The sequence below is a fragment of the Athene noctua genome, chromosome 4 (assembly GCF_965140245.1).
Source record: "Athene noctua chromosome 4, bAthNoc1.hap1.1, whole genome shotgun sequence".
NCBI classification, from domain to species: Eukaryota; Metazoa; Chordata; class Aves; order Strigiformes; family Strigidae; genus Athene; species Athene noctua.
In genome coordinates this window covers 54,887,175-55,031,353 of record NC_134040.1, presented here as the reverse complement: position 1 = coordinate 55,031,353, position 144,179 = coordinate 54,887,175, and the positions used below count along the sequence as shown (strand labels likewise).

General features: G+C 40.8%; 1 protein-coding gene and 1 long non-coding RNA gene across 8 annotated transcripts; one reads left to right on the top strand and one right to left on the bottom strand.

Annotated features, from left to right (window-relative positions):
- Positions 1 to 51,053: 51,053 nt before the first annotated feature.
- On the bottom strand, positions 51,054 to 93,686 carry LOC141960256 (uncharacterized). 3 transcript variants are annotated; one of them, XR_012633590.1, is made up of 6 exons: positions 93,277 to 93,686; positions 74,286 to 74,450; positions 66,358 to 66,495; positions 57,459 to 57,550; positions 55,020 to 55,141; positions 51,054 to 54,932 (listed from the first exon to the last, which is right to left on the bottom strand). It is a non-coding gene; the product is annotated as an uncharacterized LOC141960256 (long non-coding RNA). The 3 variants fall into 3 exon arrangements; XR_012633591.1 differs by lacking the exons at positions 55,020 to 55,141; positions 57,459 to 57,550 and adding an exon at positions 72,156 to 72,266; XR_012633589.1 differs by lacking the exons at positions 55,020 to 55,141; positions 57,459 to 57,550.
- Positions 66,377 to 141,337, top strand: TECRL (trans-2,3-enoyl-CoA reductase like). Of its 5 annotated transcripts, none has more exons than XM_074905388.1 (13): positions 66,380 to 66,980; positions 81,613 to 81,664; positions 103,390 to 103,434; positions 104,699 to 104,802; positions 116,188 to 116,303; positions 118,947 to 119,052; positions 120,806 to 120,878; positions 122,902 to 122,945; positions 127,371 to 127,428; positions 128,724 to 128,809; positions 129,192 to 129,237; positions 130,797 to 130,885; positions 132,815 to 141,337. In XM_074905388.1, exons 1-13 carry the CDS (start codon positions 66,747 to 66,749, stop codon positions 132,818 to 132,820), a joined length of 1,059 nt encoding a protein of 352 aa, XP_074761489.1. In that variant the 5' UTR covers positions 66,380 to 66,746; the 3' UTR covers positions 132,821 to 141,337. The 5 variants fall into 5 exon arrangements, 4 of the variants coding, with proteins under 4 accessions (XP_074761490.1, XP_074761489.1, XP_074761486.1 ...); XM_074905385.1 differs by lacking the exon at positions 132,815 to 141,337 and adding an exon at positions 131,760 to 132,638 and having other exon boundaries at positions 66,382 to 66,980; XR_012633588.1 differs by lacking the exons at positions 127,371 to 127,428; positions 132,815 to 141,337 and adding an exon at positions 131,760 to 131,800 and having other exon boundaries at positions 66,377 to 66,980.
- The last annotated feature ends 2,842 nt before the right edge of the window (positions 141,338 to 144,179 follow it).

Genomic DNA, 144,179 nt, shown 5'->3' with positions numbered 1-144,179 from the left:
GAAAATCACAGGTGAGTTTCCCATCAGATGAACATATTACTGCTCAAGCAACTGGAAATAAGAAAGAGCTGAGGCTTTAAGCCTTATTTAATAATACTAATACCTAGCTCTTTCCACGAGGAGATGTCAATGCACTTTATGGAGAAGGTACTCATCTTACAGGTGGGTTTAAATTAAGTATCTTTTCCAAGCCCTCCTCTCTATAGCAAGGAGCAGAAGGCATGTCTACAGTGCCCTGGTAAGCACTTTACTCTTTGGTGATACACCAGATCACAGCAGCGATCAGGGCAGTTCTGAACAAGCCTATTCACACTGCAAAGCATTCAGCCAGACAGTTGTATTGTAAAGTTTTTCAGAAGCTTGGCCACAAAGTCAGCAAACAAATACTCTCCATACCAGCAACACAGTACTTAGAGATTGCTTTGTAACACCCATACCTTTCAGAAGCATAGCTCCAGCCTTACAGAGCAGGCACCAGCTTGGGTGTAGGGCACCTATATCAGCTACTAATTGGTCCCACACCTCAGGATAAATGAAACATTTCTCACGTGGGACAGCAGACCCAGGACTCAGTCCACCAATATTCTTTCTAATCAAGGAAGGTGGAGTTTGGCTGTGGGAGAAAGGCTGTTGGTTCTAGCAGCAATTCTGAATGCCTGTGTGTTTCCTAGAGTTTGCATGGTGCTAGTCAGATGGGGATTTAGAGAATAGGGTGATAGATCTGGAAACAAAGCAAAAATTAATTCCGTGTTTCCCCCAAAACAGAGTGAGAGGGAGATCTTGGTAGGAAGATAATGGGTAGTTTCCCAGCAGTTAACTACAAGCCCGTGAAAGCTGAAGAGAAAAGAAGTGGGAGGGAACACAGTGAGGTTTTTACTGCTTGCAAAACACAAACGGCTTTGTCCTCAAAGGAATTGCCACCAGCACCGAGGCAGGGATTTTGCTAAATTTCCACTGTATTTCATGCAGTGGGTTCTTCCTTCTGGGTATTGCTATAATGCATGCGCATTTTTTGACTTTTAAGGCAGTGTAAACTACCAGACAAAGCGCTGAAGGGACCATATGTCTGTGGCAGTCAGTTGAGAGAGTTGCATTACCAACTCCCCGGTATGGGAAATCCTAACACTGCCACTCCCTCTTCAGAAGTATGAAGTGACTGGCCCCCCAAAATCCTACACCAGCGCATGTGTGCTTAAAATCATTAATCAAATCTTGGTGACACCAGTGAGCCATGCAACTTCATTCACAGCTTGGGGACTATTTTCTTCCCCTCTAGCTTTCTAAGAATTAAGCTAGACTGTCAGGCTAGGAGATGAAGACTCTGACAGCTACATGCACCAGCAGCTCCTGCTGGAGGAGCCCAAGTTGTGCGTGTCATTGCTCAGGTCAAATGTAACTGGCAGTAGGTGCTCATGTGCGCAGCAGGGGTTGTAACTGTTCAGCACTGACCAAGAGGTCTGCTCCACTGAAGTCAGAGGTAATTTTGCTGACAAGATTCAGAGAAAGACTACATCAAAGATGAGTGACTTGGAAAATCCCAGCACGATTTTTCCCTGGTTCACTTTAAGGCAATACTGTTTTGTTGTTCTGCATGTTTGGGGTTGCTTTTTTACAGTGCATATCAGTTTAAATCTGAGTATTTCATTTCAGACGATTATGGCAGAGGCTAGCCGTTTATCTGAAATCTGATGTTTGTGTTTCACAACAGAAGTAGAAACATTTAAATCCACAAATATGTTCCAATGCTTTGCTTTCCTTGTTTGCATTCTCAAGTCCTGACAAAAATCCATGGATATCAGCTGATCCCAGTAAGCACATTTTCATGAGATCTTAATGCCTTTTAACAGAATGATTACCTTTGAAAGATCTCACTCAGTAGATTACACTTATTTGGACTCAGTGTTAGCCTTATGCAGCTCTTGTTAAAGTTCAAACATCATCTAGGAGACAAATTATATCAAGGACCTTTTAGCACAATGAAGCTCTCTTCTGGCTTAGAACCTTTGCAAGTCAACACAGCATAACATATAGACCAAAACATCTTGAGCAAAAATGTAAATATCTACGCAGAATATTTTCAAATTGCATTTGGCTCACACAGTGCACATTTTCTAGCAGACTGAAGACACATTATCTTCAACAACTCAAAACAACTCCAAAGAATGTGTATGCAAAGTCAGTTCACTGCTAAAAAAGATGTACCTACTGTGCAGATTAGAAATGAAAAAGAGATGGACAGTCAGAATCTGGATTGCTTTGTGTTTTAAACTGAAATTGCACACAGAATTTTCCATGATCCCCTTGCAGGATATACGGCATTTTTCTAAATAGGAAGAAATGAATGCTTGGGAAAGAATAGAGGCAATATGAACCAAATTAGATCCTTAATGGTTGGGAAATTGGAAAGAAAGACTGTCAGTCAGCCTAGGTCAAGTCAGGGCTGTGAAGTGTAACGTAGTCCCACCTTTGCCCCATAAAACCATCAGTCTATCATCAAGGTCATTGGCCTTTTCTTTATGGTATGATTTTTAATGTGTTGGGGGGGGGGTTAGCACATCTCTAACCTCATCTGAACTCTTTTCCTTGCCTTCACTCTCCTCTCATTTTCTTTTATGCTTTCAATTTGCCCTTCAAAACCTCATTTTACTGTGTTTCTGGCCTTAGCTGAAGACACTTAATTCTTTTTTTCTTGATCTACATTTTCGTGATGGGCTTCTTAAAAATTAATCTCTTTGTCACAGTCTCTTCTCACTTGATATCAACCTAGAGCAAACATGCCAACATATATAAAAGCCACATAGAAAAGCTAAAGAGTTAAAGGCTAGAAGCCCTTCAGGACAGGGAGGATATTTTTCTGCAGACTGGAAAATTCTGTGGCGGGCGGAGGAAGCAAGCAGCCGATTCAATGTGAATGATAGAGCAAGCTTCAACTTTATTGAAAGAAATCACACCTTATATAAGCACTCTACAATAATCATGCATACTACTCACAAATCTATTGGATAAAGGCTACATTATAATATCTCAGCCCCTTGTGGCATTTCGGGTATGTCACAACATCTTCTTCTTCTGGCCTGCCTTTTTCCCAAGGTTGTTTACCATCACACTCAAGGCCATTGTGCACCTCAGTTTCTCTCTTTGTTAACATAACAGTCCTTTGTAAGCATAACTGTACCCTGGGTTTTTTCCTTTGTTTACCTCAGATGGCTGCAATCAGTTCCCGCAGAGACCCGTGGCCTTGCTCTCTGCAAGCCGTTCTCCAACAAAATTCCTGTGTCTCTGCAATATTTTTTGAATCCACAAAATATAAAGCAAACATTTCACATTTATGTAGGTTTGATTTTAAAGGAAATGGCATGTTATGCTGAAAGAAATAAATCAGCTTTGGCCTGCCTCTTGGTAACCTTTGTAATTTATATTAAAACTTCCTGACTGTATGTAAAATGATGTTAAGTGGCATAAATGTTTATTTTTAAGGATCTAACTGCAGAACAAGCATCTGTGAAATTTATTGATGTCTCTAACACAAAAAACTCTACATGTTTTTGGATTGTTTTGGAGACTGGCCGGTAGCAGATGACTATGTACGAGGATAAGACCAAAGCAAGATCAGAGTGGTATTTCCCCGGTACACTGAAGCTTACAGTAAGCCATAAGACCTCTTGAATGGGATGTGGTGATGGGGATTAGCATTCTCTGGTGATTTTTCTATTTCACCTGAATTTATTCTGTCACTTTTTGAACCTTTGTAAGCTCTTAGCATCCACACCATGCTATGGTGACGAGTTCCACAGATTAACTGCATGTTGTATGAGAAAGTGTTTCCTTATATTTGCTTTGAACCTGCTCACCCATTACATTGCTCCTCTTACAAAACTTGTTCTGTACCACTGATCAGACTGTAGACCTTTTCCTGCATGCTCGATTTTAGAGACTGGTATACCATAACAAAAAAAACCAAGCTTCAAGACAATGTTGAGCTCCTGCTACATGCCTGGGTTCTTGATATATAGTAGTGGTATTTCTGATGGGAGTTAGCAAATTTGTTCTTAGATGATGATAGGCCAACAGATGTTCCTGAAACACATAGAATATGTTTAAGTGTCTTGTTCTGAAAGTGTCTTCAGCATAAAGCACAAAGAGAAACGATGCTGTCTGTGTGACAGCCGATTGCTGGCAGTTTTAAAAGAGAACATCTACATTCATATTTCTACTTTATTGCTCTGTGTGTATTTGTGGCCCTCCAAAGCAATAAAATGAAAATTAAGCCCTCAGTGTCACAACCCATAAACTAATTTTGCTAACAAAGAACAGAAAAGGAGGGGTTCAAGAGGAGTAGAATTTCTCTTTCCATTCCTAGGAAGCAACCAAGCAGCCATGTGGTATTGCCCTGACCTTTCTTTAGCCATTTGTTCCTCTCTGCTTCTCCCTTGGATGTGTTTCTGTGTCACTTAGCAGTCGCATAAATAATGTCAAGAGGCTTCATGTGATGGAAAGCTGCAGTGAGCCATGAGCCATTACAGCTTTAATTAGGTACACAAACTAAACCCAGCAGCAATATGTCTGGGGTACCATGAATGTCACAATCACAAGTCCTTTCTTGGTGAGGGCAAAACGTTGTTAGGAGGCATAAGGAAAGCTACTATTTATTATAGAGGAAGGTTTTGCTTTCACTGGTTCTGTTTCAATTGGCAGATATCCACTCTGTTGAACAAAGACCTCAGGGTGTTCTTCTCTCCATCCTGCCTTTGCTCACCTGCCAGTTTTTAAGGTCTATTGTTTTCTAAGAGGATATCGTGAGTAATGCTCACAACCAGCTGAGGTACTACCTTGAGGCAAACATGGCATAACTATCTGAGCAACTCTGGCAGCATTCCCAACACAGGAAAGACTTTGGAAAAGTTTCTGGATTTCTGAATAATTTAGAGCTGGTCCAAGATTCTTTGAACCTTGAAGATATTTCAGGCTATCCTGGAAAGTGCTCAGCTAGGTCCCACTCTGCTCTCAATGAAATAGTAAGCTCGATTCATCCCGTGTTCACTTATGGCAGATGACAGCTATTTTTGAAAGCATGGCTCTGTAGCATAGTTTTTAAAGAAGCACATCTTTAAAGAATAGGGATTAGGGTTACAAAAAAACTTTGGGCCAGCTGTCTTCCCTGTCATGTGCCTGGGAAGCTGCAGGACGAGCAATTTTGAAGACAACCTATCAGAAGGCAACATAAGTAATCAGAAGGCAATGATGCAAGTGAGGACAATTCAAATGCTTTCATAAAATATCCAGTTCTTGAAAGTCTACTTGTAGCAAAATTATTTCATAAGTGTGGCTAATACTAACACAAACCTAATAGTCCCCAGTAGAAGTAGTTGCAAAACAATTTCCTTGACATCCTTATTAAGCACTTTCATAATTAGTGACATTTCATAGAAAATTTGCAAGCTACAATATTTTAGAACTGGTTAAAGACACAGGGTTTGCAACTTCTATGGAAGGTATAGCCCTACTTTTTAAACTTGAAATACACTATAGTTATTCCAGTGTTTGTTACATCTATTTGAATATCCTGACAGGCCTAAGTGAATTGAATTGAAACCTCATGACTCACCTTAGAATAACTAATGTTTCTTATCAGCCAGCTTTAATTCACATTTATCTTGTGCGTTTTGACCAGTCATTAATTTCTGCAGTTGAGACAGGTAAAGTTACAATTTTTTTCCCTTAATTTTCCTGGTCCGTTTCCTTCAGTTGTGTGTAAGGGACTTGCTAGCTGAGTTTTCTGTACAAGCTTTCTACACAGAGTATTTCTGTCCGTCTCTGCTCCTCTGAAACTTGACATGAGTATTTAGTGATATATAGAAAGGATGTTAAGAACTGCTGCAGGAGGGCTAGGTGCATGAAGTAGGAAGAGAGACTCTATGACTTTCACTATGGTGTGCATCAGTCCACAAGAGGCCAGGTTGTAAAATATACTTTTCAGAGTGGGAATTTAATCACCTTATGACCATGGTATGCAGCACATGTTTAGCAATACTTTAAACGGTACAACTGCACAAATCAGCAGGTTTCAGTGAAATGGTTTTGCATGGGTAAAAATACTCCAGTTGAAACTGTTTGGAGGAAGGAAGGCAAAGTTTTTTTGACAGATGATAAAAGTATTACATGAATTGACAACTGAGTATTTGGAAACACCAAAAAAGACTATGCTTAGAAGCAACCATCTCTTTAATAAAGTATCAGAACTTAAGCTCTTCTTGTTTTCTTCCTTTGCAGAAAGTTCAAAAGTTAATTTAATTTTAGAATTTTCTCTGAGGTTACTGAACAGATACACAATGTACTAATTTGGGTGTGCTTTCTGTATTAAAGGATCAACAGTTTACTGTTCAGTGCAGTCTCAAAGGCTGACCATGTCTTACCTAATTCTGGCAAATTTCCTGCCACTTCCTTTTTTTGTATTAAAGGAGGTTCTGATTAAGAAAGGTAATTCAAACATGTACAAATAAGCGTATGCCAAACATTAAGCGTTTGTCTAGTTCTAATACAATCAATGCTAAATTTGGGTTTCAGAGTATAATCAAAATCTGATTTGAATCTAAAAAAAAAATCTGGTCTTTAACAGAACTTCTTAGTCTCTTGTATCAGTTCTGCTCAAAAACTGAATGTGGATTTGTACACAACAAAGTAACAGATCTTGCATCCTGATCTCAGTGAGACAACACTATGTGTGATAAATCGCGTGCTGAAAGAATTTGCATGCTGCACCCCTGGTTTTAGCTGCTCTTCTCAGCTTTGGCTGTGACAAAGCTGCACTCTAGTGGAACTGAAGCAGAAACACATGCCCTGGGCTGACGACTGTATCTCTTCAGCCGCTTTGCTTCCCTACAGCTCTGCAGAGATGTTTCAGGTGCCTGACAGATTTTACAGGCCTGGAGGTCACTTAGAAGATACTCCAGACTGAGATCATCCCAAATGACACGCCTGTTGTATGATTAAGAGAGAAGTTTGCACACCGTTTTTACGGTACGACTACTCACCTCACTAGATTAAAGAGCAAAGGCATTCACAAACTATGCTGCAGAGTCCCTAAATCTGTGCAACATCACTAAATCACGAGAACATATGGGTTTATCAAGATTATGGACAGATTATTTTCCCAAAATATATCAGCTCTGCAGCCCCCACTGTTTCTGGTGACCGCTAGTGTCTTATTATTTATTTCACAGATTTAAGTGCCTTAATAGGACCTGAGTTCTTTATATCTGTCCCAAGAGCACCTGACCCTCAAGCTGGTTAAATCAGCATTGATACACAAAAGTCAAGTTGTAGAGCCAAAGCTGGAGTTATTGCCAGTAACTGAGTTAAAGTGAGGCTAAGAACAGTCCCTGTTATTTAAACAACACAAGATGTGCCTTGGATAATGTCCAAATCTCACCTGACAAGAAAATAGCCTGGAACTAAAGGGCTTTTGGTTCCTACATATAGCCAATATCCACCAGCAAGAACCCATTCGTGTCATGTTAACTGCTTGTGTGAACTGTATGCTCCGCACCAAAGCCAAAGGTGAAATTATAGCGTAAGAGAACAAATGTAACCATACAAATGACACAGGAATTAGTAGAGGGTTATCCAAAAATACAGGAGGGAGCAAATTTGGCAGCTGAATATTACTTACATTGAAATCTATTTGACTTTACAGATCCAAGTATCACTGTAAGCTCTGCTGTCACCTTCTGTTACAGAGGCCAGTATGGACATGCTGCCACCAAGTAGGTCTGGCCTCTGGATTGTTGTGCACAGAGCATGGTAGGCAATACTTGAGGATGCTAAAGAAACTTCTGTTCTCAGATTAAAGGGACGCTTGTGAACAATTCTACACAATGAAAATTAACTTTGTTTCATTCTCCAAAATTAATGTAAAATTTCAGTAGCATTTGGCAAATGTTCTTGGTCTGAAAAAGCGAGGAAATATTTAGTTTTGGAATTTTTAAAAATTAAATACTTAAAGACTTTTTGAAGTAACTTTTTGGTTATCCATTATCTTAATTTCATTTTTGAAGACTGATAAAATAGTCAGGACAAAATACATGAACCAGAAATTGATTGTTTGACCACTGTTTCTGTAGAAGTACTCAGTCTAAAGGTTCCAGAGTTCGTGGCCTGTGCCATGTTTGCATTGCTGCTAGGTCCTCACCTTTTAAGATGAAAAGTGCATGAGGCAGGTCACGGTTACATCTCAGCTATATCCTTGGAGTGTGCAGAGCAGAGGGCCTTCAAAACTTTCCTATTACCTGTCTGTACAGCACAAAGCACAGGGGAACTGTGAACTTGGTTTGATGATCTACGATTCACACTAGTACTGCCAATAACAAAGAAACATTCACTGTCTGTATATCAAGACCACATTTTGTGCTTAACATTTTAACCCACACACTGAATTGCAGATTTTGTGATAGAGGCAGCACTTCAAGATGCTCATTTCAAAAATACAAAGATAGCTTAAAAGCTGTTCACAACTGATTTAGAAAAGAAAGAAACACACAAGAGACTGTATTTCCATGATAGCCGCGCCTTCATCTTGACCGTCAGCAATGTGATTCTGTCACAAGCTTTCTCTGCAAAACATCAGAATACCTCCCTTTGCAGGGGAAATGTTAGCTACCTCTATTTGAAATAGCACCAAGGGAATGTGTTCTTGTAACTTAGTTTCCAGAATGAGAAGCTAAGGTTGAGCTCTTCTGCTTGCACTAAAGAACCAAAGTGACTTAATATCTTCTGTTTCAGAGAAGACTCTCCTTTCCTGCTTAATATTCCATGGTCTTGATCACACCCTCTTCTTTTAAAAAAACCCCCAACAACCCACAACAGATCTTTTTTTTTCCTATTATCATAAAGCTGTAGACTATACATCTTCAGTCAAGTGCATGAATAAAACATTCTGAAGCAATTCTTCCATGTTCCTTGTCCTGTTTTGGTCGCTGTTCAAGCTGTTGGCTTCAGGCAATAATTTGTTAATGCAGGTGTGTCATGTTTTCTTGTGACTGCACAGGCTGGAAGAGTGACTGAATAAAGGGGAGAGGAAATTCCAAGGCTGTAACAGAGCTGGGCCTAAAGGTAGGGCTGTGGACTAACAGGGAGTATCATCTTACAGCGATGCCTATAGAAAGAGATTTTTACCTTCAGAAAAGGGAGAAGACTTATTTCAGTAATTGATTGAAACACAGTAATGTATTCAGTAAAGGTAACAGTAATAATAGGACTAAGACTGTAGTTTCATGTCTGTTTTACACTCTTCTAAACATATGCAGTTCCACTACCCTTTCATACTACCTTCCCATGGCTAGGTCATCAGGCAGAGCAAGGAACAGATCTGGCACTGTGACAGTAGCACCCTACTCAATTTGTCTTAATGAGTCTATAAAATCACAGTCCAAGATCCAAAGATGTGCACTTTCCTGAGGTTTCTGGAAGGCTGGAACCTCAAGAAGGGTTTAGAGATTACAGATGGACCTCCAGATGTTGATGCTCTCCTAAATCATAGGTCCCTGTTGCTCATTTACTCCAAAATCTGGCATCAGCACACTTTGAATCAGGCCCTAAAATTCTACTTTAATATTTTTGCAGTGAGCAGAGGGGCAGACGTTTGCCACTTGCAGAAAGGAAAACTATTGAAAGAAAATAGGAGGAGAAAGAGAGGGAAAATATCAAAGATACATTTAAATAAAGCTTATTTTGCAGATGCTAGGGTTAAGGTGCACAACAATCAATACAGCTGACATGTTTTCCTCTAATTGTCATCCTTGTTGTTCTTTTATATCAAGCCCACATGCTACGAAGAGTAGTGAAGAGACAATTTCATATCTACTAATTATTATCATGATGTTATTAATTTAGACTAAGGATAATAATAAGATAGGGCGTGTGTAGAAAGAACTCATTATAAAATTAATTGCTCTGATTAGGGTCAACACATAAGATAAGGTTTATAAAGCATTTCAGAAACAATTAGTTTTGATGGTTATTTGGCATCCTAAGACATGTAAATCTAGAGCATGTATTTTACATTTCTCCCCCCTCCCCATTCATATGCTAAGTCCTCTGATAAACGCTGCTTGTTCAAAAGAAAATTGAAATCAGTGGATTGAAGCAAAGCTGGATAATGAGGTATTATTGATATATTCTGTAAATGCTTCAATTATTCCTGCCTTCGGTTTTGAAATTATTTCAGAGAAACAAAAAATAAATAAAAAATCGCTTTTTACAAAGTCAATTTTAATTTCTTCATTGCATTTGTGGTTGTTGTCTTTCCCCTTAATAGACATGGAAAGGGCTTGATTATAGTTATCTTTCTGAATATACTGAATATACTGTTGCTCTTTGTAATTCCTTTCTCTTGACTCTCAAGGGCTCTCTCACAGAATGGTGCCCCTCAGTTATGTGAAGCACCTGTTCCCAATTCATCTCTGTAAATGAAACTTAACATGGCTTTGTCTCCTTGCATCTTAAATGCACTTTCTTCTTTTCTTCCTTTCTCTCCCCTGCATTCTTAAGGAAAACAACTGACAGAAGGAGCTAGCAGAAATATCCTTAACACAAAAGAGTGATTGTGGATTCAGGACGTTCTTCATCATAAAGGTCTGCAGCAGTCTACATTCCTTCCTAATGTAATTGAGTTTTGGCACTTGATTTCGATGTGATCACACTCGGTCAATCCTCACAGCTTCCAAAGATCCTATCCTAAATACAGCAAAGAGACTGCTTAGCTAAGCTAACTGCTTCTGGCCCAACAGTGGTCTGGTTGTTGTTTGCCACAACACAGGGGCTCTCAGAGGATCATCAGTGTAGCTGCCCTCACACTAGATATATCCGTTTTGGTTTTGCTCATGTCTTTTTCTTGCTGTCCAGTCACTCAAACTAACAATGGAAACAATTAGTTCCTCTATGCACCAAATGAGATGAGAAGTCCTCAGGCATTTTTTTAAAAGAAGCAACTATTATTATCTTCATCTTTGCAGTTGGGGAAACTGAGGCCCTGAGGTGCATAACTAATGTACTCAAAAGACCAAAGCGCTGCTGGGGTACAGCCCGTTTCTCTAGAGCCCTGGCACAGAAAGAACATTAGGGAGCCATGGGTACACGAGCACAGCATATCTAGCTTCCTGGATTCAAGTCCCTGAGAAACACAGGAGGGTGCAATTAGAAAGGGAACCAGAGCTTACTGAAGTCAGTGGAAATCTTTCCAATTATTTGAACAGGAATCTGGCACAAGCCCCTGATGAATCCTCTGGGGCTGCCTGTTGCCTGTTCTGCATGGCTCATTAACATCAAAATTCATTTTGAGCACTTAGCTCCTCAACTGACAGGTTTGCAGGTATCTGTGCTTATCTTTCCATTGCAAGCAGCAGCTAACGGAGACAGGATGAAGAAAAGAGTATAAGAGGGGAGAGATCAGCCATAGCAAGTCACAAGAGGAAGCAGCTTACAGGAGTGGCAGGACCTCTTGTTCCCTTTTGCCTCACCTCCAGGAGCTTGGCAGAAACCTGACAGCTTTGTGGCAGTTAGTAGAGCAAACACCATTTCTCAGCTTATTTTCTATTGAAAAGACGAGCAGCTTGATACTGTGATTGATCGATGCTCCTAGTGAGTCAATACTCAGATCACATGCGGTAAATCCCAGGAGCAGTGCCAAAACTGCCATGAGTGACTATGTCTGAGCACAATGCCAAATTCTCCTTCCCCTCCCACACCAGAAACACAACAAGCCCAGGGAGCTGTGGTGAGTTGACATCAGCACACCAGAAGCTAGCTCATTCCAGTCTCTGAGACACCATCATTGGATATACAGCTCTAAAGGAAAGGTCTAGGAAAAGCTACACACATCTTCTAGAAGAGAAAATAGCACAGACAGGAGTTTTGGAGAGCTGCAGTAATGCAGTACACTATGCTGGGTGATACGCTTCTCAAACAATGCCCTGTATCAGAGCAAGCCAGGCTATTTCATGAGTCTAGTATAATGACCAAAAAAGAAACAAAAACAGATCATACAACAGCAGGCAGTCCTGCCACTCAATACCAAGCAATAAAAATCAATTGAATGATCAATAGACTTTTCTGTCCACCAGGGCTTTGAAGATTCTGCTGTCATGCTCTCTATTATAATTAGCACTTGATGAACTTAAAATGTTTAATGACTGTGAAATTGCATTCCTATAGAGTCAATGCACATCTGGAATAACAGCATGCAATTCAGGGGTCTATGGAGTCCCACACCATTAAACACAGAACTTCAGACAGTTTTTTCTGTCAAAATGGAGCAGGCTCTTTGACATGCTAACATCAGCTCTGGTCCACTTGCTTTTCAAATCACTGGCAGAGCAGACAAACTTCAAAGAGCTCAGGATACACTTTAAAGCAACTACAGCATTTGCTTGTTTAGAAATGAATGTACTCTCCTGGTAGTGAATGAAGAGAGCCAGACCACCCTTACCTCAATTTCACCTTCATAGTCAGAATGAAGGCAGAATGGGGTATATCACTCTATGTACCTATATATATATATAGGGAGGGAGAAAGGCTTATTGACCAATGGGTATTAAATAAAATGCTTTGTGATGTAGATTAGAAAATAGAAACTTTTGTGGGGAGAAAAAGGAGGAAATGCATTGCAAATGTGATTGACTCCAACTGACAGTTTTGCAAGGCTTAGAATGCAATGGGGATGTACAGGAAAGTAACTGTTTTCTTCTCCAGAATCAGTATTTTTCACCGTAAGCATTTTGGCCTTGCACATGAAATGAAAACAGCACTCTCTTACCTGAGCTGGGGGCACACACTTGAAAAAGAAAGATGAATTGGTAAAGACAAGACAAAGGGAAAGGAGAGGCTCATGTTTCCTTTCCCAAGTTTAGCAGAAACTTGTTCATGAGCTCAATTTAGAACTGATCCCTTCATAGGGCCAAGATAACCTGGACTAATGTTTATAGCTGTGCTATTCATTACTCATCCTAGAAAATAAAACCCCAAAAGAGAAGACCCATTGTATCAGATAGCCATTTTCATAAAGCATACACACAAGACAGATTAGGTGGTGTCATCAACCTTGCTTTAAGGGCTAATGCCAGGAGTATGAGTGTGACTTTCAGAAGATGTTCACCCTGAGAAGCTGGTGGTCTCAGAATGAGGACCCACAATATGGGAGCACTATGTGGCAGGTCAAACTGGCCTAAGCTGCCTTTCATTCTACATAAAAGTCTAAAAAAAAGAAGAGAAGGCCTGCAAATGTATTTTGTCCTTCTAGGGCTTTTCTGTGCCAGTGTTCAAAACCAGAACCCTGGCTTTCTAGTATCATGCTGCACAGATATTAAAAGAAGCTGAGGCAGAGTATCAATCAAAATTATCTCCTTTAATGCTGTCTCCTCAGTTATGAAATAAAATTATCTTCTGTCTCCTTGCACTTCCCACCATTGGTCTCAGAGTCCAGGGCCACACGAACATAAGCCTGGATATTTGTAAATATCACGATTTCACTCTGACTACATGTGTGTCTGCACAGAAATTCAATAGGATTGCTGTTTTAAATCTCGTACGTGATTGCTTCAAATTTTAAAAGACTCTATGGAAAGCTTGTCATGAGTTTATTGTGAAGAAAGAAAAGTAAAACTATTAGCATTATGCTAGCATTCATCATGTGGACAAGGTTAATGTATGGTAAGATATGAGGGCTGGACATGAATCTATAAGGCCTGATCTCAGAATTCAAGCTGAACTGCTTAAAAGTTTGTCTATGCCAACATCACTGCTAGAATTAGCCAAGTCACTCCTGTTTCCGATCTGCAAGGTCTGAAAGCTAACATTCTCTGCCACACAAAAATGCAATGAAGATCATACATTGCTGAAACAGAACAGTATCTCATATTTAAAGGAATTTGCAAAAATATGCATGAATATGCATTAAAAAACAACCAAAAAATCCCTTCATATTCTACATGAGAATTACCAGTGTGTATTTTCTGTCTGCTTTTTGTAAGGTGTATGTAGAACCTTTTAATGCTAGGGGTTAAACATTCGACCTTTACTTTGAGCTTTCCCACCTCTGAAGTGTTTCCATAGATACTTAATATATAAGTCAACCTGACCTTTGAAGCCTGCTCTATTGAGTTTTCAAACACTACCTGATTGTAACACTTTATCCCTAACCCGTTCTTGGCTTCTGCTTCCTATTACTATGATGAATCTCTAGTTTTCATTCTGTAAGGGCAAGGTCTTTGTTTTTCTTTTCTTCAGATTTTAGTAGCACAGCACTGGAGCCAGCCTTTGCTTCACCAATTCCTTGATCACTGAGTTCTCACAACAGAACTGCAGCAAAACCATAAGCACTAGAAAAGCTTTGTGAATTCAAGTCCCTACTGCTCTTAAATACCCCCTATCCCCCTTTTTAAACTCTTTTTCCAGAATAAGTGTAAGTGTAATTAGCTGATGTTTGCCACTTCAGCCATGACAGGTAGCAAGACAGCCTGAAGATATGGCACATCTTTGCTTGGCTATTCCTCAACCTGTTACATGGGTAGCAAAGGCCACACCAAATTCCTACCCTGTCCTAAAAGCATATCCCAGATCACAGCCTAGAACATTAGTTACTGATCTACTGCACCTGGGTTGATATATTAATCTAAAATGACTGGATTATAGTTTATATTTCAGGGAAATATCCCAAGTTATGAGAGCTGGAGAAGATGGGCCATTGACCTCAAAGAAGACATGATAATTTACATCAGCCAGAGTAACAGCTTGGTGGAGCTTTGCTGATTTAAACCAGTGGAGGATTTCACCCATTATCCCTGGAAATGTTCCACAAAAATACAATGTTCCCTCTAGTCCCTCTTATCATTGTCTTAAGCAATTACTGCACTACATTCCCAAGAAAGGATGTAGCAATATATATTTTAATCTCAAGGTGACTTGCTGCCTGTTTTTCCTTAACAAGAGACGACTGCTTTACTTCAATAGCTTTTATTAGTGGTGAAAAAAGAAAAGGCAGTGATCAGATTTTGTAATTGAATAGAGAAGGTAATTTGCACTCCAGTCTTCTTGGAAATGAGGCTTTTTATTAGAAAAAGGAAAAGGTCTGAAAGGAATAACTGTCTTTCATGCATTGTGGTACATTAAAAAAAAGCCGGAGAATAGTGGGGGCTGTCAACTTTCTTCCCTTGTGTACTATTTTCCTGGAGAGAAAACCAGAGCTAAATCCTGGCCAGAACTCTGTGGCACTGTCCAGTTACTTGGCTTACTATCTCTCAGGGGTCCTGAATGTGTGCAGCCCTTGTAGTTACAGGCCTTTTCTTGGACTGACGATACCAGAAACAGCACAGAGGAAAAGAGGGATTAGGTTCTGGAAGAGTGTGTGAGGACAGTGTGAAGACCTGCATCATGTTCCAGGCTGTACCTAAGGAGACATCCTCTCCACATCCTACCTGCCACCAGCTCACAGGGCCAGCATTGCAGAAATTATAGAAATGGACAGTAAATGCATTCTTCCTTGCTGACATATTTGAGGCAGGGGTATTGTTCCTGCAAAAATCAGCTGTCACGAAAAATGAGCACCGTGTACTCTAGCTACAGCTCAGGTGTCTGTCTGAAGAAGTAGAAAGACTCAATTTTAAATAAAAGGCTTTGAATTAAAAATAGTGTTAAGAACTTCATGAATGAGACTGAAATCACTGTCTCAGAGAGCTATGCTTCCACTTGAGTAGGTTGGAAGGTGGTTGAAAGCCCAAACTTTTGTTTTACAAAATATGAAGTAACACTTTTGACACGTTTTGGTAAAGTTTCTAGATAAAGCAAAAAAAGCCTGCTTACAAGTCAAATTTGCGTTTCCATTTCATTATGAAATAGCAATTTCTTTTTGTTTGCTTATTGAAATCCAGAATGAAACACAAATGGAAGGTGAAAATGTCAGATTTATTTTGTATTTATTCAAGAGAAAAAAGAAAAGAATAGCCAAACTGCAGAAGTAGTTGAAAATGAAGACTCTACTGTCAGAAAAAATCCTGCTTATCTCCTGATTAAGGAACAAAAGTAAGAACTGTGATATTTTTCATAGACTTTTTCTAAAAAAGAAACTGAAATACTGTTTTCTGACTTCATTTTATCCAGTGGGATGGATTTTCTCACTCAGACTTTTCTCTGCCTGCAGGCCATGCCACATGCCTGGAAAAAAACAGGTAATGCCACTGATACTAGGGAAGAACTCATCGGAGCACAGAGTTGTGAACTGTTGAACCAGCCTTGACAGGAGCTCAAAAGAAGGTGATGACTTGTTTCTCAGAGAAGCCCTACATGGTTGTGTAAGATGGGGTGGCAGGATCAGCTGTGATTTCAGATTTGAATCTGTCCTGAGTCTCAAACAGTCAAAAGCTGCAAGACTGTAGCAGAAGAAAAAAATTCTTAAGCAACAACTTCTCGTTTGGAAATCCTAGGGCACATCCTCTACTGAGACAGTCAGCTTCTTGAGATTAACAGAGCCCAGGATCAGGACACCTGGACTTTTGTTCATGTTTTCAGAGCATGGGTAATTCAGCAGCAGCAGCCATCATCAGGTGCAGCTGAACAAGTATATTTTAAGCACCATCTCTGTATATATGAAGTTTTACAGTTGAAAATCACTTGGGGGATCTTCAAGAGGGGAAGGGAAGATGAACTGTAGATTTTAATAAACTGGTGTGGTTTATGTTTCTGCCTCTATCTTATCTGGTTGCTGAGTATTTGGCAAGAATAAATGAAGACAGATAACCTAGGGGTAAAATAATGGCATTGCAAAAACAGTTCAAGCTAAGCTTTATTTTTCAATTGGCTAAAGAAGAAGCTTCTTAAACTTAGTATGACCTAGAAACTGCACATTCCCCAACAGTCCCAACAGCCCTAATTAGCTGAAGAAACTGAGCGTTTTACCACATAACCTTCAAATCATCTCTTTGTATTCACTCTTTGCCTCTAAATTTCACTGGTTTCCCAAGTGTTTCCTTGTCTCATTTCATACAGTTAATGAAACAACTCAATCAAGGAGCAGGTTTTTATATGTGAGCAGATTATGTCTGCATTATAAAGGGCTGAAATTTGAAATAGATTACCACTCTTTGCTTTGTTCCTTAAAGTAAAATGAGTGTCAGCACCACATCCTCTTTCTGACCTACAAATGTTTTTTGTCAGGTACCTCACCTCCCTATTTACTCAGAATACTTTCACATTTCAAGGGGAGAAGAGTTTGTGCATGGAAATCCAAAGTGTTTTGTCGCTCACATACAGCTGCTTTTTGAAATGTGTAACCCCTCTCCAGCTTTACCTTTTGAGACGGGGTATTTTGCTCTGTACCCTGTGAAAGATCTTGTGAACAGAATACACTTCATAAGTTGTCACGGCACTGATGTTGCCAGACCTGATACATACATATAGAAATAAAATTTTATCCAGAGCAGAGGGTGATGGGGGCATCCTGTTCACCAAAGGCCCCTCTTGTTTTTTTTCTTCCAAGAGCGGTTTGGAAATTGTCTTTCAGTGACCCTTAACCCCAGCCTTCCAGGAACAGTCCTCTAGTTCAAGACATCTAACCCAAATTGACCCTAGTGTGATCCCATTCCAAAGTTTAGGAAATTAACTCAACCGAGGAAGTATGGAATTTGTGCAACATTTCTCGAGCTTCTTCTGCTTTTCTCCTTGTTTTCTTTCACTAAGTTATTTTCACTATGACTAAGTAGGACAAATAAAGTTGAAATTGCTATTAGAGTTATTGCCCTTGGCAAATCCTCTACTAGGGAAGAAGAAACTGTTAGAATTTAATCCATTTGAAATATCAAGTCAATAGAATTCAGATGATTAAAGTGTTCACATCCTATAGGTACCTGATGACCTTCAAAATTTGGGGTCTAGCCGGCTCAGTCAGCTACACCAGAATACTCAATGTGGTCACTGCCTCTTTTTCTCACTTTGAACCCATCCTAGTTAAAAGCAGGCACTTAGTCAAGAGATTTGTAAGCTTATCTAATCAGTGTTTCGAGGACAGCTGGTAAGCAAAAGAAAATGAAGTCAACTAGTCTGTAAAAGAATTTTTTAATACTACTTTTTTCTAAAAATATTCAAGTAAAAGCTTGCCTAAAATATGAAAAAAAAATTACTAGATTTTCACTAAAAAAACTAAATCTATTCCTGCTAAAGTTGTGGGGTTTTGAGAATAACTGAAGATCATTCTGTGTGTGTGTTTCAGTGAAAAAATTTGGCCAGCCCCAACAGTCCCTTTGAGAACTTCTTCGTCTTACTGTTACTCACGTGGTGATAAGTACATAATGGGGTAAAGAAATTACTTATTGGCCAAGGCTCTTATCTGCTTGCTTTCTGAAACAAGCACACATTGTATATTTGATGGCTATAAAAACAAGAATGCAAGCTCATTAGTGCCAAGGCACAATGAAAAGAACAAAGGAAAACTAAAAGGGAAGAGATGAAAGAAAGCTGGGCATAAAAATCACACCTCAAGAACCAGCTGGGAATTTCCCACTGGGAGGATTTCTTGATGCAAAATAACTTTCACAGAAATCCAAATTGATTTTTTACAGTAAATATTTCAACTCCACAGTGGGGGGAAATTGCAATGAAGCTATATGATTTCAACATTTTTCAACATTTTCAAATCTACTTTAGGTCAAAGACAAATGCTCAAAGATTGGAATATCCCTTAGGAGAAAAAAAGGAGTAATCTAGATTTGCTCGCTCACTTTGACCTTCCTGTGTAAGCTTTTCTTTTGACAACCAAATTCCCATCAGATGGAAGCAAACCCAGTGGTTCAGAGTCAACTGTGATGTCATTTGGCTTGAAGCTTTGACAACTTCTGGTTTTCTGGCTGTTCTTGGAGGAATGTTATTCAGACGAAGTTTGCTCCAGGTTGCAATATCTTTCAGATGCATTTCCTTTTCACATTAACTGGGGACACAAACAGAAACCAACACCATCAATAAATGACCTATCCCTGTTCTGTACCATGTTCTGACTTCTCACAATGAGGTAACAGAGTAGGTTATTTGCTGGGCCTGTCCAGTATCACATAAACATATCATATACCTCTTCTACTACAACAGCTATTCCTTTTCTAAGAGCTGCTCATTTTCTTCATGTGCAAAATTTCACAGCTTCTTGAAAATGTGCTTAGTCTGATGCTATTGTTGCCTAGTAAGAGATCCACTCACATATCTTTGAACTTTGTGAAAAATGCAACTGATTCCAGTTTTGTGTCAAAGTTCAGTATTGTGCACCTTCCATGACCATTATATTGAAGAATTAGTATTATATTGAAGAATTAGAAAAGTAACATTTATAATTATCAGACACTTTATTTACATATCTAACAACCAAACTCTCTTGGAAACCTAGCTCTAACTCAGCAGCTCTACAATGCTGAGTTGATGTTCTACCAGATGGTTAATTAACAGACCGTTCCGAGGGCCAATGAACTGGTTATACAACTCCAGTGCTCACCTTTCTGTTACCTGGTACCAGTAAATTTAAGAAACTCAAAAATATTTCTTCAAAGACTGTTTCATCAAGAGCAAAATTTACCCTGCAGAAACTCTCTCACCTATTTAAAATCTGTAGCGTAAAGCATGACTGGTTCAGGGGCACACAGCAATGCAGCTTCGTTTCATTCTCATTCTAACTCAAACCAGGCTTTGCTTACCTGGGCTTCTGCAAAATGAACCGGGCTTGTCGTCCTCACCCCGACGTGTTCAACCGAGGGCTGGGAGCTAGAAGCTGGTATTCCTTCAGGCTGGAAGAGCAGTGATGGAGCTGGTGGACTGCTTGCACCACCTAGTGATGCCTGTGGGCTTGCACAGCTCCTCCTCCCTGACTGAAGCAAAAGTGAATCCTGGCTCAGGATGCTAGAGATTTCTGAAGGGAAAAAGGGAAAAACAACACTTAAAACACAAATACTGTTACAATGACTAGCGTTCTCTCCTCAGCATCACTATTTTTTAACCGACTTTTCCTCTGACACACCACGTAACACTAAGTTAAGTACATCTGCATCACATTTGTATGTATATCAGCTGAACTACACAGAGTTTACAGGTCACAGGAGAGTGGCACTGGACTGAACTGGAGAAAACAGGATGCACCGGGGAGTGTCAGCAACATTTACACATGTATTTTTCTGTAAATCCAAAGTTTTCAGACAAAACTATTCTAGAGGGTCATTTATAGTCCCCAGAAACAACACCTTCTATATTAAAGAAACTTCTCTGTGCAAAAACATTTTCACCACTTTTTTCATGCTCATCTATGAAGTAACCTTTCTCTAGAGATTTTCCAGGATCCAGCTCATTGCAAGGAGGGAACCATGTCTGCATGGATCTGTGACTTTGCAAAGAGCTAAAGTGCAGTAGTGGCTAGAGGAGAGAAGTCTGTTCTCATTTGTATTGGGTTTGCGTGGCAAGGTTTTGGTAGTGGGGAAGCTACAAGGGTGGCTTCTGTGAAGCTGAGAAGCTGGTAGAATCTTTCTTATGTCCAATGGAGTCAATGCCAGCTGGCTCCAAGGCAGACCCACCACTGGCCAAGGTCAAGCCCATCAGCGATGGTGGTAGCGCCTCTGGGGTGATCTATAAAAAGAGGGAAAAACCCTGCACAACGGCAACTGCAGCCAGAAAGAGGAGTGAGAGTATGTGAGAGAAACAACTCTGCAGACACCAAGGTCAGTGAAGAAGGAGGGGGAGGTGCTGGAGCAGAGATTCCCCTGCAGCCCATGGTGCAGCCCCTGGTGATGCAGGCTGTGCCCCTCAGCCCACGGAGGCCCATGGTAGAGCAGATCTCCACCTGCAGCCTGTGGAGGACCTCACGCTGGAGCAGGTGGGTGCCCGGAGGAGGCTGTGACCCCGTGGGAAGCCCACGCTGGAGCAGGCTCCTGGCAGGACCTGTGGACCCATGGAGAGAGGAGCCCACGCTGGAGCAGGTTTGCTGGCAGGACTTGTGACCCCGTGGGGGACCCACACTGGAGCTGTCTGTGCCTGAAGGGCTGCAGCCCATGGAAGGGACCCACACTGGAGCAGTTTGTGAAGGACTGCAGCCCGTGGGAAGGACTCATGATGGAGAAGTTTGTGGAGGACTGTCTCCCATGAGAGGGACCCCACGCTGGAGCAGGGGAAGAGTGTGAGGAGTCCTCCCCCTGAGGAGGAAGGAGCAGCAGAGACGTGTGATGAACTGACCACAACCCCCATCCACTGCCCCCCTTGGAAGGGGAAGAATGTAGAGAAAATTAGGAGTGAAGTTGAGCCCTGGAAAAAGGGAGGGGTAGAGGGAAGGTGTTTTAAGATTTAGTTGTCATTTCTCATTACCCTACTCTGATTTGATTGGTAATAAATTAAATCAATTTTCCCCAAGTCAAGTCTGGCTTGCCCATGATAGTAATTGGTGAGTGATCTCTCCCTGCACTTATCTCAACCTATGAGCCTTTTATTGTATTTTCTCTACCCTGTCCAGCTGAGGAGGGGAGTGATAGAGCAGCTTTGGTGGACACCTGGCTGTTGTGGTTTAAGCCCAGCTAGCAATTAAGCACTACACGGCTTCTCATTCGCTCCCCTCCCTCCAGTGGGATGGGGGAGACAATCAGGAAAAAAAAGTAAAACTCATGGGTTGATATAAATACAGTTTAATAGGGCAGAAAAGGAAGGGGAAATAGTAATAATAGTAGTAATAATAATAGAATATACAAAATGAGTGATGCACAATACAATTGCTCACCATCCGCTGACCAATGCCCAACCAATCCCCAAACTGTGGTGTCCCTCACCCAACTCCCTCCAGATTATATACTGGGCATGATGTCATATGGCATGGAATACTTCTTGTACTCATTTGGGTCAGCTGTCTCCTTGCTGTTTCCCCTCCCAGCTTCCTGTGCACCCTCAGCCTCCACTGGCAGGGCAGCGTGAAAAGCTGGAAAGTTCTTGACATAGTATAAGCACTGCTTAGCAACAACTAAAACGTCAGTGTGTTATCAACATTATTGTCATCCTAAATCCAAATCTACTAGAAAGAAAATCTACTAGAAAGTAAATTATTCCAGCCAAAACCAGGTCACTGGCATCTAGCCAGAGTCAACCCACCACACCACCGAAGCAAAATTCAAAAGATCACTGACTTAATTTGGCCCAGGAATTCACACTTACATTGCTATACACTTTGGTGGGAACTGCAGTACTTTATAAAAGGCAGGTTTTGGTGAGGTTTTTTAATTAGAAGTGGGACACGGGAGTCATAAATCTCAGGATCTGTGCTGTAAATTACTAAGCACTTAAATTTTAACTTGAATTGTATTGCCCATCTCAGTAGACCTTTGCATAAAATAGGGGTAATTCTTAACTGTAATGTCAGAGTATTTCCAGGCTTTGCTGGCTAATGCTTGAAAAATATGTAGAAAATTCTGTAACATAGAAATTACAGGGACTAGAATTAAAACAGTACAAGAGAAAGATCAGATTTGTGTAAAAAAAAAAATAATTCTCTAGTTCTGCCATGGGAAGCTGGGAAGCTACTCACGTAAAAATGAGCTTACAGGCTCCTGGTGACTTCATGGGGATTCTCATTCTTTCTGTCGAGTTTGAGGGCAGCGAAGATGGGAAGATATGTGAGCAGAAGTGAGGCGCACTCCTTTCTTCCTGGCACTGTGTTAAACCCAGGCTGAATTCGTGTTCCCAGAGATTAACTCAAGTAACCCGCAGTCCAAACTTTTATTACATTTATCCAAAGAGGTCTCACCTGAAGAGTTAAGCTGCTGAGTGATGTCTATATGTGAGCTGATATATGCACTTTTGGAGTCTGCATCAGTCTAGTAAAGAGCCACAGGAGCTTCTTCATTGCACTTTGGGCTATGAAGACACACATTGCCTTTTCTCCGCCTGAGCATTTCTCTGATGCTTAGCCACTTAATTCCATTAGCAATTAATATTAGGCACTCTCCCATCTGTGGCTGCAGAAATGAAAATGCTATCACTTCAGGCGAGCCATAGGTAATTGGGTCTGAATAGGGGTGGGGGGAGGGCATGTGTTGGGGGATGAATTTTCTGGTCTTTGTTTTACTTGATGGTCTTTTCTGCTCTTAATTTCTTTGGTTCTGGCATTTAAAAGGGCAAGCCAGTTGAGCTTTAAATCAATCCTTTTTTTATTATTAACTTGCAAATCCATTAAGGATTTCATATGTTATTTGCTTTTCAGTGAGGGCATTATTAAGAATTAAACTTAAACCCCAAAAGAGCAGACTTTTCAGGATCCTCCAGCAAACACAAAACCAGACAATATTAACACTACTCAGCTTCTCTTAATACAAAGCCATTCCTTTGCTGTGTTTCAAACTAATTGAATGTTTATCTGAAAGCCTTCATTATGCTAATATCGATAGGATCCATTTCAATGCCAGCTTCTACAGAAATGACTCATTTTAATCTAGGTTGTTGCAGAGCTCCACTGCACAGTAATATGAATTTAAATGACAGAAGGCCTCAATTAAATCTCTGAGGTTTCCAGGAACATCTTTAGCTCTTCAAAAAGTTATTATCTCCCAACCATGTTGACTGGGCAAAGATATTTTAAAGGCAACCTCCTCCCCCATCTCATTATAAAGGCCCAAGCAAAAGTGACATCAAAACAAATGGTGGTTAGTGAATCAGCCTTTTTGTAATGATAGCAAGAGTTAATGGAGTTTAGACATCTTGATTTTGGCATGTCCTCTGAGATTAATCTTCTTTTTTCTCCTGACTTTGCCACTCTGATATTGACCTTTCCTTGCTGTCATTGTATTTGCCCTTCTTTCCTTCCCCCATTACGCATACAACCACGTGGGTGTTCCCATGAAGCACATACTCCTCACTGGTATATGTCCTAAGAAGATTTTGTGCATTTGCCTAAGTGTCTGAGTGGGTTCTTCAGTGACAAAAGGGGATCCTTGACCCCACTCCTGAGCTCCAGAGTCTGATTACTAAAGCCTCCTGCTCTGAATGCTTACCTCTCTGATTCACTAGAATGATTCACTAGATTCAATAGCGGGAGACCTTGAGACCTATCTTCTTCTAGCATAGCTCTTGTGAAGACAGTGGATCTGTGCCAGAAGAAAATTCCAGAAGTGTTAAATATCAGGGATAATTAGGTTCTTTCATTTGACCTCCTTTACAAACTCAAGGACAGAAAAGAGCCTAAATATTCCTATTATTTAAGAACACAATGCTCAGACAGATACACATGTGATCTGAGGCCATCAAGTAATGAAGAAACACAGCAAAGATTCTCATACATTTTCAGTTAATTGGCCTCACTGTTAATAGCTGATCCTTAAGGTTTTTTTAAATCTAAAAGCACTGTGTCTTCCTAATCTAAATCAAGGTGCTTCTCCCTCATACAGTTATTTCTACATTATTGCCAAATCACACCTCAAACAGCTTCATGTTTAGCAGAACAAATTGCATTCCTTCAGCCTCCCACTTTAATGCCCTATGGATATAATTATAACATGCAAAAATAGTACTCCTTGTTAACATTTCTGTGTCAATAAAACATGGGTGTGCTTGACAACTGTAATTTTACATCAAGGATCTGAAACTTGCCCAGAGACTGCTATACCTGAAGATGAAGTTGGGTAGTTTCCTCTCAATATTAGTGAGATTTGTCTTGAAGATGAAAAATTCCCAGACAAGCTCTGCTGTCTGTCACTCCTTGCCCCACACACCTTCTAATACAACTGCCTGCATTCAAAAGCCAAATCCCTTATTACTGTGCTTCACAACCTGTGGCAGATATGAGAAATTCCACATCAGTCAAGAGAAATATGAATAAATGCCTTGTCACCATTGAAAGCAAAGCCTGATGAATTCAAATTCTTTTACAAAGGCTACATTCATGTATAAATCAAATTGAATAAAAGATTTATCCAATCTGTCTGCATTATATACACATCTTCCAGGAGTTATACTACTTTAAATGTATTTGTCAGTATTTCTGTCATGTGCAGGACTTTTATATCAGTAACGATATCTTAGTAGCATCAGAATATCACCAAACTCTTTCAAACCTGTGGATCTTTATTAGACATTGCCAGAAATAACTTGGCTTCCAAAGACATTGCAAGCATGCAGGTTTCTTTAAGTTGCTGAATGGATTCAGACATCCTCAGAATCAAGCTCCATGTGAATACAGATGTGGCACCTACATAGAGACATGATGGGCTTGGCTTCTGTTCAGTCCTTGGGTGGGAACTTGCACAGACTCTCCAAGCTGAGTAAGCACACAAGTGATTACTCAGAAGCTGCATGGTCACAGCTCCTTCAGTTACTGTCACAGTTCAATGGCTGTTAAATAAAATCTGCATTTCCTATACATCAGCAGCAAGTGTTTTCAGAGCTACCAGGGTTTGGAGGAGTGATAGTACTCTAAAGCAGCAGGAGCGGTGCTCAGAGTGTAGGTTTGGTGATGTTTATTACCAAGAAGTCTAAGTCATGACCCAGCAGCAACTGCTCAGTCTATACAGAAACTTTATGTCTCTATCTCTTGTTTGACTGCCAATCAGTTTGCTTTAGCATGCGGAAGAAAATGTTCTCAAACCAAAAGCTGTGCAAGCAGTCCAGCAGCAATTCTCAGCAGGCATCTTTGAAGAAGAACCAGTGCTCTCTTTCTGCATTTATGAATTGGACTGGCACAGACCTCAGCCTGCAACAGGCCCTGTTCCTTAAAGTTGATTTGAAAATGGTTGTGAACAATTTCAGCACCCTTAAGAGCTTTGGAAGTTTTCAAATCTGTGCCTCTGGAACACGTTAAATAACTAGAGCAATAACAGCCCTAAAAATTTCTCAGGCCAAACAGCTGCTAGCTGTCACGTTCCCATATTTTTCAAATGGTTCTTGGGACCACTTATCCCAGTGCTTTGCAGTTTGGCATGGAGACCAGGCTGTAATTTGGGAACTACTGCACCTAAGCCAACAGGCATTGGCTGGCTCTTCCATTACTTCAGCATAGACACTCTTGTTGAGCTGAAGAGCTTGATGGGGACAGAAAAGAGTATCACTATGCTACCCACAGAGATGATTGATACCTTTGAGAGAATGATAACTTGACCTCCCCTTAACCCTTGGAAAAGCCATGCTGGAATGCTATCAGCTATGCTAGTAATTTAAAACTGCATAGGCATAAACAACTTAACAAGCTGTGAAAGGACAACATTAGAACAGGACTGGAGATTTCTTCCCTTGAAGTTAAAGATTCTTGGTAGCATTTAAAGCCAAGACTTTCACATCTTCTCAAGGTATTCAGTATTTTTCTATTCAGTCTTAAATTCTACTCTTACTTATTTACATTGCTTCCACAGGTGAGGTTATCAGGTATCCTGTCATACAGAACAAGAATTCCTGCCTGACAAGCTGGGAAAGGCCTAAATTTCTGGAAGAATCCCTAAGAAAATAAGATCCTTTCACAGTAACCAAAACACTGCAGCCCAAAGAAAGCAGCCTTTCTGCAACACTTTCAGCAACTTTGAGACAGCAGAAGATGCTTTACCATATCACCCCATCCTTCAGGAACCACCATACTGCCAGGGTAATGGGGTATTACTGGTGCAGTTAGTGGCACTTCCCGCTTGCAGAAAACAAATTGGTAGTTGTGCCCTGCGGGCTGTCCATTTTACACCGCTGAACTAAACAGGACCAGATCCATCCTCAGCAGAAGCAGGCAAGGCTCACGCAGGTCTGGCTCTGGACTGGCTTCCCACAGGCACATAAGACCTTGGTCACGGGAGCTTCTCTCTGTTAGCAGCAGTAAATAAAGTCATTCAGTCACTGCAATTGATACGCTGTAGTCAGAGGCATAGAAAAATGAGGTCATGCAAAATGTTCAAAGGCTGAGTCAGATCCACCAGAGCTATTACATTCCAGCTCTCAGTCCAGCAGCGCAATTTACTGTGTCACACACGCAATCGAGTGAAACTGAGCGTTGGGGAAAAAACACCTGCTCTGACAAAACATCCATCCAAAGAGATTTCTTGGAGAAACTCTGAATCATCACTAGTGTGGTTCCTCCAGATGCCTGTGAGGCTCCCCTTTGGGTTACATTCCTGCACTCCACAGTTCAGACTTGGACCTCAGTCTTTTCATCCCGGTAAGTATCCTGCATCAATCTGTGGTTGGTCTCATATCCTCTCCCCTAAGAGCTGCATCACAAAGCATACAAAAACAGATTTAAGCCTCAGACTTCAGAGCACAGCTTCAGATCTCTTGGCACAGCAAGTCACCAGCCCAAGCAGGTGCATTTTATCTCACTAGCATCAACAGAACAACCAGTTATACCATTCACCCTGCAAAGTGTGCCTGTGTGTGCTGGCCACATGGCCTGAATCCCACCTAAAGAGCAAGACCCACTGATTATCAACAGAGAAGTTGACAACATTGCCAAGTCTCACCATTTTATCACAAATATTATGGATTCTCCATGCCCCCTCCAGGAGACTTGACATTTGATTTTATGAAAAGCAGTTAGGTGTCTAATTATCAACACAACCAAGAAGTTGGTTCCTGCAATTCCCCCAAAGGAAGTTTGAGCTTTCTTTAAATCCATCAACTCTTCTGAGCACTTAGATACAGAAAGATGCTTGCAAGTGGCATATGTTTACTTAATAGTCAATTAAAAGAAACACTGGGGTTTCCTTTGTCAGACAAAGCCCCCAATCTCATTATCTGATGCCTTAGCTGATGCTTTTCAAGCAGCTAAACTGCATGACTTCTGAAGGCTGGGAGCGCAGCAATACTGCCCCAGAACAGGGAAAATGGGAGCACATCAATTCTTCAGAAAAACTATACTTTAAGCATTGGTTAGACATGCTTTTTCCCTCCCAAAGATCATGGGGGATACTGATAAGGATGGCCTGAAATGGCTGTGCAAATCCTAGAGCAGTAATCACACTAGCTGCTGTCTCTGAACAAAACAGCATGCACATGTGTATTGCTGATTAGCAATTGCTATGGACAAAACAAAACAAAAAGCCCATTTTGGAGGTGATATTCTCATGCATTAAGGTGTTATTTGGCACACACGATACCCTATGCAGCAAGACCTGTCTATATTCTGCTTTATTCTATACAGTAATATTATCTGATTTTTTTCAGCACTTCTTCCCCATGCTCAAAACCAGGTGACTGCATATACATTACAGCTTTTGAGATCCTCTGACTAAATGTAATTTCCTCTCCTGAAGATGTATTTGTTACAGTCAATGCCTGCCAGACAAACAGAGAAGTTGCGTTGGACTTTTTAAAGCAGCTGGCTTTTGATTTCTTGTTGTCACATCAGCCAACCTCCTGCTATAATCCAGAATAAGCACAGGCTGCAGCATCAGTTGAGATGAAAGCAGCAAGCATCTCTGGGGAAGGAGTTTTGGGTATCTTCTTGCCTAAATGTTGGTGGCAACCATTCCTTTTTAAGACCACAGTATTTGCAAAATAATTTCAGGTCTATGAAGCATTCCCATGAACGCCTGCAGCATTTTTACCGTCATCAATTAGACTGTATCACAGCATTATACATCTTTTCCTCATGAAGGCTGTATAAGCAGTTAGGTGGCTTGTCTGTGGTCAGATGGCAGCTCTGAATCTGAAATGGGCGCGGAGATTCAGCGCTCCCTCTAAGAAGCCGTTGTTGCTATTTTCTTCTGCCAGCCTTCCGTAAGGAAACAAAGGCTCTACCCATGCTGGCAGTTTTTTGCCTTTCATAAAGAAAACAAACGTGCCGTAAGTATGGGATTGTTTTGAAAACATTTACTCGGAAGCAGGCGCTCGGGATCAAACCCCATCCCAGGCCTTTTCCGGGCAACGCCGCCGCCGCGGTGCCCTGCCAGCCGCGGTGCCCTGCCAGCCGCGGTGCCCTGCCAGCCCCGCCGCCCGCACCGCCACGGCCGAGGGGGAGGCCGGGGGGACCTGCAGCCGGCGAAGCCCCGCTCCGGCGGCTCTCCCCTTTCACTGAGGGCCTCCCCCCCGTTCACCCCTCCCTCGTTCACGGTTTTATTGCCAGACCGTCCCTCACGCCGGCCCGCCGGCGCTAGAGGTCTCTCCTGCCCCGCGGCCAGGCTGCGGCACGGCGGCGGGCGCTCGGCAGGGGCCGGGGCCGGGGCCGGGGCCTGACCGGCGGTAGAGCGGCGGCCGCTTTGGGTCCCGTCCCCGAGGGCCGCTGGAGAGGCCAGGGAGGGCGCTCAGGTGGCGGGGCGCCGCGCTGCAGCGCCGGTGAGGGGACGGTGAGGATGGCGGGCTGGCACGCTGCAGGCAGAGGGAGCCGGGCTCCTTCAGAAAGGGCCTTTTCCCCCTCCACTGATCCTTTTGTGCAAGGGCTGACACTGGCCTGAGACAGTGAATTTGTCCCCTTGCTACATGCAGAGTTTTTCCTGCTAGTGCCGCTGCTGCCCGTGGGAGAGGCAGCACCTAGCTGGGCACAGCACCTGTGCACTTTGCATATCTGAGGGGCACTTGTTTTGCAGTGGACTGTAAAGTAAAAGGAAGGTTGGGAAGTAGATCCAAAAAGTCCAAGAGACCCTGATCCTTTATCATTTCTTCTCGTTTACCAGGGAATTCTGAGTACTGGCTGCCACTACATCTTCAGAGAACCATAGAATGGTTTGGGTTGGAGGGGACCTTGAAGATCATCTTGATGTGATTAAGCTAAGATATTGTACGCTTAGCATGAGACAGGACAAAGTGTCTTGTCGATGTAGCACTAAGAGCTCAGATTTTGATCCTCTAAATACCAGAATAGATTCAGAGTGACTTCAGTGAAGGAGTCCAGACTTCACAGGTGGAAGTGACAACAGAATTTGACTAAATAGTTTAATTTCAGTTCCCCTTCAAAAGCTGCTAAGGATTAGCAAATCCATTAACCCTAGGGAATGTGTTAGACTTACCTTTTTTCTTATCACTAGTAAGCCAAAGCATTGAGCAATGCTCAAAGAAAGCCATGGGAGGAAGAACTGTGCCTTTGGCAGGGTGGGTGCAAGGGAAGCAAGTTTGACAACAAATCATCAGGAAGAATCCCTCTTCTTAAATAAAATGTTGATGCAACTTCATTTTCCAAAAAGAAAATGGCCAAGCTTTTCAACTAGTCAGGATGATGGGTATTTTAACATTACTCACAAATAACTGCAGGCCAAGTATTTTCAATGCTTTGCCTCTCAGACAGCCATAAATATAAAAATAGCCAATCACAGAAACTGCCCTATAACTCTGAACGGTTTTTCCAGTTCAGTGTGTTCACCTTCCTCTGAGTGGCTCATGATAAAGTAGAGTTGAAAACAGCATCAAAAAAGGTAGAAGTGTAGAACTGACTGTAATTCAAAAGTTGTCACTAATCATAGGCATAGGAGGGACTCTCAAATGAGACAAAGTGGCAAGAACTGCAGTTTATGGTTCCTTGGTAAAGAATGAAGCATGGAAACAATAACTATCCAGGTCGAGGTCATTAAAAGGAAAATTGCTCCTCTTTTTGTACTTGCTCTCTCAGAACATTAACTATTACCATTTATTCAATTCAAAATGACATGGCACTTCACATCAGTCTAAGATTCAGCGTAATCAAACAGCAAAATACAGGGAGCCCAAAACATGACTGGACCTCAGAGGTGTTCTAGGAATGCAAATGATAGAACAGGTGCAGAAACAATGCGTTCTAAGGGGAGTTTGTCTGCAAAAGGAAGAGCAGAAAGAATGATTTAATAATGGGGCTGATGAGCAACAGGGAACTATGTAGAACTGTTGTCCGGTCTCATATAGCTGAGCTGCTAAGTTTTTCTGATGAAAAGATACTGCTTTTATTTTAACATGCTTCCATTTCAGGAGTGTTTTAGGATGTGCATTAACATGTAGGAGAAAGACATACAATTTCTGAAGCTAGGAAGCTTCTGGGGAGGGGCTAATCAACAGACAAAAAGCAGCTAGTATACTGCAGGTCTCCAAGACCTTTTAAGTGCCTGTTCACTCTTCTCTGCAGTGTGCTGTAACCTTGACTGTTACAAAAAAGATAGGACCCACCATCTTAACTTATGTAATATTTTATGGCTTATGGGTAGGGTTTGAGATGCATGGAAGGGATGTTTTACAGTCTTTTCAGTGTTAATAGGCTATTGCAGGCTGACCTGTGATGGCAGAGAGTTGGAATCAGAAGTCATCATGGCCTCTCCTGGTGCTTTTTTGCTGGCAGTGATCCACACACCCAGGTGCCTCTCCTGTACTTTGTTAGGACTCTAAGCACATGGTCGTAACTAAATGACTGCCACACTTTAAAGGGGGGGAAAAGGGCTGGAGAATTAGGGTTACACCTATAAAGCAGGATAGAAAGCTTACTACATTAAACAACCCTGCCAGAGGGAGTCGGCATTGCCGGCTGTGATGTTCCCTGCAACTTCCTTATACTGACATCAAGGGACCGTTGTATCAGCCTGGAAGTATGATGCAAATTTCAAAACCATTTTTACTTTGTTCTAAAAAAGTCTTCAAGAGTTTTTGAGTCTCCGATCAATGCAGTAGTTTTATTCTACAACATATTTGAAAAACCTATGATGTCTGTGAAAGGAAATACAGTCCTAACATTGGCCTTTCAAATATTTGGTGCAAGTGAAGAACAGTTCTGTAACATCCACAGCAATGCCTTCCATTGAGTGTGGATATATTTTAGATCTGTAGATATTTGCATAATTAGAATACTTGATAAATAATTACTAAGTTACAGTTAATTGTCCAATTAATTATAAGAAAATCAATTTGGAAATTGGAGAAGCCTTTCAAGTTGCAATAAGACTGAAGAGCAGATGACAGGAAAAGGTAAATTCAATTAAAACCTCATCTAAGTCAACTTCATCATTTTTAAGACAGTGAAGAGCGGTGGGGAATTTCCATCCTACTGCTGTGAGATACCACTTCTCTGCCACTGAGATTTCTAACACCATTAGCTCTGATCCTCTGAACCTTTGCACCGTGGCTTAATCTATTACGTAGAGACCATGAGTCTCCTGAAGTCAGGGCCCACTCTCCCTGAGGAAGGTTTACATACATAAACAGATGCCTGAAAGCTTTTTGGTTTTAATAATACGTAATTGGGAAGTAACTTTCTTTGAACTGGAGTCTTTTCATTCATTTTTGCAGGCTCAGCATAGGGCTTATAGCAAATACAGCTACACTGTGAGTGCCTATGTGATGCTGCCTGTAGCGCTGCCTTCCGCTTTTATGACCCTTTAGTACAGATCTGCTAGCATCAAAATTCAGACCGACTTCTACAGAAAGGGAGAGCCTGGGCCAATCAGCACTGTGAATCACATTATCCACACTGAGGGGAACAGAAAGATTCATTTCAGGTTTGCTTTTTAAAGAGGAAATTAAAAAGTCGGGGTGTTTCGATAGAAGAGCTGAAGAGCAGAGGGTAAATCGCCCTTTCCGTGAACCAGCACTGCAGTTCACTCGGGCATGACAAGACAGAAGGGCTGCTCGCCACGGCAGGGGGGAGGCATCAGGGAGAGTCTGGGAAGTTCTGATGTTCACTTTCTTTGACCACTTTAAAGCACGGTCTCTGCTTTTCACATGTTACTTTCCAAGCCTCCCATGTCTTGGCTGCACCTTCACCCACCAGCAGGTTTACTTTTGCAACAGCGTTTAAATTGAGGAGAGAATAACGGCGGTTTTAATAATGAAAGCTTTCAGATGTGTCTTTATTTTTAGTGAACACTCTTCTTCTCTCTCCGTTCCTTGCTTCCCCAGATAATTGCGTACACATCTCCTACTAAATTACCTTTCATTCTTTGCCATTGTCTTCTGATCGACCTTTCCCCGTTACGCACACTTCCTTGGTAGTTTAGACAGTCTGTCAGTATACAATATATTTTACTGTTTGTTTTGTTACTAATAATGAAACTCTCTTTGTGGTTTTTTTTTGTTGTTGTTGTTTTTTTTTTTTTTTTTCCCAATTTTCCTGGACTACCAATTATATAGCATGCAAATACAGTCACCTAAAATCTTTGCAAAGTCTAATTTTTCCTCATTTAACTACTGGAAGCAATGTTTTTCTATTTGACATACAGTGTATTGCCATTTCCTCTCTTCCTCTGCTTTCCTCTCTCCTGTCTCCAGCTCCATGTAAATACTGATAATAAAGAGAACACAACACCTGGATATTTCAGCATGCTGGTATTACAGATACTCCCCAAGGAGTAAATGAGGGCCCCCTTTATGCTCCTGTGACTTTTTGCCAGGGGAGGTTGGCTGTGGGTGGAACAGAAACACAGACAGATGTCCCAGCTCAGCAGACCATGGATAAATATATTGAATGTCAGTTTTCACAATTAGTGAAAAAGAGGAAAGCTGGATGTTTCCTGATGCTTTGGGCAGTGAGAACAAGCTGCTTTGGAAAAGAGGTTTGTTTTGTTAGCTTTTAGGAAGTAAATGATTGTGGTCCTATTCAAACATCTCTGTGTTACTAACCACAAATAACTGATGCTCTCCAAACAATCTTTCAGTTATTGGTCATATTGTTAGTTTTCCATGACATTTTCCTATTCTGTTATTTCAGATGTCTGCTTCAACACAGCTGTGACTGTCAGCTAACCACACACTATTTGTCTTACAGAGTTGCAGTCTAACACAATTGCATTACCTTTTTTTCACCAAAGGAAGCGGGCGGTGTTGAGATGTGTTTGGCATCAGGTAATATCCAAGGAAAAAATTTGTTTGACGGTGAGGTTCAAGGTCACCATAAGAGAAATTCAGCCTGGTTTTGGAAGGTGAAGTTGTCTCAGTAATTTTAAAGAATCTTTACCTGAATGTTTGCCACCCATACTATTATTGTTATTCATGGTGCAGGGCTGTATTGAAATGCTGAATGCTTGTTCTTTCTCAGTTTTTCCTGTTTCATTCAGCAAATACTGGAAAGTTCTAATTAAGATGGAGAAAAAAGAAATCAATGGAAATTGTGTTGCATTCATCTCAGCTGCATCAAGCAAATGCTGAAAATCTGGAACTAGTGCAACTGCCAGAAGTAGTTCTGCATAGGGTAGTATCTGCTGCGCAGCTGCACCAGAATTGAAAATGCAGGGGTAACTCAGAAGTGCTATACATATATATATATATCTCTGTATGAGGTAAAAGCAAATATAAGCCAGACTAGTCTGAAAACTAGCAGATCTGCTTTATGATGCTCTTGGTCTTACTATCCACTACACCTAGGGCTTGGGAAACAGTGGGTTTGTATGTACTTGTATGCGCTGAGGTACATCACCTAACAACATATTCATAAAGGTACTTGGGGGAAGTTAACTTCTAGTGATTTGACTGAGTACAGGCACCTTAGCACCTTGGAAAGTATGACCTTTCCTTTGTATGTCCTCAAATGACCTGGATGTGAAAAAAAAAAAATGTTTCCTCATAGTAACATAAGGGATTGATGTATTCAGGTGTCTGAGATACTGAGGTAGTTTGGAGATGGAAGGGGTCTATGTCTCTGAGAAATCCCCAACAAGGATTCTTCACGTACCTAAATTAATCCCTTCATATCCCTGACCCCAATCAGACATTTCTGAGCCTAACTCAGCTCCAGCATGGCTGGAAGCAACGCTAGAAAGAGAATGGAGGATCTCCTGGTGTCCTCACGTAGGTGAAGAGGTCTTTCACCAACCAGCACTACCAGCAGGTCCCAGATGACAGGGGCAGTTTCCCCTCTGGGCTGAACTGGGCTGCACAGAAAACCGGCCTCAGCTGTCTGAACAAGTGACGCTGCTCATCATTTCCTCCGAGGCGTCCTTCGAGAGCTGCTTTGTTCTGTTATGTGAGTCACAGGCCACGCTGTATGATAATTAGGGCCTTTGGCAGACTTTAAAAAGGTGAAGTTTTTATAAAAGCCTGTTATAAGACCCTCAAAGCCTGTTGAATTAACAGACACTTGCCCCTGTAGTTATGTGCCCAGTAACCCCAGCCACAGAGCTCTTTCCCTCCTGGTGTTACAGTGGCATAGCAGTATTTGTCACTTGTTATTTACAGGTAAAAAGGTGGCATTTCAGGAGACACTACGTCTGCTGTATTCAATAGGTTTAAACTAGAGGATCAGTTCTCGGCCAGGTTCTTCTTGTACCACTTGATGGCACACTTGCATTAGCACAGCGCAGGCAGAACGCAGGACGAATCAACAAGCAAATCCTGTCCAGAGTTGTTCCACTTAATTTGTTTTGCATCGTGAATGTATCTGTTTAATTGATTAAAGGAATCTAACACTGTAATACTGAGTAGGAATAAGCAGGGCATACAAAATAATTACACCGAGAAAGACCTGTATTTTGAAATTTTAATCCCAGATATTGCTTGGATATTTCATTACCTTTTCATTCTTTCAGTAAGTTTGGTAAGAAATTTGCCTTTGCCTTACTGAGCCTTTTCTTTATCATCCTCAAGAGTGATAAATTTTCCTTGCCCAGTGTTTTCTTTCTTCTCTATCAGAAGGTTTTTATATCAGGTTTGTTCATTGCACGTGTTCATGCATGGTTCAGGGTTTTCTTTTGTCCTTTCAGTTCAAAAGCAGCAATGAATTGCTACTGAAACTAACCAACAATACCTTCTGTTTGGCTAGACTGTAAATGGAAATTAATTTATGTCCTCTGAGCAATAAAATTGTGATTCAACTTCATATCAAAGGAACATTCTCCAGTGGCTGTATGAGGTTAATAAATGAGTCTGAAGTGTTACCACATATGCCACTTATCTCTAGATGGTTATAAATACATCAGCGAATGCTGCAGATGGTTACAGGCCACAGGTAGAAACAACTTGCTGGTCTGTTGGATTTTATGACTTTATGAAGAATGTATTAAAACATTTATTAGCTCTTTATATGCAGAATCTTAATAGCAAATATAACTGACCAGGACCTGAAGTTAAACTGTTTCAGGGACTGGGGTGAAGTCTTCAGAGGGTGGCTTACTATCATTGGAGAATCTTCTGTTCAGGGGCTGGGATCCAGGTTCTCAATGAGAACCTCAAGGGGAAACCTGGAAGCATCTCAGTACAAATGACTGAGTGCCAGATGGCCCTTCAATTTACCAAGGCCAAAATCTCACAATCTTTCGTAACAAAAAACTTTACCTGGTCCACAGTGTAGTTGCTAACAATCTTTCCTGCCCATGACTTTAACTGTCTGATCCCTTACTTCATCGGCTCCCCTGAGGGCTGAATTAGTGAATGCAGACCTCTTGCCTTTGTTCTGCAATTACCCTTGTTTAAATTTTGAATTTGTTCCCCTCCTCCCCCAACACTTTCCCTACTCCTTCAAATGCACAGGTAAAAAGATGGGCTAGAGGTTTAAACCAGGGAGAGCTCATGCTTTTTATTCTGCCTGAAACAATGGAGGAACAGAGTGGGAGCCTCACAAATAAGTGTCACGGGTAGGTAGCACCTGAGAGGTTTTGAAGCATATACTGTCCTGACTGCCTCCATTACCCACTGAATTGCATTGGCAGCGATAATTGCAGCTTCAGGAAAAATAACTGCTAAACAATGATAGCAGTAAAGCCCTACAGCCTTTCTCAATTAAATTAAGTGGAAATTTAGTCCTTGAGTACTACTTCTGAAACCGGCTGAGCAGAATAAGAGCAAGTGCCCTGGTGGGCTGGAGGATAGTTCAGGGCAGGAGAAAGGCTGCTCGCTTTGCTGTGACCACCCTCCCTACACCTCCATCCAAAAAGTCAGTGGCCACCTCTGCCCTATATCTAATGATGGCATAAGAATAAAAGCAACAGACTGCAAGTTGAATCTACTCTAGCAGAGGCCATGTAAGCTGGTGAATTCAGGGAGGGCCACGGTCATCTATGTAGCCATCATTTCTCTTCTGGTTTTGCATCAGCAGCTTGTACTTCCACCATTATTCATCTGTCTCAGCCACAACCTCTTGATCTTTGAAGGCTATTTTGGTATCGTTAGTATGTCCTTTCTACCTCATTTATTTCTACTCTTTCTGCTTATCCCTGTACTTATCCCAACACCATCTGCAAACGTCTCACATTTGTTAATGGGTCTTACAAACTTTAGTATTACAAAGTAGATTTTTTTGTCTCTATACATTCCTGTGGGAAGGGGACCTGGAGTTTTCAGTAATAAATGAAATATCTTTACATTGATTTGATGTAAAGTAGCCAAAATGAAAGAATGAAGCAAACAAGAAGTCTTTGTCATAATACTCAGTGAATCCAGATTTGTTTTTGAAATGATATCTAAGAGAGCATTTACTTCAGCCTTCATAAAGACAGTGGAACTATGTCTTAATGAACATTATTTAGAATAAAGATGGGATAGGAAGGACAGGTTTTTATGCAAATTGATATAGCCTTTTAACCTCTTTCTGCAGTGTTTAATAATCCCAAATAAGTAGAAACGTTTTTAGCCAACCTGTACCTAATATAACTCTTTTAAGGAGTGCTGTCTCAAAGTGATGCTGTCACTTTAGTACCTATTAAATGTAGACCATGCAAAAAAATAAAGGAGGTGAGATGAATTTAGTATGTTTTCCATTGCTACTGAAATGAGGTTTTCTACAGCTCAGAGTATTCACCTGTTTGTACAGAATGCAAGATCGTGTGTGCGTTTGCATTCAGATTTTGAGGTGACTTCTATCAGTGCAAAACAGCAGCATGTGCATTGGTAGGACAGGCAGCAGCATCGGTAGGACAGGCAGAATAATAGTGATTTCTGAAGAGTCTGCTCAGCATTCTGGAGACAGAATTTATTTAGGTCAGTCTCTAGGGGACATGGGCTCCAACTGCTGCTGGGGAAAAGAAGTTAATTTCTCTCCTCCACTTCCTTGTGGCATACCTTGGTTAAGGGTTCCTACCCCTGGCACAGAGGCTGTCCCCAGTAGCAAGTCAGGAGTTTTTATCCTAACAGCTTTTTTGTCAGGGGATAGTATTTCTTCCTACTCACGCGCATCAAGCCTTCCATGAAGCACAGAACTGGACGGATGCATTCATCTCTGCTGTCAGTGCAAAACAGGGGATGAGGACATGACCTTACACTTTTTCCCTTGGGTCACGAAATTCCTATTCAGTACAGTGCAGTTCTTATGTGAAGTATCTGGATACAGATTTCTGTATCCATATCACTCATAGTGCTTAGAAAAACTAAAACTTTGGAAAGCAGGTAGACACAGCACATGTCTGAGACCTAAGAAAACTGGGTGCATTCACCTTTGTCTACCATCCAAAGCTTGTCCACTGAATTCAATTTGTGCAGTTCTCCCCATAAGGTGACCAAGCTCTTCACCTAGACCAGGGTCTAGCCTGAAGTTCCCTTCTCCCTTTCATCATCATTTCTTGTGCCAGTTCCCCATTGCTTCTGGTGTATTTTGAGCAGCACTTAACCCCAGCACTCCGTGACAGGCCCTTTATCAGTGTAACAAAGCATCTCTGGTCTTGCGGGAAACAGAAGTTGTCGTCTGTCTGGAAGCGGCCAAGACTTACTACAGGCTGTCATGCAGAGTCAGGGGCTGAGAAGAGAGAACTTGTCAGCTTTACTTGATAAGCCCATGGGTGTGAAAGACATGCCACATGCAGTTTCCATTACAGAGATCACCAGGAATCCATGAGAAGCGTGAATGAGTGGAAGGAGTCAGGCATGCAGAAAATTATTTGGACCAGAAACCTTGGGCAGTTCCAGGTGTGCCTGCTTTCCATAGGAAACAAGGGGATTCTCAAAATTGTCTTACTAGATCAAGAGAAGATCACTCATTACAAAGTGCATCAAGATAGCAAGATAACATTTTCAGATTAACCTTTCTGTATTTTCCTCCTCAAGCAAAAAAAAAAGGTGATAAATTCTCTCACTGTAGGAAAGCAGTTTTAGTATCATCCAAAAATGTTTTAGCACTTTTCCACTGCATCAGGACCACCTTGCTGGCTCATTTAAGAGCAGGGCACTACACCCTCTTTGTCTTTCCCTGACACTGGCAACTTCATCCACAGGTACAAGCATCCTCTCCCTCTGCACTGGAGGAGGGATATGGACCGTTGGTGGAGCTGGCTTTCAGAGGCTGAGAACCCCAACTGTCCTTTACAGTGAGAGATCAGGAACAAGGATCCTGTTCTTCAGCAGCACCTCAAATCTTGCATCTGCACGAGCCCCTCCCAGCAGAGGAGTTGGCATGTGCCGTGCTGCTGGGCAGGAGAGCCCATCCAGGAGTTGACCGCATCTTGGCAGTGAGGAGGACGGGCCACCAGCTGGACACCTACCACTGCTCTTCCATCCTCTGAAGCACGGCAGTGAATAATGATCTACAGTAAATACTTGCACTGTGGCACCATTGCCAAACAGCAGCAGATGTCACATCCTTGAACTTGGGATTTATTGGATGAGAAGTCATGATTTGAGGCTCATCTTTCTGATGGCTGCGTGGTGTCAGCTGGGGGAGATGCAAGGAGCCACAAAACTCAAACATGTTTGTGCTTGGTTTCCAGGCACCAACTTTGTTTTAAAAGCTGATTGCAGTTAGGGAAGGGAACAAGCTTTTGTTACTTGCATTCACCTCATCACACAAAAAACTTCACCTGGAAGCTGGTAACAGCACAGTGTATTTGTACAAGTTAAAAATACTGTTTCACTTGGGAAAATAATGCCCTTTTGAAAACTGCAATTAGTTGAAAGAGTGTTGTAATATACATATAAGATCCTTCAGACCAATGTTACCCCTGGACAAAGTATTTGTTCATCAATACAGTGCTAAAATAGCATCACTGCAAAAGTTCAGCAGCCTAGTTTCAAGAACTGAGGTCAGATAATGGTTACTTTTAGAAGACAAGTAGAAGCAAAGTCTTCTTGTGTCAATCAGTATGAAAATGTAATTTAATTCAGTGCAACAGAAATCAATTTTTCTCTGAGGATTTAAGATAACTAAATATCACACAGTCAGCTTAATTAGTTTCTGATATTTGTACAACTTCACCTTTAAACTCTGGAAAAAGCACAGTTCATGTGTTTGTTCTTTATAATTCTTTTCTGTTCTGCTTTACTGCTTAGATGAAGAAGGCTTACAAAGCTTCCCAGTGGCAATAAAATCTTACTTCAATTCAGACTTTCTTTTGGTGACCAGGAGATGGAATCAATACTCCATCAGATCCATCAGGCCATTTCATTAGTGTCACTAAAGCACGCTCAACAACGGAAGAACACAAAACCAGAGGTCCTTAAACCTTTCAAAAAACCCTTTTTCTCATCAGTTGCCTTCCCTAGAGAAGTAGCACCACATAAACTGCACAAGACCCTCATACTGTTCTCCCAAAAATGTATCTGTTCAAGTCTTGTTTGGTATCAGTGGCTTCTCTTAAAGCCCCTGCTCCGCCACCTTGCAGTCCAGGCACGCCCAGGTCCCCAAGTGTGGGCTAAGGGCTCTCGCAAAGCAACTCGAGTCTCTCTACTGCAAACAAATGAAGGGTCCTGCACCTTCATGTTGCTCTGCCCCATGCATTCCCCAGCTGCATTTTCTGGGCTCATACCACACAAGGCCCTGCAAGAAGCATTAAGTTACCAACACCAGAACGAGTCTTCGTACCTGTGGCACAGGCAGACCTGCTGCCCCAAGGGGTGCTCAGACCGTCCGAGCAGTCGCTACTGCACAGGGCACCTACCTTGGAGGACGGAGGCCAGCAGCAGGGTGCTGGAAGAAAAGGGCTGCTCCGTTGAGGAGGACAAACGCAGGTTACCATGCCACAGCAGCTTCACCAGCGTGGGGCACACTGCCAAGCAGCACAAGCAGAGCAGGGCTGGTGGCGATAATGAGTCCCTGAAACGGGCCAGAGACCATCAGACAAACATGCAAGGATGAAGCAAGTCTCAGGGCAAGCTAGGAAATCTGATAAGCAAGTCAGACTCAGCAGGGAACAAGGCTAGACCCAAACCCTATCTACAACACAGTTCACCTGAAGGGTAGAAGAGTTTTACTTGTTACAAATGTTTTAAGCAGACTCCTGCACTCATCCCTCATCTAAGCTGAAGTTTGTAATGTTTGAACTAAATTGGCTCTTGCACTTGGTTTTGTGCTTCTAAACCCACAAGAAGGGTAATTCCTCTTTTTCAATTTGCCCTGAAAGACTGTGCTTTTTCCTCATACACCATTCTGGCTTGGCAGTCCTTTTCCAGGCTCATACACTTGCCGTGAGTACTATCCTTGAAGAATAAAGCAAGGTCAGTAAATTTCTCAAGCGTTGAGAACAGGCATGGTCCTGCTGTGCCTATAACCCAACCTGAATGGCCCAAGGTCACACAGTTAGTATAGGATGAAGCACAGATTTCAACCCACATATTATTATGTCATGTTCTCTAGACCACAATAAGCTGTGCTCCCTGAAGGGGGCTTCTCAGCATACTGTAGCTATCCAGAACTTTCTTGGCAACTCCTGGTTGGAGAGAGAGGGGATGGTTGCTTTAGCGGAGCTATGTGCTCCTTTAAGTGCAAAGTCATGATGTGATAAAATGAAAGATGGAAATCTGCATGGCTGTGCAATGTGCAGTGATAAAGATGATTATAACCTCCAGTTCTCTTTAAACTTACCAAGGGCAATGGGGTGAGAGCTTAGTTAATCAATCCTGAGGAATCCTTTCTTGCTATCTTTTCCATCAGCAAAAGAATGAAAGCACAAACGATGAAGATGATTCATACCCAGCAAACAAAGGCATAAGAAGCTCAAAGTGCAGTTGGCTCAACACAGCTTAATTAAAACAGGCATTGCAGGAGACTGTTGATAATGCCCTCTCAACTCTCTTCTTTCTGAAGTGGCTGCATCCCAATTAGATGGGGTCTTGAGGTAAAACTACTCTAAAACTGAAGGCAAAGAGCATATCACTGTTTGTTTTACCCTGACACTTAGATACACGGGGGCAGAAGCACTAGTATTCCAGGCAGGGTACATATGTCAAAAGTTGTATTGGGATCACTGTGGTTTTGCCACACATGTAGCTGTTTGAGGCTTTCAGAGGGATTACCCGAGTGAGAAGCTGGTTATTGGCAAAAGCTGAGTCACACTATAAAAAACACAATCCTGCCCTCGAAAGCTTGCAGTTCAGAGTTTCATTATTGACTCTTGGATTAGTTACAGGATTGCAGAGGTAAAGATGTTGAGGAAGTAGTGTGAGTATGTGTATGTGTATGGACTGATCGTAGAGGGAAAGAGAAAAACATAAAAATACTGAAATTCAGACTGGCAGGGGAAATAAGTTGGGGTGAGGCCAAGCCTCTGCAACACATTTGATTGCCAGTGATGGCAAGAATTCTGTGTATGGTTGAAAGTTCTCATCTTCATATTCCCTTTGGAGTTAATGATAACATGTAAAATGAAGCACCTTTCTAGAATTAGGGCTCCAGTCATTCTCTGCTAAGACAGACACTGCCCTACCAACATGGACATTAAAAACATCACGCATGGGGCATTAAAGATGAGAAGCTTAACTTTTTGTTAATGAAAGGTGATACTGTAGCATAGCCACTTTATTCCAAGAGGTGGATTTTTCCAGGAAACCTCAGACACCTTAAAACTTGCAAGTTTCATGCTTAAAATCTCTGCATATCTGATTTACAGCATAGGATGGTTTTGGAGAAAAATCAGTCCTGTAGCTGTAATGGTGCTCCTGTGGCTGTAATGGTGCTTGTTACTGTGAGCACCAGAATTAAAACAGGTTAAATGATGGAAAACAAAGATCCCCCTTAGGAAGGAAGATTTCTCTAACAGAAAATATACTTAATTTCCCCTGTATTTTATTAGTTTAAAAATTGGCTAGTTTCAAACTGCAGCCCTTAAAGTCCAGCATAATTTGCAGTGAAATGCACAAGCTTGTCAGAACTTCTGACAAGAGCCTGACTCAGGCTTAGGTTTGTCTTTTCAGCCTTACTTGCAACTTTCTCTTCCTGTAAATTGCTGGGCAAACTACTCAAATTTCAATTTTTCCTGTATTGACTTGGCTCTTGTCCTCTTATATCATTCATTTTTCATGTATACTAGGAACCTGGCTGCACTCAGCTACATACAGACTCCTTTATGTTACTCAAAGGGCCTGAGTTCAAATCACAACTTCCATGTGGATTATCCTTGGATTAGAAGGACATCCAAAGGTCTTGCACAAAGAAAAATTAGGTTTATGTGGGGATGGGAGATGTTCACGTTAAGAGTTAATAACAGCATGAATTTCTGGATTGCTGTGTCTGTACCCACATTTGGCATAGATCAGGGCCAACCGTTTGGTGGCTGAGAGCAGAAATGGCCATTGAGATCAGTGATGGGAAAAATACTCGCACCCACTGTAATATTACTAGCATCTAATAATGATGCAGAAAAAATATGCAGCCCCTATGGAAGAAAGGTACAGGTTGTACCTGTCTGGGGTCTGCTGGTTTTCTGCACTGGTACTGTCTCTATTAAAATCCTATCTGTATGGTCTGGTTTAGAGCAACCCCAGAGCAGCTTCATGTGATAACATGGCCAGTTCTCTTCTTGAGAATCATTGTGTTGGAAACAGCTTTCTCATAGTCTTCAGTTTCTAACATGTTAATCAGTCTGCCTCAAGAAGCTGGCAGGGTTCAGTCTGCTGTATTTGAAGGTAAAGAACAGAATTTTCTAAAGCAGTCATGATTAATACAACATAGCAAGGAATTGCCTAATTAGCAAATATTTTCTGATACATGGTCCAATACTGAACATCTGATCCCTTCTCAGTTCTTTGGTGAGAATGAAGGGCTATTTATTACTAGTGCTTTCTCCAGTGTCTGAGAAGACAGGGGTTTTTTTGTTAACCTGCACATAGGTAATTCTCACATAGCCATCCTATCAGGGCTAGACCATAGATAACCATCCTCTGTGGGCTAGATGTATATAGCTTATGGGATGCAAAAGGTGTTCGGTTTTAAGGTGGAAGGGCGAGAAGCAAGCTTCATCATCTTTCTAGAAACTGGCAGTCACGCCATTGTCCCTTATGTTGCTGCTCTGAGAGAATGGGTAGGATGTAATTCCCTTCATCTCACAGAGAAACTACTTGGCCATGTTGACATTTGCAGCCCTCTGGGATAGCCCCAGCTACTGACCTGTTCGCTAAACACTAGTTCAGCTGCGTCAGTTCTGTCGAAAACTATTTCCTGGCATTTGTGTTCAGCTCACACTATTTTGCAATACCCCAGCCATGATTGTTTCCTTTCTTGAGGAAAATAACCTTTCTACTTAGGCCATTGAAAACCTGGGTGTGAAATGCGTTTCATGTCTTTTATCAGCACTGGGCACTGCCTTCTCTGTTGCGAGAAATCATTGCTGTTCATAGCATGTCCATTTGTCATGCTTCACCTCCGCAGACTGTTAGTGGGGTTGTTTCTGAGAAGCTGCATGGCACAAAATGACCTCTGAACACTGTGGACTGTGCAAACTACGTTTACGCTTAGAAGCAAAACTCAGAAGCACTGTTCCTTGCTCAGCAGCAACAGCATCTGCCTTGGACTGGGAGGGAAGCTGAGTCCTCAGAGGCACAAAAGCCTGAAGCTATTTCCTTCTGTCATATTCAACTGAAGTCATTGGGAAATTACTGAGGACAATACATCTAATTAGAGAGATCAGTTCTGCACATCATGACAGCAGCATGCCGTGTGCATAGTTCCTTTAGTAGCAAGCAATAAAAGTTACTCACAGGCATGCCTGCAATTCTTTGAACGTACCCACAGTACAAACAGTATAGAGAAGGACTGTTTGCGTAACAGCTCTAGCACTGCTAGATAGTAATCCACATTGGCGGACAGCACTTCTTCCTTCCTCCAGTACTGTAGACATCTGTAAACTCCGCAGGTGTGGCCCACATCTCTCCTACTGAGCAGGTTCGAATAGGTAGTTTGCCACTGTATTTCAAAAGCAGGTAATCCCATACACTTAACTGGTGCACAATCCAGATAGATTCCTTTGGCTTTTGTGTTTTACTCAATGAGATAAACGGACCTGAGATTCTGTGATTGAACAGGAGAGACAAATGCATTGGAGAAGGGAACAACTACAAAACTATACATGGAAATTAGTTAAGTTGTATTAAATTGTATTATTTTCAATGTTTTTATTGAAAACATCCACATGTATACAGCACAGGAAGAAAATATTGAAGGAGACAGGGAGTCTACTATCTGATAGTAGACCAGAATTAGACGTCGGTTTGCAACCTGTTTAGAAGCAGCCTGTGACAATCTGGACTGCCTTTGCAGAAGTACTCTGGTGCACTCATTTCTTGAATGTGTGCTGCGACTGGACATTTTGTTATCAGTAGGGAGAGGTCAGAGCTGAAAGAGAAAAAATTCATGAGCAGATCATTGACTTGGAATGAGTGACTTCTACACTATGAGAAAGATTAAAAGTACTGAAGTGATTTATGCCAGCTGAGGATCTGAGCTGGCTAGTTTAGTTTTGGCCACTAGCCAACCTAAAGGGTGAGAATGGAGCTCAGCAGTCTGCAAATAACCGAAAGCTGTTAAATACCGAGGAGGAAGTGAAATGATTTAATGGAGCACACAAAGGTGTAACTAGAAGTAGTTGCAGTTAATTAAGGAAGGGAAAATTATAAATGAGTATCCAGAAAGCTTCTTGCTAATGAAATATAGTAGTCTGAAAAATCACCTTTGCTAGAGACTTTTAAAACTGGGTGTGACAGAATACAAATGTCTTTCAGGTCGAGAAAGATTGTGTATTTATAGCATATGAATTTATAGTTACCATGGGGCTAAGATAGCTGAGCCTTTGCAGTCTTGGGCTCATCATATTTAATACTTCCCAACACACACACCAAATGATATGTTCTTCTTCATGCTGCATGCCATCATGTATGTTTGAGAGTCATAAGCACATACCCACTATGGGTTTTTGCTCCCTTTGATGTATATCTGCTCCTCTCATTTCTAAAAAAAAAAAAGAAAAAGAAAAAAAGAAACCCTAGCTGGCAAGGCATGCTTAATAGAGAACTGGTTTTATGGTTAAATGGAGAAAAATGATGATAACTATGTGGAAGAGTAGCCAGATAGCCTTTGCAAATTTTTTTTGGATCAAAAGATGTTTTCTGAACTCAGAATTCTTAGAAAATGTCCACCTTGCAGAGGGACTGCCTGTGCAGTCCCAGGCAGGAGAGAAACTTACAGAATCACAGAATCATCTAGGTTTGAAAGGACCTTAAACATCATCCAGTGCAACCATTAACCTAACACTGACAGTTCCCAACTACACCACATCCCTCAGCGCTATGTCGACCCAACTCTTAAACACCTCCAGGGATGGGGACTCCACCACCTCCCTGGGCAGCCCATTCCAATGCCCAACAACCCGTTCTGTAAAGAATTGCTTCCTAATATCCAGTTTAAACCTTCCCTGGCACAACTTGAGGCCATTCCCTCTTGTCCTATCGCTTATTACTTGGTTAAAGAGGCTCATCCCCAGCTCTCTGCACCCTCCTTTCAGGTAGCTGTAGAGGACGATGAGGTCTCCCCTCAGCCTCCTCTTCTCCAGACTAAACACCCCCAGTTCCCTCAGCCGCTCCCCGTACGACCTGTGCTCCAGACCCTGCACCAGCTTCGTTGCCCTTCTCTGGACACGCTCGAGTCATTCAATGTCCTTTTTGTAGTGAGGGGCCCAAAACTGAACACAGGAATTGAGGGGCGGCCTCACCAGTGCCGAGTACAGGGGTCAGATCCCTTCCCTGTCCCTGCTGGCCACGCTATTGCTGACACAAGCCAGGATGCCATTGGCCTTCTTGGCCACCTGGGCACACTGCTGGCTCCTGTTCAGCCGGCTGTCAATCAGCACCCCCAGGTCCTTCTCTCACTGGCTTGAGCTTGTCTGGACCATTTCAGTACCTCTATGATGCAAAGAAGAGGTAAAGAGTTGTTACTGCTCCCCTGACATTAAAAGCAGTAGCAACAGACTGGGGTAGTGACATTTCCATTCGTGAACAAACTGTGAATCATTAGCTCAGATATGTGAGAGATGAAGATTATTCTGAATTTGATAAAATGGCCACATCTGAATTTATTTCACAGCTCATTAGGGAGCTGTGTATAATAAATTACCCAGCATGTTATGTTCAGCTAACCTGCCAGCTCCCTGGTTTGTTTTATGCTCTGGGTTGCTGAATGTGAATAAGCGAATAGCGTCTATTTGACCATTGTTTCATTGTGAAAATAACAGGGACAGTGACTTGACAGAGCTATTTTTTCTTTCCATCGAACCTAAAGTGGTTTCTCACAAACCTAAAGGTGATTTCCTGTGCTCTACATCCATGAGGGCTGCTTCCAGTTGATAAGAAACGACACATTAGCAGAAGGACAGAGATACCTAAAGGCAGGAGGGCCTATTTTTCTTTCCTAATTGGTGCCTACAAGGATGGTTTCTCTCTGCCTGGTAATTTCCACTGCCTGGTGGGCAAGATTTCAGACGGGCTTGAGATGTCTTGTAGACCTCAAAGACACGCTAGACACAGGCTCAAGCTTGCCTCACTTGGGGCTGTGGTTTCATCTGGCTGTTGCATGACATTAGGCATAGGCAAAAGACTTCAGTTTCCATCTGTAATAGCTGTGTGGGGTTTTGGTTTGGGTTGGGTTTTTTTAATTGACTATGTAGTCCCAGGTTTTTTTGTGGTCCCACCTTACCATCTCTAGATTTGTGTGAGTCACAGTTGCTGTTGTGGGGGAGAGTGGCAGAACAGGAAGAACTGCTGTATTTTTTTAAAACAAATCAGCTTCTCAGAGAAGAAGGCCTTTTTAGATTTTTTTTTTCTTCCCAGAATTTGAACCCTCTTGGCAAGATTTTCTTATTTTTAATTAATGTTTTTTTCCTTTTCTGTTTTACAGTTATTACCTAAAATAGGTCACTATGGAGTGAGAAAATGTTTCATTGTTTCATTCATTACTGGAACTAGTAAAATATATATGTATGTATGTATAACAGTATTTATTCTTTCTCATCATTGATGATGAATAGGGAGCTTTTGTGAGATGTTTCACTGTGGAGTGTTTCCACTTTCTGTCAGCACCATTCATTGATGGGATTGATTTTTTTCACAGGCCGGCTGTTCCAGGCCATAATGTTGTCTGTATGAGACTGTGTAGGGACAATTCCTGTTTCCTGTTCTCTGGCATGTTTGCATTAAATCTGGTCTAAACACAAAAGCTGTACTGACTGTCTATGCAGATTTCCCGGTTGATTTCATTAAATCAGCAATATCCATGACTTTGATATATATTTTTAGATTGGAGAGTGCTTTTATTCAGTGTTCTGTGAGTTGTTAAAAAGAAAAAAATAGACAAGCATTGAATACTCTTATCTCATATAAGGAGTGCCCTGTGGAAGAAATGTGTGTCTTTACCAAATGAGATTTCAAACAGATGTAAGAAGATTGGAGCTTAGATTTGTCCATAAAGTAAGTCACAATGTAGACTTTAATTTATGGGCTGGTATTAAGGGATCAGCAGCATTCGGAGGTACATGAAAGCAATGCGCAGGTGTTAAGGTACCTGAAACCAGTGGCTGAATTTTTTAAAACCAGCTACTTCCATCTGCAGGGTTGAGGTCCATGTTTCGTCTGCTTGTGTGGTTGTATGGCTGTCTAGTTCTTGCACTGAGCTGGCATTTGAGAACCCCAGGGACTTTGCAGCAGGCTGTAGCTGTGAGTGTAACTGGAGGCAGACTGTGCCATGACTCTGTTTCACCAGCTGCATCCAGACAAAAAGTTGCACTCACTTCTTTATATGTGCTTTGACGACAAGTGCTCTGTTAGAGCCAGGCACTAGGGCTAAGAAAACGGCCTGTCTTTATTCCCCTGTGCAATTGGTAACAACCACCCCCTTCACACACCCATACACCCAAATAGCTCTGCAAACTTCTGATGTTTTCTGACACTGACCTAAAAAACAGGGGATGGAAGCAACCTGCTCTGTGGAACAGAATAGAGGGATTTCCATTTTCTCCAAATCATACAGTCTACTTTAATTGCTTTCCTCTAATAATATAGTGGTATGATGTTGGCTTTGTATGAATAATTCAGGGCAGTAAAATGATAAAGTTATCAACAAAAGATGGCTTATGGTGATTATTTAATGCATGTCATAGATATTTCAAAGACAAAAAGATATATCTGCAGGTGGAACGTGAAATACTACATTGAGAATGCATACAAATGTATTAACTCTAATACTGGGGTAGAGGAAAAATAAGAGTCAGCTGAAGATAGTGAATAAAACATTTTTATATTCCCTGAATATATGCTATCTTCTTCCATTAAATAATGAACAAAAGATCTTTGCAAAATTCAGATAATCTCTTGTGCAATAGGTATACTTTATTTTATGAAAAGGAATGGGAAGACTTGAAGACATAGGATTCTTTTCTAGTGGGCTGGTTAATAAATATGGCAGTATGTATGCAGCAGCAATATATAAGGGGGCAGATTTTATGTGCGGGCTACTGAAATGCTGGGGATTCAACCCCAAGACCCAAGTTAAGGTTGACATATGGGTGACTCCCACAGCCCTTCACAAAGGGGTGTGAGTTTGCCTTTAGGCTTCCCTCCAGGGTGGTGCCAGCCTTGCAGGGAGAGCCATTGGGTAAATGAGCCCCGGGTGTCTGCATTAAGTAACCCAAGGTCAGGTGTCCCACTTAGGGATAACAGCTGGGACCACTTGTCTGTCTGTGAGGGGAATGTACTTTGTAGAGTTTTCTGTTGGGGGAGGTCTTCCCACCTCCCTGGAATGAGCTCTAGTAAGGTCTGGCTTTTGTTACTGCAAGCTGTGTAGAAATTCACTATATGGCTTTCTTAGTCTTATGTGTTTGGCCTGTTGACTTGGTTGTCTCCTGTCCCTTCTATGGGAAACTGCATTTTGCCATTTATTCCACCCGCTGTTGGCCGTGCGGTGTTGTTGTTGGGGTCAGTGGGATTGATGTTGATTATGTATAATCTGACTGACTTGTACCCCCAGCACTCGCCTATGTACTGACCCTTTTGTATCAAATACAATTTGGTTATTGGTTCATCTTTATGCTGGCTGTGTCCTTCATGCTAGGCCTGATAATTGGCAAAACAGCTACACATATCAGAGGGTGCTAGGGTTTTATGTTAGAAAACATGCCATGCATGCAAAAGCTCTTCTTTCCTTCTTCCCCTCACTCGCCCAGTCTCCATGCTCTGTATGGTGTGGGAGCAGTGACCCAAAGTAGCAACTGAAGGCAGGTTAAAAACAACACATGGAATGGTGCAGCTCTGAGCTTTCAGGCTGTGGTAGGGTCTTGGGCTGTCTCTCTGGCCCAAGCTGGTACTAGAACCAAAGGAACTGAGGGAAACAGCTTTTCATAGCAAAACTCTATGGCTACTGAAACCTCCTGAGGGCTTCAGCTGTGCTAACAAACGTGAGTGATGGGGTGAAGATCAGCCCATGTTTGCACAGGTCCCCAGTTCCTAGAGTTGAGTGGGCTTATGCATTTTGCTCCCTGCTTGACACATGAGAAAGATGAGGAGCCTCCTCAAAATGCAAAGCAAGCTGGCCATCTTGTGTGCTGCTCTTGCAAGACAGCTACCAGGAAAACAGACAAAATGAGTCCTTATCTAGGAATCTTCCTGCATGCTGAATCCTCAGTTCTGTTACCCGTTCCCCCCCCCCCCCCCCCCCCGGAGGGTGATATTCCCTTTTAGTGTCCTGATATAAGCACCTGGAGAAGCATGGAATATTTTGAGGAACATTTGGAGAATTGCTTGAGGCTCTTGGCAGTTTTCATGTTCAACCACTGTCTCTGCTGTGGAGGTTCAAAGGACTTTGGTGTATCTGTCACTGCTCTGTACAGACCACTTGGGAGGCAGTATGGGCACAGCCACCCTGCTCAAGAGAGCTGCAGACTTTGTGGCCTAGAACTTGAGAACTACTTGACAAAAGACCATGGCTTACCGGCTGCTGTGGAGAACAAAGAAACACCTGTAAAGGTGGAAGCTTTGAAGTTTTAGCGACGTGTCTCAAGTCACTCTTAAGTTTGGACCACAGTTTGCTTTATGTAAATCATTTATCCATGCAGTAAAGTTCTTTGTGTCTATTTACCCTTGAGAAGTGCAAGCATGACTACAGATCTGCTCCTAAAATTAGCTCGAAGATTTATATTAAGTAAATTGCTTTGTTAAATACTTTTTTTTTTTTTACTTCCACATTTAAAGCAAGTTAAGGAGGAATCTTCACTCTTCAGTGTCAAAAAAAGTCTTGATTTAATGGTCTTGTATCTTTTTCCTTCCCATTCTATTACCCTTTACACTATTCATTTACCTGTTCACTATTAAAATAACTATCTGATGGTGGCATTACTTGGTGAAGTGATGCAGATATGCCAAGTGGGTTGTGACGGATAAATTCATAATTTGAAAACCTGCTAGTTATGAGGTAGCAAACATTGCTTTTTTCTGTCTTATTGACTATTAAAGCTCCATTTTGCAACGCATACTGTACCAGCGACATGGTTTTCCATGCAAAAAGTCTTCATCTTTTTCTGAAACAAAAATCTTCCCTTCTGAGTTTGGGTGGGCTATGTAATATTTGGGTCTTTTATTCAGATCAGAGAAAATACTTTGTTTTGTTAATAAAAGTGCTTTCCATTAGCTTCCTAGAATGTAATATTTTTTAATAGGTAAATTAAAACCTTGCTTATTAATTGCAGTGTATACAAGTGCCATTGGCATTCTTTCAGCATACCCATGCCAAAGCTGTTGCTGGCCAGGATGTGACAAGGCAAAGGGAGAGATCTGACGTTGTATGAATCCATCTGGTCTGAGTGATCCTGATGGGAGATCTGACCACAAATCCCACTTAATTACCTTCTGTGATTGCTTTCTGCTCTAATTGCTTTGTGAAAAGACAGAATGATTGTCTTTTCAATAAGACGACATACTTTTTAGATTGAAACTGTGAAGTGTTTTTCTTTGGTGGAGGCTTCCACATTAATGGACTAGGAGTGCCTACAAACTCAGTTAGCTTATCTCATTTTGGCTCAGTTCAGTTCAGCAACAAACAGCTGAGGACTAACTTCATTAAGCATGTGCTGTGTGGCAGGGTAACATTGCTTTGCCAAAATCTATACTTATTGTGAAGTATGTTATTTTAAAGAGGGAAAGCTAGGATTTCATTATACACTTATTCCCATAGTAAAGATAATTATATTTGTCTCTTATAGAGCAACTTTGATGGAGTCTAAAAAACATGAATTAAATCATTTACTCTGCAAACAAAATGATAAATACCCATCTTTAAAAATCATCTCTCAAAATAGACTTTTATTTGATATATGTATCTGTTGTTAATTGGACTGGGGGCTGAAAATGAAAGGCCAGATCTTGATCTTGGTCACCCACTAAGGAATGACAGTAAATGTGCTGGGGCTAACAGATTTATGCAGAAGTTTTCATAATAAAAGGCTTGTCTGCAAGTGTTAACACTGGAATAGTGGCCTTGTGTTTCCCTCTCTGGTGGCAGATATGCATGTTCACTACTTGCAGAACAGGGTAGTACCTCGTATTAAGTCTAGTGGGAATCCTGTGCTACTGGAAGGCTTTTTGTAGCTGAAATCTCAGGTAAATTTCTGATTGCCTACAGCTTGACTGGATCCCTGCCTACCTTTTCTGAAAAGTCTGCTAATCCCAAAATTTAGGCCATGCAGTGACTAAAGAGGATCAGAAAGCAGAGTTTTCATTCCTTGTGAGTTTCTGATAGTGGACATACAGAAGGATATTCAGAGAACCCAACCTTAGACACACAACTCCACAGAAAAGGGCCTAATTTAGGTGCCTTGATTTACCATCTGTCCACTGTGTGTGTAGGAAAGGTCCAAAAAGCAGTTTCCTGTGCTGTATGAACAGCTGTATTTTATTCATTTCTAGACTAAAATCTGAACGAGATGATGAAACTAAACTGAAATCTTTCTAAACCTTTTATCCCGTAAAATGTTACTATCTTTTTAAGGTTTCAAAATACTTCATTTTTTAAGTTCTCCATTCGGATACTTTTAATCGGACAGAAACATGCTAGTGTTGTTTAACCAAAACCAAGTTTCTTGTGGTTCCTGCAGTTTCATTTCAGTTTGTGCTTTTTCTGAGCTCAGCCTCCAGGTCACTGTCTGTTGAGCCCCCCAAGGCCTTCAGTTTTTAGTAAGCTCCCTCTGGCCAAATGCCCAGTCCATGCTAATGCACTTGCTGTGATTTCAAAATTCTGCCCAGATGGTCTTTTCCTTTGGAATAGTTTGTGATGCTCAATCTCCCCTTTTCCTCAGGGAAGAAATATATAATTTAATTTGTAGGTTTCAGTAGTCTTACTAATGACTTGCTTGTTCTGTTGTTTTTAAGTAGTTACAGATGTTTCACTGGCACTTTTATATTGTCCTGTAATGTTTCCATCAGTTGTTGTATTTCAGGAGGGAAAGATGTAAACTGTACTTCAGCTTCTTTGAGACAAGGCTGACAGAGCTACTGCAACCGAGGCACATGCTGCTGCTGAAGATTTTCTCTTTTTGTGCTGCATTTTGCAAGGGAGAGCTGGGAAAATATATCCATGTGAGAAACTACAGATACTGAAATGCTTGTCTCTCAAAGTCCGGTGAGCATCAAGTAGGAAATCATTAACTTTTGGCTCAGAACTTGCCCTTTAGCAATACACAGAACATTATTAAAACAACCTTTAAGGATTTTGCTGGTGAAGATATCTGACTACTTCATTATCAGCATCTCAGCAGTGCTAACTTAAGGCATGGGCCTAAGGAGCTCAGCCTGACTCCTGCTCTGACAGGTTAACAGGTCTGCACAGTCTGCCACTGGCAGTGAGTCCAGCCTGTGTGTCAGCTACAACAGGGGACCTGCTGGGCTCTGTGTGTGGCGCTCCTGGGGCCTCTGCTGTGCGTAAAAGAACTCTCACTTTGTTTGGGAGTGTTTTGAAAAGGTGTGCTGCAGTAGTTAACATATAATAACAAAAATTATAAAAGCAGAACAAGAAGAAGTTACTTCATCCTTACTTTCTGGTAAGCCATGCAAAAGCAGGATAGAAAGTTGCTATGTTCCTGTTCTGACAGATTCTTTTTTACCTTTGAGTGCTACAGCTGAAAACAGAAATGTTTTCTGGGAGAAACTTAAAGAGAAACTTTTTTGGGGGGCCTTATTCATTAAAGCTGTATTTTTATTCTGGCTGAAAAACCCAGTATTTCAAAGTTTAAATGGGTGCTAGCCTGCTAAGGGAGTGTCCTGAAAGAAAGATTTCAAGGTGGAGTTTCAAGGTGGTTCCCTCTATGTAGATAGTACTGTGCGCTGTGCTTAGCTTGTAAGTGGACGCCAGTTGTCAGTCTGCTTTGCTCTAAGTGCTGTGAATTCAGAGAAGAGCTGTGAATTCAAATATTCATTAGAAACCTGAGGCTTTACAATATGTCAATATTTTTTAATTACTAAAATTGTATGCACCAACAGTTCACACTGCAGCTGGATGCTCTAATAGCTAAACCTACAAAGAAAAACTGCAACAGTGATCAAGTCTCTTTAGTAGTTAGCTTCTGTGTGTGTTCTTGGCTGTTGTGCTTTTGCATGCAAAATCAGCTTTTTTGAGAAGAGAATGAAACTCCTAATTCCTCTGTATTAACAAGCAGCAACAGCAAAGCAGGTTCTTTATCTGTAAAGAAATTTGCAGGCACAGCCAGTTCCTCTTGGGGCTGACCTAAAGCCGAGAGCCCTGGCACAAAGACCGCTAAACTGGATGGACTGATACAGCATCTGTGGTGCTTGCATGTGGTTTGCTCTTGGTGGAAAGTTGCAGCAGAAGGTGAGTTGGAGCAGGGTCTTCTGTATGGCAGTGATGACTACAGTTGTCTGCAGCTCTGAAGAGAAAGAAAAAGAGACAGAGACTGTGAAGGTACAGTGAGGCTCTCATGCATGCACAGCGAGTAACCCTCGTCAACTCACACCTTCCAGTCAGTACGATAGAGCAGTGCACAAGGATTCTGTCTAAGTACATCTGCAGCAGTACATGGTTTGCCAAATGTCTGACAGCTTGAGGTGCTGGGCACATGGAAAAATAGCTGATGGTCTGGAAAGAAAAAGCAAAGCTATACCTCATTGCTTTTCAGATAGGACGCAGGACCAATTATTTATTAAGGCTGTATGGGATGTTTAGCAACCTGGCTAATGGGGGTGGGTCTTTTCAAATACAGACATACTTAAGTGTCCTGATGTAAGATAGCAAAGGTAAGCCAGGGTTCTTGGGAGAGTTTCCCTATTTGTAAAAAAAAAAAATAAAAATTTCTGTATCTTATCAGCTTGTGGAACTAGCAATAACTACATCAAGTCGTGTTTGACAACCGGATTTTCCCTTTCCATTGGTAAAGTTCTAGCCTTGGATGATTGCAGATGTGATGTTGAGTGTTCCTTCATTTCACCCTTATAAATGAGCAGCACCTTCAGCCTTTTAGGGTACTTCCTACAGTTGGGTATAGAGGGAGGATATTGTTTCTACCCAGGAGCTTTATTTTACAGCATTTTTGAGGCTGTCTGTGGATCCGAGTTGCCTTCTGCAACAGGAAGTCCTGGTGAGGCATGCTGATATCTTACCTGTAATCCTCCAGCATTGCTTCCCAGACTGTTAAATGTCATGGCTCTCCTTGTCACATCTATCTGTATGACCCTGCCCCCAGGATGGCTATGGAAATTTCAGGAATGCTTTACAGAGACAGTTGTCAGCCTACGAACAGCATCAGGTTTGTTTTTTTTTTTGAAGGAAAGATAATTCTGACATCTGGATGCAAGCACATGGTGGTTGTCCTGACATTGTTTGCAGGCTGGTCACAGTAATTCCTGACTAGGAGCTGTTAAACTGGAACTCAGACTCCAGAGGTGTTGAGTGATATGCTGTTGTCCTAACATGTCAAGCAACAAGTGTTGTCTTTTGGCAGCCTGAGCTTACATATCGGTTCCTGTCAAGGTTTTACAGTCTACTATGGCAACCATCTGCTCTGGCTTTGCTTGTCCTCAGAGCCAAACTACTTACCGCTGAGTTGTCACATGCTAACTAATATAAGCAGCAAGCCTCTCCTTTCTGATTTGCTACAGGACAAGGGAAGTCTGTGCATTGCAAACTTCACACAAATTAGTGCTCTCTTCCCTGCCAACTGTGCTACACAGAAGCAAATTTTACTTTAAAATGCTTCTGTGCCAATGTTGGTGTGATAAAACAAAAAGCATGAATAAATCGGGATGTGCCAGCAGCAGAGAGCCAGGTGGGAATACAAGAAGCAACAAAAGCATGTCTGGAGCAAACACTACCATTTTTCCTTGGAGTTTAAAATCCTGTTCTCAAACTGTTCTAGGTTGCTGTGTAGTATACTACCCTTATTACTATCATAGGTGAAATGCACACTTGTTTTTTTGTTTGTGTCTGCGCTTCTTTTTGGTGGTTAACAATGGCAGTGAGGGGAGGCCGTGGAGCTCACAGAGGCTCCATCTTCTTGTGTGTGGCAGGATGCTCAGACAACATACTGAGATTCATCAACTTTATGTCTGTGGGCTGCTCACTTCCTCTATGGGTCAGTTTTCTCCTCAAAGTACAAACTTGTGGCACGGAGCACGAGAGCACAGAACATAAAAGGGACCCAAGTGCTGCAGCACTATGCTTTGAGGCATGCAGGACCTGGAGAGGTATTCAGAGTCCAGTGCTGAGCTACCAGGGGTACCCTGTACCTTGTGTAGAGAAGACAGGTGTCTCAGCATGGAGCACTTATCTGGATCTTGTCCTTTGAAGTTAAACAGGGACTCAAGAGCCTGATCTGCTGGGTGGTCTCCAAGAAGAGATAGTCAGGAGGCAGGTCCTTCTGTGCCTGGTTTCTGGATCCTTACGATGTTTAGGCATGAGTGAAAGGGCTGGGTTGCTCCACTAGCTTGCGAGAGAGCCAGCTCTCACAATTCAGCATGGCACACATGGATGTGCCACCAGGCTGGCTGGATTTCCTGATAAAAGGCAGTTTTATCTCAGGGTGTGTGGTGGCTCCAAGTGCTGTGAGGATGGCAGGTTTGATGAAGTGGTCATCTTGAGCATGCAATCCTGCTAAATTGGAGGTAGCAAGTCAGTGGCATCTTCACCTAAACCTGCTGCAAGCAGAGCTGCCTGGCTGAGCACTACTTCTCACGCTGGACCTGGCCCCAGCCCTAGCAGAAAAATGGTCTGTTCTTAGGTGAAACTCCTTTCTGCTTCTGAAGTACAAATAAAGACTGGGTTTCTTGTAGTGCCTTAAATACAGATTTCCTGCACTGTTTTAAACAACACTAGTGAGGAGACCCTAGTCTTTGATGCAGTCTTGGCAGAAATAATGGTCAAAACATGAAACAAGGCACTAAATAGCCCAGGACAATACCCAAATTGGGGTAGGGTCATTTCTTCATCAGGGTCATTACTGACAGTGGTAGTAGTCTGGTGCAGATGAGTTAGCTCTATAGGCAGAAGAGTCTAAACAGGAGAAAGAATTAGAAAAGAAAAAAAGAATTCTTCAGTCTGATGAGCATACTTGCCTTTGTTTTTTAATTTTGCTCCATGGAAACATATTTCCAAACATTTCAAGCTTCAAAAAACCTGGCACTGAACAACAGTTCTACGAAATAAATAAAATCTTCTTTTGTTTACTTGTCTAATTCCAAGTTTTCAGGAATTCTGCTGTTTCTAAAAATCATTCTGCTTTGAGAGAAAGATGTCACAAGAATATTTTTTAGTCACAAAAAGAATGTATAAAAAGACCGATCATTTTTCTTTTAGCTCAAGAATAATTTTCAGGCTGAGCCTGAATATTAAAAATGTCATACTAAATGGCAACTTTTCTGAAAACTTGAAAGTTTGTGAAAGAAGGAGGTTATGCTGACAGATGTTTCAGGAACCTAATTAATGAAGCCCTGAAATGAAAAAGACTGAGAACAATTTGGCTTCTTTCATGAGAAGAAATAACACATAACATTTCAAAAGTAATAAAAGACCAATCACCCCAAGAACTTCAGACAAAAAAGAAGGATTGTAAAACAGGAGTTAGATTTCTTTTTGTCATTGTAAACTTTTTTAACATATCTCTGGGTAGAACTGTCTGAAAGACCATGATTATATTTTGTGACAATTACTGAGGTTTCAGGATTTTTATACATTCTACATTAGCAAACAAAACCTTTTGAATATTTTTCTGTTGAAATAACTCCTTTAGGAATCTGTGGGTGTTCTAGTCAAGGTTGTTCTTCCCTCCTACTGGTCAGAAATTATTAGAGAGATCAAATCGTTCTGAACCTCAAAATCTTTTCATCGGAATGGGTAAATCTTTTAAAGTACTTCAGCATCAATGAAAACTGCATATTTGAACAATGTTTTGTTTTCCTGAAACTATTCCGACTCCAACTTCGTTTTGCACGAAAGAAAGATGCATTTAATCTCAGCTATAAGAGCACGAATTTGCCAGTTCTGTACTGCTGCCATTTGTGAAAATTGGCTTTGCCTTACTGTATTTCTTTTTATCATCCTTACTTAGTGGTTGATCGGCTTCTGATAATGTGGTTACTTGATCTTACCCTGTGAAATTACAATCCATTATCTCATCAGGATATGTTCTTGGAGGAGGATTAAAAAAATACATATACACCATTGAAATTACATGAGAACATGAAGTAAGCTTACACTGCTGCAAAGTACAGGGTATCAGCACCTGTCCCTCATTAATCTGCTCAGTCCTCTCTCTTTACACCATAAAGCGGCATGATAACATAAAGCCACAATGAAATACATGGAATCTTTCTGTCTGACCATGCTTTGAGGACTCTCATCCACCTAGATGTTGCTTTGTTGCTTGTTTTGCTGCTGAGCATGAGTATGGGTGCTGAGATTGACAGGGACCCCATCACAGTGGCTTTCCTCAAGTAAGCAATGGCACATAAGAGTGCACAAAGCCTATTGTGAAACGCTGCAATGAAGCCAAACATTTGGAAGCAAATTTCTAACATTTGTTAATTGAGGTGTTTTATTAGGCAGAACTGATGATGCAGTAATGGGATGTCACAGCATATTGAGGCCAATATATGGAAACACTTTTTGCCATTGAAAGGCAAAGGCTACTTAAGGAAAAGCTAAAGGGGAGTGTAATGCTGTAGGGAAAATTCTGCAGGTAAAGGTTAGTGGAATTTTCCTTAAAAGTAGTTATTGGACAAGTTTGGGTGGTCTGCTTTCTAATACTGCTTTCTACAGTTTGCCTCAAAGGAACAATGGGGTACAAAGCATATATTCTCTGTGTAAGGGCTTAAACATGAAAAGTGTTGATCTCCCTGTCTGCCTGCAAAATGCCAAGACTATCTTAAAAATCACAGACTTTGTTTTGAAAAGTATCTTTGTTTCTAGACCTTGTGAGGTCCAGTTTTCAGATATTCCTCTATGTTTCTAAGGGCTAGACATTTACCTGACTGAAAATGAATAACAAAATGTTATGTGAAATGTCTTTTTTTTTTAAACATTTCACATAGTCATGTACTTCCAAATGCCATGTATTTAGTGGAAAAGACAATCACATGCCTCAATGAGTTAATAACATCAGGAACAGCACAATTTTTGCAAAACATTTGACACTGTCACACATGACATCCTTGTCTGTAAATGGGAGGGACATAGATTTGATTGATGAACCACTCAATGGGTAAGGAATTGTCTGGAGAGTCACACTCAAAGAGTTGCCATCAACAGCTTGATGTCCAAGTGGAGAGCAGTGACGAGTGGTGTTCCTCAGGGGTCGGCGTTGGGACCAATGCTGTTTATTTAACATCTTTTTTGGGGACATGGACAGTGAGATCGAGTGCACCCTCAGCAAGTTTGCCTATGACACCAAGCTGTGTGGTGCGGTTGACACGCTGAGGGAAGGGATGTGCCATCCAGAGGGACCTGGACAGGCTGGAGAGGTGGGCCTGTGCAAACCTCATGAAGTTCAACAAGGCCAAGTGCAAGGTCCTGCACATGGGTCGAGGCAATCCCAAATGCAAATAAAGGCTAGGTGATGAGTGGATTGAGAGCAGCCCTGCAGAGAAGGACTTGGGAGTATTAGTGGATGGAAAACTGACTATGAGCCAGCAATGTGTGCTCGCAGCCCAGAAAGCCAACTGTGTCCTGGCCTGAGTCAAGAGATGTGTGGGCAGCATGTCAAGGGAGGGGATTCTCCCCCTCGGCTCTGCTCTTGTGAGACACCACTTGCAGTCTTGTGTTCAGCTCTAGGGCCTCCAACATAAGAAGGACATGGACCTTCTCGAGCCAGTCCAGAGGAGGCCACTAAGATGATCAGGGGGCTGGAGCACCTCCCCTGTGAGGACAGGCTGAGAGAGTTGGGGTTGTTCAGCCTGGAAAGAGAGAGAAGAAGGGAAACCTTATAGCAGCTTTCCAGTACTTCAAGGGGGCTACAGGAAAGCTGGGGAGGGACTATTCATCAGGGAGTGAAGGGATAGGACAAGGGGTTTTAATGGAAGAGGGTAGATTTAGTTTAGATGTAAGGAATAAATTCTTCACTGTGAGGTTGGTGAGGCACTGGCACAGGTTGCCCAGAGAAGCTGTGGCTGCCCCCTCCCTGGCAGTGTTCAAGGCCAGGTTGGACGGGGCTTTGAGCAACCTGGTCTAGTGCAAGGTGTCCCTGCCCATGGCAGGGGGGTGGAACTAGATGGTCTTTAAGGTCCCTTCCAACCCAAGCCATTCTATGATTCTACAGTTCTATAATTTAAACAAGAACTGAAAATTCTCAGTTGCACACCTGTAAATATGTTATTTATTCTCAATAACATTAAATGACTGATTTAGCAGGTCACCTACAAAGATTCCTTTGGGTCTTTTCATCACCAGGAGCATCTCCTCAGGCTCCTTCTATGTTGTATTTCAACAGCTGTCTTTTACAATATATCCTGACTGTCATAAGATTTGGGCTCTCTATCATGCTGTACTTATTTTGGTAGAGAAGTAGGTGTGTGTTTGTGTGCGACAGAGGCTGGGGGTGGAGGTTTCACTTTGTACTTCTAGCAGATAAAATTACTGTGCCTGTCTGTTAGCTTTATTTATTTCTCTTATATCTCTTGTGGATATCTGTGGGGGATAAAATAAGCACTGGCTTTGGATTTGATTTGCACTGTGAATTTGCTTCTAATTTGCACCACCCACACCGAAGTTTAAAGTCAACATTTTCAGTTTTCAAAGCCAGAAGGAAAAAGCCAGGCTATTAGAGTGAGTTTTTAAACAGCTGGCAAAACTTCATTGGAGTGAATAGTGGTAAAACCTCCTTCAGGGACAAAGTGGGCACTAGAAATCTCTGGGCCCTGCTTGCTAGCTATTCCCTGGACTGTCCCTTCTCACAGCCTCTGAAGGATGTGGCCTGAGGGTTGTGGCTTTTGGCTGTGTAATGTTTCCACTGCGCAGCTCACAGGGTCAAAAAGGCTGTCATCCTTTGCTGAGGAGACCTGCCAGTATAGCTGAAGGGGAGGAACATGGGTGTATATCACTTTTGCTCTGTCCCTTAGCACTGGTGAGGTCTAGTTCTGACTTCAGCATTATTTAAAATATCTTTACAATTGTTTTGTGTTACAGAGTCAGTGCACTCTCCTTCTGTGCCTTTCTATCCTATCCATTACTTATTTGTTAAGAGATTTAGCTGCAAGAGAGAAAATTAAAGTACCCAAGTAGTTTTAGTAGTAACACTGTGGACCAGATTCTAAGTGGCTTTTTGTGTGTATGCACATGTAGATATAATGCTTTAAATTAATTTTGAGGCTGCTAAGGTAGGCATGTGCAGGCAAAGAAATCCCAGAGGTCTATTATGAAGGTTTTATCTTTTTTTTTTTTTTTTAACCATTCAAGCTTTATACAAATTTCACATACTATACACTGCAATCTTAGGTCTATGTTCTTCATTTCTAACAGCTGGGCTCACATGCTTAAATTTCTGCTATGCTTCAGAAATGCATTCTAGTTGTTACTAATATTATATGGATAACAGAATCAAACCAAATATTTAAAAAGCATTATCCCCCAAAATAAACTGGTAAACTTGTTCCTAAACTGTCCAGCCAGATGAAGCCAGGAGCCAGACAAACAAATTATTGTTAGTGTTTTTCCAAATGACTACATGATATCAGGTTCTTAAATCCTTCCTTGGACAGCTCAGTAAAAAGACACTGAAAGCCCAGCTACACTCCTGCCTGTCTCTGACAACATTAAATCCAAGATTGAAATGGGGAGATGTGGAGGAGCGCTGATCAGATCAAGCACAGAACCAGGCGTATGGGCTGCACAGGTGCTGAACAAGGGCAGTGAGGCCGTGGGGCATAGTATGGATCACCTGAATGTATTTGTTCAGACCTCCTTTAGCAAGGGGATCTCACTGCTTGTTTGCAACACAGTTGAGCACTTGGTCTCAGTGGCTCTTTCCTCAGCAAAAAGAATAACAGAATCTCCAAAAATGGGACGCTGAAGTGAGTATGTGTGACGTTGGGAATATGCTTTGCTTTAGGCTGCATAGCCTGTGGTACCAAATCCTACATACTTCGGGCTCTGGAGTCTTGTGTCCTGGGGACATTGTTCACTTCTTTGGCATCACAAAGCTGGTGGGAAAGGAATAATCCTGCTTCCACCAAGCATTCAAAGTACATGGAATAAAAAAGTGATGTGTGAGGGGCTGCTGACAAGCATCTGGACTGACAGAAGTGACCCTCTGCTGCTGACTTAACAGTTGACATTCTGCAGACTGAAAGAAGATGACCAGTTGTCTGGGGAAGGATGAGTAGAAAACGTGACCAAAGATTAAAAGGAACTTCAAAAGCCCCTTCAGAAGCCCCTTACAGCCCCATCTGAGATATTGAGAAATCCCTTTGTGTGAAGCTGTCTGCAAAATGCACAGTGCAAGAGAGCCTCACGCAGAGAAGGCATGTGGAAGGGGAAGGGAATAACCCGAAAACCAGCAGTTCCTTAACACCTCACAGGAAATCTGTGTCATGAGCCGAAACTGAATGCTAAATTGTAGTCCCTGTCCAGCGCTTTGTTACCTGCTTTGTCATGACCTGCACAGGTTGATACTTGTTTCAGGATACTGTATTAGAAGAATGCAAAAAGTCCACTACAGGTGTTGCTTTTGTTGTGAAAATATCAGCAGTTCAGTTAACCAGGAATAATGGCCATGCTGCATGCTTTAGGGGGAGGATTCCCTCCCTCCTGGAAAAAGTGTCTATCAGAAGGATGGCTTAACAAAATGCCTCCCTGTCTGCAAAACGGCTTGTGTCAGCCAAGTGCCAAGTGAGGAGAGGAGGTAGAGCCACAGTTTGAGAAGAGTTATGCCCATCCTTGTGGCCCTTCAAAAATATTGGCCCCTTATATGGCAGGAAATGCAGTGCAAGTTGAAGCTGTCAGAGATGATTTAATTCTTGCTGAGTGCTCTTTGACTCGTCTGAGTCCCAGAATGAAGCTGAGGTCAGGGACTTAGTGACTGCTGGCTACTAGCCCTGCCACAGCTCTGGGAACAGCAGCTTGTACCCATGTAATATGGATCAATAAATCTCACCATAGGACTGATCGCTTGTGCCCATGTGCTGAGACTCCCCATCTCCAGTGTTAGGGATTGAGATGAGGTACATATAACTGCATTGAAAGGGAAGATGTGCCTTTTGTCCAGTAATTAATGTTTCTCTTCTGTGTGCACTTCTACGTACAAGCTGCTGAATTACTTCATATTGAGCCAGAACATCCAAACCCATTGATGTCATTTCAAGCAAGTCCAGCACTTGTCACATTAATGGAAAAATCTCCACTGCTTTTATATGCATCTCCCTTTTAGAGCTTAGGTTATCAGTGCTAACTGTATCCCTGATTATTTTTGGTGGAGTAGCTCTCACCCACCTTATATACAAGTAATATGGTTGCTGTAAACATGGCGCTGCAGTCTAATCATATTTTAATTTAATACAGTGAGGAAGGGGCCAGTCACCTTCAGGGAAGCCCTGCTAGTTTATGCCAGCAAAGTATTTGGCTCTATAAAGATTGTTGTGCATATAAATCTTGAAATTGCATACGATTAGTTTAGACTGAAAAAGTATAAAAATATTTTTATAAGCATTTTCCTGGAATTCAGAATTCAAGTGTTCATTGGTCAGTAATAAAATTCTGAAAATTTAAATGTCTGTATTAAATCGAAAGCTTTTTTCTTCCGAAGCAGCAGCTCAGATGTTAGCATTTTAAATAACATTGTAAATATACCCACAGTAATGACTGTAACACCAGTTCCTTATATACACAGAAATTAGCCATGATGATCAATATTATGCTTTATTGCTTTTGAATTGAAATAAATTTAGAAATTTATTAATATATGCTATTACAGCTCACTGATTCATAGATTTTATAGCTAAAAGGGGGTATTATAACAGTTTGTCTCATCTTTTGCACAGCAATTTATACAGTTTCCTTACAGTAGTCTGTTCAGATAAGTGTGTCTCACACTTGGAATTTAGGAACTGTGTGTTCTGTGGTCTTTACCTGGCTGTATTTAGCAAGCACCTTACAGTTAGCCAATAAATTGTTTCTCTGTGTTCTGACTAGTTTATACCAGAATTTGTGCCTGCTATATTGACTCTACCAAGGTGGCAGTTCCTTGCACACCTTTCATCTAAACTCAGAGACAGGTGTACTTCTTTGATCACAGTATAATCTTGTTCATGTCTAAAAATTTTTTTCTTTAGATGCTGGCTTGTTTTGCATCAATGGCAAAACACTAACTGATTTCAGAATAGCCAAAATTAAATCATTATGTGTATTAGGTGACCAATATTGTTATACATCTGCATTACAGTCAGAGCTTTTCTCTAACAAACCCAGTGAAGGCATTCAAAGGCTTCATGACTGCATCAACAAGTAACAGGGGCTTCTCTCTCAGACCTTAGCTACGCAGAAGTTTGTTATGTCATATGGACATAAAGCATCTTAGTTATGAGGTGTGGTTAGCCTCTTTATTCAGAACAATTGGCTAAAGATTCATATATAAATTAAACCAGCTCTTGGTATTGCAAGTATTTTGTAATTTCAAATGCCTAGTCCTGTTACCACTGAGCTCAGACCTGTCCATGAGTTCAGCCCCTGCTAATTTGCTGTTTCCTTCTCCTACATCTTTTCCATGTCTATAAACAGAACACATTTCATACATGCAGGCTTGATTCTCCAGAACTTAAACACATACACAACTTGATGTAGCATGGATTATTCCTTCAACAGCAACTAGATAACTTGTAGATGACCATATCTGAATATTGTCAGGACAGCAGCTTTAGTTTGGAAATTGCCTTCCTTTGGGGGTCCCCCTCTTATTTTTAATTCTTGCAACAACTTATCGGTGAGTTTTTCCATTATTTCAGAGAGCTTCTTGCCATGTGTTGCTAGACGAGGTGTGGTGACCACTAAATTTTCTGTAAGTTATAGCAGAATCAAAGAAAAGAGACTTGTTCTGTTTCCACCCTGACTCCCAGAGGGGGTATTAGTTGTGTGGTCCCTTTTATCTTGTGGAAGGTTTTTTTCACTTAATTATATTTCCTTAGCGTAACAAACCTATATAATTTTTGTAATAGTTACTGTAGTTTTCCATGGGGTTCTACCACGTAGAAATGTATTCAGAACTTACTCTGTGTCTCTACTGGAAAGAGCTGTCTGCAGAAATCTATGGTGCCTTTCTAACTCACTAATCCTAGGCAGCTCAGGGAAATTTAAGGAGAATCTCAGGATGGAAAAGTGCTGCTAGTTCTATTAAAACCTATTAAAAAGACATACAAGGAAAACTGAAGTTTAAACAAGGCTTGGGGAAGCCCTTTTAGAGAAAATTTGTTGTTTTAAGTAATCCTTATTTTTATCATTAAGGCTACTTTTGTTTTGCTGCAGACTTGCATTGTGAAAACTAATGGTCAGGAAAGAATAAGAAAATAGTAAAATGATCCAAGCCCTGAATTGCTGCCTTTATGGTTATAACTTCCTTTACTTCAGTTGAGTTCCCCTGGCAGAGCTGCAAGGAAAGCTCTACCCCATTAAATAACAGAGTTCATAGTACTAAATACAAGCACGTATGAGATCATCTCTATATTTGCAAGTAACCCCTAAATTTTGCTGATGAACTCCTGCCATTTTGTTAGTAAATATTTCTAGAATAGATGACATCTGACATAATTTTGTACATACATACTAAGGGTGCATACATAAACACACACACATATAATATATATATATACACACATACATACCTTCACATATGCATATATGTGAACACTTCTAAACATCTGTCTCAGAATTTGCTGCATTCATTTGATTCCTTTGAGTCTCTGGAATTTCAGGATCTGCCGCCTTCTAATAGGGAATCTCTAGTTGTGTTGTTTCAAATGCTGGTTTAAATAAAAAGAAAAAGAAAGCAGCAGCAATACAGCACATCACAATAGCAGGTTAAATATAGAGATGGATTACAGAGCCATTGTTTTCACTCCTGCTAAATAAGACAGTAGTCTTAAAATGGAATGCCACTTGACCTTTCATGTCTTGTCAGTCTGTGATTGTACTTAACTGATGAAGGGAGGAAACATTTTCCCCCTGGATCTGTCCCCTGTTGATATGACAGTTGCTACTGCTGGGTCACGCCATGCACAGGAGGCAGAAACCCAGTGCTCCAGAACACAAGAGGGATCTTGCAGCTCATGGAGGAGCTCTGTCCATGTCCCACAATGACACGCGCTCTTTTTTCAACTTCTCTCAGCTTGTGCTCTCTGCTGGCCATCTCAAATCACCACCAGTGCTCAAACATTCAAAAATCACTTACTTTGAAGTGGAAATTCTTGATGTACAAAGCAAGAAGCAGATCTGCATTGTGGACAAGGTGAGTGTATTTTTCCCAGCTCGCTGGGGATGTGCCTGGTTCATACAGTGCCAGTTCAGGGACTCTGTTTTCACTCTGGTGTGGTCTTATTCTGTAATAGAAATACTTTCCTTTTCTCTGGGAGATACTCAGAACTTCTTCTTAGTGATAATCCTTGGCTGTTTTCCAACACTGGTTTCTTTTAGAACTCCTGGCTGCTCTGTGGGCTCAAGATATGTCCTTAGGCTGTCTCTTGACAGTTAGATTACAGTGTTTATTTCAGAATATGATACTTAAATGTCTGCTTCAGAATGGATATTCATTTTTAATACATTTGCAAAGCTTAGCATCACCACGATGCTGGGGGTTCTTGTTGGTCTCTAAATGCACTCATATGTGCCCTACTTACCAGATTGGGCAGGAACCCGGCAATTTTTAAAAACTTTAATTTTTAAACAAAGGGTCTTAGCTAAAAGAGGTGCTTTTTTTGTTTTATAATGTGAATTAAAAATATAAACTACAGCCAAATTGTATAAGTAGTATGAGAGGACTGGGTAGAAAGGAAGTTTACAACACAGTAAACAACAGCTGAAAACATGCTTCATAAATATTTTCATCACAGTTTTTGTGATTCATTGTCCCTCAGCAGAAGAGCTGGTCTCTTGAGTGCCATGGAAATGGGAATCCTAATCTATTTAGACCATAGGATTTTTCAGTAGCATAGTAGAGTTTTGAGACTTACTGTTTTGCTAGAAGAAAAAAAATTAAAATAAAAAAAATCCCTTATCCTCACTGGCAACAGCTGGAACTGGTGGATAAGTTTGCTTCAAATGTTTAATTTAATGCCTTTGAAATATGCAGGGTGGAATACTACCAGATTTCTAGTGTTCTTGATCATTTAAAGGGTGTTTTTTTCAATTTGTATGCCTAATTAAAGGTAAATGTCTCATTTGTTCATTCTTAATGGGGCAAAATAAAAGGGGAAACATGTACAAAATGGTCAAATAAGATGACGAGTTCTAATGATAATGTTTGTATTATTTAATTTACTGAGTGATATTTACACAGTTATTAAAAAGTTATCTAAATACTATACTGAGTAAAATTCTGATCCCCAAAAAAAGACTTGAGTCTGTTTGTCATCTTAAGCTTTCCTATAGTGTCATTAAAAGAAATACATTAACAGAAACAGAATCAGTTGAAGAGGCGCATTTCAGGAATCCTTCCACGATACATGGAAGAACTGTAGTCTGCTGGGATAATGGCAGACTCGTGTTTTAATCCTTATTCTGAATTTTGATGAGCCTGAGCATTTTTTTTTACTTTCTCCAAACCATGGACTCTGCCCCTGTAGTGGTGGAAAGAGAGTTATGAGTGGTGATTGTGAAGTATTCTCTATAAAGAGGTAAAATACACACAGAGGATCAGTAACAACTGTAAACTGGAAGAGTCTGCTCATAAATCTATGTTCAATTTGCACAGCCATGACCAGAAGTATGGACTTTTTTTTTTTTTTTTTTTGGGGGGGGGTGGGGGGGTGGGGCACAAAACCAGTGGATTGGTGTAAGTATAGTGCAAGGCTGAATTTCCAAGGCTGCCTAAAGAATTTGGCTTTTGAATGCACGTTCACCTGGCTAAGTCTCTTAATTTGCTGTGATAAACCCTTCCTAAGGCAACCCTGAAATTCAGAAGTTGAGTTCCTTACTTCCATGAACACTGTTAGTACTGGTGAACTTCATTTCAGTTTGTTTTTAGAGCAAACAAGAGACTATTTTACTGGATTATGCATAGTCTTCTGCTTAATTAAATATTACGTTGATATAGACCCAACATGACACTTCTAATGCCTGTTTTCTGTTTGTAAGATAATTATGATTAGCTTCATTTCTCGAGGTTGCATGTAATTATTACTTGTCAGGATTTACAATAGGAGAGAATAGGAACCATAGATTTTAAAATGTATGTATTGATACTCTTATTGCATATTTTTAGTAGATCAGACTATGATGATTTAGCAAATACATTTGTAATATTCTCAGATTCATAAATCTAAAGGGACAAACTATATTATAATGGCAGAGAGAAGACCTCTGAGAGAAACTCAGGCAGAGTGATTAGATAATTAATGCTATGTGGTTAAATATCAGTCATGGCTTACAGAGGGTTAGTTTCTATGAGACTCTTGCATATGCATATGAATCCTATTCAGATTAGTGAGAGCTCTGTAAAGTCTGCAAAATGATGATATATCTAACTTGTTTTGGTATTTAGAAAGAGAAGATGTCTTGTGCTGAATGCAGTGTCAGGGATTTAGAAGAGGTGTGTTTGGCTGTGTTATCCTGAGCAATCAATTGACATCAATAGGCTTTGGATCCAGCATAAGTAACTGTGAATTAATTCACTGTCTGTAAAATGAAAATAATATTATTTCCTTTGCTTTTCTTACCCATCTTATACTTTGGGGAAAGATCAGTCACTTATATTAAGTGAACTGTGTGGTTACTATAAGGTAATTGGTTTAAAGAAACAGAATAAATATGTTATTTGCCTGCTTTTTAAGCCCGTCAGATACATTCACATCGTACTGTAGGCTTTTCCACAGTCAGGAAGGAAAGGCAGAAAAAGCATTATTGAAGACAGTAGTAGAAGAGGAAAACCCCAGACATTTTGTCCTGAAGTCATCCCCTCAAGGAGCTGGGTCTTGAAGAAGACCTAATCTTGCAAAACTTGAAGTAAACTCATAAGAGTCAGCAACACTGGCAGTTCATTTTGTACATGTATACTTTGAGCAAAAAATTCTTTATAGGAGTATAATTTATTTTATTTAATATTGTCAACCTGCTCTGGGGACTTTCGCTGCTATGGATATGACATTATGCAAGTGGTTTGGTGCACACGAGCTTTTCCAGCGAGTTACTTAAAGAATTTAAAAGAGAAATAATAACAGTGTGAGATCTTTTTCCCCAGATTTGCTCTTGGTACAGAAATTATTTCTGAGGTGAGATGTCATGGAGAAGACACTTTGGATTTTGGGGATGGGGAGAGAATGGAGGAAACACAAATTTGCCTTTTTCCACTTACTCTGTAAAATGTCCCCAAACAAATCCTGTCAGGGCAGCAGGCACCAGTGATTTATAGACAAAAGGAGGCTACCTTTGACAGTTGGAAAAAGGCTTCAAAAAAGAAATTAGTATTGAAAGCTAATTTAAACCTGGCCTTAAAAGCAGTATCTAAATGCTTGGAGGAGGTACCCTGTGAGCAGAGGTATCCATACTCTGAAGTGATGGCTGGAGGGGGACAAAAGGCACTAAAGTTTTGAGGAGATGTATGAGCAGCCCCCTGCTCTTGTGTGCTGCCCACGAGAGGGCAAGAGTCCAGATGTGAGCGTCAGTCTGAATGACAGAGTCCTGGGTCTTCCTTCCTTCCCCGCTCCCCAGGGAGGCAGGCCCGTGTCCTCATGCACAGCGTGGCTTGGCTGTACACAGAGCATCTTGCCTGACCTCAGATTCCTCTGTGGCCCAGGAGAGGATTTCTCAGAACAGAAAGGTATTTACCCAAGCAGGCAAAGGCCTTACAAGAGCTGGTGGCTGAAAGCCACAGTTAGGGAAAAATAGTGAAGAAAATTGTCCCATATTTTGGGGTGACCAAAGGGTGATAAGTAACAGTTAGGTATCTCGTGGGTGAATCTTCAGTCTCTTCAACATGCAGATCAATACCGCATTTTTTTGATGTTCTGTAGTTGAAACATGAGTCATACAAGTTTCTTGCTCAAGGGGTGAAAGAAGTATTTAGCAAGAAATAAATCACTTCTTTGGCCAGTGTAAAACAGCAGGTGAGCCTAGAGGATCACAAGTCCCTTTTTTCCTCACAATTTATTCATTTATTAATATCTATGAATTAAATTCCTGTCTGTCTGTAAAGAGGGCATGTAATTAGTGATTTCTTATTAGAAATATTTTCAATGAAGAGTCCCAAAATGTCTAAGGATTTTGGCTCCCATATTACTTCCAAAAAGCTATAGAAAACAGAACATGCAAAATTCATCAAGTCTTAAAAGCAAAAGAAAATAATTCCTTTTTGTATTTTTTAACAAATAATCCACATTTTTCATCGTCAGCCACAACTTATGAAAAATACATAGCTATTCAAAAACTGTTTTACTTGTACATTATTCCAAAAGCCTGATGTAGGTTAGTTTTAAAGTTATCGATGTGCAGTGATTTGATTTATAAATGCTGTTAAGGCAACTCATAACTGTTATAGCATTCATCGTATAATATTTTTTCTTCAAATTAACTTGTAGTAAAATGTATTTTCCCCCAAACATAGTGCAATATAATTAATTTTGCATGAGTTGCTTTTAAGGCAGAAAGTGTTACTCGATATAGTTTTTACAGAATAAATCACCTTTGGGGAAACCACCAGAGAAAGCTTTTTCCCATCAAAAGCCTCAGAGCTCAATAGTTTCATGCTATATTTTGCAAGTTAAGCTATAACCAGAGGTGTGAACTCAGGTTTTGGCTCCTACGCAGTAGCCCTCCTTTCCAGAAGGCTTCTTAAAGCCTACAGAAGAGAGCTTGCTTCCTAATGTGTGCAGGGAAGAGCCTCTTTTCTTGGTGTGCTGCAAAGATGATGGAAGCTACTTTTCTACTGTTCCTTAAACCAGCCCTCCATGTACCCAGTGCCCTCTCCCACGGAAATCTCTTTGGACATCCCAGTTACTGATAGTTAAATGTTTGTTGTTCACGATATATATTGTGGGAACATTTAACTATATGTTTGTGAGTGTACACATACTGTGCAATGCCTACAATGAAAGTCATGTGAACATTGTTATTTTGCTTAAATTAAAGGATCCTTTTGTAGGGCCTGTCCTTCTGTTACATGTTTTTGTTGTGGCCAGCACAACACAAGTCTATGCATCAATCCAGTCACTTATGTTAAATATTACACAGTATATGTATTACTGCCTCTTTTGCCAAAGAAGAATTAGGACTTATTCTGATTGCTCTGAAAGGCTTATCTGGCTCTGAAGGAGTTCACAAGCATTTTTGTTTGTAATGCACCTAAACCAATAGTATCCTTGTATCTGCACACTATGGCTTAACACTGTATATTGCATTTATACTGACACGACAGCAAAATCAGATACATGCAGAAATGGTATCTCCAGTATCAGAAAACTATTACTCTCACCTGTGTGTTGCTGCTCTGTCACAGAAAGTGAGCAGCCAAGAAGAACAGTCATCACCAGCTCTCTTTTGCATAGTCATCTCCAGCAAATAAAAATAACTTCTCATGTCAGGACTTGGAGATTAAACATACCACATTCATTTTAGGTGAGCAAATACAATCATTAAAGTAGGTAATGAAACTGTGTAAAGGAACTCTCTGCAGTACCAGGACATTGCTTTTTACATCAGACTCTCCTCATTTGTTTCATTCTAGGGAAGTATAGTAAAGAAGTCTTTTCCCAGGAAAAAAGTTAGTATTTTCATTGCCTTGTATAGTGGTTTTTTTTTCCCCTAAACTTGCAATTATAGCATTGTACCTCACAGGACTCTACATTCTTCCTTGTGGAGAATAAGCAGAACCTGTGCACTTCCACAGTGGCCTCATTTCATGCATAGGATTTTTAGGATCATCATCTTTCTCATTTAAATAATCAATTCAAACAATTAGAGATGTCCTGCCTCTGATGCCAAAGATGCCCAAAGGGACTGAATAACCAGCTATGTCAAAGGAGGGGGCTTCCACAGTAAGACCACACATGGATGCTGAGTCCCACAAACTAGAGATTCCCACAGCAGTATGGGTGAAGGAACACAGACATAAAATTAGCTGAATGTATGCACATTGCTGTGCAAGTCCTCCTTTTTCCTTCCTTTTGGAAGAAGAATTTCATGGTGTCTTGTGTCTTTTACTGTATATTTTCACAGCATCCAGCACAACAGGGATCTGGTCCCTGCTGAGAAGCACTGCAAGAAAATACATTACATTTACAAACATTTTATAAAATCTGTGTGTTCTTGCCTGTAAGAATTGAATCTTACACCTACCCCCCAGTGCTGGAGGTGATGACAGTAGTATTTTCTTCCTCAGTTATTAGTTACACTTGGTAAAGTAAGTAAACATATTCAAATTCTGTTGAAGCAACGCATTACACTAATTTCTTCCTGCTTTACTAGAAATTCACATCATTTTAATGTCAATATAGCTACAGATAGTTTCAGATTAGAAGAGGCAACGAGCCATATTAATTTCTGCTTGCTCTTTGCTGTCACCAGTCTTGTTTCAATGTGGCTTTTTAAATGGAATACCTGGAGAAATGGTCTTTGATTTATCTAGAAGAGGAAGGCTGAGGAGGGGAGAAGCTGGTAACTTTAGGGCATTTAGCATTTGTAAAGGGATAATTTAAAGAATTACAGAAGCTACTACAGAAGACTAATGCTTCAGCTGATGCTACTTTTCAAAGCTTGGAAGTGCCTTTAAATGACAGGTTTTATAAATCTCTTATTTTAGATAGAAAAGTCAAAGCCTGGGGGAAAGGAAGAAAGACTGAAATATAATAGATGATCCAAAAACTTAAAGCTTAATTCAAAGTTCAGCAAAAACAAGAGAATGAATCCTTGAGACACCGGTGGTGCTCCAGCTCTTCATGAACGTATGCCATTCTGGCCAACAGTAAAAGCCAGCTACGCTACCAGAGCAGTGAATATTGCCAAAAGTGTGTCTGTAGAGACAGATTCCCAGCCAGTGTGAAAATGTCCTCTTTCCAGCAAAGTTATGACATTTTACCCCAGCTGCACATTTGTGTTATTGCATCAAAGATAATTCACAGATTATTGCAAATTATGAATGTACTGGAGCAATATAAGACCATAGGGAGCTGTAGATGTTTTATTAGTCTAATAGTTAATCAGCACAACCCACAATGGAAATTTAGGTGTATAATGGCATCTCATACAGGCATTATTGTAGCATTAAAATACTTCTGCCCATGATTTATTGAACCATCAGAATGTGCTTCAGGTTCTTTCTGAAATCAGACCTGTGATTCTTCATAAAATACCTGAGCCATGTAGTAATGGATCTATAAATATCTGTCAGTATATATTAATGCTATCTTTATAACATATCTGCCTATGCTTAAACAATTTTGGATTTTAAGAGTCCTTAAAATGCAAGCTTTCCTTTTTTTAATATGTACAGCTCTTGTGTTACAAGAGGACAAATTGTGACAGTCAGAGAATCTGTACCAGAAATACAGCAAGCATTTCTTCATTGCGCTTGGTATTGTGACAGGTACTCAGATTTCTGACTGACCTGATGATGTCTAATTATTCTCATATATCACCCTCTTTTCCCATTCCTTTGTGCTTCTCATCTTCATACTTGCCCTCAAGGACCAAAGGGGGCTTGCTGTCTCTCCATCTTTCTCTGCCTGCTCTCCAGCATAACTTTGGACCTACTGGCAAAATTTAAATACAGCTGAAAGAGAGAGAGAGAGAAAAAAAAGAGGCTCAGAAAATTACTCAGGTCCTGCTTGTCTAATGGAAGCTTGTGGCTAGGTAGCATAGTGTTTCAGAGCAGGGAGCACAGGCAGAGCGCAACCTTCACCCCTGCTGTGCCTCAAGCCAACTCTCAGCTCAACATGCGCATTCTGAGTGGGCAATCAGCAAGTGCATGGCAGGCAAACAGCCCCCCAGCTTCTTGCCCAGTAGAAATGTCATAGGAGTCAGGGAAGGGATATGGGGCAGCTGGAAAAGGCTTTGAGATCCTTTATTAAAAAGTAAGGCTTTATCAGCCCTGCTACTCATAGAACCACTTGTTTTGCCAATACATGTTCTCCTGTGAATTTCCTTTTGAGTTGGTTGATCCCACTCTTAATTTTGTTTTCATAGAGTCCCCCAGATGGTTTGTGACCATCCTGTGCTAAGTATTGGTTGAGTTTCTTGGGTGTACTGCTTGAGTTTAAATGTTAGCAGTCTACATAGGTATAAAAAAGCAAACATAAACCTCTACAGCCATTTGATAGAAAAAGGAAGACAAATTCAGAGAGATTTCACAACTAAGCTATATACTTAATCTGTGCTAGGACCTGCAACCAAATTCCAAATAAAACCATAAACATCACGTTCTTCCTGAGAAGAACTGGTCAAAGTTAGGGGGTTTTTGTGGTTTTGGGTTTGTTTGGGTTTTTTTTAGTGCATATCCCAAATGTTTTCTTTAGAAATGACAGTGAAAAAAAATGAGTCTTGAATGTTTGATGAGGTAGAATTTGGGAAAGATTATACTACAAACTAATTTGGGAATATTTCAATCTGTTCTAACACAATAAATATTTTACTTTGAGTGCAATTTATTTTACAATTCAAAAGTGCATTTATTAGAATATTATTTCCTATTGGGTTATTCTCCATGTCATGAGAACCATGTGTTATATTATTTTACACTATCATGATTGATGTGTCATAAAATAATGCAAAAGTAATGAAAGTTCCATACCAGCAAGAAATAAAAAGATATTAAAATAACACAATAAAATTAATTTTCATCATGTTCCTGAAGCAGGATTTAAAAAAAAAAAAACCAAACAAAAAAAAACCCAAACAAAAAAAACACTATTTAATTTTTAAAATTTGAAGTCAATACAAATTTACCCATCCAGAGTTTTGCCAGAACAAGTCTATTTCCCTGGTAGAAAAGTGTTGTGACAGAGGGTTCCTGACTGGTTCTGCTGTTAAGCTCTCAAGGTGAAGACATCAACCTTACTCAGTTCTCTTCAACAAAAGGTCAGAATGCATGGAGGCATACCAATTCTGGTTAGATCTGCTCAGAAACAGGTGGATGTGGTGAATTCTGTAAATTGAGGGATGGCCTGCATGCCTTCTGTCTGCTAATGGATTGCATTCTCTTTACTTTCACTCATCTTTAGCAGAGGGAGAAAAAGCTCTTTCTAGTGTCTGACACTTTTTCAGAAAATTTCATACAAAGGGAGAGGACTTTTTTTTTTTTTTTTAAATAAATACCCAGCTAGCAGTACAAAACCAATGTAACATCTTTAGAGACAAACTTGGCTAGTGTAAATTGACATGACTGCACCTGGCAAGCATGTGGTTATGTATATTCTTAGATAATTTGACCCATAGTGACTGGAAATATTATTCAATTGGATTATTTCATATGCCTAAATTCATGTGACCATGTAACAATCTAGGAGATTCCTAAGTGATACAGTCCTCTACTCAAGTATATGGGAACTGATGAGCTAAAACCATAGTTCTGGATATCTCCAGTTTCTCAAAATAATGGCCCGACATGAGAGTTAGCTGTTTGGTAGGCAGTTCACTGCAGTCTACCCAGTAAAATATTCAATTCTATATATAAAGCTTTTGTGTAGTTGCTGACAACACTTTTCTATATGTAGTTACTTCAATGTCATTTTCACGGAGAGCTCATCTATTTATATCTCTTTGGACATGACCAGCACACTGGTACACCGAGCTAACAAGAGAGCAGTGTTGGACACACTCAGGGAGGTTACAGTAAAACAGTACTCAGTTTTTAATGCTGTCTTTGAAAATTAATGATAAGAAAAAGTAATCTGATCTAGAAGCCAAATTCACAAAACATGGAGATCAATTAGAACAGGTATTTTCCTGATTAACCTTCTGTGAAATGCTGCTGATTTCTAATAATACAGTGTGGTCCCAAGGCCAGGACAGAGTGCAAAAGCAGTAATGATGAAGTATTTGTTGAGTGCTGAATTTGGAAATTACTTGGCTTTCTCATTAGTTATTCATCTGTTATGGGGTCAAATCTTCAGCTACAATAAGCTGATGTCATCCTTCTGAACAAATTCACCTTGGCTGAAGATGGGGGCCTCTCTGGTTAATGAGCAGCTGGAGCGGCAGAATTTCGGAATTTTTGCCATTATGGAAAATGACTGCCTGTTGGAAAGTAGGTGACTCAGCAAGGCAGTGGTACTGACATGTCACAAAGAGAAAAAATATTCAAAGGGAAATGTTGAATGGAAGATCACTTATTTGCTAAGATTCTATTATTCAAATTCTTATTGATATTCTTCTAACCTCTAACCCCTAAAATAATTCTTTAGTGCAAGAACTGTGTGATGCAATTACATACAGATCACCAGATTTGTTATAATTCCTTGACTTATAAATGCGAAAGAGGTATGAAAGTGGATAACTATCTGATTAGCTTGCACTCACAAAAGGCAGTATTAAGTTCCCATAATATCTTCCACTCACTGCTCTTCCTTGAGTCATAGCCTAAGTTACTAATACAGCGTTTTAAATCTTAAAAAGAAATGTGGTGCTTTGTGCATAGCTGCATAAAGGAAGGATAGAACTGGAATGGATGACCCAGCAGGTTCTTTCATTCTTGAACTCCTAAAAAATGAAAAGTTGACTCAAATGGAAAAGTGAAATTATTTTTGCTATGAAGGTACAGGAAAAAGAGGGTTTGAGGTTCTAAAATCATCCTTTTCTGAATGAAAAGTGTAATGAATGCAACCCACACCTGTAAAATCTGCATTTCTTCATAACATTTTTTTGTAAAGAAAAGTAGTCTTGAACTTTACACATGGTAGCAACTTACTGGAAAGTTAACTATATTTAAAATCTGGTGTTAGACTACAAGTTATGAAGTTGGAGGGAAAACTGGCTTGACCATCAGACACAGAAGATATGTGCCAAGTAAGAGGTGTTTTTACAATGAAATCTGTCTTATTTTAAATAAACTAAGGGTGGTCTTTCACTCTGTTTTCCCTTTGTGTATTTGAAAAGTGCTGAAATAGAGGAAAAAGAAGGTTATAATGCTTTCAGAAATAATTTAGAAGAATAAAAGGAGACTAAGACTAATAATTAAGTGAAATGTTCCAGGGTGCTTTATTCAGTTAGCACAAAGGGTAATAAGAGCAGATGCTGTTCCAGTCCTTACAATTCTTTAGCTCGTATTGATGTACAATGAAAAGAACAAAAGATAATTAATGGTCTACGAAGAGGACACTCTTAGTAGTAAGCTGATGTCTCAGCATCCATCTTCACATTGATCAATATTAGAAACTATAACTTCACCAGTTGTTTTATGAGGTCCTTAAAAAAAAGGACACAGAATTATCAAGATCATAAAAAAATGTATTTCATTCTTTTGTGGCTATAGCCTTTTTATTCTGCCTGGGAAAATACCCTGCAATTCTTCTATGTCATAGCCCATTCTGAAGAGGAAGGTATTTGTGACATTTTTCAGCTTGCGATCTGTGTAGTTTGTCTCAAGTGGAAGAGTCCTTCTCTAAGCCAGCTGGCCAATAAAACAAACGTCTTCCTCCCCTCCTGGCTGTGTGTGTGCTCCAGGCCTTCCCTGGGCTCTTGCAGGCCGTACGGTGTGGTGCCACACATAGCTGCCAGACTGCGACTAACCAACCAAGCACATGCTCTGCCCGGGCCTGAGCTGGCAGGATTTAAACCACCTCTAGCCTAAAGCAGCTTGGACGTAGTCAGGCACAGCAGTGCTCTTGCTAATGAGCTCTGCCTCTCTCGTAGGTGTCGTGCGGAGCACAGTCCCCTCCAGCTGCCGCTATGCAGTTCAAGCACCAGCTTTGGAGGGAGGGGAGGTGGTGTGTGATGGTTCACGTCACACCACATGCATACACTCACTGGCTCTGCTGCAGCAGGCCACTGTAAGCACAGATCCTGGCCGGCACTTTGTAACTTTGAAAGACCTAAGGCATGTGAATAGTTCTATAGGTAGACCTAAACCATGAGCATATACTAATTTTTTGATAGCTAAAGTTAGGTGATATGAATTCTGGGGCTGGCAGAGCAGGATTTGGAGGGGAGAAAGCACTGAAAGCCTCTGGTTGAAAAATGGGAAAGGGATTTAAAGGCACAGTTGCTAAAAGGGGCTGGACTAGAAATTTTGCACTTATTGAAAGCAGTGCTGCCCTGAAGTCAACACATATTTGGGAGTGCAGGAGACGGAGACTGTGGGCTCTGTTTTGAGCCATTGCTAGTCTGTAAGCATACTAAGCTTAACTCAGCTTCCCTTGACTTAATCAGATGATCAGCTCTCCAGAGCATGAGTTCGCCCTGGCTATTCTTTCCCAGAATCTGGCATAGTGAGATGTAGATCTCCTGTAGGGATGCAGGCCCTGCAGTAATGCAGTTTATACTGTATTTAGAAAGCCAGATCATCCTCCATCACGTTGGAGAAGATCATCCCTGTCCCTGAGCTACCAATGCCAGCTCTGAAACCCTTCACACCTGCCCTGTGCTAGGACACGTGACAGATTTCGGTCAGCAGTCTTGTGGGCTGTATAGTTGTTGCCAGCTAACATCACTTGCATCCATATCTGATGGATTCAGGACTCCAGACCTCACAGATGTGAGATTAGAAGGTGTGAGAAAGAATTTCAGATAATATTAGGGGTTTTGAAAACATAAAAAGCCCCTATCTACCATATTCAAGTCCACATTACGAGAAAAGGCACATGTAGACCACGGAGATGTGCTGTTCTACTGGTTTTTGCATGGAATGGCTTAAATGCATGAATACAGATAAAAAGTTTTCTTTCCTTTCTAAACTGTTAAACATAAGATGGCCTCTTCTATAGTTCCCTGGAGCTAGGAAGAAAAGGGATCCAGCTGTCATCAGGAACTCCAAGGGCAATGTCCCTTTTCTGGCTCAGTACTGTTCAACATAGCTTGGATGCAATACAGATCTTGGTGATGGTGGGAAGGGGGAAAGGGAACAGCCTTGGTTTCAAGAAGCCCAGCCCTTGATTTGGGTGGAGTTGACATCACTTAGCAGGTGCAACAGAGAGACAAATCAGGGTTTAATAAGGGGTTCACTTACAGCAGTTTCTGCAGTAAGGACTTTTCCAATGCCCAGTAAAACCCTCTGTAACTGTGGAAGAGAAAGAATTCTCATCTAAACTCAAAGAAAAAGCTAGGAAAAATTCTGAACTTTACATACCATTTAGTGCAGGTATCATTTTACAGCTTTAGATCATTGAAATCTCTATTGAGCTCTCTGCCTGTTCATATTATGACTGAAAACAAGTTGGTTTACTCCTAAGCATTAATGGCATGTATATTGTATATTTGCATGGGGCATCAAATTATATAAGAGCAAAACTTTTCTTTCTATACTAATTTGTGGCTTTTGAGTCAGCAATTTTATTTTCTTACATCAGTATTTCTCCAAACTCAGTCTTTTCAGCAAAACAACCTATGTTAAGGTGCTGATTGATCTCTACTAGCAGAATTTTTGTTCTTCTCTATTTTTTTGCATGGATATTGTCACAATTCAGTAATAAGTAAGATAGATAGATAGATAAATATCACTAACCACATTTGGAAGAAGTGCAACTACAGGCTAAAGATGATGCCAAGATCCAAGCAAGGTTCAGTAAGTTCATTAATGCTGAAATGTATGAGTTCTAACTAAGGCAATGAAACAGGTATTGGATTGCCCAGCAAACCCCACAGAAATCCTTAGGTGAGAAGAGACAGACAAGCTGCTGCAGAGCAAAACTTTTGGATTCCTTTGTCTGCCAAGAAGGCTGTCAGGAAACTGCTGCATTCTGGTTAGACTGAGGGAAGCTAGAGATGGGGTGAACCAGGTGATGAGTGCCCAGACAGGGAAAATGGTGCCGTTTCTCTACCTCAACCCAAAGAAATTCTGCTGCTCCAAAAGGTTTCGCTGTATGTCACCACCACTTCATGCTGGTATTAGCCTATGCTGTGCAGGTGCCTAAAGTCTCCAGGGAAGGTGGTTTTCTGCATTCTACTGTCTGACTGCAGCGATGAGGTCTCCAAAGCAGATCCCCATAGTTAAGATTTAGTTCAATTTACTTCTCTCTCTATGCTTAAATGAACAATATAGAATATTAAATCAGTATTAACTGCAAATGCATGGTCTTGTTAAGACCAGACTCTTACCTCTTGCCACCACAATCTCAGTCTCAACATACTGGTTCCTGAACTGTTCCATTGCCTCTCCTTGTAAGTGCAAGGTACTTCTAAGTCCTTCCCTCTAGTAAATTCTAACTGTGTTTCTCAGATACTTTGTACAAAGTGTATGAAGAAATCAATATACATAACAAAATAGAGCCTAAAAGGCCTCCAGGCTGCCATCTAACACTGTGACACCTGAATTGCTTCAGTGCACATGAACAACAACATGCAGAAGCAAACTCATTTCAGGCAGAAAGGACAAAACCTGCCGCCTTTGCTACAGGCCCCTCAGAAAAAAACCTTTCATGTCTCCAAGGGACATGCCCCAGCATGTTTGAATCTAACTTTAAAGCTATTCCTTCATGTTGTCCCACTGGTTTGATCCTGGGGCACTTACTGCCTCAGCCAGGACCAGCAGCTTTCCCTCTTGACCCTTGGAATCTTATCCTTCCATTGGCCAAGCAAAAGGGGTCTAGGCTATGTGTAAACCAAATGTGGACAATCCTTAATAATGTATCAACATGTGAGAGCAAATTTGCTGATTTGTTTCATTATTGCCTAAGGAACTTGCAGACAAATTGAATCATCTCTTCATTAGAGGGGGGGAGAAGGGATCCCAGAGTGAACAAGACAGAAAAATTAATCTGCATGCATTTTGTATTCTTTTCCAGGTACCTCCATCATCTACCCTTCTTGATGTGAAACACAAATTTCACAAAGCATGTAAGTACTATGGCTAGCAGTCTAGAGGCATGGTTAGAGGCCTTTCAGCTTGGAGAAACTCTTAAATTTATTTTTCATGAAATCTTGCACAAAATCTGAGACTGGCTTGACAGCTTTTGAGCAGTGTTTGGATTAAGTTTCTACTGTAGCTATTACATGTGTGAGAGTCTGGAAGGAGAGGACTGCATAATTTATCATTGCCAGCCCATGAGAGGCAATACTTTTCTGTTCTCTTTTTAACACTACACAGTATCAATTCAAGACCACAACTGCATTTGCCCTCCCAGTGTTATATTAAATAAACTTCGAAAACTTTAGACTGCTTCAAGCTGGCCATAAACAGACTGTGTAGGTTAAACAACTACTGTAGTGAGGAACTTGAGCACAGAGGGATTAAATGACCTATCTGGGATCATGCAGGCAATCTGAAAGACTTCCCAATTGACTCAACCATCTCCAGTCCCTTAATGGTCAGGGCAACCTTCCTTTCTTCTAGTAACATTTTCTGTTTTTTATATCCGTGAGGAGGGGAGAAAATAGTGGGGGAGAGGGTAATTTTTCCATGTACAGTTTGCAGATATGGACCTTGTACATGAGAAGAGATGAGAGCAATCATACTCTAAAATCCCTCTTTTCTTCCTGCCAGAGAACAGAGCAGTTTTGCTAGATGCTTCCCTTCTGCCTCCTCCTAGCCACATGCCTCCAGCCCTTACTAGAGGGAGGTGGTTGGAAAGGTGGGAGAAAGAGCAAAGAAAGTAGCCAAGTGCCAAAGTTTGATGGCATTTACCTTTATCCACTGAATTGCTGGTCAGGATTTTGAGGAGTGGGGCCAAATGTACCTGAAATCTACAGGATGTATATGCGTGTAAAGTGTTCCTTGAGTTCTGAAATGCTAAAATACTGCTGTATCTGTGTTTGTAGAGGTCCTAACAGTGCCACCCTTGCTTCTAGACTGAGAAACATTTCTCCCACTCCTGCCTGTGGGAAGTATGGTGCTACTTGTGATGAGGACTTCTAACCTTGAACGTCACCCACATTTGAGATGTGTAGGTCTATGCAAGGCATATTAACTTGAACTGGATTTCTTAGAACTGCAGAGGTATTTAGTTGAGCAGAAAAAGATACAACAAGAATTGATAGTTGGAAGTGAAGGCAGAAAAATTCAGATTAGGAATGAGGTGTTTGGTTCTGAGGGACAGGATGGTTTGCTATTGGAATAAGCATCTTAGGTGATGGGCTTTCATTGCTTTTAGAAAAAAAGGTGTATTCATCTAAAGGCTAGATGCCTTTTGCAGAACAAAGGTTTAGTCAGACACTAATACTCTGAGTTCAGAGTAGGGTAAGTAGAAGAAATATTATGCTTCTCCTCTGTCCTTAGAATTTTATAAAACACTAAAGCTTGAAGGTTCATGCAGTTGCATGAACATTCAATTGATGAAGCAAAAGGATGTTGACTTGACTGTTCTAAAACTACTTGTTTTCACTCCCTGTAAGGGCTTGTAAAATGCAAAATGGTATAAGTTCAAAAACCCCACAGCTAAATATGAAAAGACTGAGTGCATTTTTTTATTTTTAATTTTTAATATTTCAATCAGTATCCCATCAGTTTGTGAAATGCAGTGCATTTCTTCCCAGACTCTCTTAAATCAATTGAAACTGGATTTATATTGATGCAGCTTAAATCAGTTGAAGATCACTGGCATAGAGGTTTATGCCAGTTTAGAATGTAATAAGGTTTATAATGGATTTGGGCAAAAATGATGCAAGTCTGTGTATAAGCCATTTTAATGGTGCTTGTTTTCATATTTAGAGGTATCTTACTCCTCAAATACTCCCAGCGATGTAAGTGAAACTGAGTGTAAAAGAAGACAGTAAGCAATAAAACAAAACATGATACAGACCGTGAACCGAAACGCTGACAGTACAGCATTTTACAGCACATGGAAGGGCTGACATGTGGCTTCAATGCTTTTTCAGTTCTCATTTTTTACATCAATTCCACTCCCGGGAGCACACCATATCAATGTCCTGTATCCTTTCTTTCTTCCCATTCCAGCTCATTGCTTTGATCGCTTTTCCAGTTCGGCCTGGATTTTGTTGTCTCATGAGGTTCCCCCTTCCTCCTCCTTTGCCACTTGCAAAGAACAAATCTTCACATTTTTTTGTTCATATAGTTTGGAGGATGACAGCTAATAGAATACAGTTCTTTTAGGCAAGAGCTGAGAAGCGGTTGAAGCTGATCCGTGGATGCTTTTGGTTAGTGTGCTATTTTATACTAGCTCATGCATTCATTTCTGTCATTTCATGTGTGCCAGACTCACATGTTCCCCTATAATCTCTTGCTAAAACATACTCCTACGCACACCCCCTTACAGTCTCCCTGTCTTCATACATTCTCCTTTGATCACCCGTGCAATTAAGCTTTCTCCCCAGCTGGTATCTTGTCAGCCCTTCAGTGAGAGGAACCCCTGTGCAGCAATTTCACCAGCATCATCTCTGTCACTGATCAGCTTTCACTGCCTGATTCAAGAAAGGAGGAAAAAGACTGGATTCTAAATTGCAGCACAGGAAGCTGTTAATCATTAAAATAAAAGAAATGGGATGCAAGTGACACATAACATGTTACTGCTAAGTCGTTTCTAAGTCAGTCAAACATTAGTTTGGATCTGTGTGTATACAGAAGGCAGACTTAGAAGTCCCGGAACAAATATGGAAATACTCCTCAGCCCTCACTTCATCAAAACTGTCTCTACTGAAGTAAGCCCAGCAAAGCCTAACCCTATGCCTTCTGCGGTGCTGCGTTCATCTGGGCAATCACAGTTTTATCAATGGAGATTTGGGGATCTGTGAGCTCTTAGTGGAGAATAACCATTTAAGACAAACTGCCATTTCCATGGGAATTCAAAGGCTTTCTCTGGACTGAAGACCACTGTTTTGAATCAGACCTGGTTGCTGTAGCCACTACCCCTGGCAGGGACTGGCAGCACCAACCAGGGTCAGTACTGAACAGCAGTTTCCCTGTTGCAGCTTTACAGCCATCAGCTCTACAGGGGCTTTCTGTAACAGATGTTAGATCCAGGCTGTCATGCTTAACAGCAAACATCACACCTGCCCACCATGAATCTGTCTAATCCTTTTTAAACCTACTTACAGTTTTGACCTCAGCAAAATCCTCTGGGAAGGCATTCTACAATATCAGTATGTGGTGGACAAATGTCTACGCTTATACTGCTTGATATTTTCTGCCTGAAATTGAGTGTCAGCTGAGTACCTGGGTGTTACTGACCATCACACTGTATTATCTAAGGTATGGTCAAAGAAGCCTCAATCAAATTGGTGCCGTGCACTAGGCGACTTTACTACTATTTTCTTCATTCCTTTGGCTAGATGGCAGAGGTGAAACCAAACCAAATCCTAAGTGTATAAGACAGAAGACTCTTGTCCCATTTTCTCAATTGCTTATATCGAGTTAGGTACCTGGCGTTTTCTTTATCTGTAAAGATTATGTTTTCAGTGAAGAAAGAAATACCTTATAGGCTAAACTTCACAAGCTCTTGTCCTTGGCAATAACTCTTCACCTTTAATTTATTTTTATCTTTGTAAAATGTATTGGACTGATGGGGGAGGAAATCTTGCAGATAGAAAATGAAAAACTGTAATAATGATGATAATTCAAGTATCACATAACTAAAATAAAATACTTCTAGAAGAGGTAATATAGTGGAGTCAGAGATCGTTAAATATTTTCAAGGTTAGTGCACAGAAGTTGCTGAAAAAGCTCTTGAAAGAAGAGGAAGAACAGAAAGGAGAGGGGGAAATAAGATCTCAGCAATACTGTAACAAACTCAATGGATGCAACCTCTTGCACAAGGAAGTAGCACAACTAGAGCTACTCCTTGAAGTCAGAAGAGTGAACTTGGGGAGGCCAGAAATTGCCCTCTAGGCAGAAGGAGCAGACGGGGAAGGAAGGGCAGATGGGAGGAAGCCTGGAGATGAGTGAAAGGAAAAGGGAATTTGAAAAGAGAACAGAAAATACCATATGTAAAATGTCCAGGTCTGCAGAGGGGAATGAGGTGCTTAAGGAATAAGGAACATTATAAACTGCCAGCTGTCCCAATAAAATATTAACTCCTAATCCTTCAGCTCCAAAACTGCAGGCCCCTCCATCTAAGCTAACAGATGTTACCTAAGGCATTTGAAATAAGCAATGTCAATGAAAGTAAATCATTAAGAAAGAAATTGTCAGTAGATGGCACTCAAGAATAAACAGCATCATTTCTGGACACTATGAAACTTTAGAAGTCTGCTAGACAATCTTAAAACTCCTTCTTATAGGTATTTCTGTGGCGATCTTAAGAGCTATGTTCCCTGGAAAATCACTGAGATATTTTCTGTTGCTTTCCTCTAGAGAAAGGACAAGGAGAAAGACAGTGCAATTTCTTCTTCATGGTGGGGACCAATTTCTCTTTTAGCCTCTTCCTTACAGGCTGTAGGGCAGTGTGTTAGGATGCATTCATCTGCCAGGTTTTACCTACTGCTCTCATCCTGCATGCTCCCCAGAAGCCATAGCAGAAGAGGCAACCCCTTAGATGCCATCACCCTGCAGACCACCTGGTCACAGAGTCTGACTCCCTGTACGAAAGCAAGATCAGAGGCTCCTGTGCAGGCCCTTCCAACACGCTATTTCACCTAGTCAGACGCTCCCACTGACTTCCAAGTGCCTTGAATAAGATCTTTATCGCCTAATGCAAGGAGATCCCTTACCATCTCAGAAGACAAACAGAAGCAGAAGTACCATATCACACAATTCTCTTTCAGCTGCATGGAAGGCCTTTGCATATTTTACCTACTTCTCTTTTCAGAATGATCAGTTACTGCCTCCAGCTCACTTCTCTCCCCAGCTGCCTGTCAGCAGTGCTCAGCTCAGCCAGTGCTGAGCAGCTGGAAGGAGAGCAGCATTTTGAAATCAACAGGTTCTTGTTTGCCCAAAACCCTGAAGCAGGTCTTTGAAACACAGAACAGTGGAAGCCACATTGGCCTGATGAAGAGCAAGGACAAGAATCTCACATTGCTTAGAAATCATAAAGCAAGCCTTGTGAGAGGAGATTAAGACACATGAGGTACTAAAACTAATCCTTTAGTGGAGGAGGGCCTCTTTCTTTTCTCCTTTGCAAAATGTCTGCTAAGGGTTTTCACACTCTCAGTCTGCAACTTTCCTGTTTCTAATGACATCTGAGAGCTAGTAGAATGTTTCTAAGAGCAAGGGTTTAAGGAATAACTCCATAATTTGCCAGGCCTGTGTTAAAACACAAGAGTTGGATACAGAGCTGTTGCTGGAAGGATGACTGTTCTTACTGCATCACGTAATTCCCTTCTAGAGGCTGGCTGCGATGTTAAACTGCAAGGCTCAGAGAGGTGAGAAAGGATGCTGTGGGGATTAGTCATTAAGAGCAGTACCAGGGAGAATGGTGACTGCTAAGCCAGTGACTTGCCTACCGGCTCTGTATAATCAGGGCTGACTGATAACACAGTCTTGCTGAGAACCTGCAGTTCCTCTGATTTCTCCACACTGTCTATTACAGCTGGATTCTCAGGTTAAAGAAAGTTAATGAAATCTGTCAATTTTGATGCCTGAGAGACTCATGTGCCCGATGAATACACCTGCTGGGGACTCAGAGAAGCTGAATTATGCTATTTATGGCTCTCCCAAGCTGACTTCATAGTCTTGGCCTGTCAATCAACCAGAAGCCCTTCATGTGTCTCACACACTGAAGAGACCCAAATAAGTAATATCCAGGGCATAGAGTGGAATCTTTCTTCTGCCCTATATTAGGAGAACAGGCTTTGAAAAAGCCAAAATTTTTGAGAGGGCCATAATGGGTTCCTGCCATGAGTCTCCTTGAGCTGGATGCACTCACCGGACAGAAAAGCAGCTACAAAGTCTCTGGCTTTTAACAAATCCTAAACTCCTTCCTCCCTGTTTTTATTCTAAGTAGTTCAAGCTAGCCCAGAGTAACAACTCGAATCCGTATATGACTGGGTTTTCAAAAGGATAGGCAATATCCTGCTGTGCAGGCTGTCTGACTGCAGAGCTCATAGGCGCAGCGTTATGTCCCCAGCACAGATTTGCAGAGCGCATCAGGTTGGCAGTCACATCCAACTATTGTTTTCAATAAATTTTCCCCTCTCTGCATTCATAACAACTCAATTGGAAATTAACAATGAAGGCGAATCACTAGGGACGGGCAGTTATTGTAAATGGGCACTAAGAAGTACAGTGATTTCATCTGGGTAAATTGCTCATTCATCTGTGTTGACTTTGTAAATGAAAATGACTAGATTAGGAGGAAATATGATATTTATTTCATCTTATATTTATAATTTATTTTTCTTTTGTCTTAGTCACAATGCAGATAGCAGTAGAAGACTAGTTTATGATAAATTTCAGTATCCCTCAAATGACACAATTTTAAGCTCTTTTTGCTTCTCTGTGCCTGTCAGCACAACTCAGTTTATTAGAAACTCCTTGAATTTCTTGTTACTGCCATAGCAAGGCTTGTATATACTTAAAATCTTTAATTTTTGTTTTGCAAGGTTAAGCACAAAGTAAGCAACAGCTCCTGCCACAAAATTCAAGCCAGTTCCTACCATCTTCCTCCCCAGCTCACAATCAGAGATCTAATCCCTGAGTAAATTGCTTCCTGCATCTGTGGCGCGTGCATGTCAGAACAGAGACCTAAATTCTTGCCTTGGCATGCTGCTTTAGCCACGAGGCCAGCCTGTCTGGTAGGCTTCATTTCTGATCTGCGCAGGAAGAAGTATCAGAAGTATGACCTCCTCTCAGCTGATTTGTGGCATATCTGTGCAAATCTCTCCATACAAAATACAAGAGTCTATCTGCTGGCACAGATTTGTGTAACTTCAATTTATGGCTTAGCTGTCAAAATAATTGAAGCACACCTGTGAAAGCTGGGAATACTTCAACTTCTTTTGTAATAACCAGTCAGGAAATGAGAATGGCATCATTGACCTAGCAGTTAAAAGAAAGAAGCAGCCAAACTGAGTTAGCCTCTTGATTTTCATCTTCAAAGTGACTAAAAATTTACCTTAAACTCCAAAATCTTTCCCCTCACATTCTGTGTTGGAATTACAGAAAACCAGTTCTGGCCAGTTTTTGAAAGGGACAGACAATGCATGGAGTGCTCCAGCTGAAATCACAGTGGTGTAGCCATCGGGTAGTGCTCCAGAAGGTGCTGTGCACTTTGCAGACACTATTTTGCATCCTGAGATGTGTTCATAACCCTCCCATTTGAGCCCTGACTTGTGTGTCTTTTCTTGACACTAAAGCCCAGAACTTGCATTTGCACATTTCTAGCTGGGGTGCTGATGTCTGACTACTTGCTCCCAACTTAATTGGACTTAATAATGACAGGAAGCCTCAGACTAGGTACCTGCAGTTCACTTTTGCTGAGCACTTGAATGTCATTAAAAGATATTAAATCAGCCTGAAAAGCATCTGATCTGATATGCCTGGAATTTTGCTTTCTGAAATGTACATGTGGTTAAAAAGAATATTTTCCTTATGTACCGAATTAAGAAACTGCGGTTGAGGTTTGGCTCACCCAGCTGGTTTAGAAGCAGTGCACTTAGTAGCACAGGACCTTAAGCAAGACTTTTAGGGTCAGATTTTTAAAGGATTTTGGTCTTCTAAATATAACAATAAAAGCCAGAGTGCCAGCTGGGGTTTTTTAAGTCTCCTGATTTACATGGAAATGAATATGATGTTTAAAACTTAGGTCTTTAAGACTGGATTCAAAACCAATGGGAGTCATGCTATTGACTGGGTGAGTTGTGCGCTAGACACTTTCTCTCCTTCGAGCTTCATTTTCTCATCTATAAAATAAGAATAATTAACCTGACTTTCATCCACCTTGAAATCTTTTGTCTGTTTTGGCTGTGATCCCATAAGAAACATTTGGGACAAAGAATGACTTAAATATATGCCTAATGACCTATTGAACCAGAGGAAGTAAGGTGTCTAAAACACAAAAGCCAGGCTATCCATTAAATGTTCACAGAAGTAAGATGACTTTCAGAAAAACCAGCAATATTTAAACCAGCAATGGAAAAAGTGAAGATCAACTCAAAAACTTTAACAGAAATTCACATTATTTCTCTTTTTTTGGCAGCTGCTGAATCTGATGTTATTGCATTTCATTAGCAGGATTACAGATACCATTTCAGATGACTAACATAATAAAAGAAAAGGCAGAAAATCTACTGCGATGTAGCTTGAAGCAGAACTGGCCCTCTCTGCTCTCTGGGATATTGTTCCCAGCTGAGATTTACAGGGCTCTAACAATGCATCACAAATGACATCCTATGTAAACAATCGGAGAACAAATGTGAGATGGTATTTAAATGCCTCATTAAGAAAAGGAAATTTCATAGCTAGAGTCTTTGCTTTTCTTGCCTTTGCAGTAGATTTAATTGACAGATCTAGATGAGAAACAACAAAATTTGTTTACCAGAGTTGCCTGTTATTAGTTACAATGTGTCTTATATCAGTGCCTATGGCTCAACTGAGAAAAGGACAGTGCCAGGCCCTTTGGAAGTACTCCAGGCCCTAAAGAATGTCTGGTCTAAGGTAAAATGAAGAATTAAAGCCTACTGAACTGTTAATAGAAGATGCCAAAGTAGTTTTGGTTTTTAAACAGCTCCTACATTAATTTAAACTCAGGTATTACAGTTTTTGTCTGAAGAACAGATGGACTTCCAGCGTGAACCTGGTGTTTGCCACCAGACTCATGTGGGTTCAATGTTCATTCAAGGAACTCAAGATACTAAAAGCCCCAGTGGATCTTCACGACTGTGAAAACAGTCTCATGTACAGATGCCTGTTGATTACAGCAGGGCCAAGATTATTTCATGCTTTTAAATATGCTCTGCATCAACAGCAGGTTTTTCATAGGGATCCCTGTGCTTTTGGACACCAGTGTTAGGCAGATGGCTTTACGGAATGTTCCAACAGTTTCTCTTATGAGGAGCTGCATGGTATGGGTCTGCATGAAATGTCCCAGGGACTGCCTGTGAAAGAGACCTAATAGGCACTGGATAAGAGAAGAGGAAGGAAGCTACCTCATTCTTGGAACACTCTGGGAATGCATGAGAGAAAAATGATAAGGCCCATGGTGTCACCTCTGCTAGACAGGTTAGAGAACAGACAGCAGCTTCAGCTGCTAAGTTCAGACCTTCCCCCAGGTCTTCTCTGCATCATGGCGTCCCTGGCTATGCTTCTGCTGCCCCCAGCTTCCGCAGGGCCAAGAGAAGATGTGCCATAACAAGTAGCTGCAATTCTGGGGGTAGGGTCAGGTGAGCAGAACAGGAGCAAGCGAGGCCATTCAGACCTGAATGTGAAGGATGTCACTCTGTGATGGTGACTTGTTTTGCACTTGTTTACATGCTCACTCTCTCTCTCTCATATTTGTAGCCTGTTTATTTATTTATTTTCCTGTTTGGGCATGGGGGGAAAGAAACCCTAAGAACAAACAAAACAAGAAATCTTTCAAACGAAACTTGATTTTTTGCCACTGTTTCAAGTTAATGAAAACAATGCATCAAAGACAAGAAGCTGAACAAATGGTTCACCATAAAAATAATGCAGAAGAGGGGAGTTTTGCCTCTTTCTAAATTGTCCCCAAACTGCAATGTTATTGAATATATTTGCTGTTGGAAATGATTCACCATACTGGATCTGCAGCTCATTCACAAGCTGTGCTGATGTAAAATGTGGGCTGACCTTGCCCACTGTCTGGCTCTCATTGTTACTAATGGAGGCCAGGTGCCATTGTGCAACTACCTCTGTATTCCAGTCTAGCATTTCATTTTTTCCCGTCCCTTGACCATGCTCCACCAACTGACATTATATTGAAACTAATTCCTATCCCCACCAAAGTTTTCAGTGAAGGACCCAACACCTCGTCTCATATATGGGGAAGCAGGGACATAGGCACCTTTCGATCTCTCAAAAGACTCTGGAAATAGAAGCCAGTCTCTGAGGCTACCCGGTGTTTCACCTACTACCTTCTTTTTTTCATTATTTTCATCTCATATGTTTTTGAACATCTGACAACAAGCAAACACATACACATATGGATGGGTCCTCTGAAAGTCTGGAAAGCTTAGCAGTGTCTAGCTAAGAGCAGATGGGGACTTCTCTGGAATATGCTCATCTTTAGGAAAGCAATACAGTTCTTCCTGGAGATAACCTTGGTATCCATTAGGTAAGAGCAGTGATTGCTGTATTCCCACGTAGAAAGCTGACAGCACATCACTTAATTTGACCATTGCCAAGGACTGTCTTAATTCACACTGAGATGACTGTGTGGCAGCACCTTTGTTGAAGGAACGTTTCCAATCCCTAAAAAAGTGACACCGTTCTTGAGGTTTTGAAGATCTGTTATGAAATTTCCATTTTGAACAAAGTAGCTGTGTGAGTCCAAACACACTGAATTCATTACTGGCTAGATGCTTTGATAAGAGGTAAGCTTTGAATGTGGCAAATTGTAGCCACATTTTCTGTGTGATCCAACCAAGATTTATCACATAAAAGTACAGGCATTGAGCCCAGGGGAAAGGTGGGTGTTCCTGTATATATTTTGCTCCTTTTTGGTTTTAGATAAAATTTTTAATTATTTAGCATAAACCTTGGAAAGTCTTAACTTTTCCTTCACCTCTTTTGTTGTTCCTGTTGTGATGACATATACTGGATGTGGGTCTAAGGTTGCAATCTAGACACTAGCTTGTTTTCAATGCACACTTACATTTTGACTTACTTTTTGGGTAATATAGCTCATACTTTCAATTTCCCATCAAAATGAATATAGGAGGCACTATGTTTTGCAATCAAGATTTCCATCTCTGAAAGCTAAGTCATGCCTAGCATCAGTTAACGAGACTGGATTTTCTTCTTAATGCAGGCAAACCTAACTTCATAGACTCCCAACCAAAAGTTACCAAAACTTCAGACAAAGAAAATAAAGTTTACAGTCTAAATTATTCCATAAATGTGGCTATAAAGAAAAACTGGAGGTAGAGAAGGTAAAAAGAGAACTGTACATGGAAAATCAGAGGATGAAAAAGAACCAGTAAGCCAGTCACCCAAACATAAGACTAGGGTTTTTTTCTGGATTTGAAATACACAACTTCACTTTCTCCATAAACAACTCTGAATTCTGAAACAAAAGCTGTGTTTCTACAGCATAAAAAATATTTTTGAAAACTTTCAACTAATTCTGCCTGCAAATAAGGCCAACTCTAAAAATTGTTCCTGAATGGCACAGATATAGAACAAACAGAAGGTTATGCCAGTGGTTTATTTGCTTTGAACAACGTATGTTGCTCTGGTTTAAATACATACTAATGGGAAGGCAGTATTTTTTTTTTATATTCTGCATTAGAGTGCAAGTTCAGAGTTCACAAACAGTCTAGATGAGTTGTGGCTATAACATTTACAGAGGAAAATCAGCAGAGGTGTTCAAAGGCTGTTAAGTGTTTGCCATATAGATTGGGATGAAATGTCATCCCTCAAGTATGAGAATGAATGTACTTACCAAGCAATTTCACCATAATCAAGTCCCTCATGGGCTGTATCTGTATAGCTGTGGAAAAGCAGTTTGCTGCTCAGTTTTAAGCACGTTACACTTCTTTCTACATGATTGCCTCATGGCTGATGTGCAGACAGCCTGCCTGGGATCATGTCCTGATGGGAAAGCTTGTGGTGGCGAGTCCTGTGCTCTCCATGTGGGCTAGAGCATCATTGCAGCATGCACAGGAGGCGACCTGGAATCAACTATGTTTGCTGTTTATTCTCACAATGTCTCTGTTTGCTGGAAATGTACTATAGCCTCATTTCACAGCAGAGGAACTGCAGTATGCTGAGGGAAAATTGTCTTCTGTTGTAGAGCTGAGATGGGAGGAGCAGTTTGTCAACCCTCATGGCAGTGCTTCTGAGGCACTGAAGCCTCTGCTCAACCCAATTAAGGTGGTGGGATGGGGGAATTAAACCAGCCCAAATAAACTTCTCCCAGGAAGGACAAGGGAGCATGACTGAGCCTCTGCCTTGCATGCTATAGTGTCTGATCTGCTGCCAAAGCAGGGCAGATCTGTGCTGCCTTTTCCTCATCTCTTGTAGAGAAACTACAAATTAGCCCTGCTATTAGTGGGATCAATTTTCAGTGTGGTGAATTTACCAATGTATTTATGAGAAGTTAATTTGTACTAAGGAAGAAATCATGTCGGTTCAAATGTGTTTAGTTAATTGTTGATGGCACTGGTGTGGCCATTAGTTATGAAAAATGTATTTCTATTAGGGGTTAGTGAGTTACTTCTGCTGTATCAGCTGTGATTGTTAGACCACTGGGTACTTTCTGATGCTGGAATGTGAATCAGCAGGGTGCCAGGCTGATGTAGAGCCAGTGTCATACCACAGTCAGACAGCCTGCAAGCAGCGCAGGGTAAAACAGCGACCTTGCCAGTTCTCTGCTCTCTGCCCCTCGTGCAGCTCTGCGGAGAGCCGCTACCTAATTGTACTTAACAGTTATGCCAGCTGTGGCAGTAACCAAACTAGAGCTTTCTGAAGTGAGGAGACAATGACCTGTGTTATCAGTGTCCTGAAACACAGCATATCTGTAACACTGCAAGGCACAGCACTGTTTGTTCTCTCAGAACCTGGCAGAGGCTGAACGTAAGAAAGGTTTTAAATGAAACAACATTTTAAAACATGTCTTTATATCTTATTGCTCATGTTTTCTGAGATCACAAGGATGGTCAGATACCTGTGTTTTAACGCTCTGCTTTGCAGCCTATGAAACCCTTGGCTGGGTTGGCTACTGCCACACCAGTTATGGTATTTGAGTAGTTAAGGATTCAGATGGAAACAACTGATTTCATAACCCGCCAAACATTAAGCTGCACTTTTAAAAATCCTGTGTTAGAATATGGACAAGCAAATAGAGGAGGAAGGATATGTTTAGTCCCTAAAACACATATTTAGTTTGGCAAATGTAGATTCCTTAACATGCATTTTCTCATGTTTGGGTTGCCCTTTGTATGTAGGCTTCACCGATGGAGCTTTTATTTAGGAAGAGAATGCTGCTTGAGTTCTCGCATCCCCCTGATGCCTCAACAATTATCTTTGTTACCCTTTCCAAACTTGTGGAGACAGGAGAATCAAATACAAAGATAACTGCCAGAATACAGATCCTCAATCGGCATAAATTAATCATCTCTCTTTTAACTGGGGTTGGCATTTCAGAGCCAGAACACAACCGTCTGGAAATGTGAAGCAAACTCAGTGCTATTTTAGTGTGTGGATCACCAGGCACAATTCTTCCTGGGGGCGCCTGCTCAAAATACTCCCCCAACCCATTATGCGGAGTGCAGCTTCTCTGACCTGGCTGCCCCACCACCACCCCACAGGGACAGTGCCAGCCTTTCTGCAGTGCCTGTGTGTCACCCAGGCAGCCTCGGCAGCTCGAAGCCCACGGGTGGGGACCCAGCGCTGCAGGCACGCTGCTCGGGGCCAGGCAGAGCGTGTGTCACACCACTGCAGCTGGGCGCTCGTGGCTGGACTGCGGTGCCTTGCAGCAGCACGATGCGTTCAGCACCTTCTCACCTCCTTGCACTGATTGAGGACAGGCCCTTATGGGAGCGTTGCTTCAAGCTCCAGACTTGTCAGAGCATCTATTTTCTTGTTTCTCTGTATTCTGTGCTAAGGTTGTTATTAATGAAACAAAAGGTGAGCATCATTCCCTTTCCCTTGCCTTGCCCACGCACATTAATTTAAATGCAAATCCACACAGAAAGATCAAAATTAATTATACTTTCTGCAGCAGGCTACATAGAAAATTGAAATGCACAGGACTGGCTTTTCTTTTTAGAAAATTGAAATGCACAGGACTGGTCTTTTTTTTTTTTTTTTTTGAAAGTGGAAAGGAGAAACAATGTAGCAAAAAGACTAAAATATGCATCTAAATGTTGCATGCTTGCTTGCTTTTTAGTTTCTGATGCTTTTTGTTCATCTGAATTTCCACAGTTGTTTTCGGCGTCAAGCTGTTTCAGAAGGAAAATTGAAAGCTTAATCTGCTAGTGACATAAATTGATCTCTAAATGACAAATAATATTCTGTTTACCACTAATAACAATTGATCTTCATTAAGAAAAACTATGCTGACTCTTGAGAAATGTGTCCATTATTGCCTGATCAGAAATATAGCTAAAGTCTTGAGATTTTTTTTTTTTTTTTTTTTTTTTTTCAGGGAAAAAAAAAGACAGGGGGAGAGGAGTGTTTTGTTCCTCAAGGAGTTCAGGCATTTCTAGAAGTTTTTTCAATGAAAATGCAGTCAGGTGAATTTGTAACCCAGGGTGCAGTGCAGAGTCTTTTGAATTCCACACCTGGACACAGTCACAGCAAATGAACTGCTTCCAGTAACCAACGTATGGACAGGGATATCCTGTTTGCCAGCTCCTGGGCAAGAAAAGCAAAATTCTGTCACTTTTTAAGGGAAATGGCTGCAGGCATTGTATGCAGTATGATACTCTTTGCTACAGAGATCTTAGACATGCTCTGAAAAACCTTCTGGATCAAGCTCTGTGGGGCTTCAGTGGAGGTGCCAGCAGGACAGTTACTTGACTTTATGTAGAAAAAAATGGATGTCCACAGATTTTAAGCATTTAAGGCCAATGGGAACAAACAAATAGACAGCTAAAAAGGAAACATTTAGCCAGACACTTTGTCACACTGGAGCTTACTTGCTTAGTAGTCTGTGGAAAGTGCGTGCTGTTCTGCTCCTTAGCCAGATCCTGTCCTTAGGACTGTTGGCCTTAACCAATGCCTGGAGACATCAATTCAGCCAGCTTACTGCTTGCTCTCCCTGTGCAAGCAGTATGGTTGTAGCTAGATGCATTCATGTATTAAAAAAAACAGAAGAAAGAAATGGATGCTTATGATCAAATAGCTCCTTTTTCAAATTCCACATGTCATTAAGAAAGTAGTTATTTGTGTCCCCATAGCAACTAGATGTCAAGGTGTCTCTGTAAAACACATGGCCAGAGATCTTCCCTAGAAAGCTTACAAATTAAGCAAATCAGAGAAAATACTCAGAGAAAAAAGCTGACAAAGAAAAGGGATTTATCCCTGGGTATGGAGTAATTAAAAATAACATCAGTTATTTTTTTGTTTCAGTACCTTGTTGAGATTTTACTGAACAGGACACAGTGGATCTGTTCTTTCCACTGACTTCCCGTAAAAACATGGATCTAGTTCAAGACCTCGATCCCGCTCTTTAAATATTCTGTTACATTGTATCAAAGATACTTCTACAAGAAAAAACAGCTTAACTGAACAATCCTGGATCCAGCAAATGCCTTCCCAAGGCCAGCCCTAAAGACTTAGCGAGAGGTGGAAGCAGCATACAGTTGGTAGCCTGGCCCCTATGAGCCCAGCTGGGCTCAAGAGCTCAGTACAGCGCCAGACCAGCTGGGTGGTACCCGAAGGGGGCCTGGCTAGATCTGGTCTTTGCAGAAGCCCTGAAAAAAAAGGACCCAGGTGATTGTGCTGGCATTTAGCTGGTCAAAGCAGCAAAACACCTTTTGGTCGGCAGCCGTACAGGGCTTTTTGAGTGGGACCCTGTGAAGAGATGCTGGGCCCTTGCTTGCCCTAGGCTTGCTGCTGAGAGCTGCAATTCTTCAAGTGAGCTGGTCATTCAGATTGCAGTACTCAGCAACTGTCATTTATTACAGTGAAGGGAAGCACAGTAAGTAATAGCTTCAGATACTTTCTCTCTCGGTCTTGCGGCCCAGCTTAGTTTTAGTGTGGTTTCTTTAGATGTGCTTTGCTTACCACCAGCATGCCCAGGAATCACTCAAGTGCAGTGTTAGCACAATAAAGTCCACAGTCTTTTCTTCCAAATAAAAGCGAAAAGCAACAGCCTTCAAGTCATTTCAGCATCCCGCTTTCCTGGTGTCAGCTCAGTGAAGCAAGGTTATGCAAACTTCAGTCCAGCAAAGGCTGCAACTGTCAGCACAGTGATATCTCCATCCTGTTTTCTCAGAAGTCTTCCTGAGAACGCTCAAACACCCCTGCTGCAACCAGGAGAAACAACACTTATGACCATTGTTCTTTAAAGTCACAGATATTGAGCAACTGTATTATTTGTTCAGCATTTTCTTGTCAAGGAAAGACATCGGCAAATTTTCAGATAATCCATGTGTCAGTATGCTGTCTCCATATATTATGCACAAAACCACCATCCCCACACATACTAACAGGTGAATCTTGCCTAGCAATCTTATCTTATTGCTACATAGATATCAAAAATACTATCTGGTTAAGGTGGTGGAATGCATTTCAGCTGTGCTCAGTTCACACAAGCAAGTGCTGTTATATTTCTCTGGTAATGTGTAACATTTTGTGATCCTATAAGGGGTATTGGTGCAGCAGTGGTCCCCAGAATTTCCTGTATTTCTGCAAATTTAAACAACATGATGCTGATGATTGATCATAGTAATTTTGTTGTTCATATCATCCTATTCGTATCACAGCAGGTATTGCTTGTAATTATTAAGGCTATTTGTTATTAGAGATGCATGGGTGGTGAAATACAATGACAAGCAAACAATTTAACTGATAATAAAATTAGCTGATCATGGAAAGTCAATCTGCTAATTATCTGCAGACTGTGTCCGTCAGTTATGTTTTGCATTTCTTAGTCTCCTCTCTTCCCAGCAGAACAGCTCTTGCAGGGCTGCATTCTAATACACCAAATTTCCCAGCAAGAGAGGTCTTAATCATGTTACACCTTTGCTCTCATACGGGTTCATGTAACTTCATAAATACTTTGTGACAAATAGGCATTTGATCCTGTAATTTACTACAGAACACACAGCGCACTGAAGAATTTTAATGGAAGGTTCTTTATAAAATTTAGTAAAAATTAGATGGATCTCTTCAATTTTGTAACTATTGGAAAGTACCCAGTACATAGATTTCTTAGTTGTTAATTTTCAAAACCTCTTGTGATATTTATGTGGTGGAGCTCACATTAAGGTCAATTTGAAACATGTAGATAGAGAATACCTTTGGACACTTTAAAAACTGTTCTCAGTTCCTGTGATTGTCAGCTGATTTATTTACTGAAATGCTAGTATAAATGCAGTAAAGAGACAAAGTGTGTGAGCAGTGGGACCAGTAGAACTTAGTTTTCCTCGCATCTTTGCATAGCAGTATTGGGACCTGGGCCTGGCACCAAAGCTGTCATTTTAGCAAGTATTTGTATGGCTGTTTAATAGCAAAACATCTCCTTTTTATATCCAGTATTAATAAGTGGTTTCATAGTTGGGTATGGTCAAATTAAGCGTGGCTGTCAGTCTTTATATATTCTGTCAGTTTCCTTATGTTTTAATTTTTGTTTTAAATACTGTCAGGCAAACAAATAACCCATCCAAAATTAAATATTTTTTTTCTCATGCCCGTTTTTTACAATGGATTATTAAAAGGAAACATTGAGTCACCTTCCAAGAAAATACCATCCTGTGTTGAAAAATTATAATGCTTTAAAAGTAATAGCATTAAAATATTTTAACTGTTTTAAAATAAACATCTGGATTTTTTTTCCACAAAGTTTGGAACAGATTCCTGACAGAGAAGATGGAATAAGGTAAAACGCTTAAGACTCATCATGAATTGCTTACACTTCCAGACTAAAGGAAGCCTGCACACATAGAAGGAACATTGAATCGTAGCAGAATGAATCATAGAATTGTAGAACAGTTTGGGTTGGAAGGGGTGTTCAGAGATCATCTAGTCCAGCCCCCCTTCCATGGGCAGGGACATCTTTCAGTAGATCAGGTTGCTCAATCACCTAAAATCAAGGAGTTTGTGAATGACCTTTCGGCTGAGGAACGGGCAAAGCTTTCAGGTGCCCATGTGCATGTGGTTGGAGGGTGACTGTATTAAAGACTGAGGTAAATACCCTTCAAGAGAAGGATGAGTGAGGAGAGTAGAAATAATCAAATAGGAGATGGAAAACCAGGAAGGTATTTCAATAGCTGTCCAAACACACTGCAAATAAAGGAACGAAAGCTGTTCTACACAAATGCTAGATTTCTAAGAAATGTGATGGAGGAACCACAATATTGGCTAAATATCAGAGGATATAACATTGGCTAAATAGACCTGTGGTTTGAACCATGATGCCCATTCTTATTTTCAGGTCAGTCTATGTCTGCTTTTTTAAGTCAAAACCAGTCTGGGATATAAGTGGGCTGAAATACTATTTTTACAACTTTGTTCCAAGTGTGAAATGCCTAGCCAAAACCATAACGCTGCATAAGGGAGCTGAACAGCTCTGCTGATCATAAGAAATACAGAGGGACTGTGACCTATAGAGTACCATGTGACTGAGCTCTGATGCACCATCACAATATCAGAAAGCAAATAATAATTCATGCCTGATCTTAGATGCAAGCTACAAGATAAACTTCAGTCACCCATTTGCTTTGCTATTAATCTCTGCAGGAGGTGCCAATGGAAAGTGTTGGTAAAAATAAACTGTGAAGTAAACCCTACTGAAAAAAAAACCTCTGGAAAAACCCTCCAGCTTTAGACTGGAAGCAAGGGGAGCTTTGCCAGATGTGGGAGTGCAGAGAGGCCTTTGAGTGCTGCACACAGCTGCAGCTGTGTCTCTGTCTGTAGTGAGTACTTGTTTACGCTGTCTGGGAGCATGCACTCTCCACATGCACTTCTGAACTCCTGCTGATAGCAGGTGAACCTAATCTGCCAGATAGTACAGCCTCTAGGTATCCAAGAGAGCTATCAACCCCTTATTCTGACAGGCAGTAACAAGAATTAATACAGATGATAATTAGTCCCTGCATTTGCCTTCTTTTCACTATTAAAAGAAAGGAGAGCTTTTTTGTATAGGAATGACATGAATATGTGTTTGCCAGAGACAAGCTGGATTGGAATGGCTTCCTGCATCCTGCATTGCCAGATAGAAATCCAGAGCTGTCCTAGTGAGAGCTCTGGAGGATCCCCATGGAAAACGATCACAAGAAGAAGACAAGTAAATGGTGACAAGTGGGGCCAAGGTCCCCTTGGCCATCTGCTGCCAAGGGGTGAACAGGCAAATCTCTGATATCTAGGAATGTGTGGGGTTTCTCCTCTGTGAAATGAGTCTCATCAGGCTGGGAGAGATGACCAGCCAGACCTCTGAGAACAACTGAGGAACAAAGTGGGGTCACACTTGTCTCCAGAAAGCAATCCTGTTTTTTGTAGGACCCTGAGCAGTTAAGACTTAGCAACAGCCTTGATAAACTCTGCTGCCAGTAAAGATGGAAAGCGGGAAACTTTCATGTTCAGACTAAAACCAACATACTTACAAATAGAGATGTGTCTGGACTTTCCCCACCACTCAATTTACATAATATTTCCACTTGACATTAGCTAGTGGCCCCCCCCCAATAGTAAGAGCTGGGAAGGAACATCCCAACAGCTAATTCCAGGTCCCTCCAACAAAATACAGACAGCACCCCAAGGATGGTCTAGAACACAGTGGTCTGATAACAAGGTCACTGCAGACAAGCAGTGGCAAAAGCACACTTCCATCTGTCTAAATCTTTGAGTATGTTTGAACATAATGGTGTACTGAGGTTAAAGGACTGGAAATGTGGGATGACGTGCTTAAATGCACAACCTCTGTTTGCCCTTGTGAAGATTATGAGCCATACCTAAAAGTGCATTGCCACAGGATCAGGTAAATTGGCTTTTATTGAAACATACTGTAATATGAGGCAGGGGGGGCTACGGGGAAGATTCCAATTTAACACAAGTACATTGCATTTCAGGCTCCCAAATAACTATTGATATCTGCTGTCCTGGAGCAAATCATATCTTCCTTGACAAGTCAGACAGCTGCTCTTTCTCTATCTTCCTTTTGTTATCTTTAATAGCCATGGGTTGTTGTGGTACCATGAAAAAAATGTTTGCAACTTACTTGATGGATGTCTCACCTCCTGCTATTAGCCCTGGTTCATGGGTTCATCTAATGCTCATTCTTGCCTGCAAAACTCAGACCGAGTGCTTTTGAGATGAGAGTGTGCTGGCTGCCACTGCACAGTGAGTGCAGTGCACACTGTGTACAGCTCCCCCTCCAGCTGGCAGCCGGTGGGGTGAACAAGCTCATCCTCCAGAAATCCAGTTAAGGTAGAAGCAATCTTCGGAGCTCATCTGGTCCAGGCTCCTGCTCAGAGCAGGGCCAACTTTCAAGTCCTATGAGATTGCTCAGGGTCTTCCCCAGCTGAGGCCTGATTAACTCCAGGGGAAGTAGACCCCACAGCTTCTCAGGGTAAATGTTCTCACATTTGATCACAATAATTGTGTGGAATTTTTTTCCATTTGTTTAAGGTGTGGGAATACTGGTATCTTAAATACAGGAATACTAACAATTGTAAGATAGATCTAAGGAAAACCATGGCTATATTTGACCAGTTTCACCCAGACTTTGAACTGAAAAGACAAAGCAAATCTCTTTCAGGCTACTGACTGTCCTAAGGTGTGTCAAAGGAAATAAAGACATATGCGGTAGAAAAGGCTGGAGGTGGTGATAGTGCATCTGTTCCCTTGCTTTTGTCTGTCAGACTTTGCTGCCCCCAAATCTCAGTCAACACCATAGGGTGTGTAAGGTCTCCCCAGGGTGTTCCAGGTCAGCCCTAAATCCTTCAACAGCAAACAGAAGTGTATGTGAGAGTTAAGCAAAGTAGTGAGTCTTTGTGTTTCAAAGGAGGAGTGCTTACGTTGTTCATTCAGCCAGCACAGCTGTAGGGGCACAGCCTTCTTCATGCAGCCACTGCAAGGAGCTGGACAAGTTAACAATTTGAATAGTCATGATCCCTTCTGCAGTTTTTCTGTGGCAACTATCCAGTTGCCCTGACACTGAGAGAAACAAGTGCAGCTGGAGACCTGTACCTGTTTGAACAAACTGAGGGGTCTCTGTCCAAAGTCATCAAAGGGCACCTAATAACAACTGCCAACTGCTATTATGCATTTAGGAGCAACCTCTAAACTACAGCATTTAAAAATCTGCTTCGAGGGAACATCCTTAAGTTGATGGATATCATGGAAGTCATACATACCCCAGTATTAGCTACTCAGGTTCCTCTGCTTTTTGTGTCTCTATTTGCCTGATTAATCTGTGATTAAGAACTAGGGCGAGCTGCACATCCCTAGTCAGGTTTTATATTCCTAAATGGGAAAAACTAACCCCTTTGGACCAGACTCTAAAACAAGCATCATTTGGAGAGAGGGGCAAGACTGACACATTTAGTACAGTTTTGGCAAATATAGTAATAAACAGGGTCCTCTTTATAGTTCCCAGTGGTGCATGCACACACCTATTTTTCTGTGTGCTGATGGAGCATTCAGGATTGAGATTGGCCCTCCAAACACGCAAGTGAGGAGAAGGGATTTCTGCTTTAATATGTGTATTGTGTACTCCTCCTAGCTCTCTTGTACTCTCCTTGTATAGGTGAGATCAAAAGAGAGGATTTTTTTTTTTTTTTTTTTTAAATCACACATTTGTAGCTATCGGCTAAAAAGAATACTAACAGAAAGAGAAATTTAGATCCTCCACCATGAAATTAATGGCCGTGCTTTGTGATTTGAACAGGTCCCCAGTGGTACCCTTCCCGTGTTGGCCTGCAACTAGAACGCAGTAAGTATTCATATGGTTGAATACATCCACCTTATGTATTATTAATCCTCTGGCAAGTTCTCCTCCTAACAGTACTGCTTTCTCTATATATATTATTTGGTGAACTGTTAGCACTTTTTCATTAGCTGATATCAATGATGAACTTTTTAGCTTTCTCATTAGTAAAGGAATCCAATGGTTTTCATGACCACTGAGTAAAAATGTTTCAGAATAGAGTACATGGCTGTAAGACAAGGCAGTTTTAAAACCATTCACTCACTTCTCTCACTCACTGCATTATCTGCTTTAGTACTTGCTCACAGCCTTATCAGAAGATTCAACTGGCTGCAGAAGGCAACCTCTTTTTTTGTGCCAGTATATCAGTTCTTGGTGGACATGACAGTGGGAGAGGAAGCTGCCATGTGCTGTATGGCATTTGGTCTGTGGACACGTAGCATTGCACTGCCCTAGAAAATGAGGGCTCAGCACCTGGTGGAATTTAGCACCCTCACTGACTTAAACAGTCAACAAACATATTGAAAAGGAGACATAATACATAAATTGGAAAAGAGAAAAGAAGTGTTGCAACCATGGCAACATGCCATGCCAGTGGCTGTTGGGGTTTCCTAATATCCAGCTCATTGCCTCTATTAAAAAAATAGAACCAGATATTGCCATTTTATGACTCTGCTTGTATACTCTAGATCCATCAGGAGTGAAAGCAGATGCCTCAGAATACTGTGAAAAGTAACGTAATGCTCAGATATACCTGGTCTGCCTAGGTCAGACAGCTTACAAAGTAATCTTGGTCTGTGGGCTTTTGCCCAAGAAGTTGTGTTCATTGTGATGGTGCCACCTATTGTAAAATAGCCTGAGAATGCAAATGTTTCAGCAGAAGATATCAGTGACGGAGACACTGCATAACATCAACTTTCCCATTAGTCTTGCAAGACAGAACAAAAAGTGCTCAATAAAATTGTCTGTGTGATTGCATGACATGTCTCTAATGGTCTAGATTAACAGAGGTAGTATCGTAACAGTTGTTATGCATTGCTGCCCAGTGTCATGTCAGCCTAATGCTTTTGTTAAAATGAGAGGAGAATAATTCTCATAGAAATGCTCTGAGTTGCTAACATGGAGAATAAGTGCTAAGTCAGAAAAATAAATCCAAATGCAAGTTGGGCCTACATCTTGATCATTAGCAGGGCTGCCTACATGTAATGCTGAGCCTCTGAGAGGATGCCTGTTGTTCATGCCATCTCCTCTTTCATTTTTGTCATTACAGATGGGCCCTATTTGAAGGATTCCATTAACATTCAAAGCCTTGCCGCTTCCTCCATCATTACACTGTATTTTACAGACCTGGGTCAGCAGGTCGGTTGGACCACAGTAAGTATGTCCTTGTAACAATCGACATGACGCATCTTAATGTACAATGTGTTTTAGCATCAAATTACTCCAACTTCCTCAGCCTGTCCTTCCTGTGTCAAATGGTGTAATTACTTTATCGGCAGTCAAAACAGAATTAAATGGATAGTAAGCCAAGTTATCAATGTGCTAACTCTGACATCCAATTAAAGATTAGAAGGTGGACATAACAATATTGCCTGAGGAAAAAAAAAATCCATTTTAAAAAACAGTTTTAGCTTAACAGGGTTTATATGCCTGTGCAGGACCTGTAGCCAAAGACATTCATTTGCTGCAAGGCTCCTCAGCTCTGAAAGTGGAAGGATATTAAAAAGAAAAAAATGGATTTCTGATAATCCTGTTATTAATGCAGGACAATTATTGGATCGGTATGTCTTACTCTTTGTTTGCCCAAAGAACAATTCTGAGAGAGTGGTGAGGCCAAAGGATTCCAGGCAGAAGATGCTGATCCAGGCTCAGGAGTCACAGAACTTGAATCTGTAAAACAAAAGCATTCACCATGAGCAACAATACCTGTATTATGTTGCAGGCAGAACCACGATCTGTTTTTACTTTTGGTGTCATTTTGACTTCAGTTATTTTCCTGTGAGCAGCTGTTGGAAGGTCAGGGTGGTGAGAGAGGCAACTCGTTCCACCCAAATGGGGTTGTGGGGAACTCTAACCTTACAGGCTCATCTGTGGAACGAGGAAGTGAAAGATTCAATTCCTTCACAGCTCAAAGACAGAAGACAGAAGGTTTTGAAAGGACAGTGAAGGAATGGGAGATGAAAAGACCTTTCCAACATCCTGCAGTAGGCATAGTTGGTGGAGCTGAAAGTACTCTCACTACTAGACTGACCTAGCTTGTGCTGTAGTTTGCATGTGCTGCATTACCTGGAGTAACACACAGACGACATCTGTGTCTTGGGTAATGAGATTCTCCATTTCTGCAGTGAGAAACATGAGTAAGACAGAACTACAGTTTCTGAAAGCTGAAGATTTACCCCACTGATTTCCATACTGATTAATGGCCTACAAAGGCCATACTGATTAATGCTAGTTCGGGTCCTGCTTCCCCCCCAACCCATCCCATCACTGTGGAATTTACTTGCAAAGCAAAATTGTGAGTAGTGAAGCCTCTTGTTTGCTACAACTAAGTAATCTGCAAGAACCTTATTTATTCTCTCCTTTCCTGGTGGTTTATGTAGCCTAAGACAGTAACATAACTAAAGCTTAATATCCCGTTATAAATAGTGCAGTTATGACTAGGCATTGATACTGCAGGCAGTGGCATTTTTTTAATGATTTAATCTGTGTGTGCAAAAAGTTAACTCCATGAGTTTCTGGATATTCATCTTATCTCATTCTGTTCCATACTCTAAATTGTCTCCATTCTCAGTGGGAGAAACCTTCTTCCTAGCCATGTCATTTAAACAGTCAAGAGATTTTTATATTATAGGTAGTCCATAACTATAAAGAAATTCACAGAAGATTGTATTCTAACAATAGAAAATAAGAATTAATTTGTACACAGGACGTATAGTTTTACTGCCATTTTTACTGTGCTTAGAGCTCCCATTCTTCTATCCCCCTTGATGCTCTATCAGATTTATGCACAGTGAGGGATGCTTCTGATTTAAAGGGTTGACATTTAAATAAACAAGGGACAGTATATAAATATTCTTATCTCATCAGCAAAATGATAGCTGAGGTACAAAGGGCCACGTTCAGGACTGGACTCCAAAAATAGACACAGAAGCACATGGAAATATGTTTGTGCTCCAGAGGTCAATGCATTGGGTATGGATCTGTCTAGGGGAAAACTAAACACAGAGGTGAGTCTTCTGGGGCTTTGTCACTTCATGTGAGATCACACTTGAGATGTCTGCTTGACGATCAAGAACACTAAGACCCCCAATGCTGGGGATTTACACCAAGACAATGACTTGTGTTTTTTAAAAGGGCAAAGTGGTACCCACCTCCATCTCCTGGAAGCAGTACCCTTTCCAGGCATGTTGTAAAATAAAAGATGATGCTGTTGTCTGTTCCCAGTCAAAGAATTTGGGTCTCTAGGAGCATATTTCTGAATTAAGAAACCTCAGCTTCCCTTTTGGAGCATGAACATTCTCTGATTTCCAGCCCTTGTCACACTCCACCTTGGTGACTCGAGAGTCCTGTTGTCTACTCAATCCCTCTGTCAGAGGCCGCCACTTTGTAGGAAGGATGTTTCCTTCAGCCTTCTTAAGACATGGTTGCACAATGACTGAAATATTTTTGATGTTTTCTGCTGTGAAAGGCCAGACATCCCCTGGCTCAGATTACACTACAGCTCTGAGATTGTTTGACCAGATTTCAACAAGTTCTAGAGTCTGGGTTGCTCTGAGGGAGGACAAACTGGGGTGAGGGATTTGCAGGTCTCCACTGGAGCATTTACTTGCCAATCTCTTTTGAAAGTGAGGTCCTTTCCTGGGATAACGTGGGTAGAAATACAACCTCAGCTGGCTCCTTCAGAAGAAAGGAGGCCCTCAAGGCTCATTTCCAGAAAGCAATTCAGGGAGAAAACAAAACCTGTTTCTTAGTATCATGGATTTTGTTAGAACTCACTCTCCACTCTGCCTTCTTTTTTATAAAACAAATATTATCTGAAGCACATAATTTACTTCTGCACAAGACTTACCAATTCCTTTACCCTACCTGGAGGGGATAGTTGAGGTTTGCTGACTGATGCTGCAGAGATACTAACGGAAGCTGAGTTTACAGATCTTTTCTATATGCCTCCTGCAAAGCTTGTACCCCCAGGGGTGTTTTAAATACCCACACTGAAGTGATGGGTTTTATTTTTAATCTCTGTCCAGTTTTGGGCCTAAGCATGTTTGACAGAGACCCCTTTTTACATATTGCAATGTGGCGTGTGACTTTTTGAAACATGGCTGGCATTCTACTGCTAAGAATGTATACTGCTACTGTAGTCGAAAGGAAACAGAAAACCATTCTTCCTGCTCAGATTCAGACTTCCATTAAAGCTTTCCTCATTTGAGCAGTGATTGCAATTTCTGATTTATCAACTTCTGTTGTCTACTTGCTACCCGGGCAGGCTACCAGAAGGATCAAAATAGAACTGAGAAAACAGCACAGAACTGTGAAAAATATTTTACCTCTAAATCTGTGGATTTCATAAGATTAACCCTGAAACACAGTACTTAAGTAAATATTTTTTTGTAACTGTGATTTAAAATTAGGGATTGCTTAAATACTTTGACTTCTGAGAGCCTTAAAATACTGAGTCTGGCAGCAGAACGGCTTCATTTCAAGTTTTCCAATGAAAAAAAGATTCTGCTCAATTTAGAAATGTAGAGACTAATACTTATTTAAGCCTGAGAACATATTTGAAATTTGAAAAGCCATGCTTTCACTAATTGGTCTGTTCCCTTCTGGCTGGCAAAAATTATCACTGAGTTAGACATTGTGGAAAATGAACAAGAATCCAAGAGATCTGTGTTTGAAGCTTTGTGCTTATGTGTAGCAGGTGTACACAGTGGGGAAGCACATGCTGTACTGAATAAAGAGGTGCGCCCGTTTTCTCGGGGGGAAGGCAGGGTTTTGGTCAGCGTGGTTCTCTCCTCTTACTCGCACAGTGCATACATACTGCAGTTTTTCTGTCCTGTGGGTGTGGGTTGGTGGCAAGTAGGGGAGAAGCAGTTTGCTCTGACTGTGGTTGGCAGAGCTCACTTGGTCCTGTAAATATGGAACAGGACCATGAATTCTGTGGGATTAATGTGATACAAAGCCATTTATGAGCCTTGATGGGTTTGAAAAAGAAAGTCAGACTGCTGCAGACTCATTTTCTCCACCTTCTCTATACTGAGGTCAGCTTTGAGTTTCCAGGGGGGAACAACTTAAGATATTTTCCCTAATCTGGGAATGGAAGAAAACAATTCAATAAAGGTTTATAACCTCTCAACAGGATGTGAGGATGTGGAAGTACAAACAACTATAATAGAAGAAAAAAGACAGGATCTGAGGAATCTGAAGGAGTGGGAAGGCTGGGAATCCCAGCAAACTAGTGGGCCAGCGTGAGGAAGATAAATGTAAGAAAATTCATATGATCATTGCTAAGGAAAGAATCTGAGATCAAGGTAAGAGAGAGAGATGAGCATCTATAGGATGTATCAGTGGAGAATGTCACTGAATATATTTCTCAGCAGATACATATCAGAGATTATATATTTTGTGGTTAATTCAAACACAGTTGTGGGACAGGACCCTACAAACTGAATAACACTTTCAGGGGATTGTGGGTACCTGGAAAACTTGGCAGCAGTTCCAAATAAACAGAATGTGTGATTCTGTGTAAGTCTGTTGATGGCTTAAGAATGCCTACAGCAAAGTGCCAAAGAGAGAAATTCCCAAATGGTTTTTCATTGCTAAACCTCTTGGATCAGTAGATAATTTGATCATAGAAGATGATGTCCAGGAAAAAAAAAGAAGTCACTATTTTCTCTACAGCACCTTTTCCAACTACAATTATTTGTAATGCAAAGCACCACTATTTGACAGCTAATAGTTTGTACTTGGCAGAAGTTTCTGCTTGAACACACAGTAAGTGTTGCTCTACCTTGGTACAGCTGGCCAAGTCAAGCTGATGCCAGTCAAATGCTACGAACTTTAAAAACATTGTAACCTTTTACAAAGGCAAATTACACACACAAGATCGGTCTTATTTTTCATATAATTAAGTCTAATAATTTTCAACCTCCAGGGTTATCAGAAGAGAACAGCTTGCATTTGCTTGTTTTCTTGCCATGGTTTTATATTATTTGTGCCTTTCCTTGGCCCACTTATACTTTTGGCTCTTTGTTACTGTCCAGTGGCAGCATGAAGTCAACTGATAAGGGAAGAGGAGACCTCTGAAACTGCCCAGCTGGCTGATTGGGATTCCTCAAATGCCGCTTCTAATAGGGCAAACAGTGCTGCAATAATTTCTCTTGGTCTCAGCAACAAATGCCACAAGCTCACAATGAGCCATGCCAGCATGTCAATTTTTCAGACACCAAAGGGAGCTAGGGAGCTAGAAGGAAAATTAATTCTGAGGGATGAACGTTTAGTTGCTGTTGAGCACAGTACAGGCTGAAGAACCTGTGTGTAAGTGTTTATAGTAACACCCTTGAGATTTTACTGCTTCAAATGCAAAAAAAAAGGTAGAAGGAATTCAGTAAGCATAAACAGAAGCTGTTTCTTTCAGTTATATACAACTTTATGTTAAACCCTTCCTGCTACTTAAGGAACAAAAAGCTACTTGATGTATGGTGCTGATAAATGTAGACCCTTTTCTATTTGTATGCACAGTAACTAGGAATGTTGACAATTTGTCAATCTATGCAAATTTGAGAAGTTTTAGTCCCTCTAAAATGAGCAAGCCTGGCAAAAATATTCTGTATGGGGAATTTTTGCCCAACCCCATACTGAGGGTAAGGAGAACACAAAGAGGAGAGTAAACCAGAGAGTGAAGCAGTGTTTGAGAAGACCAAGTGCCCCTTTGTCTATTCTTTGCCCACCTTGTCTGATGACCTTGACAAGTTACTGAATTTCTCTGTATCTTGGTTTCCAGATGTACAGCAAGAAAATAACGGTATTTTCCTCTTTGCAAAGTGCTTTGAGGCTTCTAGATGAAAAGCACTATGGAAAAGCCGGTTGAGGTTATTAATAATAGCCAGATGTTAAAAAGCACTATTTCATGTAGGTATCTACATAGCAGATGATAAATATACATTTAAAAATTATACATGTTATATGGCAGATTTCAAAATGCTGTCAAAGCCCTGTAAAGATTTGGCAGCAAATCTGAACTCACACTGATGTTTGGTTACAAACAGAACTTGAGTGCTTTGCTGAATATGTATAGGTACAAACATATATAACATGCATATACGTGTGTGTATAAGAGCATTTGTTAATTTGCAGTAATTTTCTATTTTGAGTAAGAAACGTGCAAAGGTTTGTGCTCTCAGGGAAGAATCTTGACCAGAGTATGAAGTGGTCTAATGCCAAACCAGTGGGTTTAGAAAGCTCACTACTAGGAGAAGAGACAGGAGGGAGTTGGGATTTCAACTTCCTTTCCTTTCAGAGGGAGCACAGGCCTGGCTCAGGGACTAACAGTATCCATCACTATTTACCTCAGAGCTCCTGAAGCTGGCCTGAGTCAGCTGCAATTTGCCTGTAAAATCCTACAGCAAATCCATCCTATCTCAGATATTTGCAGTAAATATTGAGCTGCAGCCTGAAATACTCTTAGACACTGGAAAATCTGCCCAGATAAGGGAAGTTTCAGGTCCCCCTGTATGTGCTATTTAAGTACGTGCCATTTTGTAGAATGGATTGGCCAGTTCTGTGAGAACTGGAACTAAAATCATTGAATATTCAAACAACCCTTAAGTATTGTACTACCTGATGCAAAACTGCTGCTGCTGTGGATTTTTGCAAACATCAAAATACAAAAATTTTTAAAAGGTCAAGATTTAGAGATGCTGCTAAAATTATGCCATTATCATCCCCAGGTAACTATATGGTCTTTAATGAGGTAGCAAAGCATATGAAGTAGAAATTAGTCCAGAAATTAATAATGTTTCTTAATGATCATTAGCTCAAGAGTACTTAGGGCTGGGATTGTAAAAGGAGTCTAAGGTAGTTAGATGCTAAGTTTAATGTGATATGGGGACTTGAGGGGGGTTCAACCACCAGTTTCTCTTGGGTTTCTCAGAAATCCCAGATGTGCTCTGTACACTCATGGTAATGGTCTGTCTGTTATGAATAGATCCTCTTCTTTGTGCAGTACATACTGTCTCAGTCTGACCCTGGCTCAGACCTGCAGGTAGTGCTTTTGTCTTCCCATTTATTAGAGAAACTGAGCTCTGTCCGTTAGATAATTTATATACTGCAGCTGCTTTTCCATCAAAGTTACCCAGGACGTGCTTGAGCTATTTTGTATCTCCTGCTGTGCTGAGAGCTTCAGGCAATGACTCTGAAGCCATTGTCCTGGCTGCAGGTATTATCCTCATACCATGCCCTCCACTTCCCCTGCTTGAACCCAAACATCCCATTGGCAGTGACAGAGAAAACATCACGACCAGCACCAATGAACTGGGAAACTGCCCCTACATGGCATGGAAAGAGCTGCAGGAAGGGATCAGTATGGAAAAGGCTGTATGGCCTTTCCTCAGCTCTGCTCTGCAGCTTGTCGTAAGTGAGATAATGTGAGATTATGCCAAAAGGCAACATGATATGAGATAGGTTGTGTTGTGCAGTATTACAGAAAGGGCATGTCGTAAACATTACAGAGAGGAATCAGCTGATGCCCTCATATGAAGATTGCTAATCCATGGGCTGTTCGTTTATAAAGATTCTGTTGTACTTTTTCAGACTCCTTCCACTCCGCCCCCTCTGTTTATAGCTTCCTTTTCCCAACCAGTACACATAGTACTATTAACTAATGTCAAAAGCCTTTCCATTCCATGTAGTAGACCTGTTGGGATGGTGTCAGGCAGTATGCCAGCTGCCTCTATCAGCCAGAAAATTCACCTCACATTCCCTCAAATAACTTTGAAGAGTTCCTTTCACCTCTGGTGCATTCATATCTCCCAAAATATACCCTCTGCCTCATAAAATCTAGGAATATAATTCCTGACCTGGTTGTTACTCAGTTCAGCAAGGTGTTACTGGCATGATCATCTGAACAGAGATTTAAAAAAGCAGGTACAATGTGGCTCATGCAGGATGAAATGCCTTGCTGGTTTGCGAGTTAGCTGTCCTGTATTGTTTTCTCATTTGTCTTATCACCTCTCAAATGATGGAGACTCCTACCTTAGCTCTCTTTTCCAGAGATATTTCAGATCTCCATTCTGTTGTTTATGTATTAGGTGTTTCTAGTTTAGGTATTACTGAATCAGGTCCCCAAGGACCAATAATTAAGACCATTATAGAAGCTTGAGTTTATCACCCTATATGGAGCTCATGCCTGGGAGAGGTTTGATTCAAGAACAGGACTTTCTCTATGCCACTGAGAATAAGAGATATATAGACTATATGATGACAGACACTGGAGAGGGAAGAAGGAAGGTAAGAGAACTGGACACTGTGCAAGATTTGAAATAGAGTGTACAGATGTGGGAAAAAAAGGCAATCTCCTGTTTTCATTCTTCAGGGAGTTAATGATGAACTCAAAAGATAAATTCTGTTGAACTATGCACGTTGTAATAGAGATGTAATGCTCCTCCAGGAAAAGATTTTTGTGTTTACTGTGGACCACCATACTTGGATGCACCAAATGCATCAAAATAATCTAGGCAGGCCCACAAGATGGTAAAGAAAAAGTAATTACCTTCTAAATATTGGATGTTTTTTACATTTCTACGGAAGAAAAATGCTCTGTGTTTTAAATGATCACTTTTTTTGTTTTTTACAAAATGATATTTCTTTTTTCCAGAAACTGCAAGCTACAATGTTGTTGTTTTCATGGTTTTGTTTAAAATTTGATTATTATTTTTTGCAGGATATGTCAGCAGACACTAGTATCTTAGTACTTTTGTAGGTTTTTTTGAGTATCTGTAAAAATGATAGGTTGAACTGATCTGTAACACAAATAATAATTCCCCAAGCCCAGCAATTAGTCATCTATAGGATGAGTATGAAGTTACTAGGTAGGCTTAATTACATATATTTATTGAGAATCAATAGTAGAAGAATGGTGATTGCCTTTGATTGCCAATGGTTAGAACTGATTGTAATTTTGTGTTAATTTAAGACACTTTCCCTTCCACCTGCTTGAGCTCGTGGGATTTCTAGCAGAGTTTCTCTGCTTGCCTTTCTGGAACTCACTTTTCATTTCTGATTAATTTAAAATCAGTGGGCCAGAGAAGGAAAGCAGAGGTTGGCAGCATGGGAGATGCAACTGAGGGAAACAGACTGAAACTCACCTAAAATGTAAAAAACCCCCTCAAAACACTACAGCAATTTGAACCTCATTCTCTAAAACAGAGGGCTACTGATCTTAACTATGTTCCAGCAGTGTGACAGTTATGACAAAGGCAAATACAGTCCTGCCTGCCAGTCAATACCTACTTTGATTGCAAATCTCACAGCTGACCATGGACAGCCTGCATCCTCATGGGTAATTAATACTTTGTGTTGGGTGTGACTGACACACAGATAAGATGGGACCTTGTCCCCAGCCTGCAAAGCACCCTGAGGCCGCTGATGCTACTCACCTCCACAAACCCCAGCTCAAGAGCTGCTGTTGGTGCTTTCAGCTGCTTCTCTGAATTGCTCTGATGGGAGGCTCTGCATCTCACCTCCTACATCAAAACCACTTCCTCACTCAGTCACAGGGCTTCAGTTATCACATGGATGGTAGCTTTGGCTGTTAAATAGAGACTGGAATTTTTCACTAAATTCTGAAGCTTTCCTTCTCCTTTCAGCATCTGAAATCAGCCAGGGGGTAAGGGGAGCACACTTGGTGCAGTAATAAGTAACCACAACTTGGTGCTAAGTCCTGCTAGACTTTTATTGGCAGCTTTGTAATATGCTCATGCCAAAGAGATGATAAAAGCTGGCAGTAATGAGTGTATTTTGCGGTGCAATTCATGGATGAGAGGAAAAGCTCTACTGAAGAAAGCAGCTCATTTCAAGCTCTTACACTAACCTGCCCAGACAGTATTATCTGCGCCTCTGTCTCCTAGACCACCATTGTCTATATTTAGTGTATTAGGCTTTAACAGTGGAGACCATCTCTTACAGAGTTTCTAGAGTACCTAACACAGTGGGCTCACAGTTAGGAATAGACCCATACAACTGCTATCAGGACAAAACTCTAATAAGCCCTTGGCTGTGGCGTGTTCCACAACAATGTGGGCTCTTAGACACTCCTTGATTAAATGTTCCCATACACACACAGAGACACTCTTGGGATCATGCAGAGTCTAAATGGAGCACAGAAATCGTGGTGCCACGTGGAACAAAAGATAATTTGACATTTCCCTGGTAGAGAACAGTTAAGTCTGTTACTTTTGGAGACAGTCCTGCTATGAAAGGCTGAAGTTTCAAAAAGTTTCCCCCTGTAACAGAGGAAAAGAAATGGTATTGGGGCCCCAAATGAAGGAAACCTAATTGCAGAATATTCCTGCAGGAAAACTTTTCTGTTTCAAAGCTCTTCTGAAGGGTGATTAGAAGAACAGCCTGCTGGGGGTCAGACTGCCTGACAAATATTACTTTTGAGAGAGGTAGTCTAAATTCATTGTTGCTTCCTTAAGTCACAGGTATATCCATTACAATCCTACAGCAGTGCAGGTAGCCACCTTAAAAGCCAACCTGCCCATTAGTTGTGAATCTTTATCCCTTAAGCAATACTATGCACTTGAGTTATGATTTGCTAGTTGCTGGTCCTTGTAAACATGTAGGACTGCACCATTTCTGTTTTATTCTGAGATTCATTCCAGTGGAGACAGATGATCAAATCCAGACCTCACATCACTCTAATCACATTTTACTTCCTCCAGCTGTTTGTAGCTTAAGAGTGTGCCCTTACAAAAGGCGATGCAGACTGTACCAAACCAAAGCCAGAATGTAAAACAGAGGGTGGCTCATAGTGCTATAACTCTGCCTTCTCTCCTTGGCCCCATATGTCCTCTCTGTGGCTAGTAGGGGTGACAGTGAGGAGACGAAATTATTTCTTTCTGCTTTACAGGGTAACTTACTGGTCCAGTTCGCCCACCACAGGCTACTTCTGCTGCTGCCTGCATGGGGAGGAGTTCCACTCAATTACTGAACAAAGGCTCAAAGCACCATACACCAGGCAGGCAGGCAGGTCCCTGCTCTTCCACCCACCACTAAATTTCAAGCAATGATCCCTCCCTTCCAGATGATTCAAAGCTTCCAGGATTCAAAGCTATGTTTGTTTCTGTCATGCCTGGTTGGTTTTTGACTGATGTATCACTTAATTGCAAAAAACACTGGCAGAAAGCAAGCTGCCTTCAGCTTTTGGGCCTTGATTTTCAGTGTTATTTAGATTCCAAATAGGCATCTGGTGGCACAGCCAAAAGTATAAAGAGGAGATAACTGTGATTTTGACCACCTTCCATGAAGCATTCCTGACTGGGTTAATGTTCTGCACAGAAACCTCTCATTTCTTAGATGGATTTTACTCCTTTGCTAAAGAGACAGCAGAAAAAAACCCTATGTGTCATTTAACTCCTTAAAATGAAACCAAAATGACATTTGAAGGTTGAATAGGTTTTGTAGATAGGGCTATTCTTTTTCTCATGCCTTTATTGGTACAATTTCCTGTTCTGATACAGCTATTTTCTTTTTCATTTCTAGTTTTTTCTAACAGAATACACTGGGCCTCTTCTAATATATCTGCTCTTTTACATTCGTCTCTCAACTATTTATGATCAAGTGGAAAGTATGAAGAACTTCCGTCACCCAGTGGTTCAGTAAGTGACACTTGTGTGAACTATCTTCCTGGAGGACAGGGAGCCAGAGGGATAGAGACTGCATTTCCAGGACTGAGGAGGTTACAGGGGGTATGAGACTGCATGCCTACTCTCAGAGTTAGTGGGAGTTTCAGGCTATCAATAGTGGTTTGGCATTTTATCAGCACTCATAAGCCTGACCAAAAGTGGGAACCAGTTGCAACGGTCACTGTACCTGGTCACAATGGGAGATGTAGTATTTTCCCCAAATCATTTGCACTCTAGACACACACACAGCCTGAACAGAAGGTGAAATAGTAAACACAGCGGGTAGTAACTTGAAGTCATGCTTGACAAGGAAGACAGAGAAGAGAGGACAAGACTTCAGGTGTCCCACTCCCAGTCTCTTTACAGTTCATTCCTATTCATAAGATGAGCATCCAGCACAGAAGATAACTATCCCCACCTTGGTTCTCACCTAGGCACAGCAAGGAAGAATTTCAAGACATCTGCATGTCGTGAGTCAGGGCAAGAACAACTGAGAAACTCAGAGGAAGCACCATAGGAACTCAGAACTGGTAATCTTTGAAATAAATGTCTTCAAACTGTGATTGTTCCCCAGGGCCATACGCAACATGTTTGAGTTATGAAAGACTTTTAAGAAATAAAACAGTGAATTGACAAAAATAAGAGCTCAGCCACTGTTATAGAACAATGAAGAGCAGAGGCTGTACCTAGCTGTACAGAAACAAATCAGAGGAGCTCATATATAGATGTCAACCAGATAGCTTTGTTTCTCTCCATCGCTGGAACAATAATGCTAACAAGGAAAATTAAACAGCTCTGATATAATACAGTAGCAGCTGACCACAGGGAAACGCTACCTGCTTAGTCTGCTAGAACTCAAGAGCATGCCAAAAAACAATGAAGAGAGGACAACAAACCAAGATAGCTTTTTACGACCTTCAATGGCCCCTGCCGTTCTCAAGCCTTTTTGAAGATCGCTGGAAGAAACAAGACAGACCTGATCAGTGGGAGGGATTAAGAACTGTTATAGACAGGAAAGTGGCCAGTAGCTGTACATGATAACTGCCACCAACTGTACCCTTCCACTGCATGGCAGTTAATGCACCAGGCAGGCTGGGAACTTTCACTCTTAAGGAACAAACTTCTCTTCAGTGTGATTGTCCCTGTTCTGGGGGATTAGTGTCTGGCAAAGGGGTGGAATGTGATCAAGGAAAGCCTGTCAGCTACGTAAGTTGGAGCACTGGAAGTGGAAGGGCACACAGGGAACTAAGAGCCTCAAGGAACTGTACAGCTTTCCCACAGCACTTTTTCTACACTATGATTGCAGAACCAAGGAAGCTGGTATACAGCAGAGAAACACAGTGAGTAATTAGAGATTATATCCTACATTAATTTACAGATGGAGGAATAGAGACTTGGAGAGACATTAAGGGGGTTAGTGCACCTGGGAACGAGAACACAGGATAGTTGAATTCAAGTCCAGAGCTGGAAGATGCTTGCCTTCCTTCTCTTTCTCATACACCTAAAAGGAGAAAATTTCTGGTAGCATGGAAGAGACAGCAATACCTTTATCTTCTTTTAAATGGAAAAGGGGTGCGCAGAATTCTTCCAGTGACCACTCCTTAACACGTTCATCTGAGGTCCCCATCCTAAGCCAAATTAATTTTAAAATTCCCAGAATGCTGGAAGTTTGCTCCAGACTTTGGACAAGTCATTAATTGTTTGAAATTTTCCTAGCTCAACTTTCTCTGGTTTAATTACTTTGAAATTGTTTAATCTTTGACTCTGGCTACCATACAAGATGCATAATAAAAGTATTTGAGATTTCACATGCTGAAAACCACTTTTCATTTATGTTTTATAATTGGTTTGCAGTGAGACAGGCTCTGGTAGTACGGTAAATGTAAGCAAGATAAAATGCCACCAGGAATCACTCTTGACATTTGTTTTTGAAACTCAATCTCTATGAGCTGCAACTCATTCTCGGAAGCAAATCAGCAACTCCTGTTATTGTTTCATAATCTTCCTCAAAAGAGAATCAGTATAATAATTTCTACAACAATTACCTCATTTCTTTGTAGCGGGCAACAAAAAAGCCATCAGAATGGATTAACTTTGCAACAAAATCTCATTTCGCGTCCACAAGGAAATGAAATACGAACTACCTCCATGCAGCTACTTGAGTTGGCAAAGGACAAGGAAACCATTCAGGAGATATTCCAAATGTTTTTAAATGTCAAACACATCCTACAGGAGCATTAAGGTGGCCTTGAAACGTGGGAGACGTCTTTTGGAAAAGCACAGCAGACGCTTGCTTGTATACACAGCTGTCCTGCTTTAATGTCTTGGCAGGGCTATGTATCACATTCAGAGCGTGAGGAGCTCTTTTTAATTCAAGGCTAGTAAAAATAAGTTGCTTCCCTGCAAGATGAAAGCATCTTCGTATAACACTGAAAATGATTCCATTAATCTCTGGTTCCAGATGCTTCAATTAAGACAATATCTTAAATCCCACGATTTCAGTGTGACTCTGCAGTTTTGGAATATTAGTCCTTATTCCTTTTTGTGACATTAAAATGTGAAGTAATAAAAAGCAATCTTTCACTTACCTTAATTTCCCTTTTTTTTTCCTTCCAGCTTGGCCTGCTTCTGCCATTGCTTACACTACATCAGACATCTTCTGGAGACGTTATTTGTTCACAAGTTTTCAGGAGGGCACACTCCTCTGAAAAATATGATAAAGGTGACAATATGTTTATCATTTTATGTAAGAGAGAATATCCTCATATCAAAGCAGTCCTTGGAAGAAGATAGGAAAATATTTTTTTAATTATTTTTAGCTATATTTAGCTCCAGGAATTATGATTAGTCAAAACACAAACATAGAAAGAATTTCAGGGCCATGTCCCCAAGGGCATGAACTGAAACCAATGTCCATTTTAGCTCCTGCATGTCAATGTCCACTTTAACTCATCCACCCAAAGGGCTGATTGTCATGTCCAGGATATTTTTCAAACTGAATCCTATTTTATTATGAGATATGCTGCAGCAACATCTAGCAATGCTGACAGAAATCACACTCCACATCCTCAGTGCAATATAAATATAAAGCAACAAAAAGACCTTGCATTAAGAAGTTAAAATCAAATTACAAGTAGAAAAAACCCCCATTCTCCTATTGGTGGAGGCCTCAGGAAGTAAGATACTGAGCTGGCCTGAAGTATTCTGTCTCCAAAATCCTCCTGAATTTCAAATGTGTGTCATTACTCATAGGCTCTCCTTTGTTTTACTTCATGTACTCAAGTCTCTGTTATTTTGTTATCACCCCATACACCATCCCATTTGATGTGATGTAAAGACCCTCCCTTTAAAAGTTTTGCAATACATTTAAGGTTTTAGTGAAGGAGATAAAGGTATGACCATGATAGTGAGCTCTACTCAATTCCAGAGAGAAAGGAGGTAATGAGATGCACAGCCAGAGATGTTGCTTTACAATACACAGTGTTTAAAAAAAAAAAAAAAAAAAAAAAAAGCTTTGGAACCAGAATGCCACTTCCAAAGTGATTCATGCATGTGGGAGTTAAAGAGGCACAGTTACTGTTGTCCCCTTATGTTTGGGTACATGTACCACAGTGGAATTGCTCAAAAAGATTAAAAAGAGAAAGCCTGATTTGCAGCCCTACTTATGGGATGGAGCTGTAGCCAGTCCCAGCACACTGCTCTTCCCAAGAAGATACTGAGCATGAGACCCTTAACCTAGACACGTAGAAAGGCTTCATCCAGTCTCCAGGGTGTTTTGGTTGTTTGGCTGGTGGGTTTTGTTTTTCCCTTGCACAAAGGATGGGAGCAGTAACCCCTGCACATGGCAAGAACATGATCACATTATCTCTGCTTGGGTTTTCCCAAGCCCATGGCTTCAGTCATCAAGCAAATGCAGCTGGGGTGCCTCTCTTAAACATGAGGATGAAGTGGGGCTGAAGCCATGGGCACAGATGCAGTGTGTAGTTCAAATATCTTTATAGGAATGGTGTGCCTTCTTTTTTTTTTTTTTTTTTTTCAGTGTTAAACCAGTTTTACTCTATTTTCTTGGCTGGTTTAGCATTCTGTTTGGCTAGCTCTATCTTGCTTGGAAATGCTGAGTTCAAGGTATAGTAACAGCTCAGCTGTGTTAACCAACCCTAGACTTTTAATAGTACAACTCAGAGAAATGTGTCCTTCAGCAGTAGAATCAAATAAGGAGAAAACAAATGTTAGTTCCTACAACAGTCATAAAATACGTTCAACACAATCCAAAAAATCTAGAGTGTGTGTCCTTTTTTTTTACTGGCTTCATAGCATCTTAAAAAGATCTATATTCTGTGATTCAAGAAGCCACTGTAAAGTCTTTCAGTGGTCATGTGGGTTTTCGACTTACCAGAATTTATATTTATAAAGTTATGGTTTGTACTTGCTTATTGCCCTTTCTAACAAAAAAAAGTATCTTTTGTCTGTTCCAGGGCTGTGCCTTTTACTGGGGATTCACTTCCTGGATTGCATACTACATCAACCATCCATGGTATACGCCACCATGTATGTATAAGTAGAGCACAAAACAGACCTAGGTTTTAAAAAGTTTTTGGTATGCAACCTTAAATCCTCCAAAATCAATAGATGGCCCCCACATGAGATCATATGACTAATCTAGTCAGAGATTAAACTTTACTCCCTGTCAGAAGGAAGACTTGTGCAGGAGGCACTCCTGCTGTGCCACTGAATGTTCCTTCCTATTCAGCAATGGCCAATTGCTGTCCAGTTTTATGAACTGGAAATATTGGCCAAGTGGAGAAAACACAAAGATCTATATATTTTTCTCACCTTCACAATATTTGTGTTAAAAAGGCAGGAGAGACCTAGAGCTGGCTGCATTTTCTTGGAGGAGATACTTATTTGTAAAGATACATCCTTTTCATAAAAGTTAAGATTATATTTTTTTGTGGAAAGCCGGTAGAAGTCATAGTGATAATAATGAAGAAAATGCTATGGTTTTTTGCTTCCGGATTTCATTCATCATTTTGTTTCCTCTCATTATATTTTATTGTTGCACTGCTGTTTCATCATAATTGTTTTCTTCTTGTTTACTCTGAACTTTTGCTTCGTTTGAGCATAATTGGCATAAGTTTTGTTTCCTGCTATTTTACTTTCCTTCCTATGCCTTAGTCTTTCTTTTCCTCTGCATCTTATCTATGAGCTTTGGGAATAAAGGTTTGCTTTGCCATTTTTATTTACAGTCAGTTAAATTACTAATTTTTTTCAATCAAATATTTATCCTACATGGCACTTGCTTTCCTTTCAAAATAACACAGAAGTTCTGTTTCAAAATGGTGTGGCTCATTGGAAGACAGTTAACTTTGGTGTGGCTTTAACAGTAATGCTGCAAATAATGTTGACAACTCCCTAGACACAGTTTTCAGCAGTCTGGGCTATCAAATCAGTAGGTGCAGCTTCTTTACAGAGGAAACCATTTGTTCAAGACACAGCTTTCCAACAGAGAAAGCATTCAGAAGTACTTCTGTTTACTTGCCACTGCCTTAAAATGACAGTTATAGGTACATGGGTCTAATGCTGGAGATCACCAACGCTGTAGCATAGTTAGCTGGATCAGTAAAGCACTGATGGTGTATTTTGGATGCAGGAACACGTGACCTCCACATCCATATCCAGAGATGGCTGGTTTGGAGACAGTTAGGGAAAAGCAAGCAGGTAGTTGCAGAGGCAGAATGCACAGGAGTGGTAAATTAAACAAGGCTGATAAAAGGCACATGAAGAACATCTGCTTAGCAGCTACATACTCACATGTTGACATGTGTGGCTGTTCTGAGGAGGAGTTTTAGCACATGCACTTGGCACCACAGAGGAGTTCTGTGTCAGCCAGAGAAAAAGGGTTCTCAAAAGAAAAGGCTCGATGAGACTTGGTCAGGGAAGTGAGGTACCTACATGTGGTTTGTGTCCCTCACTCATGACCAACTGAGAACTGTAAACCTTTGGAGATGAACTCCAGTGGTCTGTGGACAACAGGAAAAAGGAGAGACAGGCAAAGGGCAGGTAAAAATTACAAAGGCTAAATATACTTCTTGCATGGTGAGACTGTGACGCAGATAGTAGCTATATAGTAAAGCCTCACTACTGAAAAAAAAAAAAAAAAGTGATGGATAGGTTATGTCTTGGATTCTCTGCTCATCAAGATAGAAGGGCCTATGGATAAGGCTGTCATTCCCAGAGTGGTTCTGCCGCTGACTTTCACTTCATCCCTCCCTTTGCCTTTCCAGGGAATTTAACACCACCAGTTACTTTGACAAGCACTTGCATATATGAAGCTGGCAGACACTAGAAAAAGCTAGGTGAAAACTGCCTTGAGATCAGTGGTGAAGAGACTGGCATTTCTAGAGTGGTTACTATTTACATTGTCTTCATATTGTGCGTGACAATACCCATTCTTTCTGCAGAGCCTCTCAGGAAATAAGTATTTCTGCTCCTCGGCACTAGATTAATTTCACCCATAGCAAATCATGTGCATACTGTAAAATGCAATTTATAATTTCATTCTATTTTCTAGCATTTGGCCACAGACAAGTTTCTTTTGCTGCCCTTGCTTTTCTGGTACGTACAAAAATAAAGTTTTATTAATGTTTGTATAATAGGAGTAACTCACGATTTAGCCCAATGCAGTAATGCTCCTATACATTTGTGTATATATATATGTATATATACGTCCACTCCCACAGCCCTGTGTCCTTTGACTGGATGTAGTGATAAGCTATTATGGTTTCTAGGCCAGGAATTCTCCTAGTACTATTTATCTATGCAGAGCTTAATATGAAATACTGTTTCTGAGAGCCACGAGAACATAATCAGCATTATTACTACTCATAATTGTGTAAAACAACTAACATTTAGACAGACTGTAACTTGCCATTGTTAAAACACTGAAGAATTACATCCTAAGCAGACTTTGCAATAGTACTGTATACCCTGAATAACTTAAGCTCAGTAGCTATTAAAAACAATAAAAACAATCCCTGCTAAAGTGGGTTAAGCCAGGGGAAAGTGCAGGTGGTGAAGGGCAGCTGAGACTACTGAACCTGATGTTTGAATGAACATAACCATATAGTGAGGCAAAGACTCAGGAAAAAATTCTCACACGGGAATGTATATTCCATCTTCTGTGGGCACTGAGTATTACCCAAGCAAGCATGGGTCAGTAGCCAAAACAGTCAACCTCTTTGAAAATCAGATACAGATCAGTTTCCAGAAATGTAACAGGAAGATGGGACAGTAACGTGACTAGGCTTCTTCAGGCAAACACTATTCAGAAAAGGCAAACACTATTCAAACTATGCCTTAGCAATATTTAAATGCTTTTGTAAAATGGGATCCTTAAAGATCATGGGTTTGGCAGCATTTGTCTCTGGGGTTGGCCATGCTGTTCTCAGCTTTTCCTGCTCTAATTAAGGCATAGCAAAGGCAAGCAAAGTACTTGTATGAAGAAGTTCACACACTCAATGAGGCTCTGCAGCTGAAAGCAATAATCCTGTCCTACAAAGATAGGAGGCTGTGGCAGCAGTAGGCAGTGGTGCACACAGAGCCTTACCGTCTGCGCCCTTCCCAAGCTCAGGGGTTACTTGAAACCAAGCAAACTGCTTGCCTGAATATTCAGCACTCCTCGTCAAAATATCTGCATAGAAAAAGCCTCCTTTTCTAATGAAACATCCTTCCTTGCCTCAGTGTAACATGCCCTGATATAATATATGCAGAGATGCGTCCTGTTGGGGGTGTTTCCTATAAAATATGGCCATCCCCTTCAGATCTGCATCAGCACCTGGTCTGTGGTCTGAATTCTTGCAGCTCTTTTAAGAACTTCCTACCCATGGAAACTCAAAACCTTTCCCTTTCAGACCTTGCTCTAGGCAGGTCCCCAGACAATGAATTTAAAATAGCAACATATAAAATAAAATCGTTTGAAGCTGTTTTCACAGGTTTCTAAAACATATGAATAAAATATTTGGAAGATTTCTTTTTTCCCCCCTCTTTTAAGGCTTGTCTTTATTACATATCCCGATTTAAGTGTATACATCTGCAGCTGCTGTAAACAACAGTACTGAGTAATTTGAAGAGTGTCGGTAGGCCCTTCTGAAAGATTCTCATATTTAGAGAAATTGCTCTAAGCTTTGCAGAGACATTTTTCTGATAGGGTACACGTAGAATATAAACAGGGGGAACAGTATGTAGACTTCAATATTTTATCATCATAAATATGGTAAGCCTTTTTTCAGCTGTTTCCCACTACCCCATATTTTATATCTAATCTACCCCATATTTTATATCTAAGACACTGACTAAGGACTAGCTTACATTTATCAGTAGGTCTCAAAAGAGCATTAGAAGCCACATTTCTAAAGTTGGACATAAGAACTAATTACAGCGGAATGCAGCTGCAGAGTCAAAGGTAAGCCAATAAAAATTTCAGTGAGTGTATTGAGAGCAGCCCTGCAGAGAAGGACTTGGGGGTATTAGTGGATGGAAAACTGACTATGAGCCAGCAATGGGCACTCACAGCCCAGAAAGCCAACAGTATCCTGGCCTGAGTCAAGAGACGTGTGGGCAGCATGTCAAGGGAGGGGATTCTCCCCCTCTGCTCTGCTCTTGTGAGACCCCACCTGGAATACTGTGTCCAGCTCTGAGGCCCCAAACATAAGAAGGACATGGACCTGCTCAAGCGTGTCCAGAGGAGGACCACAAAGATGACCAAGGGGCTGGAGCACCTCCCCTGTGAGGACAGGCTGAGAGAGTTGGGGTTGTTCAGCCCAGAGAAGAGAAGGCTCCGGGGAGACCTTATAGCGGCCTTCCAGTACTGAAAGGGGGCTACAGGAAAGCTGGGGAGGGACTCTGCCTCAGAGAGTGTAGGGAAAGGATGAAGGATAACAGTTTTAAACTGAAGGAGGGTAGATTTAGATTAGATAAAAGGAATAAATCCTTTACTATGAGGGTGGTGAGGCACTGGCACAGGTTGCCCAGAGAAGCTGTGGCTGCCCCCTCCCTGGCAGTGTTCAAGGCCAGGTTGGACGGGGCTTTGAGCAACCTGGGCTAGTGCAAGGTGTCCCTGCCCATGGCAGGGGGGTGGAACTAGATGGTCTTTAAGGTCCCTTCCAACACAAACCATTCTATGATTCTGTGAAAAATCCCTACAGAAATGCCCTTTGATTCTTTTACTTGGAACTGATTAGAGAATTAGTAGGTGTTAGCTATAGTGTGTGAACATCTCTTGCTCCACAATAGTATGGGCATTGCACATTTCAGTATGTATAGTGTTTCACAAAACCACTTTCAACTTTAAAACTTTAAAATAATAGTAATCAGAAAAATCATGTTCCTAGCTCATAATTGGAAGTACGTAAATTAAAATTACTTCTATTGCTATGGCTAGAATTATAGCTTCTGGTATGGTATTCTATAATAGAATTTCCTTTTCTGGCTATTTAGTGTTTTACATCTGTTGTTTATGATAAATGACAGCCAGTTAGTTGTAATTAAAAAACATAAAAGGACTGCAGGATTTGACCCATGACTATATGCAGAGTAACAGCTTTGCTAATAGAACTGATTTAAACTTTCCTAACAAAACCCACAGAATTCTCTCTGCCAAAAAGGGGAAAATTCTTCAGCAATGCTATCTACAATGTTCTTTCAGATAATTGCACATTTCAGTATAAAATGAAGTTACATATTCCTTTCAATTATTTTTAACTGAAGTTTATTATGGATGACTTTCACAATTGGCTTTAAAAAAATACAATCATACTTTTTTTTTTCAGTATTAATTTTGCGACTTTAGACTTTCAATGTCTCTAGGTTCTAGCACTCTCTATTTTAATTTCTTAATTTTTTCCAGCCTTGCAATATTTAGAATGACAAATGATATAAGAACTTTTTTTAACACTGCATTTTTTTCAATTTGAGAGGAGAAATCAGTCTTCAAATCAGGAAATGAATAAAAAATTCAATGCAGTCCAAGATTGAAATGTGTACAACATTTTGTTTTTTCTCTGAAAGAAGGGGAAAAGATGAAAAACATAAAATTAGATTGTTGTACTGACAGGCTTTCTTTTTCAGGAATTGAAAGTGGTTTTCCTACCAGTTCCCACTTTAAATATGGGTAGTAACTGATTTTGATTCTACAGTAGTTATAACTGATGAAGTACTGAAAGCCGCCAGCAAATCTGAAATCACTTTCTATTACACGCTGTATAACCAAGTGGGGGGACATGGTACCTCTTCCAAAGATTTTAAAAAACATCTAAATACTAAAGGCCAAGTTTGAGAGGTTGTTTAGGGCTGGAAATGACGTAACCGGAGAGTAGCAGAACGAGGAATAGTACTGGCTTCCTTCATTTATCAATTCCAGACTACTATCCATTCGACCATTCCGCACTTGAGAGAACCGCTGCCTTTTTATTTACCTTATTTTTCCTTCCTCTATGACTTACCTTAGAGAACTGGTTACTGTGCTCTGTAACTGGCATAACAAAGGTGTTGCACTGAACACCTTTCAACATGTGTGTAGGAAGAGGGTAGGCGCATTAACTCATGACATCCTTACAAAACCAGTGGTCAAGTTTTCACCTGCTTCTTTGCAGCCTTGATTAAATCCAAATCCTGACAAAGACGTTCAGTTCAGAAAAGTATCTTGCTAAATTCCTTAGATCCCAGGGACCCTCTCTGATCTCCCCAGACCAAAGCATGTTGCATATGCTGAGCATGAGAACTGCACTGAATGCTTGCCATCACTGAGCAATACAGAGCTGAAACATTGGCTTTCACCTCAAGCTGTGCCCATAGTGTTCGCTAGACACTTGAGCGTTTAACAAAGATCACAAAATGTATTTCCCATGCGACAGTCATTTCAGAGTACATATTTTCTGGATACAGAGACTAAGTTGTAATGGGGGGATTCTGGTTATGCACTGCAATGCAGCTACTGCAGCATTTTAGGCATACAACTGAAAATATGTTTTTAATGCCTTGCAGATGTGTGAAGCTGGAAATCACTTTATCAACGTAGCTTTAGCTCACCAAAATCATTCAGGTGTGTCTTTGTTTCCTGTTTGTCTATTTAAGACTGAAATGTGCTTAACATATCCATCTTCTGCCGTTATACAGTAATTTATATATCTACATCCACAGGATAAAGAAAGATTAAGTAGGTATCATGCCATTGGTATAACATCTTCAAAATAAATGTGGTGACAAGGAAACATTAGCAACACCATTGTTGTTCCAAAGCTTAGAGCAAATTTATCTTAATTAGACACAACTGCAGTTTAAATATTAATTTAAACGTGAAAGTTCTCTAAAGCATCCTGTTGACTGACAACAGATGATTCCATTTTAATAAAGTTTCAAAAACTTTCATACTAGATTGCAAAGTTTTTAGATACATGCATCTCATGCAAAGGTACACACACATATATACAAGTATACAAAGATAGACTCATGAATACCTACACAGGCATCAGTGTCTATGTATGCTCTTCAAAGGCTGCTCCAGGCAGAGGTTTTCAGGATCTTCTGTACCGTGAGAATAAAAGTTGTACTATATATATACTAGAAAGTAAAATATATTTTCAGATAATAATAGTATAATTTCCCACTATAACACCCTATTCAAGAAAATACTTCACCACAGTATGATCAACTTCACACACTGAATTCAGTGTCTATTCTAGAAAGCTTTCAATGTGCTGTGGTTAGGCAGGTCTTTATGCTGTTTGTTGCAAGGGACCTAATTTAGTTTAAAAGCAGCAAGAGCCAAATAATTCATCTACATTCTCAGTGCCTACAACTATTAAAGACAGCATTGTTGTCAGAACTTAAAAATGAAGTGTTGCATATGTAGCATTTTGTGTGAACATTATCAGTGGCTGTAAATCAGTGTCCTGTTAGCTCTGGAGTTGTTTTCCCATTATAATCTGGGATGGAGGATGAGGATGCCAGAGGAGACAGGTTCACATTCTTGAGTCAGGGTAAATAAGATACAGCTGCATCCTTTATATCCCAGAAGAGTGCCCTTAGCCCTTGCCTGCTGGCTACTCTGCATTAAACTACTTGTCTCTCTCTTCCTCTGAACAAAGGTTGCACCCTTTGGACATGACAGACCTCCCTGTAAAAACTGATACATGGTTCACTAAGCAGCATTCTCACTAGGATAAATACAGTTTTTGCTGTCTCAAAAGATTTCACTGAAACTTTTCTAACAAGTTGTACTCTGGGAGCATTGTCTGAAGGGATGGCTGTTACATAGGCAAGTTGTGATAAGGCTCAGTTCCCCTCCCTGTACTGAAACTAGTTTTGTCTGGTGTTTTTTTTTTTTCTTTCATAAAGGGAGTAAAGCCTGTTTTCCAAGTCCAACCTACAACCCCTTCACGTGGCTCTTCTTGCTGGTATCCTGTCCCAACTATACATACGAAGTACGTGACTTTTTTCTGCTTATATGCAAAGAGCAGGTGTTTACTGTGTTTTGGCCTTTAACTGCAGAAAATCTGCAACTCCTTCATGAAGTTCCCTCTGTACATCTATTATTATGTTCTGTATGTCAGAGTCTCCTTGCTCCCACAAATGTTTCTCCATCAGACCCTTCTCTTCCCTCACATCAATATCATAACTTGTGTATATTCCCCTCAAGTACAGAGTACCCACTGATCCAAGGATTTACCACCCATCTCTTTGCCCCATCCAGCACACTGGAGGGTTCCTTTCTAGCTATTCTTCCTCTCCCGTCTTCTCCCAGGGGAGCTTTTGAAAACTTGCCCTTTTGCTTTACAATTAACAGTGCCTTTTTCTTTGCAACAGGTTGGGTCTTGGATTAGCTTCACAGTGATGACACAAACTCTGCCAGGTAAGTTTGAAACAGAATGAAAATAGCTTCTAAACTGTTGTTTGCCGAAGTGAATTTTGGAAATCTAAAATTCGTAAAAAAATGTATGGTGTGTAAAATACTGCCATCAAAACTCCCTTGTGACATGGCTGTATAAACCTTCAAAGTGCTACCCTCAGAAAGCCGTGGAGAGCATGAACACTACTGCAGCACCTTCTTTTGATCAGAACCAGCTCTCTGCTTTTTGTTAGATATTGTTGTTTCCTCTGTTTCCACAGTGAAAACAGACTTTGAAATTTAGAAAAAAAAATAGTATTCTTCATTTATGGTCAATCATTTTGATATAGGAAAATTTCTTTGCATTGTAAACCTGGAATAATGCTTCTAATAGGGAGAGGAAAACAGATGTACTTAGTATTTCAAAAGAGAAAAGACACACACGTTCCTGGTAGCTTTTGCCCGTTTGCTTATATCAGGCAGCCAGCTCGTAACAGCAGCCTACTTAGTAGCATTTTCAACTCTTTCTCAGTACGTTCCTGCATCCTTAGAGACCTAAATACCCGTATAAATATGGTCCCTGGGACTGATCTTTCCAAAACGTTCACTTTTTAATTATTTTTCCATTCCAAAATAGAAACCTATAAAAGCTACTTGCAAAAAGTAGCCCCACATGGTTTACAAATGAAAGAGAAAAGGAGTTTCAAAAATGGATTAAACCACATAATGCAAAAATTAAACTTCTAATTTTGTTTGCAAAGATACAACTTTTTTGTGCTTTAGGCTCTGGTATGGAAATGACCTGAAAGTTTGGGGACATTGCAGGGCTGCATTTGTGAGGGTAGGGAGCAGCAATATATGCAGCACACTCATCCTTGCTGTGATTGTCCCAAACATAACTTGACTAGATTCCAGATGAATGTTTCTGATCCACCAGCTCATTTTAAGGAAGAAAGGGTAATGAATTTGCAAAAAGCATCTGTAAAAGTATTCCCCATTCAATGCCACTCAGTCTGAAGAGAGAGATATCTGAGAGACCACTCACTGGCTCCTGACAACTAAAGCAGAGACCTGGTCATCTATAGTTGTTAGACTTTGTGAGATCTTGCTGCCAGGCAGCTAAATCTATTCATGCACCTACTGCCTACATGGTCTGTGGCTGAGCTCTCCCTCCATGCAACAGAAAGTTACAGCACAGCTCCCTGTTATGGTTGGGAGCCAGAGGTAAAAACAAAGAAGTGTTATAGGCCAAAATCAAACCAGAAAAATAGTTGAGAGAGGCCATGGGTAATTCTGTGTTGAGATGGCACCATGTCCAAGGAGGCCTTGTGATTTATGGTGAAGTCATAGGTGATACAGGTTGTGTCTAATTGATGTGAACATCATCTGTGTGAATTCTGGTGTGGAGGCTGAGCTTCAGGCTATGGTACATCAGCAACTACAAGGCTGAGAGCAAGGACAGAGTTAATTTGTCTCTGCCCACAGAAGACACTGCAGACTTTTCCACAAACCCTCTTGTATTCACAGAAACAGACACTGAAAAAATACACGATCCTCTTACTTTTCCTCTTTTTCCTTGGTAGCTGGAATTTTTGCTTTCCTGATGGTCATCCAGATGTCTCTCTGGGCCCAAAAGAAACACAAGCTGTACCTGAAGAGATTTTATCCAGAGGTGCGGAGAAAGGCAGCTATGATTCCTATCATCTTCTAAGCTCTTCACAAGAGTTGGAGCCTAAGTGTACAGCACAAGAGCTAACTCAGAGTAAATGAGCCATTTCATTCAGTAACCAAAGTGGATCAGAAGAATAACTACTGGATATCTTTTTCAGAAAATTAACAGTTCAAGATGACGAGCTTTTAATTAAGTGAAAAAATGTAGCTCTTGAATTCTTGGTTCCTGCTAAAAGATATGATTTAATTAGATTTTCTGTAATGGAGCTAATTGGGAAGGGACAAGAAAATTGCTTATATTGAATACTAGGCTAGATATTTAGCTGGTGTAAATGGGCACAGATGCTGTTAAAATTAATGAATACAGCTCATATGCATGCATTCAGGTCTGGTGATTTTAAGGTTCAGTGTTAGATATTGACGAGTCTTGGATTTTTGCATCGGAAGATGTTTCACAGGCTTTTATTAAACTGTGCAGAAGGAGCACGTTCTGCCTCAGCTCCTCTAAGGCATCACATCAAAGAATGACTGCTATGCTGTTAACAGTTTAGTCTAGCTTTACAAGGATTTTCTTTCTTTCTTTCTTTCTTTCTTTCTTTCTTTCTTTCTTTCTTTCTTTCTTTCTTTCTTTCTTTCTTTCTTTCTTTCTTTCTTTCTTTCTTTCTTTCTTCCTTCCTTCCTTCCTTCCTTCTCATCTATTCTTTCTCTTTCTCTTTCTCTTTCTCTTTCTCTTTCTCTTTCTCTTTCTCTTTCTCTTTCTCTTTCTCTTTCTCTTTCTCTTTCTCTTTCTTTCATTGAATCTCATACCAAATTGTTCAATACAAATTGGCTTAAACGGATCACTGCATAGAGGTCTGGTTTTCTTTTATTTTCAGGTAGGCAAATCAACCCCAGAATCCCAGGAGGGAACTGTTTGTGAGGTGCTTCCCATCTTGCTACTAATTTGCAACATGACCTTGGGTACATCATTTAAGTCTATCTCCTTTCTCACACTGAACAGTTCAGGGAATAGCAGAAGACTTTCTGGACTAACAATCATGTTAAGATCCCCTTGATCAGTGACTGACTGCATCCAGACACCATTCAGCTTACTTTTATCAAGCACTGTCAAATCTTTGGGCACAAGGTGAAACAGAGTACATCTTGTTATCGAAAAGAAAAGGGATTCTGCCAAATGCATTTCAGTCCATATTTGAACTGCCTCAGACATTTCTGAAAGGCTTCAGCTCCCCTTCGGTTTGGTCAGTCTCTACATGCTACTTTGCTTTCCAGGGCATTATTTTTTAAAGGATTCTCTGGGCTTGTTATTCAAGTCCTGAAAACTCTAGCTCCATTAGCACATCAGTGGCATTCATGTCATACAGAAGTACAATTTTAGTTACAGAGAACAAAAGAGCCAGAACTGCTTCAACAAGTATTAAGATATGGAGAGTTAGGGGACTAAGTCCAGTTTTCATTCTATCTCTGTTGCACATTTATCAATGTCTTTTGGCTCCCTTAGGCTGGTGAAAAAGCTTGCCTAAAGAACTTAAATCATTAGAGAAACACTGGAGTACACAAGCAAGGCAGGCAGTTTGTCTCTTAAAGGCGCTATTATCTTTGTGCCAACTCAAGTGTTCTAACAAAGTTAATTTGCCCAGTAAATTGGGTTCATATCCCTCTTCTAATGTCTAACTAGCAACACTTATCCTATTAGCTACTGTAACTCAATTTCATCTTGGTAATGTAAATAAATCACTTTTTTAAACTTGTAACCTGTGAACACCTAGAATTTTTTATGCCTCTCAATGGAAAACTCAAGTCACAGTGAACATCCAGTTCTATAAACCAGACCACTAATAAAGATCTATTTTTTAAAAAAAATATTTTCTATACTCTTTAGTCACATACCTAACAATATTTTTCTAACCTTTTTTTTTTTTTTTTCCAGTGTTAGATGTGTGAGTCGACTGTTTGTTTTTTGAATCCAGCTACTGAGATCATTGTCATTTCAGTTTATTAAATGTCTCATTTTAGCAGTCTTCAAGTTTAAAATAGATCATGTGGAAGGGTAAATTGCAAAAATTACTTATCTGTTAATCCCTTGATTGCAATGGCTGCAGCTTTAAGTCTGTTCAAAGCATGTTTCTACAGTGATTCCAATTGCTAGGAGCAGTTTCCTATTCAACACTTAGCTTAGGCAAAGTACTTCAGGAATTGTTTACCACCCTGATGGGGAGAAGGGTTCCTGTAGTAAATGACAAAAGTTTTAAAAGGGGGGTAGGAGTGAACACTAGGTAAGATACGTTACAGAAGGTTGTCTCAGATAAACATGACGGGTATTTTGAGATTGACCAGTGGGGTGTTGACCAGCTAAAATTGCTCTGAACAGTTTTAAATGGCTTCACAAATAGTAATAAATCCAACTTCCTGCACCTTCAGGGTTTTTCTGTATTACTCTGACCTTTCTGATTTTCAGGGCAAGTTCTATGTGATTAGAACAGCTAAGTTAACTTCCTGGCATGGGGGACATGCTTTGCTTTAAAACAAAAAATATATAAAAATGGTCAGTCTTTGTTTTGATAAATGTTTTTGGGGCCTTGCTTTTGAAAAAAAAACCCAAAAAACAACAACTCAAAACCCCCCCCATGAAAACAAAAAAACCCCAGGAAAAATGTATATGAAAAAGCTGTGATCAATAGTGATTTTAGCCACGAACGCTGTGCACCTTTTGAACCAAAACAATTGTCCGCACACAAAAATTTTCATGGGAAAGTTTGTCATGACTGTGCTAATTACCTGGGGGAAAAAATAGCTTATTGAGCTCTCAATATACTGGTATTTCTTGTATTAGAGGCTGATGAGGAAGTAAATTGTTAACTGCAAATTTCTTCAGCAATATTTTCTCTTTAGCACAGACCTAATTTTTCAGAGTCATCAGTAGAAGGAAGGCATGGGCAAGGCCACAGGACTACCAGAATGTCATCATGTTTCAAGGTCAAAAGGAAGGGGTCAACCTCCAGTATGAGCCATCAGATGCAGCTTGCGGAGTTGCTTCCCACTTTGTCCACTCCTAATACAGAGCCACTTCACAGGCATTGCTAAGGATGTCACCATTCCAGCGCACTGGATGCACTGGTGTCCATGGAAAAGGGAAAACAATCAGGACAATGTGAAGTCCATTTTGCAATCCTGCTTGCCCATCAGGGCCATGAAATCCACCACTTACAACAAAACCCGATTTGTCACTTTGAGCTAAATCTCTTTCTGATGCTGTTTTCCTCAGTTTTTGCATCTGGAAAGGTGACAGACTGCAGGGCAGTGAATCCACTCCCTGTGGTGCCATGTCCTTGCCTTTGCTCTCAGGGCCAGCCTGAGCTGCCCAGTGGTTTCTGTCAGCCCCAAAGCTTTCCTAACAGCTTGTAGAGGCAAATGATGGCATTTGTTGCAAAAAGCAGGAGGCAGAAGCACTACAGAGCAGAAAAATCGAGTGGTTGAAGATGGAGACACATTCCGGTGCAGTCACTGGCACAATTAGGCTCCCATGTATGGGTCAATTCCTGCTCAATATGCCTCAGAAGCTAAGCCATCTAAGCCGAGACCACAAATACGGAGACATCAGGCTTACTAGACAACAGTTTTGGCAGGAACTGTGTAAAAATAAACCAGATTAAATACTAATGGGTCCTTCCTGGCCTGCCCAACAAGGACTGTACGAACAGCATTCCTCAGGCTGTGGGCTCAAAGCATATCTCAAAATAATTGCTTCCTGGTCCACCTGGAGAGACTGCTCAACATCCAGGTCCCTCCATGTTCACCCTGCAGCTTGCAACTGGGTTTTTGCTGGGATCCTCCAGATGGGCAAGTTTCATCTTTCCCAAAGTGTTCCCAAGACTTTAAAATTCAGGAGCCTAAAGTTAAGCATTCAGATACACAGCTCTGCATTTTTGTGACCTGCTTTTGCCATAAAATGCCAACCTGGAAAAGAGCAGGCACCAGCTCAGGCTTCCTGGTGTTGCAGGGAGGTGTTGTTATGGGGAATGTAAGTGACAGATGCTCCTGCACACAACTTGGCAGCCTATATTTGGATCCCCAGCTTGAAAAAGTCCTTAAGACCCAGCCATATGCTTGTCTCATAAGATGGTTGCCACATCTTTGCAGCTGACAGGACTGAAAATGATCTCAGTGATTTCATCTTTCCATAGGGAAAGTAGAGCTCAAAAGGACAGTGGAAGCAGAAGTGATAAAGGCAGATGGTCATCCCTTTTTAAAGATGCTATTATCATCAAAATATCTTATCTTGTACTTTCCATTGTTTTGTATAAAGAAAGTGACTCTAAATTGGCTTTTATCACAATAGGAACTGAGATAAAGCAGCCTGATATCAAAGTAGCTCTCTGAAAGAGAGCCTGCAGTGATAGCTAAATATAATAAAATAAAAATCACTGAATGTGAAGACTTCTAAAGCACACTATAAGAGGAAGAAGGCTATAGGAAAGCAAGAGACTATTTATCTATTTATAGTTTTAACAAGTGCTGCTGAACTAAAAATTAATTCAAACCATAAAGAGTTTTCCAGCAAGCTAATATTTTCCACATGATGCTTTATTGGCTTCCCTTTTCTATATTTTCCTAGGCGCAAGTTTTGTCTTCAAGCAATATTCCCTGTCATTAACATTCATGAAAGCTTGTAGAGAAGTGCAGTGTATGCGTGTTCCAGTTTTCCACAGATAAATGTAAATGAAGTGTTGTGCTGTCATTGCACACAGATTAGTATCTACATGGATAATATTATATTATGAAATGCCTGGTTTATCATAGGTGAGTGTATAAAGGCTGCTGTGTAACTACGATTATAGGCAGTTTTCACATCACACACGTTCAGCTTCATGGAAGAATGTTTATTTTAATGGTCTCTGCACATCTTCAGCTGTATGTGACTTAAACATACAACTCTTTCTGCAGGTATCAGAACCAAAAGCCAAGCAGTCCTAGGCCTTTATCATGGTCCTGGTGTTTGGTTATTTATATGTCTAGCACACCAGAGAATGGCTCTCACCTGGCTCAGCCCTGTGAGCACATCTGAGAAAACTTTTCCTTGTCAGTCTTGTCTGACTGGACAAGCAGTTGTCCAGGTGAGGAGCATCAGTCATTATGTGACTGCAACAATCTGCATGAATTTCCTTGCAATTAATAGTCAACCTAAAACCTCTTTACCAAAGGAAAAGACAAGTTAAGACGTCCTGAAATATGTGAGCTTAGATTTTAAATAATCTACCACATATTAGCACCTCCACAATAACCAGGCTTCTTAACTTATATCTGCTTTTATCTAACTTCTAAAGCCTTTGAAGACTGAGGAACCAAGTAAGAGAAAATCATTTATAGTTAAAAGAAATATAAAACTTTTCAATAATACTAATTCCTTATTTTAAAAAGCAAACTTTACATCTTACATCAAAGAAATCTGATTATTAGCCAGCTTCCCCCTAATACACAGTATTATTCCTGTGGAAAAGTAAGACAGCTCTACTAGTGATCCCTTTTCTTGTTCTGAGTACCTGGCCATACTCAGTAAGGAAGGCTTTTGTTTTAAGATTATAGGTTTCACCATTTGGGGCTCTTTTAAAGCACCACAGGACAGGCTCCAAAGAAAACAGACTATATCAAACATACTTTTCCTCTTATTCATACTGAAATGTTGATGAGTTTTCAGATGCCTGGTGAAACACTGCAACACTAAGTTACAAAACAAGGAAATATTTAAAAAGGTGTCTCTCTCCTCAACACAAGAGTAGAAAAAAAAGGTACATTTTATGTTTTCTATTAATAATATGAGGCCATCTCCCAGGTTCAAGGGCATCCTTGCAGAAGGAAACATTGATTGGAGAGATGGAAGGACCAGAATGTGGTTGCAGTGTGCTTTTAGGGATTAGCAGCTATGTCTTTTTGTGAAGAAACTTCACTCTTTCTGGCAACTGAGCTTGACAGAAATGGATTAAAGATGACACATCTCCAATATTGTATCTAATGAAAAAAAAAGTACCTATTCTTAAACCAACAGGGAATATTTATCACATATACAAACACTGTATTCTTTCACTCCCTGGTTTACTTCATCTCTTTGCAGAAGCTGCTTTGCATTTGGGTTTGTATGCCTTTCATTGTAACTCTTAATTTTTTACCTATTATAGCTTTGACATATGCAGTGATGTCACAGGAAAACAAGTTGTTGTTTTCAAAACACTAAGGATGAAGAATCTATTTGTACACTGTTAACCAGTTTCAGCCTGATTGCCCACACATACATGATTCTTTTGCTGCCATATTTAGATATCCTTCCAGTAGCCATGTGAAGCATGATGCCATGTTCAGAGACTTTCCAAACATCCCACCTTAATTCAGTTACAGAGCACAGAGCTAAATCTCAAAGCAGAGACTTGCAATACTCCGCACTCCCTGAGCTCTAACTTCAAAACCACTCTCTTTGCTTCCTTTGCTCCTAACTTCTGCAGGGTTGAAGCTATTCAGGGATTCCCCTCTGAAAAAATACAGGTGTAATTCTTCCGGGTTTGCAACAGTTGCAACACTATTAAAGCATAAATCTATAACAATGTAAGCTGCAACACTCTCATGTACATGTTTGATGTGTTTTCTTATTCAGAGGCCCTAGCAGGTAAAAGGAAGATGGATATTGTGCTTATATGGATACAGGGACAAAGTGTACAGGGCTGTAGTAATCTGAGAGCTGCCATCTACTCAGGGGTTCAGTACCTTGGGCACCTATCCCAGGAGAGGGATGTGCAATATTTACTTCAATCTAATAAATTGCTGACTTGATTATGGATCTGCAATTAAACAAACAGGTAATCTATTTTGATCACACACATGTTTGCTGGAAGCTGTACCTCAAACATTTTTGCACTTGGTTTGGAAATACCAATTTCAGAATAATTCTCACTCACACACTATAAGCACATGACGGACTTGCACAAAGTAATGCAAGTGACACAGGGAATTACTGCATGCCCTGTTATTATATCTGGTTACTTGACTTCATTTTTTTCTCAGGGAAATTAAGTGACTTTCCTATCAGAGAAGTGGCGACAAATTTTCCTTCCTTTATGAACTGCAATATCAAATCCTTAGGGCAGCAGAAAACTTTGACTGAATGTGTCAAAGTGCGTGAGCTTCACAGAGGGAGTTCAGGAGCCATTCACAGATAGGAGATAACAGTCTCTACAGACTGCCTTGCTTCAGTGCTCATAAGACTGAGCCCAGGATGGACCAAAGCCCATCTCAGCCATTGCTCCTCCCTCTTAGAGTCCCTTTGCCCATGGGCCATGGCCCTGGCCAGCAGTTTCAGTGCACAAGTCCTCTTTGAACTGCTCAAGAGCTGAAGTGACACAAGCTGGCCACAGCTGTGCTAGGAGATATGTTACAGGTGCAAGGCCAGGATGCTGAATCCAGATGCAAGATAGGCTTAGCCATCTAAATAAGCAGCCCGCCAAACCATTTTTCATCCTTGAGCAAGTTACTGATATTTACTTCTCATCCCTCAGGCAACTCTTGTGGTCTTTCCCAGCCCATGCTTCATTAACGCATATATCTGACTAGCTTTCAGTGGCAGAGGACTGCCCAGACCAACAGAAGGGAGCACAGCAGCCATTGCCATCAGATACTTAGAAAAATGACTACTTTTATTTACTGGGAAACAGTTTGTATAAGAATACTATGTCTGGGCATGCGCAACAGGCAATATGGGGCAATCTTGCCTATTGCAATTCTGGGGCCTCGGGACTGCAAATGCATATATCATCCAAAAGGAATATCTAAGCAAGTAAAAGGAAATACCTCATATAATCACATGGTCGTGTTGTAATTATATGCAAATAATGCATTGTAAAACATGTTAACAAGATCCCTACTTCTCAGCAGCCCTTTGAGCAGTCACTTTTCGGATATCATTTGAGCAAACAGAAATAAAATCAAATCCTTTAGTGTCCACAAATGTACGGTTGACGTACACAATCAATAGGCAGTTACAAAGAGAGGAAAACTGCAGGAGTCTTCTTATTGGAGATAAGGAGTCGGGGGAGAAACTTTGTTTGCCCCCCCTTCAGCAAAGAAAATAAAATTGATTCATTGGTTACAGTGCAAGGAGATGAGCATCTCCAGCAGAAATTAAGGGCACAAACAAGGTCATGATACATAAAATTTCAAGCAGCAGCAGACAGGACTGGCTAAACTGACTGCCATTTTAACTGTAATTGTCAATAAAACAGTCACATTAAGAGGCAGGCAGAAGGATGGTCAAAAGGTTAAGCCAGGCAGGCTGGTAGAGAAAACATAAAAAACATCCTCTGCCACGACAAATGTCTGCAGATGGGGCTTTTCCTACTGCTGTCCTGATGGGGAGAAGGATGGAAAACTCAGGGCAAGTAGCGTTCCTGATGTATCTCAGGCAAGCCCTGTAGGACTGGCCAGTTGAAAGCAATGAAGGTTAGTGGCACCAAAAATTATGCCTGGTATTTCTATTACTTCTGGATCTTCTAATGAATTTCCCTGCAACTTTTCCTCTCCATTTCATTTTACTTCATCCCCAGTGGATATACTATATGCCTTTATGTTGCAGCAAAATATTCTACAGCCACAAGGAATGGAAGCCATCTGTTCTTTGAAAGTAAAGTGTCTCAGATAGGGTTTTTTGGGTTTTGTTTCTTTTTTTTTTTTTTTCTTTTTCCTTTTTTCCTAATTAATACAACTAATCTATCAGCTTGCTTGCATTTCACACACAACTTAAATACTAAGCATTTCAGCATAAGATAGGGGAGAAAAAGTTCAATCAATCCAAAATCACTGTTTTTTTTTTCCTTCCAATTTTTGATTTACAGAAAGTGTTGAATATTTATGTTTATACCAGGAATCAAAATGTACTACTTCTACAGGGGACCCCCCTCTCCAAATCTCCTTTTTAGGAATGAGTTGCTCACAGTGCTTATTTCCCTCAAACCAAGCATCACTTCATTGCTAATTACTGTAAATTACAAGTGCAAGGGACAGCACTCCCTTGTTTTCAGAGAAAGAACCAGCTGGGCTGAATGCTGGAAACTGGAAAACACAGTGTTTGATTTCCCCAGCAGAAACATCCTCTGACCGCTCTGTACATGGGAGGCTGACATAGCTTGAACTGTGAGTGAACCAAACCTGATGCTTCAGACTATGAAAAGTCAAAAGCAGCAGCAGGAAGATTCAGCATGCTGCCAAGGGGGAAACAAATGTAGCTGGAAAACTCTGACCTTTTCTTTAACAAATGTAATGTAGGGTAAGAGTATGAGGGGAAAAAGACTTATTGTACACCTAGATTTTCGCTCTGAATATGGGCTACCCTTATATTTGAAATGCAAGTGTAGACATGGGGCCAGTGTCCAGACTGTTCCATCCATAGGATGGATGTAGGAGAGAAATGGGTGAGAAATAGGATGCCTCTGTCCTTACCCCCAACTGACATGATGGAGTTTGCCACTAGCATGGGCTCACTGTCCAGGTGCCAGGAGGAAGCAGAGGGTCTGATGGAGCAGAGGGTCTCTGAGACCCACTGGTTCCCAGGCATAACCAGGTGGTGTGATGGGTTGCACCTTTCCCCATGCCTTACTTGGGTCTCCCGGCCTAAGAGGCTTCTCATAGCATCACCAGTCCGCAAGGCTTCAAAGCAACCTCAGGGCAAGAAGGGCCAGAGTCCCCAGAGACACCAAAGTGTCCATTTACTGGGCTCTTAGCAAGCCTTATTGCTCCAAGCGAGCTAATATCCTTGAAGCTCTGCCCTGTCCTCGATGGTGCCATAGCACATTCCTCCAAAACAAAAGCTGCCCACAGTTGCAGATGGCCATTGTAATCTCCCTGAATGACATAAATAAAATAGATGGATGCAAGCAGACTAATGATCTACTATAGGATGCTTGGTTATGATGCATTGAGAAGAACAGCTGGTTGTCAGCAACATATTTACCAGGAATTTAAAAGACAACAACAGCCATATAATCCAGAGGATTTAATGACAGAGTGGAATGAATGCTGAATAAATGCTCCTTTTGATAAACTCACAAACATTTGGGGGATGCAACAGTGATTTATATTCTTCTGGGAGAAATAAACAAATTAAGGATTTCACGGCCTTGTGGAGACCAGATTTTGTAAATGTGAATTTTTGTGTACTTTCAGATTAACCTTTTCTCTCTTGGTATTAGAGGGAAACAAACCATGGAAATTTCAACTTGCAAGAAGCTCCAGATTTTTGGTATTTAGTTCGCTTGTTATTCTGCCCTCCCTAAATCAAGTAAGAAAAATACGTTGCACACTCAAAATGTATTGTGGAACAGAATTTCGAACCTGGTCTATAGTGAAACCATGAAATGACCATACCGAATTTTACCTTTCTGGATGTCAAAAATGTTTGAATAAAAAGTTTAGTTTCCATGGTGTCAAAATATTTCCTTCCAATCGTAGAAACATTGCAATTCATAGTGCAGAGTATGACAGTTGCATTTAAAAATGACTTATTATCCAAACTAATACAAATAGGCAGTAATACTGATAGATAATATAAAAGTATTAAAAAAAAAAAAGTGCTCTGTCTGAATTCAGGTGTTGTATATCTTACTACAGAATTTTCAGATGTCAACAAAAGAGCATTTTCCATCAAAAATCATTCCAGAAAATGGCTTCGGCCAGTTCCATGAAACGTGCCAATAGCTGAAGGTACAAAAAGCATGAGTCTCTGCCCCTACCCACTCTCAAGCATCAGACCTCTTGCACCTGTTTTCCCCAGTCCTGATATTTCCATAGTCTCCAAAGGCACAGGCAGCATGACACAGCCTCTCCTGGCTGCAGCAGCAGTTGGCTGAGCACTGTCAGTTCTCAGCTCATTAAACCCAAGGATGCAGAAGTTGCTCCCTCCATGTGCACCCTCCAGGAACATAAACCATGAAGTTCGAGACTGGAAAAGAAGCACCTTGGTAAGTCAGCAGTTTAGGGAGCAAGCAATGCATTGTGAATCATGGTCATCGCATTCAACCTATCAGATGGTTCCAACCCAGAATTAAGAGCTCTCTCTCCTGTCCCACCCTGTGGGTGCTGGCAGGATTTCAAGCACATCCCATATGGATCCCTGACCAGATCAGACTCTCAGGAGAATTTCCCTTCCTGCACGTGTGACTCGGTGTGGGGGACGGAACTGCCCAGATGTCTCTCAGCAGCCTACTGTGGGACAGGAAGCCCTAGATACATAACACCCCAAATCAGACATTGCCAAAATGACCAATCTCCGACATGATCAGTAGGTAGAGGATCCTACTGTTTACCGACAAAACCTTTTTATTACTTCTTAGCATAAGAAGATGCTGCTGTCTTTTGCTGAAGTCCTTCCTGAAATGCAGCTCCTATCATCCTGCCTCATCATCAGACACAAACCTTTAGCTGTAAACATGCAGCATTTTTACTGTGCTGACACTGCTACCACTGTGCTGAATGCAGTTATTCTGCACCCTGAATAACTGCTATCAACATTATTGCTAATCTGCATTACACGAGCATTCACAGCTCTCTGGTTGCTATCCTGAGCCAAGACACAGGCACATACTTAACCCCAAGTAGACTGCAAGCCCCACACAATCAATGGGCCAAGACTTCTGCAGCCCTCAGTACCTGACATTTAACACTGAAAGTAGTATTAAAACTCTTCCCCTGACCACAGTATTCAGCTATGTGAAAAGGCCGTTCTTTTAGCATTGGCAAAAAGTTCATGAACTCAGCAGGGAATACTATTGCAAGTTCACCAGGGTGCCTATTTCTCTTTCTGTTGGCTGCTGAAGCAATGATCCGTATTTCCTACCCTGTGCTCCATTCCCCTGGACAGCTCACAGACTCCACCTGTTTCCCATACTTGGATCCGTTGTTGCTTAGTTGCTTCATTAACACCTGAAGCAAAGATCAAAACATTGCTGTTCTAGATGCTGTAAGCAAAAATTAAAAAGAAAACAATCTCTACTCTCATCTGAGCATGAGAAGAAGCAACAAATACAACAAGGTCTGAGGGCGATAAGTCTTGAGTTATGGAGGATGATGTGGAAAGAAAAAATCCCTCTAGATTTTCATTATCAAACACATTTGAGATAAACTGGAAGACCAATAATTTCTTGGAGGGGAAATGAACTTCATACAGTTAAGTCTGTGCTGCCAAAAGCAAAAGATAGGAATGACCTTTGCTTTTAATGTATTTGTCTTTCCATATCCATTCATAGACGGTGAACCCAGCCTATTAGCACCATTGGTCTAACACTAAAAGTCAATTTGATTTAACCATACTTGCTGGCACTGCAAACTGCCTGACTATCACTCAATTAGAAAAGAGATATTAGCTCAGGTGTTGCCTAGAATCTAGCAGCTCCCTCACCTTTGTAATGTACCCAGGATTCTGCTTTAATTCAATGTTCTGTAATCACCTGGGTTTAAATCAATCCAGCATTGTCAAAAGCATATGGGATCAAATGAAAATGCGAAATTTGAAATACAAATAACCCTTGAAGGTAGATTTTAACAGCTAACGCTGTATCATTACGGCAAAGTTGATGTCATTTACAGCAACATTAAAGCAAGTGTTATTAAGAGAAAATGAGGCATTTGTCAATGAGTGTTTTTAGTGTCATTGAAGGCCTCAGAATTAACACACTTGCAATATTTTGACTAAAACAAGCTCATTCAAAGGCTCTTTCCAGCACATTAGCATCTCATTAGACTTTGAGGATGTTTCAGATCTTCCATCCTTAACTAGTAAAGGAAGAAAACAAATTCCAGTCAGAATGGTACAAAACTGTGGAAGTGTATTATTTGCTGTTGCACATACACTTTGAGATAAAAGTACTCAGAATAGAAAGATCAGCCTTTTTACCAGAAAGTATAAAACTTAATTTCCATGGTCCCCAAAGGAAATATGAACCAAATTCTGATATCCCCAGCCATTACTGAAGATTTTTTGATTATATTAATTACCCATTAGCTTTTATAGGGCTATTTCTTCTGTGAGAATGCACCCGCTGAGACTAGAGGTCTGTCTCCAGCATCATAACGTTAAGACAAGCTGCTAGTGAATATCACAGATGGGTATATGTTTATTGTGAGAGCATTTTTTGAATATTCAATTGCAGGATGAAACATCTGAAAACCAATCTGAGATGTTTGCAGTCCTTAAAAAATCTATTCCTCTGTCTCTTCTCCTCCAAACACCTCTAGTATCTTGTACATATGGCTATCTCAGTACA

Coding starts and splice junctions, on each gene's coding strand:
- TECRL (XM_074905385.1), top strand. CDS start 66,747: ATGCACAGGAGGCAGAAACCCAGTGCTCCAGAACACAAGAGGGATCTT. Junction 66,981..81,612: donor AGATCTGCATTGTGGACAAG/GTGAGTGTATTT, acceptor ATTCTTTTCCAG/GTACCTCCATCATCTACCCT. Junction 129,238..130,796: donor GATGACACAAACTCTGCCAG/GTAAGTTTGAAA, acceptor TTTCCTTGGTAG/CTGGAATTTTTGCTTTCCTG.